Here is a 144,179-nt window from a genome sequence, read left to right as displayed (position 1 = left end):
GTATGTTTTCCAGACCAGTTATTCATGGTGATGAAATATCAGTGTTGTGTTGCGTGTGCTTGTTTTGTTGCCTTCAAAAGGCAAAAAAGCAATTAATGCCGGTTGAAAGGCCATGCATACACATGGAGACCCTACATTAGTGATTTCAATTGTAATAGCCTGATTAGACCTCATATCAGTACATTGCTTAATTGACATTCCCCTGACTGTCTGTTGCATCTGTTACAGCAAGAAAACCATGCATCTCTGTGATAGCAGTAGTATAGTGTATCAGTACATGAGCCTGGTTACCTTACGTAATTCCAGCCTGGCCTGTCAACAAGGATTTATCATTCCAGTTGTGTGGCTGAAATTACACCTGATCATCTCAATCATCTCTTTTTGATTGTCATAAATTGGAGAGTCACATGTTAGTGTTCATAAGTACACAGGCTGATCCTAAAGATCACTGACCAGTCAGTTTGTTCAGACCTATGAAGAAACCGGTCTGACTTCTGAAATACTGAATCAAGTCTCTCTCTTATACCACATTTCACACAGAATACTGCTAAGGCTAATTAGCTTTGCATGTGTGATTTAGCACAACTTTAGTGCCTCTGCTGTCTGAGATTGCCAGTGCATGTTTGTGTGTGACAGAGAAAGAAAGTCATGAGGTTACCCGATCCTCTGCCCCTCTCCACTGGCACCGGGCATTGTGGGAGGTGAGCCAAAGTGTTGTCCTTCATGCTAAATGGAGAGATATTTGTGCCTTGATCCTTGCTTCACTCTATCCAATAAAAACAAACAGAAAGAAGTGTGGAATGTGATTCGTGGGGAAGCTGGAAGCTTGATCTTGACCTGTCTGTCTGTCACTGGAGCGCTCTCTTTTCATGTCCAAACGTCTGCCATCACAGACTCCCCTCAATCCACTATGATCCATTTTCATCATTTAGTATAACGTGGTATCCATGTGAAGTCTGGGTATTGTAATGTTGTCAGTCAAGGACTTGCAAAGTGCCACAATTTGTTTTAAATGGCCCCATCAATCTTTCTGTAAAAGTAGGTGTCACTTTTGTACAAAAGGCGGATATTTCATTTTGGAATGAAACTCTTTAATTATTTAGAGACCAATTAGTCAAACCACACAGCCTGGAGCACATGCACTTGTTTAAAGTGAGCTCGGCTGATCCAGAGGGGATAGAGGGAGAGTGGGTATGAATCTGTACATGCCATGTTTACCATGCACACAGAATAACAAAGAAGGGTTTGCATTAAAACCAGACCTCAATTATTGTATTTCAGGAAGCAAAAAAAAAAAAAAAAAAAAGAGTAGGAATACTGATTGAATGATCTCAGGTCAGCCAAAAACCAGAGAGCATGAAATCCATTTGTGCATCTGATGAGGATTCTGCATGGTGACGTGTGAGTGATCTTTATTATTAAAGGTTAGCCCATTATTTTCAAATGTCAGCATGCAGCATGTGATTGGTTGAAAGGTGAGGGGCTGAAAATTGGCCACAACAACTGTGTTATGAAAAGTGGCATTACAAAATAAAAGTGCCACTACAAAATTAGACGAGAAATACACGTTCACACCAAAATAAGTACAAACATAAGGCTGATAATCACGAGCTGACTCTAAAGTTATTAAATCATTTCAGAATTTCTCATCTTTTATGTGTATATTTACTTTATTACTCACATATTAATAATTGTTCACGTGTTGTCTTGTTTATTTATCTCCTATCTGCCGTTTTCTCATTCTGTTTAGTCCCACTGTGTCAGAGAGTGCCAGAGTTCATTATGAAGATCCCAAAGGAAACATTGGTGGGCCCACATCATCCACTCACACTAATCAGGAAATGAGTCAGTGTTACCAAGGAAACCGGTTTCCTGGGTCACTAAATGCAAGGGCACAGAGGACTGCTCTGAAGCACGCACACACGCAGACACACACACACACACACACACACACATACACATGCATAAACAAGGATCGTAAATATTAGTAACACAAGAGAGTGACAACTGAAGAAAGTTGAATTCTTCACATTTTCTGTCACAGTGCACCTGCTTCAACATGGAGGGGCCGATGCGACAGCAGTCAGAAATACCTTAAACTATTTAAAATGGCAGACAAATGGCTTTATAGCAATTGGTTGATTAAATTGGCTGGCAATGTCAGGTAAACCCAACACAGCTGCTTCAATATTTAATACAGAAGTGAGAGTAAAGCCCGCTCACACTGAACAAGTCGTAGCTGGGCTGCTCCAGACAAACACTGACATATGTGAAAAATGCATGGTCGTCAATAAAAAGTGAACCCATGTTTACAAAACAAGCAACGAGTGAAAATGAATGAAATGAAAAGGCACAGAATCAGTCAAAATGACAAGTGCTGGTCAGATTCCCAAAGTTTTCACAATGCATCTTGATGTGTGTGTGTGTGTGTGTGTGTGTGTGTACGTTTCTATACATATAAACATATAAAAATAACATCAGCAACCAAACTAAAACCATAAATGACTACATATATCACTGTTGAAGAGCTAACGACAAGCCAGTACAACGAAGGCAGACATTTGTTGTACCAGAGTTCTCACGTCCTCTTTTTACTACTGGCACTAGAGGCCGCCATCTACAATAAACATACTAAAAATAATTCGTAACACCTAATTGTGAATCCCACCTATTTGGCCCTACCCTCATTCTTTGATCTCTTATTCATCCATCAATCTCCATCTCCATCTGTAGTGTAGGTTGGCGTTCCAGTAATTACTGCCTCCTACTCCATCTCTCACATGCATACGCACACGTACGTTCACACACACACAAACACACACAAATGAGACAATAAACACAAGGCTTTTCACATTTCATTTTATCCTTTCATGTCTCTCATCCCCATTTATGTAAATTACTGGGCTTCATCAGATTGAGTCTGCCTACCCTGCCTGACTGTTGCGATTCTCTTGTGTTTCATATGAGTCGGATAATTACGTCTAGCTATTCGGCCTACGCACAGGGACACTGCGCTATGGGTGGTAGAACAACCGCAGTTCATTAAAAGGTCAACAAGTAAACAGGCCTATCTTGTTTCATACATTCCGGCTGCCTGCTCTGCTTATGAGCGTGTCCGTTACTGTACGCTGTGTGTCTGTGGCCATGAAGAGCTGAGCTTCATATTAAACCATACAGGGACACTTTTAAGAAAATTGGTCAATTCCCAGGAGTTAAGTGACGAGTGAGAGTCCCCATCATTGTTACTGACCTCGCGGTATAATTCAATGGCTGTTTCCTCTGAAAAGATCGATGCCACAATTCAGGGACTATTTGTCACTTTGTCATTTGAGAGGACTGCAGGCAAATACTAGGGGGTTGGGACCATGAGATTTAGATGAAGAGGACCTGCTGGAGACTTACGTCTGTCTGGAAAATCAGTGATCACTTAGCAGCTACAGCTGTTTGTGTAGTGGTAAATAAAAAGGTGGGCAAACCACAGGGGGACCTCCAGTCAGTGACCACTATAAGGCACACTGTAACATTTTCATACAAATAATTGCCCATTTGCTTACTCTATCTGGGATTAACATTGATATTCACTGAGTTACCAGTTTATAAACTGGTACGTTTAATTACTGTACTGGTTGTCAGCCTTTTTAACTTGTCACCCTATTTAACCAGCAACACTCGTCATGACCCCTCGTCACAGGCTCAGCGTCTATGAGCTGTAAGCAGTTCAACCACTGAGAGATGTTCCTTTTATGTCTAATCACAGTAGGTCTTGGTGTCTCACCAATCATTCTATCTTTATGAATTATGTTGGGACTCCATAGGGAGTCCCAACCCCCAGAGTAGGAGCCACTGATCAAAAGAAATCCAATACAACAGCCCTGCAATAAATACGTTCACTTGTGGATGCTGAAGGACTCCATGGTGACATTTTGAAACAAATATATATTGACAGGTGTTCACTAGCCATCGGGAAGTTCAGGACTTTTCCCAATGGACCCTGGGATTATATAGCCTCTATACATATATTCAGTAGGTTTTTGCTGCAGCCACATGGCTGGTGCAATGTGGAACAGCAGGTAGCAATTCCCATTACAACTGAAACTTTAAAGTATCTCGCACTTAAGTTAGTATCTAGCATGCTGTAAAAGTTTCATTCAATTGTTGTTGAAACACGAAAAAGAAAACCTGTGGCTGGTGGTGTCCCAAAAAACACCACAAAGTGGGCTAAGATAATGAATTTATTGAAGCAGTCTGCGGGTGGCGAAGAGGCAGAAACACCAAAGAGTGAGCAGGGAGTTGATGCTTTCTTAAGCTTTGTGCTGTGAACTAGCTGAATGAATGAACTAAATAACAAAGTGTTTTTGTTCACTTTGGGGTTCCACTGCTACAGCCCCGCTGGAGGTTTGACCTTTTGTAAAGTTCAACAGTGCACAAAGCTTTCAAGAAGTTTAAGGTGAAAATGAAAAATGAAAAATGAAAAATCTGTACAGGTGAACATGGCTCTGAACAAGAGAATGAGGCAAAGGATGGAGGAGGAGGCAGCAGGATCCAGCACAGACCCAATTAGAGGTGCATAATTGAATGTTTTTGTGTCGCTGTGAAGTAAATTAGAGCACAATACATAATTCATATGATCAGGTTGGACTAGTTCATTCAAGTTATTTATTGTTGGATTGCTAGAAATAGAATGTAAATGAAGCATGTTGCGTAATGCATCACATATGCATTTGCTTATGTCAAGGTTGAACAAATATGTCGGTTTGAATTTGGCTGATCAAATTGGGGTTTCTTGACAGCAAATTCTGCTGCTGCTGTTATTTATTTCCACTCTGCCGCTGTGTGTTGTTATATTCTTTAAATTATACAAAAGTAACAACTGTAGTTACTACAACACTAAAAATGATTTGCATAAAGAGTCATTGCATGACTATTGGACTGAACTGTGTGTGCTTAATGAACATGCAACTGTGTATGATACAGTAATTTAATTTTATCCAATTTCATATTGGGAATATTTATTAGTAGGTTGGAAGACAGATAGGGTTCTTATCAATGCTTCTGCACTTGCAACCCCTGCTGAGAAGCAGCAAGCAAAACCTTGAGTTGTGGCAGTAACACACTGTCTGCAGCCACATCCAGGCCTGCAGTAGAGATAGCAGTGACAAGAACTGCAGTAAAAAGACAAGTTGCTGTTTCAAATGGAGTGAAAACTGGGACAAAAACGCACAAAAAGATAAAATAAGCAATAGCAGCTGCACTGTTTGACTGACGGGCGAATTCTCAGAGGTGATGTGCATAATTTGAGTTTGCAATACACACTTGTTCACCATATGAAGCATGTCACAGCGTCCATGAACACCTCTCTCTCTCTGGCATGTTGTCTCACCCTTTGGAAGAACAGTTAGCGCTTTCAACGACAGGATGTCTTTGATTCATCACAACAAGTAGCATAAAGGAAGTGCATTACTTATTGAACTCCAGGGATGCCAGGATGCATAAATCACAAGCCCCATTGATTTACTTATTGATTGCTTTAACTTTGATGTTCATCACCTTTGGCACTTCAATAGATATAATAACCAGCCTCGCTGGACTATTTTCATTGCTGTGTGTTTATTGCTGTCTTTGTCTAGGGGTATTGTAATTGGCATATTTGGGTAGGCTTTTATGGGTGTTTTAGTATGGAATAAGGAAACACAGTCCACCCGACTCTTTGACCGCTCTTTCCCCCCTGATAGCCACGAGGGCAATGAGCAAAACCATGATGGATTGGAGGGTGAGAAAGAGGAGAAGAGCCTGGAGCAGAAAAAGAGGAGAGGAACTGGGGGAGACAGAAGAAAAAGGAAGGGGAAACAGTGGCTTATTATGTGACCACCACGGTTCCGGACCAGTAGCTCTCAAAGTGGAGGTCCCCAAGCAAAGTGAATAATGGTTCCAGTCCGCTTTAATGATCCCGATTAGGCAACGTGCTCTGACGATGACCTCTGTCCCTGTCTTGGTTCTGTTTTGGCCTTCATTTTCATCAGCTCCCCTGTACTCAAGCCCAAATAACAACAGTCTTCTGTCTGTATGCAGCCCCCATATCAGTCAAATCTGGACTGGACTCTGATGTGTTTCTAAATGAGTTCTGAGAGGACTTGGGGTCAGTACAGGTTCAGAAATAGATGAGATGAATTTAACTGCACGAAAATACAAATATGGTGTGAAACATATGACTTCTAGAGTGCAGCTCTGACTGGAGCCGACTTGCTGCATTAAAGGGGCACTCCACGCATTTCACACATAAAGATCAGTTGACTCATCACGAGGAGCACCACTCAGCCTGTGAAAACAGTTGCATCATACCTTTGGTGGCTCTGGAAGCTTTGTCACTTCTGAAAAATAGCCCTGATGATGTCATCAGGGTCATCCTGCACCGATCTTGAGATTTTTAGCAGAAAGCCTGCCTTATGAACTGGTGGCATGCAGTCTGAAACAGGCAGGTCAGGGTCCCACAAGGTGGATGTGTGGAGGATCCAGTGTTGTTGGAGGTTAAATTGCTGAATGATGCAAGTCTGCAAGCACACTCTCATTCCAGCTCGTCAAATACCGAAGCCTCTTTGTCACACTCATAAAGAAGCATGCAATATTCTTTACCATCTGTGTGCAGCACACAAAGCCTTCCTACCAGAAAGTCTGCTGTGAAACACTCGTTTGGTTCAGGTTTGGCACCAAAACTACTTGGTTAGGAAAAATTCATTCACTTTTAACCTTTTGCTTGATACAGGACTTAGACTCCGGTCTAATGGATGAAGGTCCTGTGTGTGATGCACTACCCAATGTCCACTCCCCTAGAGACTTGCTCTTTCTACTACTTTGGTCAGACTCCGAGATTGTGACCCTTTAATATTTGACACCTTGGGAATTTCCAAAAGACAGGTCATATTTGTATTCTGTATTTGTGCTGTGGACCTTTTGCGGCATTTTATCCGCCAATGATGTACATGTTTCTGTACTGATATATTTTTCTGTCACGCCTGTAACAGTAGTAGTCATCTATGTTCAAAGCAGAGATCTCTATGCTGAGTCAAATCCTTAAAAGGTTATTTTCTTTCTTTTACAGCACTGGGTAGAGCCAGTATGAAAGTCACACTGTGTGCATTACAGTGCTTATTAAAACTTGTGTGTCTCATATTGCACCAACAGAATATGCCAAGAGGGTGAGAAGCCACCTTCCCCATATAGCCTCTGTATTCAAAGAGAGCTGCATGCCAAACTCCATTTAAAAATTGTGATGTTTAATGACTGCTAGCATAGTTACAAGGTGAGGAGTAGACCTCCCAAAAACAAGGCTTTATTTATTCTTGGTAGTATGTTGGGAAACTTGGTATTTAACCCCAGAATCCATGGAGCAACGATAAGAACAATAATGTATGTAGTTAATATTCTGTTATCATCACTATGTGTAAATTATATTATTGAAAAGAGTTGGATAAAAGAAAAAGAAAATCAAAGTTTAGCTAAATATTAAAAAAAAAGTTTTTGTGGCAATGAATAAAGAGAATTTATGTTCGCAATGCAGCAAATGAAATGTGTTATTTTCATGCTGTTGTTTTTTGATGAAACTGAACTGTGAACTGTGAGTTGTTGATCACAATGAAGATTTTGCGTCTTTTAAAATGATGCTTGTCTGAAAAGTGTTACTTTCTACCCCATGATAAAAGCCTTTTTTATAGTATTTTGCCAGCAGTTGCTTCACCTACATGATTTCGCCTCCAGGCACCCCCTCTATCACTTACTCAGATGGAGAGTCACTGCTCATACCAATTCATCTTAGCCAGCTGGAGTGAGGTACATCATGGCGCAACGCACACACATGCAAACATACACATATGTGCACACACACAGTGGTATCTCTTTAACGTCACACTTGCTTGCTCAGTAAGGAAACTGAATAGCAATGCTAACTCATAATAATGTGAGAGCCGTGCGTTCACACTGAGGTAGATGCTATTAAAGCTTATCTAACAGCTGAAGCTGGTTTTCATGTTATCACATTTGCCCTTTTCTTTTCTTAATTGTTTGTTCGTTCAGCGTGGAGTTAATTCCTCCCTTCCTTTTTCCTCTGTCAAGACACAAATAATCCAAAAACAACTTGCTGTCTTATCTAGCAGTTGTTGAAGTGAAGTTCTGGGTAGAGAAGTATTTTTAAGTTATTTTCCATTACGCAACCTAAGACGCTTCGGTCGGAAGATGGAGAGCTGTGGTGGAAGTGTGGAGAGGTGGAGCAGAGGAGAGGAGGAAGAGATTCAGGTGACATCACCTCCTTCCTGTCACAACTGTGTTTGTGACTACGTGCTGCAACTGAGGGAAGTGGTGCAAGCATAGCATCTGTGTGTGTGTGTGTGTGTGTGTGTGTGTGTGTGTGTGTGTGTGTGTGATATACTTGGACAGTTTTTCTGTACAACTGTGAGCTGAAAGGGACCAGCATGTACAATACCTCCGTGTGTATGTGTGTGTCTTGAGGATGGGCTGTGGTGAGACAGGATAATATGTGACAATGGTGAGTCACCGCCCTGCCTCTCATTTCTCACACCTTGATGACGCCAAACACTGGAAAACAGTCAAACATAACCACAATGTCCAGTAAATATCCACTCCCACGAAACTAAGTTTACCAGAAATGTTAACCAAATGGCCTGTGACCAAGTTTTTTTTTTTTTTATTATTATTATTATTTTTTTCTTGGCCCCCCTTCTGATTGGCAACAGCTGCCACTCAGAAAGGACAGAATCATTATTTTATCTATAAGAGCTGCTTTCTCAGTGTTTAACTCATTTAGATGAACTTTCTTTCAGAAAAGAGACATTTTGCAGACTTACAGGAACAGTGCAACATTTTAGAAAATTGGCTTATTTACTTTTCTACTGCAGGTTTAGGACCCCACTCTCATGTCTGTTTGCTAAATATGAAGCCAGAGCCAGCAGGCGATTAGCTTAGCTTAGCATAAAGACTCAAAGCAGGGAGATCAGCAAGTCTGGCTCTGTTCAAAGTATGTGGTGACGTGAAATTATACAAGACTGCGAAGGTCCACATGGTTATCAGGCAAACTAGCTTGATCCAGGCAAAACACCTAATCAGTACAAACACAAATGAATTAACTCTACATTCAGCAAACTTGATAAGGTTTTGAATGCTGCTGGCACACATGCTGGAAACCGTGTGTGTGCTTTATCAAACTGCACACTGGAGATAATGACTTCCAAATTGTTTTGGTGTCTGAATGCAGTGGGAGCCCGCAATTCCAAATATAAAGTGTTTCAGCTCAAGTTCAGAAATCTGCTAAATGGGTGTCTTTGATGAAATTCATCATCTGCGCAAACGTTGACTGTGAAATATTTGAAACTTTTATTTTCCTATAATTTTCCCCAGCATGTCGTTTTATTGGTCCGACGTAGAACGAAATGGAACTGTGTTTTCCACTTTTACTCCTCATTAATTTCACTTTAACAGAATTTTTGCCGTCCCTGTGTTCCTGGCGTTTTTGCTTGCTCAGTGAATCCAGATGGTATAGATATAGTTAATGCTGTTTTGACATGTGTTTTGGGACATGAGGCGAGGCAGAGAGCGAGCTGTTGCTTTTATGTGAAGCACATATCCATGGCCTGTGCCGGAGAGTGTAATGAAGAGGCATCCATCAGAGAGACAGTTTGGTCTGTCAAACATATCTGCTTCACAGACCCTTCAGAGGAGAACTCATCATATTCACTCGCCGGTCCTTGATCTTTAACCCCACAGACAGCAGATGCTAACATTACAGATATCGTTCACATGTTAGAACTACATAACCTCAGTATTCAGGAATCTACCATCCTTGTTGCTGATAAAACATTTTCATAAATGTCTTTTCAATATGAGGCTGTCTATCCTGGAACGCTCTACAGATATATGGTTTCTTCCCAACAGCTGTAGTTCAAGGCAAATATGCATCCACACACATGACACAGGGCCTAGTACATAAAAACAGGCACATGTCTCATGTGCAGATAACAAACAGCAGACCGCTCAGACTCCATTAGTTTAGGACGTGGACATGACGTTGTTGACCTGGAGCCTGTTTCTATAAGTCTGCGTGTGTATGTGTGGCGGGGCGGGTGTTCCATGTTAAAACCTGTGCCTGCTACAGTAGCAGCCAGGAGGCAGTTAGCTTTGCCTCCAGATGTGACAGTGATATCAGTCTTCATGTCTGAAAGACAATAAGTGTTATGATTCCGTAGAATCAGTAAATTAGCTGGACCAGTGAAGCGGATGAACAGCCAGAAACAAGGAGCCGTAACACCAAAATGGTTTATTATAAACCCAAGAACGAGAACACAAAATCAGCCCAATAAAACAAAAGAATCACTACTCTGTGACGAGCGGGTAGGAGAACAAGACAGCAACCAGGACTAGAACTAACAAGACAAAAACTAAGACTAACAAGGCAAAGACGAGCAAACAGGCTATGGCACAATGACAAGAAGAGGAAAATGGCTGGAGAGTCAAGGCAAAAATGCTTTGACAATCAGTGGAGATCTGCCTCGGGTGTGTCGCAGACCAGCAGCACCGCCAGGCCACACAGAGAGAGAGACAGCCATTAGCCAAAACAAATTAGACACAAAAACACACATGAAAAAGTGCAGACTATGACAATAAGTGTATTTCTCATGCATCAAATCCTTGTTGTGAATGTCTCAACAAAACCATAGTTGTGCTTCAGTCGCTTGCTAAAGATGTTTCTTCATTATGTTGACACAAAATTGGGGTAACATAATGTGTCTCACTGAATGTTTTTGCTGAGGCCAATGAGGAATCCAATAATGTAATTTCTAGTAGACAGGTGCAAAATGAATGGAATGTGAATTAATACAAATAAAGTTTACAGTTTTGGTAGGCAACAAAAACTGCTGAATAGTTGACATGTAATAAAAGGCCCTCATGAGTGTGATATTTAATGGTGGTCAGCCTGAAGCCAGGTCATACACAGGTGAAGATGTAGGAACAAAGCCAACGTGGCATCATGGTTTTAGTCTCCACTGATGTCCTTTGTGAGTGATACACCCTATGGAACTTTCTTCTGTCCCGATCTCACGGTGAAGTCACTCTCGACTCATCTGACCACATAAAATCTATATATCCCTCCTCCCACGTGAGCCCAGCTGTGTTTACTGACTGCTACTGTGCTTGATTCCCAGGACCTACAGACAGGAGATCCTGGGAGAAACAAACACACACACACACACACACACACACACACACACACACGCACACACACGCGCGCACACACGCACACACACACACACACACATTACAGTCTGGATGGATGGATGGATGGATGACCAGAGGCCAGGACAGATAGGACCAATCGATCTGCACAGTAGTCATGATAATAAAGTCTTTGTGCTTCCGGGAAGAGAGCAATAGATTATTTGGTGACATCTGAGGAACAGATCTCCCTCTGCCCATGAGCATAATGAAAGAACAGCCAGCATGTTTATTAAAAACAAATGTTTCCATTTTTAAAATGCTTTTCAAAAATGTGCAAATAAAAACAGAGTATGAAGGTCGTGTGACAGGGAACTTGTGTTTTATCTTCATCAGATTCTATTACTGCCTGTAAACCAGACGTTTCTCAAGCTGCTACCCGGTGGTATTGCTTTTCTCCTCAGCATCAATTTCACAAACTGCTTGGGGCGGGGACAAGAAATGCATCATGTACAGAGCAAACATTGCAGATTAGATTAGATTAGTTATTAATAATTCTCATCTGAAATTTAGACCAGTGCAGCAGAAGCGTGACAGGATGTTCAGGATGAATTAAAGATAAAGTATAAACACAGAAACACAATAGAAAACAATTAAAGGATGAAATGTGGTGCCACAGAAAGCAAAAGAGCATAAACTACTGCACTGAAATGAACCACCTGAGGAGAGTTCTGCCTCTGTTGCTTTACTTGTTAATTGTTACACCATCGAAATGACGGAACAACCACCTAAATAACTGTCATCCACTAAGAGGCCAGAAGAAATCTCACTAAATTACACTATTAGAGCATAGTGCACAAACACAATTGGACCGTAAAGCTAAAACTGCTCCTTCCATACGGCATGTTGAATGAAACTGACCTCTGAACATTATCCTGCTAAACCTGCTGCAGGATCAGTGTTTGACTGTATCTGCTGTACAAGAGAAGGCACTTTGAATATAATAACAGGAAAAATGATCAAAAACAGGTGACAAGAAGAAAGGCTGAAGAAGATGACGGCTGTTAAACAACAAATAAAGGGCTTTAGGAATAGGAGGAACAAAGAAAGCAGGTTAATTACTGAGACAGATGGCACCAAATGGCACACATTAACCATTAACCAATCAAAGAGGTTAAATGAATGAGGTAAGCAGTGAGGTCACTACCTGTAACCTCTTCAGTTTGGAATTTAATCTCTGTGCTTGAGTGATTTAGAGGCGAGGGACTGTTCCCTGAAACCACATGTATGTGTGTGCGTGTGTGAGACTATGCGTGTGTGTGTGTTTGCATAAGTGCAAGCGTGTGTGTATGCTTGACTCATATGTTTGTAAGGAGGCATTACTTTAACGAGTAGCCATTTTCTTTGAAAGTCTGACAGCACGACATATAATTATGTATAGAAAATGACACAGTCAGCGTTTCACGTGTATTAAGTCAGTTACGTTGTGACCGATGCTGTTTGTGTTAGATGTGTGTGTAACGTAGCGCTCAGCAAAACAGAGAAACCCAACCGCTGCCAGAAGTGCATTATGAGAGATGTCTGCACATAGACACCAAGTGTCACCTTGGACAATTTAAGAGGTATGGTTCCTTACGGGGTCATATACAGGTGCGCGCATGCACACACACACACAGACACACACACACAAAGGACATAGCAGACGCCACCACTACATTAGTTTGTCTGTGACCAAGGCCGTCATTATTAGAATAGTGGCTGTTGATGCAGACCTTCATTAAACCTGGCTAATGGCTCACTGTCGCCTGCACACACCCACATACACACACACTTACACACTGATAATTATACATTCCAGGGACACATTGTCTCAGCATGGCGGGTCTCCATGCCCGTCTGTCTCCGTGCGTCCATCCATCGTGTCTCACTACATCCCTCGTTAAGTTTCCACAAAGCCGTTGCTTCTATTATTTGGGCTCGGCTCCCCTAGAGGGTGAACGTGCGCGTGCACACACACACACATGCATGTAATCTGTACTTTCTAATGACAGGATTAGATTACATCCATTGCCTCAACATTAACCATACGCTTACTCTGACCTTTATGTGACCATGTTTTTGGGATATCTTTCTGCTCTCTCCAGTGTTTTGGGATTTGTCTTACAGACACACACTGGCTGTGTCTTAAGTAGTTCACAATATATAGTCCACTACATGGTGTGTTCACTCTTTCTCAGTGTCGTCCCAATGTGGACTGAGAATGTTTATACCCCACAATGCATCATTCACCCACTGACCACTACTACCATCATGTATTGCACAAACAGGGGAATAGCAGGCTAAAAAAATAATATTTTCTTTGAAGGAACAGTTTGACATTTTGGGAAATAATCTTTCTTTAATGCCTTTTCTTTTGTTTTCTTGCTGAGAGTTAGATCAGACTGATACCTCTCTCTCTCTCTCTCTCTCTCTCTCTCTCTCTCTCTCTCTCTCTCTCTCTCTCCCTCTCTCTCTCTCTCTGTGCTATTGATTTTCTCATCTAACTCTTGGTGAGAAAACAAACACACATATTCCTGAAAATGTTGTTGTTTCTTTAACCCTGACCCCAAACTAGTCTGATCTCATCCAACTCAATCTCACCGTAGAAGAAAGAATCAACAAACTGTCCAACTGTGTGTCTTACTGTTTTACATCTGCTCTTTAGAATGACAGTCACACACACACAGTCGTCGTCCCACCCTCTCTGCATTTTGTCATCGGGCAGCATTAAAGGCTGCTATGTCTGCCAGAATTGTTGATGGACCAATTTCATTTTAAACATCCCTGACAATTGAAAAATCAGACTCATTACACATGATTCCATATGCACCAATCACACACACACACACACACACACACACACACACACACACACACACTGTCATTCCATGCACATGCATACTGTAGATACACTTCAATTGCCCTCCCTGCTTCTCTCTCTATTCATGAGGGCTTGTCCTTTTTCCTGTCTGCTTCTAGATCATAACTCCACCCCTTCACTCCCCCCACCCCTCACTGCCTGCAGAGCTTCCACAAATGAGATAAGAGCACTAATGTGATTGGGAGAGAGAGGCAGAGACAGAGAGAGGGAGAGAGAGATAGAGGAAGAGAGAGAGAGTTTCTAATTTAATAGAAACTCCATCAGGCTAATGGAACTGTGGACTGACCGCCCAGCTTCCTACACACACACACACACACACACACACACACACACACACACACACACAGTCATTTACTCTTCACTATATTGTACCTTGTGAGCGTGGGAACCTATTAGCATTCACCACAATACATCGGGCCACAGAGTTAAATGAATACGCAGAGAGAGGGGACATGAGAGGTTGAAAGAGGAGGATAAACCAATGAATGTGATAGATGGACTGGCAGAGAAGAAAAATGAAATGATACTTTAAGATAGATGTTCGAAGAAAAACAAACAGGCCTCCAAATTAGAGGGAACAAAGCACAAAGCGAGGCGGGCAGACGACTGATGTGACGGTCACCCAGTGCAGACAGTTCGCCAATTATGGCTGAGCAGACTTCTGGAACTTGTTGAGGCTGGGACAACGTAAATGGAGACTGAGGAGGTGGAGTCAGGTTGAGGGGGGTGGAGGGGGGCCTGACGGATGGGTTTTCGCTCACAATCTGTCTGGCACAACAGAAATAAATGAGTATGTGCTCCTTCTCCAGCTATCTCCTACACACAAACACTACTGATTCTCATTCTCATACAGGCCTGTCAGCTGATTTATTTCCACTTACACTCTCAAGTGCGGAAATTTGGACAAGTGACAAAAAGTACAAAGAGGACATGTCCTTGGGCTGTACGGCTCTTGCTCTTCTCGTTCTCTCTTGTTCTCCCTCTTTTCTTCTTCTGCTTCCTTGCAGACATCCTTGTTCCTGAAAATACGATTGTTCTGCACATGCTTCCCTGTCATCCCGTTTCCTCCAGTTTACTCTAATGAGACAAATTATCAAAGTCTGAGTAACCTTCTACAAACTGTTCATACAAAGGAAATCAGTGTGAGCAGCAAATGATCCAGACACAATCAACATCTTTATTTTAAACCACCAAATAATCTTTCAGCTTTATTTCTTGCCACCTCTAATCAAGACTCCACAATCCACATAATTCAATTAGAAAATTGGGGCAAAAAGCTAAAAACATATTAGGCAGCATGAAACATGTTTCCCTTGCTTTTCCAGGAGGAATAATTACGTCTATCAAATGATTCCTTTGAGGTTAAAGCAGTTAAAACCTTCAGGTTAATGTTGAGGAATGGCAGGGATGTAGAATTCAGGCTCAAGTCAGACCTAAGTCACAAAACTGAAGCCTTGGGACAAGACTTGAATAGACTCAAGTCTCAAGTTTTCTTGGAACAATAAAACACACATTAGACAGCAGGCCTAGAATAGCTACTCAGCCTGACATTTGATTTGGGTGTTTATATAAACTCCACAGTGGACGTAAGTGGCCACTTTTAACACTAATCTACAGAAAGGCACAGGCTTCCCCCATCCATCTATCCGTTTTGTAAACATTACAATACACATTTAGTATAATCCAGTAATGTCTGTTGGTAAAACTGGTGTAAAGCTCAGGAGGTCACTGAAATGATGGGATGGATCCACTGGGAAACCACATCCTCAGAGAATTTGTTGAGATGCCTGCTCCAGACCAAGCAGCCGCTTTGAGTCAACAGGGACGCCTCATAAACGGTCAGGAGGTCACCAAAGCATCTGTGGATGTATGTCATTGCTTCACCAGTATCCTCAGAAGCTGATATGGCTGCTGAATTAAGGAACAACATGCGTTTCAGTAAGGTGATGTCTCTGCCAGTAGCATATGCAGACTAAACTCATCTGCAATCCCACTGAAAATTAGATGAGGAGCTGCAGCAAAATCTGGAACAACAGGGAGGCCAGCACACTGATGTGTCACACAGAAAAAAAAAAGGTTAATGTAACACTATCAAGAGCTGTGGAGGTAGCTCTCATGTTACTCTCAGTCAGCTATCCTTCATGTTTACTGCATTAGTGCAGGGTTAATTTGGACTTTTCACACAGAGCAGAGTGGCATTGGCATTGTGTGTGTGTGTGTGTGTGTGTGTGTGTGTGTGAACTATCTATGGCAGCCTAGTTGAACCAAACATTACCATTGCCACTAACCTTGTGATAGACGAGAACAACACCTGTAATCACTGCAACCGTGCAGTCCACATCCAAGGTGGCGATATCTGTTGCCTCTGAATGGCTAGAAGACTTCGAAATAAGAAATTTAAAAAGAAAAGAGTCATATGTAAACAGTAGAGCTTTGGCTTGTGTAGACTAAAAAACGTAGAAATTATTGAAATGTCAGAATGTGTGCTTTTAACTAATGTACTATTTCCAACAAAAATTGAACTGTTGGGCTCTGACATTTCAAAAAAAAAAAAAAAAATCACTGATTGGCCTGAAAAGGGTGATAATTAAAGGTCAAAATTATGATCCGATTGCATCCAAACACAGTGTGCCTCTGTGTTTCAGCACTTGGCTGGCCTAACAGGGCCGCTGTTAAAGTCAAATTCACGATCATGGTTGTGATTTTGATGAAACTCAACGAAGTCTCATTAATATTGGTGTGCTTTAAAAGGTACAACCTGTGCTTGAAGCAATGCAGTGGACTAAAACAAGTTTGGAAAGAGAAATTGTTGTTAATTCAGTATTATTGCATAATGTACAGGCATACAAAAATACATCATTGGTAGAGTACATCATCTGGGTAGACAGTGTGGACTCAGACATCCTCCATCCTCCTAAGTAATACAATTAAGCTGAAGTAAGCAAGCAAGGAAGACTGTGTCTGTCTGCTGTCTCTCTCCCTATCTGTTTTTCTCTCAGTCACCGCTGTTTTTGTTGCCAACGAGGAAGCTGGCGCACTCATGGGACCGAGAGGCAAAGCTCTGATTACCAGACTGATTATTGCTAACATGGTTTGTAATGAGATTCCTGCATACTGGATCATAAAGGGTCCATATTGTGTGTAAATTTGATATTTGGATGTGTGTGGTAGTGCTGTTACTAGATGCATAATGCATTATCATTTATAAAGGGATTCTCTCTCACACACACACACACACATACCAATGCAGACAGACACACTAACTCCCACTGGCAACCACTCACCCTAACACAAATATGTCACTGTGACACTGGGATCAAATTTTATTGCGCTTAATCTTGACAGATCTCCCTTCGCTCTCCACTAAACCTTCTCAGTAGATTTCAGGTTTGTATGTCTAACATAAAGAATAACACACAGTATCCAACCAGATTCCACTGCAAGTCATGTAGCCTGCACAAAATCACCTTGGGATGTATCTGTGGGTGTACAGAATTAGACAGCAGAAGGTTAATTTAATTTCATAAACCCATGTATCAGTCTATGAGACTTAATGTCTCCAGCAGATGACACGAATTTAGGTGACATAAAAAAAAAACTAGATCAACTCCTGTCAGCTGATCTGCTTTAAAGGATAAGGCTGGTGATTTGCCTTGTTGTCAACAACTCAAAAAGACCAAAACCACCAATAATTTTATCCTGCTAACAAGCATTGTCTTTGTATCCAGGCCTGATACATCTTATTCCTCTCTGTCTTAGAGCTCCATTAAAAACACATCAGTGAGTTACACTGCTGCAAGAGGTGACTTGTTCCTTCATCGCAATGAACATGGGCACTGTGATTTTGAGTCAATACCACGTGCACTGTCCTGCTGCTGCATATAATCAGTAAAGCACCAAATCTGTCTTAATTCAAAGCTGAAAATAGTCCCATGAAAAGGACTAGTTACTCTTCCTGAGAATCAAAAATTAAAAACTACAGCTTTTTAAAAAACCCATGTATTTGGGACCCATTTTTAGAGTTACTATGTCTGCAGTAGAAACCAATGGGCTTGTAATTGCTATAGAAGGGGTAGGTAAAAACTTTCCTCCAAAGAGAAATGAATGACTTAACTCAACAACAACAACAAATTCCTCAAGATGACAAATGATACATTCAAGTGACAAAGACCTCATCTCATCACATTTACTCACTTCAGGGATCTTGGGTGAACTGGACAGTTAACCGATCTCAAAAAAGCTCAACAAGAAGTATTCACGACAAAGAAATCTGACGTGCTTAAAAGACGCATTCCAGCCAGATGCTGAAAAGGAGGAAGTGCATCTGTCTCTCAAAGACGCATATGTGATCTGTACTTGTCTCAAATGCTGTATGTCATGAGTGGCTCTGTGGAAAGCCTCTGCAGAGGCTCACTGAAATTCCCCTGCCGTCTCCTTCTGGGCTGAAGTGGAGCCAACCCTGATTTACATGTAGGAGAGCAAGTTCAATCACAATCAGATCCTGTGAACTCAGGCGCATACATGGGGATAAGTGTGAATGGAAGTGTCTTCCATCTAATCTGGCTTTTTTCTGGATATGGGACACATGAGATGATGTGTAAATGTGGCCAGTGCCCTCAAGCAGCTGTAGGAGCTGAATCTCGAGTCTTGTCCTTCGGGAGGAAAGGAGGAAGAAGTGTGACCATAGAGGGAGGAGGTCAGGGAGGATGGATTGGTTCAACAAAACTCTGGACTTTGATGTAAGGAGACTGCTGTGTGCTTCCTGTTTCCTGCAACACTCATTGCTGGTTTGTTCAAGTATGACCAGGATTGCTCCCTAATCCCCAGTATTAGAAATATTCAATTACATGTGTTCGCATCTTGACTTTATCTCATCTTTGTGCAGCTTCTGTCTGTCAAACACACACTCACCAGTGTACGCACGTACACTTGCAAACCCTCCCATGACTCTCACACAGACCCCACCAACAGCTCTCTTCCAGTAACAGCAGGTTCAGCTCAGTGACGAACCCGTCAATGTGTGTGCGTGATGTACTGTGACAGTGTGAATGGGGAGGTGTGCAGATGGAGCTGTGTAGGAACTGGGTGTGGAAATGTGACTATGTGTGCCAAGGGACTGGCCCACAGGAAGATGCACACACACACACACACACACACACACACACACACACACACACACACACACACATACAAGAAGGCCTGTAGACAAGTTGGGCAGACAGGCCTCAGAATGGACTGATTGGCACTGTGCCAGCTGGCTGACAGAGGAAAGTGTTGTGTGTGTGAGAGAGAGAGAGCGAGAGAGAGCAGGACATAAAGGCTGAGGGAGACAGAGACATTTCAGATTGTCAAGACAACCACTGCAAACTGTCTATACTATAATATGTGTTCACTTTCTATTGTCTTAACATTCACCTGCAACATTTCCTGAATGATACTGTCTGGATGTGGATATTAACTATGAGGCCTCATTTAGCTATTAATGGCAGCAGCTGTTTTGGCATTCGCTGCATAAATCCAGTGACATTCCCTCCATCTAAAAACAGCTCGCCCACAAAGCCCAGCCACTATATCACTGTGGCAGCCGCTGATGGGAATAAGCAGTGAGGCCCGCTTCGCCCAGCAGGATGATGTGTTCATGCGTATACAAACATAGATAGAGTACATACACGCATATAGTATTACCCCCTTGGACGTTTTCATGTTTTCTTGTGTTACAACATGGAACCAAAGTAGATTTAATGTTTTCATACTGATCAACAGAAAAAGATGCTTTTAATGTCAAAGTGAACTACAAAGTGATGTGAAAACATTAAATGCATGTTTGCATAGTTTGTCAAGGGATTTTGTTTGATTCCTGTATAAATACATCTGGGAGGTATAAGTTTTAGTGTGTCTGCATCATGACAAAACCCTAACCATGAAGATAAATGAATACAACTGCACAAAGGGGTGATTGAAAAGCACAGGTCAGGGGAAAGATACAAGAACATTTCCAAGTCACTGCACATCTCTTGGAGTCCAGTGAAATCAATAACTAAGAAATGGAAAGAGTATAGCAGCTGTAAATCTGCCCAGAGCAGGCTGTCCTCAAGAAGTGAGTGAACACGCAAGAAGGTGACTAGTGAGTGAGGCCAAGAGACTGAAGAACTCCGAAGATTGGACAGACTGTGCATACAGGGTAACAGACTGTACAGCAGCTGGCTCGGGGCTTCACCAGTTGCAGTCTTGTGGGTTTATGTTTAAAAAAAAAAAACTTGCTTGGCATCTCAGCTAGTTTGGTAAAAGTCAGAAGACATTTCTCTGGTGTGATGAAACCAAAATTGAGTTTTTTTTTCTGCAAGAAACCTGCAGCTAGGGAGAAGAGCTGTTTGAAAGACACTGAGCTCGAGTATAAAGCTGAAGCTACATAGGAATGACTTCAAAACATCTTAACGTCCTGGAGAGCCCAAATCAAAATTCAAGAATTTGTGGTTGGACTTGAAAAAGGCTTTTCTGCTCACAATCCCCATACAACCAACAGTGGTTGAGCACTTTTACAAAGAAAAATGAGAAAAAATTGCAGCAAACTTGATAGAGGCCCATCTATAATACACAAAGTCAAGGCTGTAATTACTATCAAAGGTGCATCTATTCAATCGATTGGGGTCTTAAGCCAAATTAAAACTTGAATTCATTGTTACATGACAATAAAACTAAAACTAAAACAAAAACATTAAAACTACCTAGGAGGGTAAACACTTTTTACAGGCACTGTGTAAAACCATGTGCACAGAAAAATGTGGTTAACTTTGCAAAAGCAACTTTCTAAGCAACAATTCACAGAACTGTAAACGTCTTTATTTATTATTGCCTCTGTGTATGTTATTATCCTCTACCTGTTCAAACAGAGAAAACATGTTCACTCATTACATCCATATATCAGTAATATTAACTTATTAACACCACAAATGCACACAGGAATACATGCATGCAGCTGCAGCAAAGTGGGTCAGATAACACCTCTTGAAGCACAGAAGAAGAAGGAAAGGGAATCAATGGGACTTTTTGTGGAGATCAAAATTAAATAAACACACTCACACGCACAGTTTGTATTCAGAGCATTTGACAGAGGAATACCCCAGCTTTTCAGTGCCACTGGCCAGACAGGAAGTCGGAAGTGGAGAGAGGAAGCGCAGAGTGGCTGATGACAATGCTTTCTACATCCTACTGCTCTGTACAGCACAGCTTGGTCAGACTCTGGTGGAAACCCATTCATCCTCAGCCACTGCTGTTGAAAGATTTAGAAACTAATGTTATTACATGCAAAAACCACTGCTAATATAATGCTCAGTGGAATAACCCAGACAGAAAATAGGCAGTTTTTAAATGTAGTGCAATAACAGCCTTTATTCAACCAGTACAACTTATTCCAGTCCAGTCTGAGGAACTGACTTATCCACAGCGCATCTCCTTCCATCGGGTATTAACATGCAGACAGCAGCTGCACATTGCAATTAGACAGAGGTTTAAAAATATATCAAATTCACCTTTTAATGTACCCAAGTCACCTGAATATTTGATCACCTACACAGCCTCTGGATGTTGTCAGAGATGAATTTGGTCACATGAAACACAAAGAGTCTCTAAACTGCACAAAGGGAAATACGTTTATCAGGGATCAGACAGCTTAGATAGTGATCAGTGTAAAAAGGATTACTGTGGATGCAGGCTCTGTCGGTTCAAAGCTCGGGCGAGTTCCAGTATCTGGTCACTCACAGCCAGATTACCAGTTATTTCACTCTTTGTATGAGAAGCAAAACTATTATCCAGGCCCAGTCTGAGTAATATGTCCATGAGTCTGAAAGCTTGTTAGATGCCAGAATACTCTGGAATGATTTATAATACAGAGGGATGGGATTTTATAACTCAGGATCATTGTATCCTTCATTTGACGATGATGAGGTTGAAGGAGAAGAAGAAGAATTACTTTATCAATCCCCAGGGGGGAAATTACATTTTTTGGTACTCCATTATACAGTTTACATACACACAGGCACCTCTCCAGCTGGCAATCCACTCTCTGTTCTGTGGTCACTGCTAAGCTTCAACCGGCCACCCTCTGGTTCCCAAGCCAAGTCCCCACAGACTGAGCTACTGTCATCCCAAAACAGTAGAAAAACATGCTATTAGAAAGTAATCCATCAGGAATGTGCACTTGCCCATATTTGATTGGCCAGCACAGTGCTTTGCTGGATGATGTCTCATGTCCTGCAGCAAAAGTTCAGCCTGGTTCTACCCCTTCGCTCATGTGCTCCATGTTACCACCCCACTGCATCAACGCAGTGGTCTCATTAAAATGACTGAAGTGGCTGTGTTCTTTCACACATCACATGCTCTTCAGCCCACAATCCTGATCTCCAAAGGATGCTGCTAGCACAGCTCCACTTTCAGTCCCATTTACTCTTACATAAATCCTCTGAAGTGACACCAGCAATCTGCTCATGTTTACTGCTTTAAAGGTGTGGTAAATGTGTACAATATGATCATAAGTTAAGTGTAAAGCATTCAAAAAATGAACTGACATCATCAAAAAAAATGTGAAGAAGTAAACAGTTCCAACGTTATGTCAAAGTGTCTGTGTATTGGGGCGCCACAGTAGCTCACCTGGTATAGCCTGTGTCTCATGTACTAAGGTTGAGCCTTGACTGCAGTGCCCATCTCTGCGTCTGTCTCTTCCTGTTTCTCTTTATTGTTCCATCAAATAAAGTCAAATATCTGGAAAAATAACCCTTATAAAAAGAGGTCTGTGCAATATGCTAACCAGCAAGGCCCAGCCCATCGTGTCTTGTAATACACCTCACGAGGCGACAGGCCAAAAAAATACACATGGTCACTTGGTATCTTACACATTGTACCTTTAAACTACAGACAGTGACGCCAAATACCAAAAATCAAATGTTGGTGAGTCCACCTTTCAGCATGCTGCTCCCTGCTGTTAAGGAAACAGTCTGGACTTCCTGTTGGTAAGGATTTTCTGCCTGTGTATGTATCCCACACCACAATTCACTCATCATTCATCTTGCCCTGCTCCGTTAGATGCTCTCTTAGTGGTAGAAAAAGTTTTTTTTACTTTTCCTTTCTTGCAGAAATAAGTGCATAATATCTATATAGCATAAATCAAAAATAAATGTGGACACATGATTTGTGAGTACAGGTGGATGAAGACGCAGTTTAAAGCCAGGTGTAAATGAAGCCAGTGTGACACAAGATAGCAAATGTAGCAGCAAAGTCCAGTGGTGGGATTGTCAACATTTTTTTGTGGGTATCAGAATGTCCGGATGAGTCTAACGCCTGTGGGTCTCGCAGTACAGCAACTGAACCGACAAATTCACTGATATGAAGCGTATTAACAACACCAAGTGACTAAGGTGCTGAGAAGGCAGAAATAAGCTGAGTAGCTGAAAAGGACACCACTCCATAGACCACAGGTTATCATTGAGGAGGAAGGGGAGTAGAGGTGACCTGGTCATGAATGAGTGGCAGCGCTGGGTGGGGTGACAGTATCAGAGGAGGAATCATGATACCAGTAAAGCAGGAGAAATCATGGAGTGCCAGACCACAGCAGTTGGAGTATGGTGATGGTGTGGTGGGGGATAAAGGTCAAATTAAAGGGTGTGGACAAGAGCATTGTGTTTAGAACTGTCACGCTGGACCAAGGTGAAGCGAGGGATGGGAATAAGTAAGCAGTGAAGGGATGGGGTGACACATTGACAGAGAGAGTTCAGGATCAGGCCAAGGGAGAGCTGCAGGGTGTGGATGGGAATGGACACTATGTGTGGAGAGCTTAGCATGGTTTCACAGTCCCTAAAGAACTGTATTCATCACTGTATAAGTACGTTCCATGACTGGACTGTTCATAAAATGCAACATGTGTTAGCCCTTTATTTCTGGCTCAGGTTCTGGCAGAGTTTCTCTGGCTTGGTATCAGCGCTGGAACCGACACGCAAAGGTCAAAGCTAATAATGTGGTGAGGAAGAGCTGGGCTCAGCAATAAGATGGCTAGTAGAAGAGATTGAGTATGAGGAGCGGCATGTTTAAATTGTGAAACAAAGCAAGAAAACACAGCTTGAGTGCCAACAAAAGGCAAGACTGAACAGTTATGAGGCGCATGTGTGACTAAAATGCTGACTTCACACCAGGCATTGCATTATATCCAACCTCTGGTTCAACTTCGGATAATAGAAAAGACGATGAATTGGATTGCTGTCATCATGTATAATCTATACGGTGAAGCATTTTAATGGTGTGTGATTGTGGCAAGCGATTGAAGGTAATGGAAGAGTGATTGCCTCTTGTGATTTATGAAAGAGAAAGCTATTAGGGGCTGTGTGAGGCGTTGCTGCCGCTTCAATTATCATTAGGTCCAGTTCAGACCAGTCAGCTAATTGGTAAGAGAAAAGTGCATGGCTCAGTCAGCATCTCTTTACAGGTTTACATTCAGTAACTGAGAGAAGTCGGGAGCTAGACGGAAGACATCTGGACATTTTTACACTTCTTATTTACCCATATTGGAAAACATTTCAAGTTAAGGGTCAGGGACAGCTGCAGAGCAGCAGCTCAATAGATATTAAGGACTTAGTGCTTCTCTAAGAAGGGAAGAGTGTCTCAAGTTGCTGAAAAAAACTACACTACTTCTACGCTATTTTGACCTCCGACTTCCACAGAAAGGTTTTTTAGTTTTGGTGGTATTTCTCGGTTAATGAGTAGGCCAGAGAAATTAAAATGTCAGCTTGTGTTAGTGTAATTAGTTAGCTAGCTATCTCTAACTACCTGATAAAATCTGCCAGAGTGAGAGGCTGCTTTCCTCTACCTCTGAAATCAAGGGCCCAGTCACAATTTACAAAGATTTTCAAGTGACAAACGGGGCACTGTTTTTTGAATTATCATTGTAAAACTGCATGCTGGAAATGGAACGGAAAGCAAAGCACTCCATTTATTTTGTTTTGCATTTTAGCAACTGGCTCAAGTGACAAAAGTCAAAGTTAACTAGATTCTTTGATGTGGAAATAAACTTTCCAATCCTGCTTAAAATAGTGAGTGGAGAATCTTGAGTAATTGGGACGTGCATCAGTTTGACCCCCAAATTACTGTCAGTGGTTGTCACTGTCACTGAATGCCATGCAAGCTAATATCCCAAATTCTGGAGTAGGGCGAGGCCTGGTGAGGCTGGGAAAATCCGGTCAGAGGGTGTCCTTGGAGTTGAAGCTCTGCACAGTTTGGCAGCCTCACCTCTGGACTCTAGTGCCAGCTAATATCCCTTCCCCTACTCCCTACCCTCTAGACAACTGGCTGTCACCCGGACAAGTCTGCCACACACACCCTCACACTCACAAGTGCATGGCTGCCTGTCTCCAAAGCAACCACACATATCAAACAAATCTCCTCCTTCTGGAAAATACCCACCTGTTTTTTGTATATGTGCTATGTGGTTATATAATGCTCAATAACATGTTCATGGTTATGTTTGTACAGTACATGGTGTGTGTATCCGTGAGCTCAGTGGAAGTGAATCACTTATTCTGTCCTCTGGTTGTGTTTTCGGGAGTAAACTTCAGTGTTGCTGATCTCCCAGCATCATTTATAATCCGGTAAACACTGTAAGTGTAACCGCAGCTCCCCTGCAGCTCTGTCAGGCTCAATTTGACTCGGTGTCAGTGGTGCCAGATTCAAGCTGTTCTCAAGTGGAGTCTGATTATCAACACAGGGGAAGTAGGAGGAAGTCAGGCCCTTGACTCCCACACTCCAAACATGTAAAATATGGGCAGTTTGGTGCCTGAGCTCACGCTGGTGTGGCTGCTGATGTGTGAAGAGAGTGCCTCCATGCCTCACAAGCCTTGTTAATATGAGATGTAGCATCTACAGCCAATCATTTTTACCACATCAGCTATGGATTTGTGGCGCGGCCTGGGAATCCTCTTTAATCCCCCTAATTCTTTCTCTGCTCCTAATCCTTTTTTAATTCAACTCTCTGTGTGACTTACAAGGAGTCAAGCCTAAAATTTAGGCATAGGATTCTGTCAGCTTATTTTGGCAGACCCTTTTCTCAATTTAAGACCTGTTTCAATATGTCTGGAAAAGCACAATAGAGGAACTTTTTGGAGTTTAGGTGGTACGTGTTGTCTGGCTTTAGGCTAAAGACAGATGCTTTTGGTCTGGAGGCATTAAGTTCAAGTTGCATCTTGGTTGACAAGGAACAGATATCTGACTAAAGCTCTGACATCCAAAGTTACTTCAGCATTCACAACATCTTTGGAGCTATCTTTGTCCTATCAAAGCCATTCAGTGTTAAACACATGTCCTGATCTTTAGCATCAAACTAGACAGTGTCTTTTTTATCTGATGGTCAGAGTGGCTGCCTCATCAGTCCATTATCTGACAAGACAGAGCAGGCCTGAGGTCAAGAGTGAGAAGAGGAAAAAAAGGAAGGAAGGAAGGAAGGAAAATCAGCGGAAGAAAAAAAAAAAAAAAACTAAACAAATGAAAGACTTGAGTGATGTTTTTTGTTGAGAGACAGATGTACCACGATAGAATCAGAGATGTTAGGCTGTTGAAGTAGGAAGTAAAAGGAAACAAGAGCCTTCAGCCATGTAAGCGACTCTGTCAGACTTCACTTTGCTTTAAGCCACGCAGCAGGCTAATATTCTCACAATGACGATGCTTACATGCTGATGTTACCATGTCCACTGTTGTAATTAGGTGTGTTAGCATCATTTTCCAGTTAGCGCTGAAAACAAAGTAGAGCTAAAGCCGATGTCATTAGTTCTGCAGATATTCAGATGCTCACAAAAATACGGGACAAAAAAACAAAAAAAACAATTTCAATTAATGATGGCAATATATGCAAAGTGAAAAGGTGACCAATGTTGTGATTGGTACAGGAATGTGTCCACCAAATTCTATGGCAGTCCATTCAATACTTGTGCAAACATCTCATTCCAAACTACAAGTGTCAACCCCATGATGGTGTTCCAGGAAAAGTCAGTTAGATACTTTTTTTCTGGAAAATTTCAAGGCAATCCATCAAAAGCTATTGGGATATTTCAGTCTCAACCAAAATGATGGACGGACTAACCAACAGACATTGCCATCCCCAGACCCATGCCTGACTAAAAACAAAGACTTGAGGGACTCCTTTTGTTGCTAAGCTGATGGAGTGAAGAAATGAAAGACATTTGCAATAAATGTAACCATCAAACCCAAGCACAAGACATCAACATTATGACAGCTAGAATTGCTCCTCTGCCACCAACCACAAGCAGCCAGTCAATCTAAACTCACCCACCGCAAATGATTATTAGACCAACTGCCGCCTGGAATGCTCTTTAGAGGTCTGCTGTACTTTATGGTACATGTGAATCGTCTGTGCCCGCAGTTTGCTGACAAATCATGTACTTTCCTCCTTCTGAGGTGCCCCTTTCCTCACAGCTTACAACTCTCACCCACAAGTCTCTTACCCCCCAAACTTCCAATAAAAAACTAATTTGGCCTCTAGGGAAATCAAGCCAACTTGGCTGAGGAGTGGCACTAACTCCAAGTATCCCATTGTGCTTTCTGTACATTGCATTCAACTACTCCCCCTCTGTCTTTCACTCGCTCTCTGCCACTCACTCAAACTCCCCACTTTGCTGCAGCTATGAATTTCTCCCTGACCCCCACCTGCCCCTCAATGCAGATGAATGTGCAGCTGCAAAAGGGGACTTCCACAATATGGTTATTGTGTACACTGGACATTTATATGGATGAGTGCATGATCCCCACTCGCAAATTCAATAGCCTAGCTTTTAGTGTTGTCACAAAAGATCGTCCCTTTCTTCAGATTTTCATCTCTTTCACAGAGAGCTATTTGTCATCTTGGTTATGACTGAGCCCGACCATCACACAGTGGAGCCCCTTCAATCTCAAGCAACACTCACTCGCCTTCAGGGATAATTTGAGAATCAATTAACCTGAGAAAATAATGAATGGTAATTTGGTTTCATGTAATGCAATGTAATGAATCTGGTGCATATTGCATTAGCTTTGAACAAAGACAAGGTGAATCAATGAGTCTCCATTATTATAACTGATTTACATCAATAACCTGTGTCATTACACTGATAGTAGACCTACTGGTGGTGAGGTTCAGGGACCAGGCCGGTGCTTACATGGCATAACAGCCTGTCAGGTACAATGGATTACTGAAACACTTGAGGAAAAAGCTGTCAAATCCTAAACAGGAATGTCTTCGCCTGCTATGATGCACCTTAAAAATGGATTTTGGATGTGAAATTAATAATGATAATGATGCTGGGAAAATCACAAGCTCTGTTTAGCAGCTGTCTTGTAGCTTTTAGTCATATCACTCGATCTTCACAGCAGATGGAGGGCACTCACACTTGAGATGTTCTAATTTCCTTTTTTTTTCCACCCCTGATCACTTCTCATCCATGCTGTCTTAAAAAATGTGGATTCAGAGTTTATTTAGAAAAATTTATAAAACAATCTCACCACAAGGTCAATAGACCAATAGGTAGAAGCTGTTCTGGAGCTTCAGATCATATCACATGATCTTCATAAGCTGAAATGTAAGTTTTCATTCTGCAATGTTCAGCATATTGTTCAGCTTGACCACCACTGATTCTCTGTGCTACACACATTATTTGAGCAGTTGGAGTGATTTGTTTTCCCTGAGGAAGACCCGTTATAGGTCAAAATGTGGCAAATTAAAGGCATGTGCGCATTAATAATGGCAACAACACACTCCTTATGTCTACATGAGAAACTGATGAGCGCATGAAGAGAATAACCAATGGTTTGGGTATGCGTGACAGGCCTTTTGGGGAGAAGCTTAGAAAGCTTAGATGGTGAGTGGAGCTACAGATTTTGTGTTTTGAGCTGGGTTTGGATAGAGGACTACATGTGTGATCTCACTTGAGTGATTCAGTGGAATTTATGCTTTCAGGTAAACCCACTGCTATACAATTCCAACTGTTAGCTGGCTGTTGGGATTAGCTGTCATCTGCTGCCCCCCAGTGTTGAACAATAAAAGTGCCATCAGTTACAGCAGTGTGATCTGGTGTTGCCTGTCAATACCATCATATACAACTACTACTGACATTTCTGTTACCTACTTAGACCCTCACATTCACAAATGCATCTAGGCTTTTAGAGCTCATCAAAAAGTATTTCACTGACACATCACAAAATCACAAATTCAACCCCCTGACCCCTGACTTTCAACAAAATGGGAGAATATCACAAGAATTAAAAAAAAATAAAGAACAGATGAGTGAAAATTTCGAAGGGAAAAGAAGCACAGCTGCAAATATAGTAATACCTAAAATTGAGGTTTATTTTGCTACTTTATGAAAGGCAGTGGTGGTAAAAACTAATAAAACATTTGTGATTGCTGAACATAGAAATAACATTTCTATCAGCATATAGCTTAAACATGGTTAGACCTTGACCTAGTCAACCTGTTGGTTTCATACAAAGCAAACATCAGATTGAAAAGAAAGTGCTGTTTGTTGCTGTAAAGACCAGGAATGTCTCTCTAATGAGTCTTTAAACCTGTTTTTAACAATACTGATTTATATGAACATGGCTACACTCAATGACTGAGGCGAATTCTCACTAACAAACAGTTCAAACATAAACTGAATTCAAATCAAAGCACTTAGACAACCTCTGCATAAAGATTTTAGAGCTTTATGAGCTGGGGTCTTATCAGAAGCACGCAATTACATTTGGTCCATTAAGCCAGTAGGGCAGCGACACAATATCAGAGTCGATATTGATCAATAAATATTTCAGTTTTTCATTGATAATTGCTCATTTAGTCTAAAAATGAAAAAAATACTGAATAGGCCAGATCATCAGTATCTGAGTGGGAAGTGGGATCATTACATTGATTATTTTTCTGAGCAACAGAGAAAAAAACCCAATGGGTGTTAAAGTTACAATGATGCAGGTAAATCTGGAGAAAAAACTGAACCAGTCATGTTTTGGTATTTTTCTTGATAAATGACTATCAAAGTGAAAATGAATTTATGAATTAATGGTATGTATTATCACATAACCAGTACAAAGCTGCATAATAGGAATGTCACAGCGCTCCAGTACAGAACTGAGGTGACACAAGTTGTGCTTAGTCAAAGATAGATTGTACTGTTTCTAAAAATGTGTTCACTATGTTAAATGGTCACAGCAAAGCGAAAGCAGCCCACTGCCTTTAGTCAGGCAGAGAAATATAGAAACAACCTGTCTGCATACACACCTGCAGCTGTCTACATGTGTATTAGAAATACATAAATATCAATGTGGTGTATTTCTTGATATGTATAAAACAGACGCGCCTGTAATTTTATAATTGTTGTTATCTACCTTAACCTTTGCCCCCCCCCCCCCCCCCGCCACTCCTCTTCCCCTTCTCTTATCTAAAACACCCCAGGAATTAGCCGATAAGGCACAGCATCCGTGTAGCGTTTCCAGTCCTTGCCATACTTGCTGCTGCAGCGGTGCTCATCTCGCACACAGCGGTGGACCAGCAGGATGGTCATGTAAACAATATAGAAATATGGGAGAATGTGGCCGAAGCCACAGGCGGCGCAGTAGGCCAGTGACCCCATCAGGTCACCGGTGTAGTTGAAGTGGCGGGCCACTCCCCAGAAACCTGAGGTCAGGAGCTTGCTGCGGTGCATGCCACCATCAGCGGAGCGGTATGAGCACTCAATGTACGTTGGCTTCCGGCCCCAGATGGAGCAGGAGCCCTCAGTGCGCCGAAACAGATCCTTCTGGCGGTTGGTGGAGCGGAAGATGTAATACCCAACAAGACCGAGCAACAGGACAGCCAGGGCGTGGGCGTTTACCAGCTGCACTGGGTGGTACACCAGGTAGAGACCCTGCAGAGCAAAAACACACTTATTTACACTTACTGTCACTCAAATTAATCTATTATCAGAAAGTCTGTGTGGCATACACTAAAATACAGAAATCTCTAAGACACACACACATATTCTGTTCCTTCATCTTTAGTTTCATTCAGATGCTTCCATTGTAAATCTTATTGGAATGACTATGTTTATGACAAGTATCTGATAAAGGGTGGCGCAACTTCAATACAAACAGTTTTGTGCAGCACGTCAGCATTGTGTTTTTCCTGACATAAGAGGTATTAACACATGATGTTGCCAAGGACAACTCAAGATGTGTGTTTGTATTTGGGTTTATATCCCAATGGGGACTTTAAACTGACTACATATCAGCCCATAGGGACCTTCTGTCTGATCTGCACTGCTTTCTGAGGGTTAAGACTTGGATTTAGAGTTAGGGTTAGGCATTCAGTTGTGACAGTAAAGGTTTGGGTAAGGGCCAGGGAACGCATTATATCAGGTGACACTTTGTGTGTGTGTGTACTTGTACAGCTATCATTGTGTGAACCATTTTCAGTTTCAGCCTTTGGGAGGACATTTGTATATAGGGCTGTTTGAGGGGTCAGACTTGGTTTGAAGGGTTAGTTTAGAATTAGGTTTGGTTAGTGTTCGGGCAAGGGCAGGAGTTAAGCATTTAGCTGTACAGTGTGTGTGTGCATGCATAATGTTACCTGCAGTGTGTAGAGGTAGGGCAGCCAGACACAGTCACCCCAGCCCAGATACCATCCAAAGTGGTCATGGCAGATATCTATGGTCTTCAGGTACCATGCCTCATTCCAGAAGAAATCCAACACATAAATGGCCTACAAGAAAACACACAACAAATCAATCTTCCAGATATTACAGAGTTTAAAAAGACTCAGTGGCAGAGAAATTCACACTTCAGTGAGCTGAAGAAGGATGAACATTTCTCTTTATAAGGTCTGGATATCAGCACTGAACTCCTGCTTTGATTCAATTCAATACACTGAAGTCCAGAATCATTTACTTTTGATTACACTCAGTTCTTGATGACTCAGTTACGTCGAGCACTTCTCTTCATTGTTAAATATTAATTGAGTTGAGAAAAAATTTTGCAAATCTAATCTTTAGGTGAAAGACGCTCAAGAGTACCTACAGTTATGCAGCATATATGCAGTCAAAGATGACATTATAAACAACTTTCTTGGGATATTCATGGAAGTGAGAAGTTAAGAGAAAGCTGAGCTTCACATACAGTCACTGGCATTCTCTAATATCTCTTGGTATGTTTCCATTATGCAGCACTTCTGCCTCCACGGGATCAGCACACAGATATTGTTCAGATATTGACCCATCCATTAAAATCCATCCTTATTCCACCTTACCTGCAGTACGTTGACAAGAATCATGGAGTTGGTGACATGTCCGTACAGCTCCTGCTGCTTGGCCATGTAGGACAGGTTGATAAGAGTCCAAGCTACAATGCCGGGCCGGCCATTGAAGAAAAGCTTGAAGTCAAACCACTGGCCAATGCGTGGGTTGAACTCGATGCCCATCATGTAGTTGTAGAAGATGTTCCCTGTGAACTTGCTGGAAATCACAAAGAAAAAGGTGGAAGAAAACAGAATGAGTGACAGTTGTGCACTACTAACTAGTACACAACTAGTTCAGCTATTATAAGCTGTGTAGATATACAAAACCTTTCTGAAATCTGCTCCAATGACTTGTTATCCTGCCACGTGTTTATCAGTACTCACCAGTCTTCAGCGTTTGTGGGGAAAAGGTAGGCCTTTACGAAAGCAAAGGTGGACACGGCGTAGCCCAGTATGTTAGCACACCACATCAGGGGGATCCAGTGGTCGAAGATGATAGTGGGAGAAAACCAGTGGAAATAGTTTGCATTGGCAAACCACAGAGCATGAGTGATAAGCCAACACTGCAGCCCATTGATCTCATACTTGTTAATCAGGCCTGCAGTAGAGAATGGGGAGACAACACAGGAAGTTGGGTTTTAAGAGATTATGTTTACACCCTCTCCAAAGGCCTTCAGTCAGATTGGTGTCATACAGGACCAATTAATTCAGCAAATGTTGTGGACTGATGAGCATGGATATGTGTGAATTACCTGCAGGAGTTCGCGCTCCGTCCTGCACTCCACCAACATAGCCAGGAATAAACTTATGAACGACGTCAGGAACACACATATACAGGAACACCTAGGGGACAACATAAGCTGTAATATGATTACATTTGCCAAAAGCTAAAGACATTGGACAATTTTCTGTAAGCTACATCCCCCCAGACTCTTCCAACTTTACTCCTCAACTTCTTATTCTCACCTGGAAGCCCACCCAGATGGCATATATCTTGGCAGCTGGCCAGGTGAAGGAGGCCGTCCGGGCCCAGATGGAGAGCAGGGTGGTCTTTCCTCCGAACACCTCAAACAGAGGCTGGCTGATGGAACACTGGTACTGGTCACAGGCCATCACGAAGAAGAAGACAATGAAAGGGGCAAAGCAAAGGAGGCAAAGCACGCTGATGAGGGAAAACCAGTCCACTTCCCTGAGGATGAGTCAGATATACAGACAGATACAGTATGAGGACATGATCAAGCTGTGACTGGGGACATCATGGATTTTATGGACAAACCTTGAGAAGAAATTATTCACATGAACTCACATTTTTCTAAATGTCTATGTAAATGTAAGAATACATCAAAAAAATATCAAATAACCAGGAAAAGTTTGTTGATTTCTGAATACATTTCTCCTTCAGACTGACATTGCCATGTATGCCTTTAAAACAAAATCTCATGTTTTTTTTTTTCACTTCATGTCTATTTTCTTACATTTCACAGGCGGAAATACAGGGATTGTTTGTTGGGCTCTGAGCACTGTTAAAACAGGTGACCTACTCTCAGTACTGTGCCTGAACACATCCCGTGTAGACACAAATGGAGCACTGAAGCTGTTACCGTGCTTTCTCAGCCTACACCTCCGTGTAGACACGGCATGACAGTAAACATCTTGACTCCTGATAACGGGAAAATCACAGGTATTATGAAATCATGAGGATTACCCTGGTCCATTTAACTGCCCCAGTGAGTCACTGTATGAATATGAAAGCCCTTTAATGAAGGTTATTAGCTGCATCTGTGTCTGCATGTCTCTCCTCCTCTGACTTAAACCTCCTGTACATTTCCATACATACTGACCTGCAGTAAGAACACTGTACACAGCAGCTGATCCTACATACATGAGGTGCTTCAGGTCCAGGGTAATCTTAACTTTGCAATCAACTTGTGTTGGAACTTTTGGTAAAGTACATCCAATGACAAAATGGTCTTTAGCAACCTGTGAAACATGAACTCACCATGCCCTCCCCCACTGTGCCGGCTGCTCCCTGTGTTCAGATGTTTTCCCACTGGCACTGTGCTGGGTATGTCTCCTGGTGGCCTCCATGGCCACTGCACCTTTCATTTCTGTCCAACAATCAGATTATCAGGTTAAGATCAGTGATACAGTGGCATGCTGTACTTTGCACACTACCACAGTCCTTTTAAGAGCTAAAGTGCAACATACAGTGGGATACACCAAGTGTACATGCAACAGGCGATGAAATGAAATTAATAATATATCTCTATATAATATCTTCCTCTTTTTTCACAGATTCAGTGTCTTTTTGTGTGTTCTCCTTGTGTGTCACCACAGGTCAACACATGTAGCAGAGTTCCACTGGCCCAGCTTTTATGAACAGATAATGAGGTAACTGGAGGAATTAAAGTGCATGTCCTTGGAGATGTGAGATAACAGATGTCTTCAGGTCAGCTTGATAAAGACGGTGTGTGCAGCAGGCTCTGTATACACTGATGCCGCCATACTTATTCAAGTATAAGTTCTGTTTTCTGAAGCAGAAGTATCTGATATGCAATATCTCTCTCTCTCTCTCTCTCTCTCTCTCACACACACACACACACACACACACACACACACACACTCTTCTGGAGCAGAGGTAATTCCCAGTCGTGTTCACTGTTCACAATAAAGCTACAGGAACATCACAGGAACATCAGACCTGATGAGTTGAAATGCTCCGTTTCTCTCTGTGTATCATGAGCACCTGGTTCCACAGACAGAGGGGGCCGAGAAGAGGAAGGGGGGCAACCCACCGTTACGTAACGTCAAATAAACAGAAGCATTTCAGTCTTTTCTGATCAAATGTTCAGGAAACTGTATCACTGCACTCATACGTGCCTTTTTTTTCTGACGCTTAGTTACCGTGAACGCCTCAAATAACAGTGACTAACGAGCAGCATGCTCCGTCTCCTGAACGCTTCCACGCGACATTAATTGATGGCACCAGTTAAAGTGGAAACCCTCCTTTCTCCGGGTTATAATCTAGTTCCATATGCAGCTCACTCACCGATGGATACCAGTACCGTCAGTCACACGGAGGAGCAGCCTTGCTGTGTAGTCTTACCTTCTGGTCCAGGTGTTACGTCTCGTAGAACCGCTGGAGAAAACTCATCGTCGAATCACAGAGTCCGCCCATAACGCCATTGCGTATTAGAATACAACCAATGACATCCTCGTAAAGGCGGGCCTGAGAAGTGAACAGGCATCTGATTGGGCAATAGTAACTGGAGCCACTAGCACCTGACACATCCTCCGGCGGTTGAATGGTTAAGTCGGAATAAACAATGAACGGGCAACGTTATGAAACATCTGTCATTTTTATCTTGTTTGTGCGTCCAAAAACTGGCCTTCGCCATCCACGCTTTTTATAATACTATGTCATGTCACAGTGACACCAATTATAAGTTCATAATGACATTAACAGCCAACATTTGATTGGATTATTATTATTAATTGTTTATTTTTTTACAGTGTTTCCCTGAATGCATTTTATAGGTAATAAAAATTGAATTCTAAAGAAGAACAATGAAATTCACCTACCAGAAAATCTACCACATGTTGATAGGTGTGTCTTGTTTGGTGGACATAAATGACTGCAAATGTGTTATATCCTCTTTAATAACAAAACCCAAATTAAAAAAAAAAAAAAAAAAAAAAAAAAAAAAAAAATCAAACATGTCGCCCATTAAGTACAGAGCTGATACAAAGATCCATTTAATTTCATACTTGGACCACTTCTGCCAGCCAAACTTATTTCCATTCTCCACCATTTAACATATAGCATTAACATATAATTAACTGAGTTACAGTTACATCTGTTTCAAAATCTTACTTGTCTGCTAAAGGTTAGTTTGGACAGTGAATAGTGTAAAAGTGGTAGTGAATATCAAAAATAAAACATTGGTTATATGACACATACACCTTTGACATTCCTGCTTGTGTTAAGTTTTGGCATTTAAAGGACCCAAAATAGCAGGACACCAGTAAAAGTCAATAGTTTTAATGAAGATTTAAAGAATGTGCAAACAGTCGAATCCAGAGCTCAGAGATGACGGAGGAGGAACATGCCGGATGAGTGTTGATCCAATCCGTTCAGTAAATGCAGACAGACAGGGCATGGACAGAGACAGGTGAGGATTACGCAACCGAGTTCAAAAAAATAAGAATCAAGCAAGCAGACAAGGTAAAAAGATATCAAAATACTTGAGGCGTTTTCTTAAGGGGCGTCGATCTTTACCACACAGATGAACTGACGAACACTGGGTGGAACACTGGTGCCTATATACTGTGGGAACAGGTGACTCTTGATCGCCTGATTGAGAGCAGCTGAGCTCAGGAGAGGAGGAGGCCGAGCCCAACCTGTCAGCCACTCCCTGCAGAGAGACACACTCACAGAAGACAGACAAGGGACAGACAGGAGACAGAGGGAGAGAGAAACACCGGGCACAACGAGAAAAAGGAAGGGGAGCTGCAGATCCCCACAGCTTGCTTACAAACTGAACGTTTTCGTATGTATTTTGCTCTCTGACCTTATGTGTCCATCAGTTTCTTTGCATACTCCTCTCTCAGTTCAGAAAACACTGCAAATTAGCGTTCATGTCTGCTTGTGCTCCAGTTGCAGCTACCCATCTGTTCCCAGTCTCCCTCACACAAAGCGCATTTGATCAGTGGGTCAAAAAATAAGATATATAAGAGAATGTTTTTATGTCTTTTGATCAAATTAAGGACAAGTTTGCTCTGCCGGTACGTAATTTCTTTCATTATTAACAGATTAGACACTTTATGCAAAGCCAGTTTACTCGCTGCCACGGACAGCTTCTCTTGATTTAATACTAGAAATCAAACCAGAGGATAAGGGAGTAATATCTCGGCTTCATACAGCTATACTTGACAGTATTCCGGTCCTCTATATTTGAAGTTCACTCAGAGGTTGCATGTTGAACAACTGAACTCTGCCCTTTTCTTGGACTTTTTGGTGAACCATTAGATCTTACCCTGCCAAAAGCACAGTTCAACAGCATGGCCTACTCATTTTGGCAAGGCGTCTTTTCTCTTGAATTGGAAGCGTGACCCCCCCCCCCCCCTTGGGCAGGTGAATTTGTGAAGTCATGCATTTTCTCAGATTATAAAAAAAAGATTGTTGGGATCCACCATGAAAGGTGATGTAGGTGTGGTGCTGCAGCCTTTTATTTCTCATGTGGAACACTGATCTATGTCTCTTATCTCTCATGTGGATATGGGTTTTTTTTGTTTTTTTTTTCTTCTTCTTTTGTTGATGTTGTTATTTGTTAGATTGCTTTATTTAGTTTAATTTAATCTATTCATTATCTATGTGTCATATCTGTTGTGTCTGTACGCTCACACTATTTCATATTAAAAATGTGGGCATTTCATTCACAATTGAGACTGAATTTCCATCAAAAAATGTTTCTGGGCAAGCAGGTAATCTGTGGGGAGTCTAATCTACAGTACATTCATATAGATACAAAATTCTATAGTGTTTCAGTCAATTCAATACAGAAATGTTGGATACATTTTTAGGAAGCTGAACTAGGAACATACAGTCTCATCAAGCTTTGATGCAGAGCGCTGAGATAACTTTAACCTGAGCAGAGCACAAAAAGGGTCGAATGTGATGCTTTACCTTTGGCTCTGCAAACAAACAGTTGGCTGGAGCTGTAGTGGATGACTCCTGTGTAACTTGAATGAAATGAAAGTCATATTTTATTCTCCAGGATAGTATGTCATTGTCACAGGCGGATGCAGCGGTGGTGTCTTTATTTGACAGTTTGTAGTATTTCTTCATTACTATTATTGTGATTATTATGTTAGTTTGATATTTCCTTCGATTCTGTGTTGTGTGGTGATAAACAGTTCACAGATTCATAGTCCAGTCTTTAGCACTTGGGATGGAACCGGTGCAGTGTTTCCAGGTGCATGTACATTCATGAACCACTAGAGGGGAGCACTCAGCTGTGACATAAACAGGCATTTGCTTAAAATGAATAATGTTGCAGTTGCTGACAGGCTGAGTGGAGAAAAGTCATCAAATGCTGTTCAACTTCATGCCATTACCACCATCACCTGTCCATCCAAATCAGTGCAAACTAAATAGTTGCCTAGTCTGTGGAGTGGATTGGCCAAAACTGCCAAAAACAAAGAACAGAAGCACAATAAATATTTGTACATAAATAAAGTAAATGTTTGCATGAAGACATCAGCACATCATTTGCACAACAACTGAAAAAAGTGAAAACAAACAAAAAGAAAAACATGATGGAGAGGAGGAGAGAATCCCTTTTTGGAATGTGCTGAGATGTGAACAGATGATTATGGGTATTTTCTCTCCACTACTGGCTCTAATATTGGGAGTGAGGATAAACTCCTTTATCATTATTTATGGCTTTTTGCCCCAAGTTAGACATTTCCCCTTCATGTATTCATCACCAAACACACTTTTTATGAAACTCTTCAGGACCTCAACCCTGCTGGTGAGAAATGTAGCTGTGTGCTGACTGGACCGTATCAAAAAGGTTTGGAGTTCATTTCAGTAATGTTAAGAGGATATTGCTCAGTTCTTAAACTGAAATAAGTTTAAGGAAAGCAGTCCTGATTTGGTTCTTTTCCAGATTTACTGGTTCCCTGCTGAAACCAGCCTCCTGTAGTATCATCCTGCATCATCAAACAACCTCCATCTTTGTCTTTTTCTGTCTTCCTTTTACAACAGTCTGCTACGTCTGTGCATCTCTTTCCTATTCCCCTCTGCGATACTCCTTTCTTTGTCTTCTACCAGTTTTCTCTGTTTGTGTCTCCACAGTCGTATTCTGTTTCTCTCTTTCCATTCCTCTTTCCTATAGTCTTTGATCAGATGCCTTGTTGCTATGCTGTATGCAGGCAGTATGATGTATCTGGGCCAAGCAGCAGACTTCACTGCTTCACACTATGTCTGAGACAAAGAAGAGATTTTGTGCTGTTGGCACCTTTTGTTACCTTGTGAAATTTGGAATTGAAGTAAAACTGGAGAGGCCTGCTCTCAGCGAGCTCACATATGAACATTTATGGTAACCTGTTTGACATTTTGGGATTCCTATAGATGTTTACAATACATCCTTACTCCTGGACCGTAGCACAGTATAGTGCACTGTATTTACCCTCTGCCACTCTTTGGCTGAAGTGTCTGAATTCTGTGCTCACCCACCCTTAAGATGTGCTGTCTGTGGATTGTACATGCTGTGTGCAGTCTGAGGTCAAATTTGTGGTTTACAAATGTCTTAACATTTGCTTTAGGTTTAGTGAATTAGTACAAGGACATACAGCATGTACAGTATGTGGTGCAAAAGTGCCAAAAGTCTGTATCACATTTAAATGCAGTCATAAATTTATGCAATGACTGTAAATCAGAGAAAACAATGTTTTTCCCTTAGATATAGATCCCACAGTAGTATAAGTCTGCTTTCTGGAATGTGAGGCTGCTAGTACAGAAAGTGTTTGGCGGATTTTAAGCATGAATGCTGATCAGAACACGAGCTGTAGGATGGAATACCATTAAGCTAAACGTGCAGGCATTATTTTTGTCTATGCCTTCAAATGACAGTACCACATTCTTTTCAGTGACAGGCAGGCCTCTGTATCCAGCAGAATTTACAGGTTATTCCACAAACCGAATAGTTTAGTACAAAAGAATACAAAATTATTAAGAAGTGTAGGGAGGAAAGTCTGTGCTCTGTCTGTGTGCATATGTGTGTGATCAATATAAAAAGAGCTAGCAGCTGTGTGTGTGTATGCACATATGTGGGTGGGGTGGGGGTGTGGGGGTGTGTGTGTGTGTGTGTGGGGGGGGGGGGTGCAGGTTGCCTGACAAATCTCACCCTAATCACCTCCCCTGGGATACTGCATGTGTCTGTATGCACAACCAACAGCGTGTGAATGTACGTGCAGTACTCTGAATATTGTGTATACATGAACGACTAGGATTATGCATACTGGAGCGTGTGTGTGTGCGTGTGTGCGTGTGTGTGTGTGTGTGTGTGTGTGTGTGTGTGTGTGTGTGTGTGTGTGTCCCTTTGTTGGTGTTTAAGTGGCTTCTGAATACGAGGGCCATGCCGTATCAGAGATGCAGTGCAACATGGCTCTTAAATAATTTACTATAAATGAAAGTGAAAAATTAATGAGAGCAGATCCTCTCCTCTGTTTGTCCTCCCCCTTTCCCCCTCCCCCTTGTCCTGATGTCTTCCTCTACTATTCTGCTAGTTAGCCTCACCAACAGCACTGTCATCAGCAAAATCTATGATGATAAACAGATACATTTCCATATTGGAAAGTGTTTATAGTTCTGTGCCCATTCCCCCTTATTTTGAATAAATTACCAGTCAGTATTCCCGCCTCCTCAGAATAGGTGTTGGCCTCGAGGTCCTGATGTTAGACAAGGGAGTGTGAAAGAGCCTGCTGAGGGTTTGATGTATGTAAAAGAATATGTTAGAGAAAGAACTCAGCTGATACATTTTGCTGCTGTGAGTCTGATGTCAGTGACTTTGTAAAAGTGTTGAGTAGTTTTCAGATTGCAACTAGCATTCTCATTCGTCAGAGTAGTTTCAGCGACAGCTCTCTGTGTTGTGCTGTTGTCCTTCCTGTTCACAGGTTCCCTACTTGACCTTTGAGATTTTCTCATGAAACCTTACATTATCAGTCGATCAATAAATGCCTTTCCCTTGCAACTAGATTAATCATTACACTGTTTCAGTTGAAGTCTATTAATTACCAAAACATTTTAGTAGTGACTAATTTGTTGACACTAGAGTGGATTTATAGCATTAATAATAATCTTGATTGCTTTCTACAGTGTTGTGGTCAGTCATGGTTATTTGTTCAACCTGTACTGATAAAGCAGGTAGAGAGAACAGATGAATGTTTATCTTTGTTTCATGACATTCATTCCATTTCCATTTTTGCATCCAGGTGTTTCTTTTTCTGAAAATACATTTTCCCAAAAAGTAGTTCCACAGTGCATGATACAGAAGTTCTAATCAGTCAAGTCTTATGATGCAAAGTATACAATGACCAGAAAAGGCTGCAGTATGGTTGAACACATGGTTCTGAACAATGGAAACACAGAAAGGATAAATCTAAATCAGCCTCAGTACAAAGGCATGGATCAGTTGGGACCAGGAACAATAGGATCATGATGTCATAGGAAATTCAGATTTACTTGAACATAAATGAATCTCATCAATAAATAAATGCAAATACTTTTTCATGCTCATTAGACAAAAATACACATCCACAGTAATTTTACGAGATAGAGCACAGGTCTGTTTTATCGTTACTATACATGCAGCTGATGTGTTGTAGAATACACAAACTGGAGGTAATGTGTGCGAGACCATGCCGACAGAATGGAATGAAGCAGAAACACAGAGCATCTTGAGGGACCTTTATCACATTTATTTTTGAGAAACTCCATAACTGAGGGCCTTTAACAGCAGCTCAGGATGCTTGTGAAAAAGAATGTCATTTCACCAAAGATGTTTGGTATTTTTTGTAGTTTAGAGAGGCAATGCTGCACAGTAAGTTTGGTTTGTGTTGGGTTTCAGACAGAGGACAAGGAGGATGGCAGATGGTGATAGGTTTATGGGGAAATGGATGATTTGTCCTTTTTTTTTCTCTTGGCACTGATAAACAGCGGTCTGATGGTGGGAGTGGACCATCCTTTTTGTGCCCTCAGCACATCCTCTGTGCTATTAATGCATCCAAAGCTGCATGTCGCTGAAGGAAATAGGTCTCAAGTGGCACAATAAAATGCATTTACAGCGTACTATACTTTGCTTTAATTGAAGGGAAATGTCAAAAGTTTAATGAGGACCACATGTAGCATTTACCCTTGAACAAAACTGACCTGGAAGCAGTGCTCAGTTCATTTCCTGGTTTGTGTATTAATCAAGCTCTGCAGCCCCGAGAGAAACAACTGTGAGTAGTCGATGTTACCTTCAATGTCATGAATCTGCTGCATAGCTGGTCCTCGTGCCTGTGGGGTACTCAAGGTGAGATAGACCGACACGATAACTGAACCAAAACACTGTTTGGAGAAGCCTGGAGCCTCAACAAAAACACGCACACAGACAAATACAGTACATTGTGGTAAAAGTTAATTAACTTAAAGTCTGTGAGATGTTTCCTTTTCCTCTCTTCTGGTCACCCGTGACACAGTCAGCTACGACTGAGTCTAATCACAATGCTGTCTGCGAGGTTCATCTCTGCTAATCAATACTGGTTTCTCTAGTCTTGAAAAAAAAAAAAAAAAAAAAAAAAAAAAAGTCATTTAACAATATAACAGCTTTACTGGTAGCAAACTCAGTCCATGGCACTTCCTGTAGCTGCTTCACAAAACCTACCAGCCAGCCAATCGCTTTAGACTTCAATGTGAAGCACATCCAGCCTCTCCAGTCACCACAATGTTAACAATGACCTGCACTGGCGAGATGAAGAGATGCATGAAACAGGCCCTTACAGTTTGCGTATTAATCATCCAACATATCAGTTTTTTCATGACCGGACATTTCAGCTTCTCATTATTATCATTTTAATTAAAGTCAATACAACTTTACTCCCTACATGTTGAGAGTAATGGCATAAATGGGAAACCGACACACAAATCCCGTAAGTTGTGGTGAGGTGTGGTGGCAGTGGCATCAGGGGTGTGAATGTGGCTGAGTCTGAGTAACGTGTTGGAAACGAAACCAGAAGCCAAACTGAGCTGAAAAGGGGCGCAGGCGACAGCGAGAAATCCATCGTGACGATCTGAGTTCATGTGGCTCATGGTATTCTAGATTTGGTTTGTCAACCCATTGCAGTTAGAAACACACCAAGGCAGCACACACACAAAGGCAGACTAGACATGAGCCATCACCCCCCAATAAAGACAAAGCCCCACTGGCATAGCACAGAAAATATGCTTAATTGCTGTACTTAAAAAATAAGTGGGGGAAAAAGAAACATATTCAAGCTTCATTCTGTCCCCTCTCTGATCCGCTGCCCCCTCATCCACAGCAACCAAAAAGCTGAGCAAGAGCAGGTCCAAGCAGGGCGCTATGGAAGTTGGAGTAACATATCAAGTACTCACTGCAAAGAAGTACATGGCAATGCATGTGCTATGGCAATGGCATGCTCCTTTAATATGATAAATGTCAGATCATGTGTCTGCAAAAGAAAACACCATCTCCTTAGTCTCAGATTAAGGTATCTAAGGAATGTAAAAACTATGTAAAGATTGTGGTTTGTATAGACAACTGGAGGTGCTACTCCCCAAGACACTAATGTTGCAGGGCCTAAATGAGCTATGAAGCGTCTTCCTCGATAGCTGATAGAAGCTGACTGGCCTCACCAGCATCTGTTCCCCATTGGCTGGCACCTATCAGGAGCATAAACACCCTGTCAAGACACAGAGAGAAACCAAGACTTTACATTATCAAAGGACTGATGACATTCAGATGAGCAAACAAATGTTTCTGCAGACTTCAACAACTCAGTTAAAGGGAATGCACCAGTGGAACTGAATTTGCTCCAACAGGCAGCTGTTTTCAGAGGAAAAGCCCTAAAAAACTGACTGGACACTAGCTGCTCGGCATCAAGTCACAAACTCACACAGTCACAGACTAGCTGCTAGTGATGCATTTAGCACTTATTGAGGAGCAAAAAGCAATTCTAAGCAATTGGGCTGCTTTTTAAAGGTGTCAGCAGTGTCCACAGATTGAAAGTCCAATGGGAGAGAGTTTCAAAGTATATGAGCAACAACTTAAAAAGTGCAGTCTCCTTTTGTTTTGAGCCTGGAGGGAGGACCAGCCAACAAACCTCCATCAGAGGACCTCAGAATCCTTCTGGTATTGTAAGGCTGCAGTCGCTCCTTAATGTATGCAGGTGCCTGACCATGCACGGCTCAAAACACAAGAACAATGGTGGTTTAATTGCACAAAGGTTACACTGTTTTTCTTATATATCAGGCTGATATTAGCCTCTGGAGTGCAGAGCCCTCTCTTATTTTTATGCTAATTTTGGGTTTCAGTATGTGTATGGTTTTAACGGTAACTGAAAACATGTACATAATTGGAATGATAAAATCAAAAGATGAGTCCACATTCTTCACATTTAACCCTCAAAGTGTTTCAAGACTTAAGCTAAGACCAGCTGGTACGGACGCTAATCTGCAGCTGTGCCACTGACCTGGACCAGACTGGTGTGTATGCACGTGTGTGTGCCTTGAGCAGAGAAACATGCATCACAATGGCAGTATTTAAATTAGAATATCAAACCTGTTCAGTGTGAAAACATGATCATCTTCGAATGTTTGCATACATCTGTGCAGCTGTGTTGCAGATAATGTGTGTATGCGAGGACTGTTCTGAGACTGTTTTGTTTGCGTGTCTTTCTGCAAGCATATTGTAAGCGTGCCTGTTTCTATGTGCATCTGTGCGCACATTTCTGCCTGTTGTGACGTACGTGTGTGTGTGTTTAGTCTGGAGATGCGTCAGTAACTGGGGCAGAACTGATTGTTGCTGATGGCTGTAGGCAAGCACAGACCTACATTCTGTTCTGCCATACAGAGGAGGAGAAGGAGGAGGAGGAGGGGTGCAGTAGGGTATTAAAAATTGGGGTCCTCTCCCTCCTTTTTCTCCCTTCTTCCATGGCAAACTCCCGCGCTCCTTTTCTTGAGCTTTCCAATCTTTGTTTCCTGCTCTCTCCTCTACCCTCCCTACATCTCTTCATTCTGTCGGCTGTGACACTTGACAGACACAGTGACTGACTCAGCACACAGACAGGAAGCGACCCTGGGAGAGAAGGAGGGAAACGTGTGACCAAAAGAGAAAGAAGAGAGGAAAAAAAATCATCACTCATGACATTGATGGAGGGGTAAAGAAAGAAAATGGGGAAATTGCTACAACTGTAGATTCAGCAACACATGACGTACAGTACACTGAGATAGTTACACACTGCCTTTAAGTGCATTTTAATACTGTACATCATTTAGTCATCAGAAAATCTACAGTTGAAATTTAGAGGTTTCTAGGCTCAGTCTCTCAGTGCTTTTTTTCTTTAACAAAATTGAGGAGATTTCTCTTCCAGGCAGCGAGAAAGGGCTCTGAAAGATCATCTAAATCTTTATGTCAGGATATAGAACAGTAATGCTTTATCTCACAGTCACATGACTTCTTAATACTGTATTTTCCATTTGACCTAGTACTAAAGAACACAACAGCAGTTCACCTCAGTGTTTCTAAAATACTGGCGAAACCTTACCAAACCACAAAACAATGCTGTTGAACTGACACTTATGTGCTGTTCTGGATGGTAGGTATACACAGAGGACCAAAAGACTCTGAACTTTGTTCCGAATTATTATGCTGGTGAAATAAGTTAGGATTGCAGGTCACTTAGTTTTTAGTTTTTCAGTGAAAGTTTTTGTTTATGTGATTTGCCTGATTTTGCAAAAAGACATGAAAACAATCAATATTCCATGAAAACTGAAGAGAGATCATCAAACGGTTAAAAGATTTGTGTGTGATTCAGAGCACTGATGAATTCGGTCAGATAAAGGCTTAATGAGGAAACCTCTATCAGGCAAAGTAATAGTGTCATAAGGGCAGCTGTAAAATAAGAAACTGTGGAGCAGCAAACAGGGATTTGAAGCTGCTGGTGTCTCTGGAGTGCAAAGAAGCTCTCGATGCAGACTCCTCCAGAGGCTTGCAGTTGTGTGTAAAAGCTGTGTTTTGGCCACCCCTAAGCAATGCTCACAAAGACGAGCATTTGGCTCCGAATGAAGATCTATGAGGGTGGGTGGTAAAATTCCTCAAAATAGCAGCTCTGGGAGGCAAAACACATCAAATGAAATACAGGCTGAAACTGCACATGAACTTACAAGTTCATCATATGAGAGAGTTTTTAAAGTGATTTCAAAAGAAGGGCTCAAATATTAATATGCAACTTCATCTGTAAATGTGTTTTTTAATCTAAAACATTTTTTATTTTCTATTTTTTGCAACAAATACAACAGGGTTTTGTTCACATTCATTACAACATCCTTATTGTTTTTTTTTTGTTTTTTTTTAATTTCCTTGTGATTTGCTGTAGTTTTGCTTGTCAGAGCATCTTTGTCATAACTGCTGAGGATTAAATCCTGAATCATAATAACTGTTTGAGGGAAAAAAAAAGCAAAAATGACGTGCAATACAGAAGCAAATTAAAACAGAATTACCAATTTATGTCACATTTTGTGGGTGAATTAATGCATATGTTTATCTTTAATATCATTTTAGATGCAGTTACTGGATTATTCATTTATTTACTCAGTCATCACTGTATCATTTCTTTTTTATTTTGGCAGTTTTGGTCCTCCATAATTACAAACAGTGTATGTTGTGTAATTTGTAGAGCATTGTTTCACCTGTAGTGTAGAAGCTTCTCAAAATATGAAATAATGTTGGGCACCAGACAGGAGAATACTAAAAAAAAAAAAAAAAAAAAAAAAAATCAACCTGCCAATATTTTAAAACACATACTACTGTAAATTTGAGAAATAACCCGACAGCTGGCTTCTTAGCTATGAAGCCACACAATAAAAACACAACCACTCGATGTAGTTTTCTTATATTCAATCAAACATTAATCAAAACATATCAGGTCAATAATCAAACTCAAATGTTTCTCAATTCACTAATGCCCATTCATAAAACAGAAACCAAATTCAAATGAGATATTCAGAGATGAATCACCAAAAAATCAAAAGTTCTTTAAATAAATAACAGATCAAATCAGTTGATGAATAATGCAAATTGTGTGTATGTGTATGTGTGTGCGCATGTATAGTTTGTGTGTCTTTCAGTTCAGTTCAGTAGGATGAATGTGTGTTGGGGTGGGGGGGGAATGAATGTAATTCAGTTCAGTTCAGAGGGATAAATGTTTGAGGGGAGAGAAAAAATGGTTTAGTTTAGAAGTTAGGAGAAGCCAGGAGAGTTTCAGGGAAAAGGGGATTTATCTGCTTGTAGTGCATCACCCAGCTCGGACAGAGATATTTGCCACTGAATCCAAACAGGTCAAGAACAGTAGAATCAGCTTCTTTTCCACATTGATCAGCTTTTTTCCTCCAGCGTCCAGTTTAATGCACAGTTCAACTTCCAGCCCGTCCTTAACACTCAGTTTACTTCACTGTTTTCTTTTAATTAATCCGGTAACTGAATCAAACTTTGAGTCATCTCCTTTTCTTTCTTTCTCACTTCTCACTTCTTTCAGTCCTCCTTCAAGCCTCCTTTGTTTGATTTCCCCCCTTTTTTTGAGCTCTCAGGTGTGGCTGATTTATCACCTCCCTCCCCCTTCCTTTCCAGCCCAGGTGGAAGAGGCTGTTTTTTCATTTCCTTTTCCCCTTCCTGCTACACGCCCGCAACACTAAATCAGCACTTGGTACTGTTGCCCTCCTCCAGTCACAGTGTGCAGCTGTCCTATAGGTGCTCACTCTGTCACTTTGTGTAAACTGACATGAGTTTCCTCTAACCATGTCATCGGACAAGACCACCGATACTCGACACGAACGCTGAGGGTTCATTCAATGCCAATGTTTTTGATGTCCAGTACCCAACCTTTTTCAAATTCTAGATTTCTACCGGCGTTTCCTCGCATACTGTGCAGCGAATAGAATAACCAGGTGCATCTTTTTATTTGCCAGCAAGAGGATTTGAATCAACATCTCTCTGACAAAATCAGCTGAAAAGTCACAACTGTTCAATAACCAGTCGAAGTCAAATACAGCAATATCAGATCTGCTGTGGCAGATGGAAAGAGAGGTTTTCACTGCAGTAGCAAGGGTCACTGTCAGTTTTAGTTCCTCTTTGAGAAAAATAAAACAGAAAGTCCTTGTTAGCTCTCTTTGAAAGATCTTGTAGCTGATCCATAGTCAGCAACTCACCAGATGACACCAACAAAAGTTTGCATATTGCTGGACAGTGTTATGCAGAGAACTGCTCACATCTGCTTTCAGTAGGCAACGTCACTTGCTCAAGTTCTGCTGCTTCCTCTCAAAAGAATTGCCCAGTCATCAGATTTTACGGTCAGCTGAAATCTGACCCCTGACCCCACCCAGGGACATCGGTCTGTGTGTGTGTGTGTGTGTGTGTGTGTGTGTGTGTGTGTGTGTGTGTGCATCAGCAGAGACAACACAGGGTTACTTTCACTCTAAAATAACTCAATGAGTCACGACATGAAAACTAAAGAAATACACAAGAACTAGATCTTAGTTACAGATTTTTCTAATACTTGATGTAAACAGTTTGTTTACATCAAAAACATTTGTAAATATTAGAATAAAATTCAATCAATTCAACTAATTACCCACCAGAATATACACAAAAAATATATCACATGAATATTCATGAAGACAATTTAAGAGAACTGCATCTGGTGTGGGTTTTAAACCCTTCAAAGCCACCTGTGACAATAATATTTAAAATCATTTCTACACTCTAAATTATGTGAGCCAACTGCCGTCAGCGGCTGAAAATAACAGCAGGGGGGAGGCTGAGGCTTTCTCCGTGCTGGATGTGACTCAGCCTCTTTTATTAGATGTCCGTCTCTTGAAATGAAAACGGGTTCATTTCAAACATCACTGCTTCCTACACTGATTCCATTTAGGCTCTGCTTTGTCATACGTGATTCACTGCTCCATCTGAATCATCTTATGTACTAACTCTTTTTAGTGCATGTAAAAACGCCACTTTCAAACACACTGAATAATCTTCTCAGCGGTTTTACCACAAGCATTTCAGACACGATCTATTGCATTCATTCCACAAGTTTCTGTGCTCATCTATGATTCCTGTCACGCTTCAGAACGCTGTGGATCTAATAGGCAGATATTGGCTACCTAGTGGCACTAGAGCCTTCCAAAAGAGATCTATGTAAAATTTGGGCACACAGATGCCAACAGTGTGAGGTGATCCTCAGCTGACAGACAGAGAGCAGACAGTGGGACAGACTTCTCCGGTGCCTGCAGTCTAGAACCTGATCCACGGTTGCAGGATGCAGCCTTCACCTATCGTTAACCTACAGGCCAGCCCATGGTGGAGCAGAAGTCAGAGCTTTCTCATAAAACTGATGGATGTCACCAGTTTAACTACACTGAGAGGCACAAATGAGTTGTTTTCCTCAAAGTTTATGTCTTTGGTGTAGCTTCCATCATTAGTTAGATGTATGGGATGATCATAAATGCCTACGCCATGGCACTTGGTGCATGCAAAATAGTCAAGACATTTTTTTGTCACTTCAAACCAACTTTATTTTCACCTGGAGCTCCTCTCACACAATCTGCAACTTGAAGGTTCAAATGCAGTTCATTGTTTATTATTTAAGGAATTTAGGGTAAAATATTGTACCTTCAAATATGTATTGTATGTGTTTACAGCATGTATTTTGTCTAATTCATAAGAGCAATTAAAGGGCATGATTTCCAAGAATGCCTTAGCTGTCTGGGGAAAATCAGAATACAGATACTTTTGTGGTGTGAACAGATAGAGATATTAACTTTGTGCTACAACAGTTTCTAAAGCTGAACACAATTAATGGCAAGTTAAAGCAAGCGAAATCTGCCAGTCACAGCTGCCCTCAATTATTGGTCACCAGCTAGAAATGAGAAACCTCCTTGTGTCTGCCTTTGTCTGGAAGAAAATAACCTTTTCTTTTTTTTCCTAAATTACTGAGAACTTGTAGCAACATTAATTGAAGGTGATGCTTACTAAAGAATGAGCACCAGAGCTGGAGCTGGGAGACCATGCAACAGAACCAGGCTCAGCAGCCTCTCAGTGAGCATGGCCAGACAGGTCCAAACACAGAGGCTGAGGGGACTTACGGGGGGGTCTGACCAGGACTCAAAGACACCATGGTTTCAGACAGGGACAGGAGAGGCATGAAGCCGCAGAGGAGCAAGGCTGTAGCAAGTTTTTAAGTATACATCATTCACAGTGTTGAGAAGTCTGTTTGTTTGTGAAGACATTTCTTCCTGTATGTTGAACAGTGAAACTTGTGTGATGGTACACCGTGTTGAAATATATTCAGCCTACACATTCAGAATCATTAACATCACCATTTTTTTTCATTAGCATTGTCATTAATGTGCCCAAAATAAATAAAATAATGAAATTAATATTATAAATGTGCAATGATTGGCTTCAGCAACTACTGAAATGATCAGTCGGGAGCAACCTGAGTCTCTTGCTGCTGATCAATAATGCTTCAAATCAGTTTGTTAGTGTTCATGTGTTGTGTTAACGTAGCCAGAGATGACTGACATCTTATCAACGTGTGGGATGTAACAGCGTTGGGATGAATGTCAAATCCAAATTTATCTTTATCTATTGTTTTTTATTGACTTCCAGCAAACTGTTGTCTTTCTAAATAGTGAGCATATACAGACATACATACATAATCTTTAGCTTTCGAGCCCCCTGCTGTGACCCCTCTCACAGCCTCGTACAGTATGTGCTCTCACTCTTACGATTACCTTTCAAAGTCTGCAGAAGTTTCAAGAAGAAGCTAAAATATACAGATAGATAAATTGTGTAGAAAATGATATCTCTTTAATGCATAGTGTAAACTGGTCACAGATGTCTCAACATAAAATCAAATTGTGAATGTCTGGACAATTATTGACAACAACAAATACAATATGTGGACCATATATGACAGATATGATAGACAGAATTGGTAGATTTTTGGGGTGAATAGCAACAGGATAGCAGGTGAGAATGGTATGAAGGAAGAGAAACTTCTGGCCCTCCAGTAGCTCTGTGTGAGATACCTCTAAATAGAAACCAGGTCTGCAGTTAGGAATGCAGTAAAACCTTGTCAAATTGATTTAACCTGTCTGGAATCTGTCACATTACCATACACAGCTGTTAATACACCCACACTGTTTTCATGACTCTTTGAAGCATGTTTACTTTACACTGACCTGATCATTTTCAGGAAAGGCCTTGTGGGAGATAACGTGAACCGAAAGAGGATTTTGTTGCGACTGAACACGTGCTTCTCAGTTTACTGCCAAGACCAAGCAAACCATTAAATCTGCTGGGTGTTAACGTGACCAGACAGTGTGTGAACCCACTGTACAGAGGAAAGACAAGACAATGCATGAATATATGCACGTACATAAACACACAGGGAGGGTTAGGCTAAGACAAGAAAAGCACTGGTCATGTGATATCTGTCACATCCTTCCTCCTGTCAAGGTCACCATGGAGGACTGTCGTAGCCACATGAATGCTCGCACAAACATGTACACATATAGAGTGCACATATGGTATTCACACACACACACAGTTGTGTTTTCATCACTTCAGAGGACATTACACTGATTTATCAGAGTCATAACCACTACTTTCCCCTTAAACCAACCTTTAGTCTTCAGCCTAAAATGTAATGATTTATGTGACGGGGACTTGCATTATGTCCCAAAAAGGATGGCGAGTCCCCACAATGTGACTGTGTAAACAGATTTATGTCCCCACAACATGAGTAATACATGTCCACACAAACAGTGGAGATGCTCACGTGGGCGAGTCCTCTCCTTTATCCATGTGAGGTCTCTCTCAGGATGCTGGATATTTGGCACGAGCTTAGAGCTGAGCATGTGTGTGTGTGCCTGTTGTCACCTGTTCTCTATAGATACAAGGACTCCAAGACGTTGGTTCTAGTTCGCTGTTCACGCAGATGGGAGCTTGGTAAGCAAAAGATAATAACTGCCCTGTTTTTATTGCTGGTGAACGACCTGATGAAAACTATGTAGCGTGTCATTAAAACTATTAGTAAAGAAAAAAAGATCTGATCTGTCAAGCTGGAATTACATTTTTGGAATTTTTCCCTTTATTTTGATTGGAGTTCATGACTTCTGGGGTCCTTTCAGCTCGTCTCAAGGACTGTTCCAATCAAAATATAATATTAAGACACCACGTTCTGAAATGATCGTGTGACAGTCACATCTTACTGCCTGAAACTGATACAGGAAAAAGATCCCATCTCCCACTCTCCATTGCTGTCTAATTTCTCTCTGACATGACCCATCTGTGGTCACAGGAATATCCAGCGCACTATGACCTTTGACCTTTTCACCATTTTTCTGGTTGCATCATGTTACTTGAGTAGTCAGTGCAGTGCATTTTGCATATACAGACATAAAATCCTGCTTTTGCTACAGACCTATGCATATGATGTTTAACACAATGCCTTTCAACCCTGTTTTTCCATGTTTTTGTGTCTAAGTGACTAATAGGGACAAAAAAATTTTTGAAATTGGTCGAGTACTGAGCGAGAATGCAGCCGGCCACAGTGAAACCAGCTGCAATGTAATCCTTCTGGGCGTTTGCACACCATCACTGAACATCCACTAAGTGTTTCTTTTTGCCACTGGAGACTCAGATTGTTGTTCTAAGTGTCTGACAACATTATGGAAAGGATCCCTATAGAGATAGACCTTTTTGTTAAGGAGGAAGATCATTTTTGTGTAACCAGACATAGTGGTTATAGCGCTCGGTTATAACAGTGGTTATAGCAGCCATACTCAATTTATAGAAATAGTAATTTTATGATAAAACACACTTCATTCAAACTGGACAGAAACACAATAAAACTCACCACAACAGTCTTGGTTCATTTTTCCATTGTTTCAACAATCATCAACAGCTCTGGTTTGGTCAAAATAAACCCCTTAATTCAACAGGCAAGATGTGAAAATAATGAGAGAGGAGCAAGAGAGAGGTCAGACATCTGTGAAGTAGCGGGAGAAAACGGCGTGTGGACCCAGGATATTTTTGTGTCTTACTCAGTGAATTAAGAATTTATTTCAACTGAACCAGAGTTGGTAGCGATCGTTGGAACTGTAAAAGGCGAATCAAGATGGTTTTATTCTATTTCTGTTGGATTTGAATGAAGTGCGTTTTACGATGATAAAATTACTGTTTCTATAAATGGAGTCTGGTGGCTTTGACAAGTGATGTAGTGACTGTGGTGAAACAAAAGGGATCTTGCTCTTTAACAAAAAGGTCTGTCTCTGTAGGGGTCCTTTTGCCTCACAAAATTATTTGTTATGGCCTGCAAAACATGTAGTTTCTACATTTTTGTACAATGACAATGTATCAAATGACTGAGTGACTATGTGAAAGGGGCCTCTCATACTGACAAACCTGCACAGAATCACCTGAAGCTTCAGCTCCCCTCGGTTTTACAGTGTTACAGTGAGTTTCAACTCATTCTTTAGCTGTTTCACTGTTTAGGTTCCCTCTCATCACTCTCATTGTGTTGTTTTCAGCTGTAGCAGGCAGGAAAAAACTCTCAAAACCCACAGAATTATTTTGTCTTCTGAAAAAATGCAAAAGCTGCATGCAATCACTCTGTTAGCAAACCCAGTAGAGAGATAACTGCAAGCAGGATGCATATCTGCATCATAATAAAACATTAATAATCCGAAGACACCCTTTTGAAAAATGGAGAGTAAAAAAAAAACATCAGGATGACACAACAAAAGCTTTGACACTGTGTTTTAGCCCATCTGTTTGACAAGAGTTCAGTCAAAAAACCAGAGTTAAATGAACTCCACAGAAAGAGATTCTCAGCACCATGAATCAAACTCTCTGTTGTATCACAGCTGACTGCCACATAGATGAATCTTGAACTCATTTTCTGTACAGATAAGACAAATAGATGCCTTATGAAATCAACACCATGACATTCTTAAAGAAGGATCCTGTAATAGCATTCAAATAACAGCCTTATAGGTCACGGAAGGGTTATGAAAGTGATATATATATATATATTTTTTTTTTTTCCAAAAAAGGTGATTAATCAGGGTCATAAGGACACATTCCTATGCACACACTCCTCTGGTAGCTAAATCTATTTGACATTTACCCCCTGCTGAATTTTCTTCTGGTGTCTACAGTGTGTGTGTATGCGTGTGTGTGCGTGCGGCCATGTGACAGGCCGGCCAGAGTTGTCCAGCCTCCTTTTTTGACTCCCTTGCAGTTGCGTGGATCGTATTACTGGCTTGCTCTCCCCGCACCGCTGAGCCCACCGCCTCTGCACCAATCACAGCCTGCCTTTACCTACGCGCACATGCATGCACGAACGCACAGACACAGACCCCGATACACACACACACGTACGCGGCGATCCATCGCTCCGGTTCCCCACTGCCTTCACATGCGTCCCCAACGAGTCCGCGTAGCGCTGGCTGCGCCAAGATGAGCGGTCGCCCCGGTACCACCTAAACGTCTCGCCGCCTGACTGACCCAGAGCCGGGGAGAGAGAGAGACAGAGAGAGACAGAGCGAGAGAGAGAGAGAGAGAGAGAGAGAGAGAGAGAGAGAGAGAGAGAGACCATCTTTCCTCTCTCACAACCCATCTTCCCTTCGTTAGGAAGAGACCGCAGCGCCAGCCGTTTCTCTCGGCATCTTTTCTTTTTTTCTCCACCCCTCCTCCTCCTGTTCTTGCGGCATCCCTCCGTTATTGTCGCTCTCCCGGTTTAAAGGAGAAACCGGAGAGCCGGGTCGTGATTTTGTGGAAATACATTTTTGCATTTTTCCCTGCTGGGTGTTGGTAGCGCGCAGTTGGTGCGCGCTTTTGCAAATTCCGGTGAATGGTGGATTTGGCAAACATGGAGACCGTGGAGAAGGAATGCGGGGCCCTCGGGGGTCTATTCCAGGCGATTGTCAACGACATGAAGGTAAATGCTTGTTTTTATACACCGGATCCGTGATCGTGGTTAAAGTCATGTGCTTCCTTCCTGAGAATAATCATACAGCCTAATAATAACTGAGCTGGTGTCTCGGTTTCAAATACACGTTTGAGGTGTCTGTGTGCCCCCCCCATGTCTCTCTCTCTCTCTCTCTCTCTCTCTCTCTCTCTCTCTCTCACACACACACACACACACACACACACACACACCTCTATGAATAAGCTAATGTTGGCGATGGTTGCATTTCATATTTGGATGGAGCTATGCACCGTTTTTCTGGCCATGATGCGGCGGCCCGGTGGGTTGTTGGTGCGAAACCCGCCCCCTCCTCCCTGACTATTGGCTGCGCATGTAAATGTCAATGCATCCGTTATCGGACAGGCTTGACGTGACGCTCTGCTCCCTTTCCCCATCAAAAACAGGACGACCACACTCACAAACCGCACTCACGGGGCCATCAATGCGTCTTGGGATGCTACGCAGATACTTCTGCTTGTTTGTCTATTTGAATAGACAATTTGAGAAGGCTGTGGCTCCCGTTAAAGCCCCATGCAGGTGGCCGGTGCCCGAATCAGGACCTCCATTCATCTGGATGGGTTCATAAAGCAAACTGGCATATTAGAGAGGCCTCCAATCAGATTGGTGTCCGATGATGGAGCCTTAGGTCGATTAGGCTACAGATTTGACACATTCCGTTGCATACCTACCCATGTGGACCTGAGCCGACAATGGCTTGAGATGCTTCATCATCATCATCATCATCATCATCATCATCACAGTCACGGTCGTCTTAGTTCTCCTGAAGCCAAAATGCGCCTTTATATGACTGTTGTATATTCAGCCTCACTGGACCGTCCTCGCCTTTTCCAGCGGTTACTGTGCGTCTCCATCAGAGTGCAGCGTCATTGATTTTCTGTCGGGCTGATCTGGCAGGAAAACATGAAGGCGTGAGAAGCCGTGCAGCCGTCAGACACCCATCCTCCCTGTCTCCGTGCCTTTCTGTCTCTCCGTTATTCCACCTGCCTGTCTATCTGCCTGGATGATCGGTCTGTCTGTCAGTCAGTAGCTCTGCAGCTTGATGGTTCCAGCATGGCATTCGCAGCGGCTGCTGCCAGGCTTTAGCAGCTCAGTACCCACCCATGCTCCACGCACTGTGTTCACCCGCGCAGCTGTAAGATGCTTTGGATGAAAGCGTCCATCAAATGGTTCATGATACAGTCTCTGTCAATATGTCTGCCTGTCAGACGCCCATGCAGCTCTCTGCGCCTTTCTGCCTGCCTGTGATTCCGTGCCTTCCCTCTCTCTTTGTCTCTCCCATGTTAAATATTGTTTGTACATCTCTGCACCAACAATGGGTTGGCTGTTACATGGCTAGCAGTGGTATCTGTAATTGTTTTGTCCACTGGAGATGAAATGCAGGTAGACATTGCCATCTTTCACTGCCATCTGTGTGACCCCAGATGTAGAGGTCATGACCAGTGCTTTATGCTCATTGTGCCACAAGGAGAGATTATTGGCTTTCTGTTGTTGCAGTGAGACACATGGGAGTAAGAGAAATGGATACACAAGTATGATCCTAGATATCAAATCAATACTAATCCAACACATGATACATGGATCAAAGAATATTTCCAATGGTAAAAAACACGCAGATTCATTTCAGATCAGTTGATTCCACACCGACTCGCGCAAGATTAAAAAAAACAAAAAAACAAACACTTTCCCTTAGTCTGACCCTGTGGGTCACGTTCCAAATCACTGGAAGCTACACCTCCCATACTGCTCCTCGATAATATTTGTTGGACCATCTCTGCCTGTTAACTGCCCTTATCTTTCAAACTCCACTGCCCCTCTTTATAACACAGGCTTTCTGTTGAAAACGTGTAGTCACCAAGCCCGAGCCAAGATAATTATTATTACATTATATAATTGTTATAATTATTATTATTTTTTCCCAACATTCAAAAGGATCCTCTCTTGCCAAATAGGACATCATTGTTTTCATAGGATGAATAGCACCCCTTATAAGTAAGTAATGAATCTCTGTGTGGGAAATGCAGCTTCAGGTTCAGATAGGGCAAATATACAGTCAGAAATGGAAATATGAAGTATTGCAGCATCATAGTGCATGTATTGTAGCATATCAGAATCAAAATGTTGGTTATTAATCAACAGGGATAACAAGACCCAACTATAACAGCTATATTGATCTATCAATTAATTAATTAATTGAAAATGCAAAACTGTCCCTAGTTCCAGCTTCCTAATTGTTAAGGAGTTGCTGCTTTAATTTTTTTTTTTTATTTAATATCTTTGGGTTTGTCTGTTGGTCGGACAAACTAAGCAACTTCATGGCATCACTGTGGGCTGTGGGAATTCGTTAAGGGAATTGTGCATGACAAGAAGAAATCAGGTTAACTTAAAATTAAGTGACAGGGATGATTTCTCTGCCTGTAACAGCAAATTAAAGCTCTCTGAGCTTCAACTCGTCTAAATGAATCCTAAATGAAGGTGTGCTCAGCGGCACTGGTGTCATGCTGATTGTCTACAGAGCCTGGACTGTACACATGGCAATGATAAAAATATTTAGCATTGCTTGCCCTGTGACTGGAAATTAGCAGTTCCGGCTGCATTCATCTATGCTTTGGTAAACGTGGTGGAGATTCTTCTGAGAGCCATATGACAGGAAGTGTCCCCCACGTGGATCATAAATGAAAGCAGTTTCAGTTGTTTCCTGCTAATGTGAAATCATTATTTTGTCAAATATAACCATTCTGAGATGATAACTGACTTGTGAAACTGTTCATCCCTATGAAAACCACCTTGGTTGCATAGCAACATCAGCACCTATGACACAGCATCTGTACTGCTCCTTAGCAGAGCAGAGGATGTGGGTATAAAGTGAGAGGAACACAGGCGTTTTAGCACATTTTTCTATTGGCACAGAAAAGCACACGTCATCTGATTCTTGTTAAATTACCTACGGTAATGGTCTATTCTTAGAAGCAGTAGTGTTTTTGATAGGCGCTGTTTTGCATGCTGACGTAGCTGAATTGCTCCCTGGGCCACAGAGCAGCATGGTGTCACATTGGAGTTTAAAGAAAGCTGTGGGTGCAGCTTTGACCCTCCTGGAACTGGCTGTTAGTGTTACATGGCCAGGCCTTCTCCTAATAATCCTGTTCATTCTAACACATTTCACTGATGCTTAAGCACACAGAATAATATTGGCTAATCAATTTTCAAGGAATACATCTTTCAAGGCACCTCCCCATGTCCCCTTCTCTTACACTGTCTCTGTTTTCATCTATTATTCATCTGGTTTCTAATGGTCCTCATGTTGATGTTACCCAGCTCACTCTGATATATATGGGTCACTACAACCTGGGCCAAAAAACACCACTGCCCTAGTCTGGAATGGATGAGTTCCTGAACCCCCAAGGAGACGTCGAATGAACGTCAATGAGTGGATGAGAATCATTGCGTCATCAGACCTCAAATTCACTTTGACTCAACAGGAAACAATGTGGATTTAATCAATTTTTATAGCTCAACAGAGAAGAAACTGTTTGTCAGAAGAAACAAATGGATTAATAGTTCATCCCCACTGATTCTTGGAAACAGGACAGCTTTGATTACTAAGTAGATGCAAGACTTGGGCAATCACACAGTAACTGCAGAGGAGACATCTTTAAATACCAGCGCACAACTTTATTCCTGAACCGTTCCGGTCCACATGATCCATGTTCAAATGCTCTAACGTATGTACACGTAAAGGCCACAAGGGGAGAGCAGGACATGTGGAATTGACATTTTAGTTGTTGTATACCAATAACAGATCCATGATGTGACTGTTCAAATATTGAACTTCAGATTTATTGCACTGTAGGTCTTAGTTTTAATTGCAGGATTGATTTGAAAAAGTTTCATTTCCATGTACATTTAATGCAAGTTAAAAGCAAGCTAACTGAATATTTGTTCTGACAAAACAAGCCGAAGTTGTGATCTGCATTTTTCACTGTTTTCAAATATTTCACAGATAAAATGTCAAATCAGTCATTTGAGAAAATAGTCCGCAGATTAATTGATAATAAAAATAACTGTTACCTGCAGCCCTTAAAAAAAATCAAATGACATTTTTAGTGGTTCTAATTGATTACAATGGCTTAACTTGGGAAGTTTCTCCAGCTGTAGTGCAGGGCTGATAAGATATGCTTATCTCCCGACTCAATGCTATCACGATACCTGGATGCTTATTTGATTTGCGTTGTGATTTAACATTACGATTTATTACGATTTTTGTTTGCTTTTTTAACACTAGACCCTGGGAAAAACTGGAATCCTACATTTCTGGAGCCTGTATGTCATGAGTCACATGTCCAAAAACAATGGACATCACATGTCAGTCAGTCTTTGAGTATTATTCAGTGGCATCATTGCTATACTGCCTATGAAAGTGGTAAAGCAGATACTTTTTAAAGTAAACTGCTAGATTTAGCTGTTCCTGCTCATCAAGCTAGTACCATCAAATGATACGTTTCTGCGATATTGCTTTCACTCCAATGAGACGGACGTATGAACAACGCAAAAATGTAAAGCTAAAGGCCACGGCTGTTGGCAGCACAGAAGCGATGGGGGGATTATTTTAAAACTTCACTAAAGCAGTTTTTATAACTCAGTAATCCCCCACTTCATAGTCGCGTAAATACTATACATTTATTGAGAGATTTTCACACTTCACTCAAAACAGGGGTATACATCCACAATGTGAATTCATTTAGAGAACATTGAGCCTATATATATATAAATCCAGATATGTGGTGTGTAATGTGCCTTCCCAGATTGAATGGGCATGACCTGCTGGTGGATTGTAAGCACAACATTCAGTGTTGGCCTCTCCCCGCTGCCTCTTGGATGTGTTCTTATGGTCTGGCACCAAGTTGCTACATTTTTATCTGCCCTCACACCCTGCATGCTGTTATTGGCTGGGGGCTACACACCCACCGCCAAAAGGTTAACATCCAGTAACATACAGAATGCAGCAAAATACGAAAATACAGGCAGGGTTCAGGGTCTCTGCAGATACAGACACCACCACACACCTCTAGTGGGTCATAAGTGATGATTAAGAGGGATTGTTCTTGTTGTTTTCGGCTTATTTCTGTCTCTACAAGGTTTATCCCGACTTGTCGTAATACTCCACTGTAATACTCCACACTTTCTTCTCGTCAAAATTTGGTGCCTATAGTACCCACAATGCAACTCGAACGCCTAAAGTTTGGTTTGAGATTCAGGTGTCTGATGTTAGTAGTGGCTAATGTAGCCTCGAGCCACTATAGCCTGAAGCAGAGATGAGGAGGTGGCTACAGAGGCCTAGTGGGGTTCAAACTTTCAGTTTTTAGACCCAGTTAACGCTGACATCTCTCCAGGCCATTTGTCAGACTTTGCACAGCTCCCTCTGGAGCCACAAAAGGCTTTATACAGCTTTTTCACATATGTAGGACTACTACCCAAGACCTATAAACACATTTTGATGTGTAAAATTGGTGGGATTCCCCCTTACAGATATTTAGAACATGGTCTGAAATGTAGTTTTCTAAATCCTTCAGACACCCATAGTAGGACAGAGTAGGACTACTGCAACATCCTTGCTTCAGTTAGAAGTGAACTGTCTTCCTCAATGATACCATAGACATTTTGGAGCCCGCATGCCACCCTGTCATCCAAGCTTATTATATAGTTTCATCTTTGCTTGTGGACCTGATACTGTGCGTGGTGGTTTTAGGTGTCATGCATGCTCATGTTCACATCAAGAGCCAAGCAAAAAATGCTGCTGTCTGCCCGTGTCAGCAGATTGAATCCATGCTGTTTAGAAAGCACTTTTTCTTCCTCTTTCACCATCATCTTCCTCTTCCTCCTCCTGCTCCTTGCCAGGCCCTCCCTTCCCCTTTGTCTCCTCAGCAGATCCTCCACCGAAGGCAACCAGTTACTCCTTGTGTGTGTGCTTTATGTATGTGAGCTGTGTGTGCATGATATATGCAAATGGGCTTTGGTCTCTTTTGTGTTGAATAGACCTGATAATTGTAAGTGAATAATGGTGCACAGTGGGAGTTGCAAAGAAGCTTAGAGCAATAGTCTTGAAGTTTGGTGGCTGCTGTGATTCTTCTGACTATGTTTTAAAATAAGGATATTTGGCTTTTGAAAAATTAAATGTCCCCATATGCTCCTGTAATAAATTGCATGATAATGTGTGTTTGTGTGTGTCCACATGTGAGGGCATTGTGTAGTTGTCTGCCAATGTGTATGCCTGGAGGCTATGTCTCGCAACTTTGTAGTGAATTACGCACCCACGCACACACATATGTCACAGAGTAATACGATGAGACGCAGAGGTCATGTTTACGGTCAGCTGGCTATATGGACCAGCAGTTACTGGGTAACATTTTGTTGACAGTAGCAGTAGGACGGAATAAAGAAGAAAATGATTTCCTGGCTTTTTAAAGGCTTTTTAGTCTGTTGTCACCTTGTAATTCTGTTCCTTTATCTGCATAGGCTGCTATTAGTGCATACGTTTGTTCTTACTGCTACTGTGTAAAATACTGTTTGAAAAGGGACGTGGTTAATAGATGCAAATAAAATATACTATACTTTGTCTCAGGTGTTAAAAGCTCAAGCATCACTCTCGTTTTTCTTGTCCTTTAATACAAAACTAGTCACATAAAAATATAAAAAAATTAAATAGTTTTATGTTTTTGTTTTATGTAATGTTAGCAGTAATTAGATGTTATGCATTTTGAGTTGGAACATCCACCAAATAATCAAAAAGGAGCCTCAGTGATGTTTTTGTTTTCTCCAATAAAAAAATCATTGTGTTTAACAGTTTATTTTGACTGACTTCGTTTATTTCCGATTTCCGAAATGTCTACAATCTACATTGACAGGAAATGTGATTTAAGCCATTTATTCTCTAAAATCCACAAACATTTGCTATTTGAATCTTCTCCAATGTGAAGATATGTCACACACACACACACACACACACACACACACACACATACATACATACATACACATTCACACAATTTGCATACGTACATTTAGATAAAAAGATACACAGTAAAAAGTAAAGTTAGTAGCGTTTTTTGTCAGATCTAGACCAATAAATCCATCACATACAACAGACAGCACTGACAGATCTGATTTTGTCAACTGTAAACTGTCCCGCTCAGTATGTATCTACTCTAAGGATAAAAAATAATAACAGATCTGTATTAAGCTTGTTTATATTATGTGCTTATGTTTGAAGAAATTGCTATCGGCTGAGAGACATTGTAGCCTAAATGAAGAGATATGAACAACAGTTATGCTTGGGGTGATGTCTGTTTCACATCACTGCAAAGTGAATCCATTTGAATTTGTACATTGTTGTTCAGACTAAATGACGTGTTTGGAAGACCTTATTTTTAGCTCTGGGAACTTGGGCATGTGATGGGCATTTGATATTCATAGTTGAGTTTATAGTCGAGTTGTTGCTCTAGTTTCAAACACGAGAATAGTGTCTGTGCTTACAGACAGAGAGGGTTTCCCCAAAACGATCCAAACTAAATGCTTTTGTTTCTGTACTAGAATCCAGCAGAATCTAATTTTTTGTTTATTTGAGGCATTTTTCAGCCTTATTGGACAGCTTCAGCCTGAGGAGGTAGACAGGAAATGGGGAGAGATAGAGGGGTATGACATGCAACAAGGGTCGCCAGTTGGAATTGAATCTGCAACCTTTCAGCCACCAAGGCGCTTCGGAAATACTGATTTATGTTATTAATGTTTACCCAGTGATTCATAGCAAGGACTGCTACTGTGTGTAACTATGAGATATGAGCATTTCGATACTTCCATGAACATGTATCGACACAAAGGCTGATAGCAACATCTATGTTTTGCTTCGAGTTGAGTGTTGCAGAGCTGCTTCCTCAGACTAAAGCAGTCCACTCAGTTATGGTGGGAACCAGGAAGAGCCTGCGGCTTGTGTTAGGCAGCCAGTTCTGCTTTGCTTATATTCTCTGGCCATGACCACGCTTTACACCGCAGTGTGTGTAGCCAACCACATAACACAAAGCATAGACACAACCTTGTGTGTATGTGGGTTAGTGTACTTACAGTTCCTCTGTAAGTACACTGTGTCCATGAATGTGTCATCCCGGCCTTGCAACAGTGCTTTCATGTAGATGACTGCCCTGTAGCGTGCGCTATGCTAAATGTTTAGCTTTACAATAACTGAATAGGACAGGTTCAATTCCAAAAAGCAACTGAAGAAAGGAGAACAAAATAGGAAATGAAGTACTACCTCAAAAACTTTGTTACTGTGGTATTCTGGTGGATTAGTGGCTAAAACTCCTTACATATGCCTGCAAAGTCCCTGGTGCGATGCCAGCGGGGGACCTTTGCTGCATGTCATACCCTTCTTGTTCCACTTTCATCTCAACTCTCTGTTTTTAGTGTGTATTCAGACAACAACCCCACCGGCACCAAGCTATTTTTTATGCTCTCTCTTTAGGACTGGATATACCTCAAAACAGAGGTGGACACAGGCAGTGGGTATGCATTTGGTTCTGTTTTACTGCTTCAGATGTGTGCACAGGCAGATGTGTTCACACGTGCAGTGGGCATTTTGGTCAGTGCGTACAGTCTGTCTTAAATTTTGGGCTGCATGTGGACTTTTCTCATGGGCCTTTGCAGATGTGGACAGAGGATGAAAAGCTGACACTGAAAGCCTGATTTGGCCATCAGATGTGCCCGTACCGGTTTAGTGCACCTGTGTTTGTGCAACTTTTCCAGTTATTTTTTGAAGACCCTCTCAAACCCTGTCAGCCCCTGACAGTTGACAGTGTCATTGCATCAGGGCTGCAACCAATGATTGCTTTCATTATTGATTCATTGATAAATAATTTCATCAATTAATTGATTGATAGTTTGGCTTACAAAATGTTACAAAATCACAGTAGACTGTTGAAAACTGACTAATTTACATTTAAATACAAGGTAACAAAACAGCATGTTGAAAATGGGACTCAGTAGTAGTGTGCGATGCAGTGACAGCCTTCATCTGTAAATTAACTTTTCAGAATGTTGAACTGTTTTTCAGTGGAGTTCAGTGGAAACATTGTCTGAGGCTTTTCGTCTCCACATGAAAGTAGTCAACTGGAAAGACAACAACAACAAACCAGTAGAACTGGAAGTAAACTGGTCAGTAACCTCACAGAGACGGCCCATTGTTGTCCAGCCCTTTAAAGGCCTGTGACAATTCCGTTCTATAACTCTGGGCCATGCTGCACAACTGAAGATTCTCTGTGGGAGCGCATCATTAGTCCAATCTGTGGTGTGTTTGTGTCTGTGTGGTCCAAGGGGACTTTCCACTGCCGTGCTGTTGTTTAAAACAGAGGCCGGGATGCGTGTCAGTAGAAAAAAGGAGGAACAAGGCAAAGACCGCTCTCCCATCCTCGTGGCTCCTGCATGTCCATCAGGCAGTCATTTCCATTAATTCACCCTCAGCATCTAGATTTTCTTGCAACAAGTGAAAAGTTCTGCGAAAGTGATGAGCTAGTGGGGGCTGCCCATTGTTCTGACATACCATTGACAGACCATATTAATATTTATTTTGGCGATGTGGTTGTTTTTTTCACTATTAGGGTTTTGGAATAATGGGCCGTCAGAACAATGGCATGGCACCAGGAGAGTGATACTGTGCTTGCAAAGATTCAGAAAAGGCTTTTTCACAGCACACATTTCGGCTTGTCATAGCAGCAGAAGCGCAGGTGTAAGTGATTACATTAATGATGGCACTGTTCCCAGCAGGCCGTCACACTGACAGTATGCCAGCATGCACAATACAGGAAACCACAGCAGGAATTCAGCTATTTATTAATTTTATTATTTACACCTGGGCTTTTCAACCGTGCGCCATCTTAAATGACAAGAAACGCATTTTCTATTGTGTGTATATCTTTTTCTGTTTCATGGATGGCCTGTGAATGTGCAGTTGGAGGATAGCTATGTTGCTACTTTATAAGGCTAACGTCTAATTTATTAGCTTAAGTAAGACAAACATTATTTAGTGAAAGTCTGCTGTGTATAAAGTCTTTATGTATTCGGCCTACAACATCCAGCATCTCCATGCCAAACAAGTGAAATCCCATTTGGTGGCCAGTCAGACCAGTGATGGAGTGAAATTCTTGACTGGTGGCAGAAGCGTGACGATGTAGTGACTTCTACTTCTACCACTTCTAGTGACGGCTAGTTTGTGTTTGCCAGCAAATACCAGTTCCTAAATTTTATGTAGATACTTTTTGCTGATTGCAGTGTCACAAATGAGCTGCGATTTTATAGTGAAAGGTGTTTTTCAACCAACTATCTATTTATGTGAATTTATTTTGTTGCTGCTTGTTGAAAACGCAGCATTCCAAGACACATCGTTGGCACATTCTTTGTAAGACTCTTAAATGTGTGTTGAATAAATGAATTATTAATTTCAACACTTTTGTCATATTTTCAAATCTTCACTTTTGGTTTCAAACCCAAAATGAAAGGCTGTCTTTATTGTTGCCATTGAGACTGATCATGAAATCATCATCATAAAAATGAGCACTTGAAAAAGTCCTTGAATTTGACTTACCCCTGTCTGCATGAACTCTGTAGTTTATTAAAGATCAGTATTGATGGCCTACCATCGACTTCTGCCTTATAAACCTGGGCGATGTGTCAGCCTCCATTATAGCTTTCACCATTTTTCACCAAAGGGCTGCTCTAAGACAATTTTCACTCGTCAACTGTTAAATTTAACCAAATTTAGCATTTCCAAGTGGTATTATTGTTGGCAAAGCTGTCCCAAAGACAGCTTCAAAGAATGCTTTCATTTTGAGAGTCCTGCAGCTACCAACAGCACAGGACACACTGCATTTGCTTCCACAATTTAGACTCCGTCTTGTATCTTAAGAATTTCTTCAGCAAACTTATTGTGGGGGCAAAAGAGGTGCAAGACAAGGTGAAGAAGCAGTCTAGTAGAAAGCTGGTATGTAAAATCACAGGAAAAGGGAGTTGTTTTTTGTGTCCTGCAGCTTTGGGGAAATTACCCTCATTGACATGCATGGTTTTGTGTTTATATGATTCAGACGATTCTGACCTTGAAACATTTTCATTACAAAAACAACCACATAAAAACATTCAGCTCGCTTCGTAAGTAAAGGGTGCCAACGTGCCAGGCGAATCATAGGACGCGTAAAGGAGCACTCCCCTGTTAGAGCTCGTTAAAATCTCTGAGGTCGTTAGGGCCCCGGGGCTCGTTAGGGCCAATAGAGATGAATGGGGCGGACTGGTTGTGGGAGGCGTGGAGGCTGCTGGGAGCCAGCCAAGACAGCCTCTCTCACTGAACCCTTTGTCAGACCTGTCAAAGCCTTCTCATCACACTCAGCTGTTCACTGTAAAACACACTGATCATTATGAACAGGCCAGGGACAGAGAATAACAATGAATGTGACAAATCAATATTCTCTTGTTCATTTCAACAAGAAGCTGCAGAGTGAACAGAAAGTTCTCTGCATGCTGTCACATCTTCATTTTGGAAAGATATGTTCCCATTGGATTTAACTGTATGTGTGAACATGTGCGGGGGAGGGGCTTGCATGATTATGGTATCAGGCTATGATTGAGGAAGAGCTAATTTATCTGCAAATGAAAACCTAGACTTGCTTCCTTTTTCATGTCAGAAGCTTCAGAATTGTGTAGAATGGTGCAGCTGTAAACATTCAGAGAAGAAAAATTATAATGCAGCATCTGCATTCGGCCATAAAGAAACTCCACCCCTCCTCTCCATCATCACTGACAGCCTCTGCATTACACAGCATACTGTAGATCTGTGCAGTCCTGTCTTGCTTCCTGTCATGTATTTGAAGAAGCTTACATCAGAACGCAATGCATTGCATCGTGGCCAAGCTCAACCCAAGCAAGCAAGTTCATATTCACATTAGTTGATATTAATTCATCTTTGGAAACTGGACAGCAGAAAGATATTTCTATCTAAATTTATAGTAGGACTGATTGATATTGGAGGTCCGCAGCAGCACCATGAAAACCACGAGTTGTAGCAATTACTATTAAATGAGGTTCAGAAATAGCTGTTACTCACATGTTTAGAACTTCAACCAAACCAGTGTTGAGATTTTAGGGCACATTCAGTCTCATCTGTTTGGGTTTCATCAGGAATCACCATTAAAGTCAAGTGTCTCTGCATACATGTCTCTCTAAGTGCTGAAGGTCACAGCAACACTGTCGTCACTCTAAGTGGTTTGACGGATGCACCTTGAGTGTGCATCAACAGCCTTTTCACATGATTGCAGCAGTGAAGATAATAACGACTTTCAGTCCAGCAAAAAGGGAGGAAAGAAACAGCTAAGTGACATATTTATACCTATAAGAGCCTGGATGATTGATGGCTTCTTAAGAACAGGCCGTCCTATGAAAGATAATGTAGACAGTGCCAGCGTGCTGTCTCCTCTGTGTGTAAATCTCTCTACATTTCGTGATTCATGCCTGAATATTTACATTTATGTATGAAACACTACTGTGGCCTGAAAGCACATCAAAATCAGTTTTCATACTTCTCAGGCTGTGAAAACGGTGGTATAATGTTGTCTGTGGCTCTGAAGCAGCTTTCTAAAGTCTGAGAAAATAACTGATGATGGCATTAGGTTTATCTCAGCTGGGTTTGGGACACTTCAGCATTTTAATGGAAGTCTGTGTTGAAAACTGGAGGAATGGAGTTTAACGGAAATGGAAATTTACCAGACGGGCAGCGTATAACAACTGATGGTAAATGTAATATTCAGTATTTCTGCAGCTTGACACATTGTAAGGACCAATGTGAGTCCTCTGCTTTGATTTTGGCCATTTTTAACTACTTTCTGAACTGCAGTCACTAGCAGTTTGGATGGGTCAGGCTCCAGTGACTTTTATGCCTATATGGAGTCATTCTTTGTGCTTTGTGTTGCCTTGTTGTTACATGAATTTCAAATGAATGTAAGTGTATATAACCCCTTGGCTACAAAATTAATTGCTTTAAATGTCATGTTATTCAAAAGTGCACTATGCAGCTAGTCAGCGCAGTGGTTGGTGTTCTCTTTGCAGTGTTGCAGCAGTCAGTGAGTCAGTGTCCTCATCAGTCTGAACGTCAGTCTGTGAGCCTTGTTCACCTGCAAGTTCAACTTATCTATTATATTCTCTCTCTTAGGATGATATAACCAGTACAGTACAGTATGAGCGGCTGTTATTTTGTGTACATTCATGGCTAGCCCTCTGTATGACATGCGTGTTTTACCCCAAACCTGGTGCAGATTGATCCTATTGGGCACATGTTTCACTGATAGGGCGTCTATGATCTCTGGCCTTGCAGTGCGCAAACACAACAGCACACAGATGGTTTCCTCTTTCCCCTCATCACTATGTTGAGATTGGAATTAGCTGCTGCACTTCATCAATTATGCAGCGAGGCAGCCTCTGTCTCCTCATCTGCATGCTGATCCTTTTCCCTTCGAAACAAAGTGCCAGCCGATGCGCTGGGAGAAGTGTTTTACTCAGCATGGTGGGGGAAATCATGACTCCACTTTTCTTCATACTGTATGATGCATTTTTTTTAAGTACTTTCACTTTAAAGCGAAATGAAGCGAGATATTCCAAAATGTTCAAGCTGATATCGAACAGATTCAAGTTACAGTTTCTTCCATGTTAGTTCATCTTTCTGTCTGGCAGGCCCTCCAGCTGGAACCACGAGACAGTGTTACAAATGACCATAAGAAAAAGATTTGTTTTTTAATTTACCGCCTTTGTGGATAAAGTTTGGTTGAATTCAGAAAAGTGAAACTGTTGGCTCAGATTAGGGAAAAACTGTGGTCGTGGTCGGAAGACTCAATGTTGACTTTTGGGCAGAGGCAAACCTAATAAGTCTACTGTTATATTTCATAAAAATGTAATTTTTGTTTCTGGTATTAGGGGAGGCTGTTTGTATTTAGCCTCCACTGAAAAACATGTCAGACATACTTTAAATGTTTGATCAAACACTAACCAGTGCTGTCACTTTGGACTCATTCTCATCTGTCAGCAGGATATCTTCACAAACATGAATGTATTTTGACAAGTTCTATACACATACAAGCCTGAGGCTGAGGAATAACTGATGACATTTCACTGATGGGTCAGGTGACATAACTGCGACACTGAAACACTGATGTTGATCTAAATCCCAAAGAGATGTTTGCTGGGTCAAGAAATCAATTTAAGTTTAAAGCAAAGTGACAGGAGTGATGTCTTTGAGTGTAACAGCAAATTAGCCTTACATGAATTACCTAGACAAGAGCAAGTTGGAAAAGATCAGATTTGGTGTTATTAAAGTGTAGTTTACAGGCCCAGCTTCATTTATGTCACTATTCAATCCCTCTCTGTATTTTAAAGCAGGGCAGTAAGCTGTACCTATGTAAGTGAATCTGATTAGCTGTGATGGTGCAGTTGACTACAGAGCAGACAAAAGGCAGCGCCATCCTTTCTGGCAGAAGTGGAAATAGATAATATGTAGCATTTTTCTCTGTGGGCTATACGTCCATTCCCAACCTTGATAAAAATGAGTTTGATCCTCTTTTTGAAAACTCCCAGCCAGTCGATTATGCATATGAAGCACTGTGAAATTAGCCCCTTTTGTTTGGGTCTTGCACTTCTCTTTTAACGTGTGAATTGGCTCGATTATACAACAAAAAAATCTGGCTAATCCTTACATCCCTCTCTGCCTGCCTCCACCCGTTTTCCCTCTCACTCTGTCTCTCTTGCTGGATTTCCTCTGTTTTTCTGTCTTGCTGTGGGGGAAACAAAGGGAACAAAAGAATGAGAGGAGACAGTAAGCTTCTCATCCACTGTAGTGAGTGGTGGAGTGAAGCTCTCAATAGAGTGCTGGACAGACTGGGTGGACTGGTGGTGCTCTGAGAACTAGGCCAGAGGACTGCTGACAGCACCCCAGAGTCCAGAGTCAGGACCAGATGAAACAGAGAATTACTGGAAGAAGCAGTGTAAGGGAGAAGGTGAAAAATCATCAATCTATTGCTCGATATCAGGGATCCCTGTGGGGGTTAGATGGCAGGGTCCCTGGACTCTGCCGGATTTAGATCAGGGGTCAAGTGGAGGGTGAAGCACAGTTTACCTACAGTTTAAAAATAGAAGGTTTGAACCGGATTGTTAGAATTTACATCATTGCACCTGTTTCTCTCCGTCAGTTCAGAAAAGGCAATCAGAGGGACAGTGAAGAGAAACGTCCATAAAGCTGCTTAGAAATCATTGAAAAATGACAATCCTCCTAACTTTAGATCTTGCCTCATCATTATCATGCTTAGGTGAGTGTTTTAGTGAGTGATGTATCTCCCTTTTCTGCAGGTAGCTCCGTTTTTCCACATTGATCAAATAAATATGTCAGTTTGAGTTGACTTGTACAGCTGGGTCAGTCTCACACATGCATGTTGCTGTTACTCTGTTGTAGTGCTTTAGGGATGTAGCTAAGTAGCTATCTATGTACTGAGATGACCTCCCATTTGTCCTGTAACCACTGACATTGACTGTTTCTCCAGGTGGAAACTGCAGTCAGCGCACACACAACACTGGACCTACTTTAAATCACCAAGCAAATCTGAGATGCATGTGCAAAGCCAGCAGACTGGAACCTACAGAAACTCACTGTGTCCATGGTAACATCCTGCTGGTGTCACCCCATGCATGGTGGCTTCCTGGGTGGCAAAATCCATGAAAAATTAGCATTTTTGGTTTCACAGTTTAAGTCCATTTTACACATTTTAAAAGCTTGGAATGTCCCATTAAGATGGCTCTTGTATTTGACGCTCTGGTTCATTTGTTTACAGATGTTTGCTGGTAAAACATCAAAACAATTTAAAATGCCTGTAAGACAGTACAAGCTCAGCAGTACGCTGAAAATGACTCTGAAAATTACAACATATGGCATTCCCTGGAAAGAAGGAAGACAGAGCAGAGGGAAGAGGAGTCGTAAACAGTTTCTGGGGTTAGAACTAAAGTTACAGCCAGACCAGAAGTGACAGTGCTGTGGGTGGACCAGTCGTCCTGTCAGCACAAATGCAGCTTGCTGTTTTCCTCTGTGGGTGTTTAACTTTTAGGTTTGAGTCGAGCAGAATGCACAGATTGCAATTTGAATGCATTTACATGAAAAAACACTAAGGATCTAAGGTGTGATTAGCGCTCTGACTTGAGCTGTTTGCTGTTCCTCAGTGAAAATGAACGGGCAGCAGCAGCAGCTCTACAGCTCGCCATGGAAAGGAGGAGGAAGGAAGGGAGGGTTTAAAGGAAAAGGAAAGGTGAAGTATCAAGGTGAATGGTACAAAGCTAGGAATTTCCCTCATTTTATACTAGAAATGGAAGACAAAAACATTGTGATTGACCTTTTGATACAATACACCGAGTCCTTATAATCTGATCTCCACCATAGCCTGTTGAAGGGATTTGGAAAACAGGGACAGAAGAAAGCTAGGACACATTTTTAGTTGTGAAATGTCACTGGGATGAATACATGTGTGCGTAAGAAGCAACCATGCATGTCCTGCTCAGTTGTTCAGTGACACAGGAAGTGGTGATGTAATAGTGTACAATCCTAAAGCTTTTTCACACACTCGCTGTCTCCCGCTCTCTGTCTCTCATGCACTCATGTTATTTGCCCCTCGGCCACCGTGATATTCTAAGTCCTACAATCATGTGAGCGTGGTGGTTATGGTCGCGGCCTTTGAGCTCTCTGGTTGAGACAAACACACACTCACAGACACATTTATGGGGCATGGAGCTTGCAGACTGAGAGTTTTGTAACCTGCTTGAATGCTAAACTGACTTCAGAAGAATTCACAGTGCAGATCTTTGACCTTGGACAGACAGCTTCTGCCACTGTAAGATGATTCTGTTTCCCCAATTTCACTGCGCAGATCTTTAAAATTTCATCAAATCAAAGGAATATTGATAAGAAATGTACCAAAGACGACAACACTTACACCAGCAGTTATAAAACAGCAGAGATTTTTCACAAATTCTGTATTTATGTATGTAATGATCTCTTGGGTACCCTCATATACGTTATAGGGAGCTTGAGTCCCAGTGCTGTTTCTGGGCTGGCCTCCTTTCCTCTGCCATCAATGCCTTGATGCAGTCGCTCAATCAAAGCTTCTTTGATCAGTCATTCTGAGAAAGTTAAAGGTTTCCTGGGGTTTACCATCTTTATCTACTAAAGCACTTTCTGTTAGAATTTAACCTTTCATGACTTTGTTTCATTTCGATGTGCTTCTCTCCAGTGCAGCAGTGCATCAGAGCTGTCACTCCCTCATCATTAACACTGCTCGCTTTCTATTCTAATGCCATGTTCCCAACCATGTCGCTGTAATCTCTGCTGTCTGTGAAACATGTACGTTGTCTGGCCCTCTCTGTCCGCTCTGATAGATTTCTGCTGTGCCGGCTTTAGCCTGACAAACTGGTGACATTTGACCAATCAAGGTTTTAAGGTGTTTTTAGACAGGCAGCATACAGAGTCAATGGGAAGACACAAGCAGGTGTGATTAGATGTAAATTCACTGACTGCTGTAACTCACAAAAGTGTTTTGACACTTTCTTTCCTTTTTTTAATGAACTATGAATTTATAACAACAAACAATAACCATAGTAATAAAGGTCACGGGCATGTATTTGAGTCATGAATAGAATCATTAGTAATATTTACCCCAGCTTATTTCTTGCGTCTCCGCCAAAATGTGTTTGCTCTCAGTCTAATCATACATGTAGGATTAAGGGGAAATGGTCTTTGTTAATGGTGGCTAATTTCCTTGATTTTCAAAAATTGAATTACTTTTTCATAAAAGAAGGGAGAATAAGATTACGTTGTACTGCTGGATTTTTAATAGATTGCATTGTCGCAATTGCCAGTTTGACTTCTGGAGCAAATCCAGAAACATATGTTTTCATTCAGGCTCCACAGAGCACAACAGAGGTGGTCACAAAATATTTTACTGATTAACTTAATGTGGGATGCTAACATGCACACAACAAATGACATATGTAAATCGGATATTACTACAAATACACTGCTACTTCTAACATTTTCACACACAACATACATTTAGTGCACAGCACTGTCCACATTCAACACTCGGTGTTACTAACATGGTCCATTTTCACACTGCTGCTGCATTTCTCCTCTAAGTTGCTCCCTCATGTCATGAAGTGAGTTTTCCAGGTGACTGTTAATTTTAAAAATATTTCAGGTAGTCCATGTCATGGCTACTTACAGTACCTCACAGCAGCATACAGTTCGAACACAGAGTGTGGACGGGAAGACCTGCATGTTAAGGAGCAGGAAGCAGTCACACACACATACACACTCAATCGTCACTTGGTCACTTGCCACCAGGCTCTTTTACTGGATTGAAATGCCCAAAATATGTTTATGAGATGCAGGGCCGCTCATGTGTGCATTTAGGAGTGTGTGTGCATGTTTGTGTGTGTGTGTGTGTGTGCGTGTGTGTGTGTGTGTGTGTGCGCAAGTAGTAGGAGGGCGTCGCTTCGCGTTATCTCTCATCCACACTACTTAAGCTCTGTAGGGCACTTCAAACAGCCTGCAATGGGAGGGAGTATGGTGAGTCTGTGTGTGTGTGTGTGTGTGTGTGTGTGTGTGTGTGTGTCTCGATGGTGGATGGTGGAGGGGTTAGCTTTTGGTACTAAGGGGAAATAGGACTGTGATTTCAGACCAAATTAAGCCACATCAAACAGGCCAGATCAAAGAGTGTACATCCCTTACTGTCTGTGCCAGTCTGACATCACGACAGGATGCCCCACCCCCAGCAGACACACACACACACACACACACACACACACACACACACACATTTCCACTATCCTCCTTTGCCTTCATTTTATATTATTCCCTGCATTTCTGTATGATTCTATTTTATATTCACAGATTTTCAGTGTCTTTCTGTAATGATATTTGGAGCTCCTATTTATAGAAATACAACCATCCACCCCCCATTCACACAATTTGCAAGCATTTAACAGGGTTATGGGTCAAGCTGGATCAAATATAATGCAATATGTGCTGAGGCTGGGTGTGTGTGATAGAGCAGCATCCATTAGAGATGCAGCTTCACCTTTGAATTGTGTTAGCAATCCTGTGTGCTCCAGTCAAAGTCTTTGATGCTGCCTGATGCCAGTGGCTGTCAAGTGTTCTGTCGGTGTGTGCATGCATGTGTGTGTGTTTTGCTAGATGGTTAGATGGCTGCATAGGGAGGAGAGGAGGGGTGGCTGCTGTATTTGCGGATAAAGGAAGAGGTTGAGAGTGACAAAAGGGGGAGATGCCGGGTACCGATGGAGCAGACAGTGGGAAAGTGGCGTGTGTGTGTGTGTGTGTGTGTGTGTGTGTGTGTGTGTGTGTTTGTGGAAAGAGAATAGGGAATCGGGTTGATGACAGAAGCTGCACATCAAAAACCTACAGAAGTGCAGGAGGAGAACAGAGTGTGCAAGAGTATAATCTTCATCAGCTGCAGATCAGTGTAGTGGAGTAAAAGCTAATACATCTGAAATATACTGTTGTTCTGTATAAAGGAGCATAAACCTGGAAAGCTCAAATAAAGTACAAGTAGCTTAAAGTTGTACTGAAGCACAGTGCATAAGTAAATGTGCGTAGTTACTATCAACACCGTGGCCATTAATGTCAAACTGTCATGTCTGGAGAAATAATACATCAGAGGGGAGAAAAGGAGGCAGTTAAAGTGGTTATAGATCCAGTCTAAATGCAACCCAGATGCTCCATTAAGGAGACAGTTTTTAGAAGGAAGGAAAGTGACATGACCTTGAAATGTTATGAACATGTGATCAGCTGGACATGCAAGCCAGTGTCATTTTCATTTCCATTTGAAGAACACCTAGCTCTCTCCTGGCACTCCTGTAAAGTGTAAAGTGAGGTTTGGGCATAGCAGATACTTTGTTTATCAATATGTAAGATCGGTCAGTATTAATGTGCATTGTTGTCTGTGTGTTACCAGTGCTCCTATCCTGTGTGGGAGGACTTCAGCGCCAAGGCCACTAAGCTGCATTCCCAGCTCCGGTAAGTTTCTTAGACAACACAACCAAATAAAACAATAGCTACAGAAATAGTCTTTCCAAAGTGGAACACTGAATATTTTATACGACACAGGATGAAATCATTTTCTTAAAAGGAAGTCAGACTTCAGCACTGCCTGATTTGTGTGGGTATTTCCTGTTTTGTTTTTTTTTTTTAAGTTTCCATTCCTTGTATTGGCAAGAAATCAGGGATTTCCATGCTGTAGGTTCAGTGATTTGCATAGAATTTTATTTTTTACCAGACTATAAAAATGCATTTAAACCACCGTATGACAGCATGTAAATGCACTAATTTCATGGCTTGTTTCTCTTTGAACTGTGTCAAATTTCTGGGATACAGGTTTGCTTTTAATTAGACCTTAATTACAAAAAACTAAATTGAAAAATTCAGCATTTAATCAAATATGCAAAGGAAAAAAAGTCTCTGTTTTGTATGGTTTTCCTGCAGTGAGTTGACTTGAGGTGAATAACACTGATATCTGCTGAATGTGGCAGCATACTAATAGAGTGCATCTACATGTCATTGACCAAATCAACTGTGCTGTCATTACATTACCAGTGGAAAACCTGACCACTGAATTCACTGAAATCAGGCAGAAGCAGGTGCTCATTAGATAAAGCTTTTATATGTGTAGTAATGAGTGTTTTCTGTAAATCTAGAACCACTGTTCTGGCTGCTGTGGCCTTCCTGGATGCCTTTCAGAAGGTGGCAGACATGGCTACCAACACCAGAGGTAGGATAACAGCTGTGTCTATACGGGTGTGTGAATGTGTCAAAGGCAGAAGCAGTTCCCTGCTCAGAAAGCTATAAGCTGTGTGCATTGGCGTGCGTCCCTTTGCCAAAGCCGTGCTGTGTTTTCCTCTTCTGAAGCATCCACATGGCAGCGCTGTTAGGAATCTTGTTATGCTGTTGAGATATTATCAACCAGCCCACTAAAGTCTCCTTTGACTGATGAAAGTGTTTCCAGTAGCCTAAAGGTACACTTTGTCCCAAACTTCAAAGCAGTTGCACTGCACTGTTTACAGAAGACAGAGACGAGGGAAGCATCTCGGGGGGGTCGGTAAAAGACATTTATGTCGCAGGACACGCTTTGTCAAACTTCCCAATGCAACAAAAACATCACTTTTGAATAGAGTGTTGCAAATAACATGGGTTTTGAAGGCTAATTGGTTTTTTTGGGAGGAAGCTGCTGCTTTGATTTTTTCTGCCAGTCTGTCATATCTTTGAATTCGACAATGTGTGGAGCTAGCAGGTTACGACAGACGCGGCTGAAAGTGTTAAAAATGCTCGGACAAGTTCTGTGTACAAATGTAGCCTACTTTTAAACAATAGTTTGACTCAATTTTAGTAAGTTACCTCTCTGCTAAATACTGAAAAGGTCCGTTATTAAGCTTTCCTAACATTGTGGCGACATGCTTTCTGCCTCCCCCACAGCTCGGGCGTGCTGGGTTGTTCAAGATATTTCCAATGGAAAGCTCAGCACGGTGTTTCTTCCTGTGGTGCACTTGTTGAAACTTGCTAAAATTGGCTGAATTTTGGAGAATTGTGGTCAATGGATTGTATTTTGTGTTTTTGGCTCGGTGCTGTTGATATTCTTTGTGTAGGCTTAAAGCTTGGCACTAGTTTTAATGTGTGTGGGCTGAGGAGGTCAGACAAACACTTGGCGCCCACTGAAGGCCATCTGAATACTATCATGGTACCTCTGAGGGAAACGGGAGAGACGACTGAGGCTGCAGAACAGGGAATTTCTCCTCCTGTTGTGACTGATTCGGTGCAGCTGCGAGACAGTCTATGTGATGGTGACGTGTGAGCGCGGCCCCAGGTGGGATCCTACAGAGGAGGATACAGGAAGAGGCTCGTGCTGCTTTTATAGGCCAGACAGGAAATCACCAAGCTCTGTCAGCTCATTTCACATGCTGCTACCACTGCCACACACACACACAGGGAGAAATATAACGACGGTGGCACGAAGATGCAGACTGCATCAGAGGCTCTTTGTACTTTCTGTACTGATGAGTCATTCCTGTTGGAGTCCATTTGTCAGATTGCTGTACAATTGCTGCTCTTTCTCAGCGTGTGATGTTCTCTAATAGATTTGTTAAATGGATGGCGGCAGAAGACGGCACCAATAATGATGCTCTCTGTCTTCCTGCCATTCACTATATCAATGTGCTACTTATTACAGCGTGTGTGTATGAGTGTGAATCAAGCCCAAAGGGTACTGATGATCCTGTGCTCTGCTCTTGTACCGACGCTCCCATTTATGAGCCTGCATCTTTCCATTCAGCGTGTCAACCAAATGTTATGTGGATCAAAGTGTTTTCATCAGCTGGGTAAAAAGGAAAAAAAAAAAATGGCTCCCTGAATATTACTGATGAAATATTCCTGGAAGTCATGGCAGCCAGTTTTTAACAGTTCAGAGGCACTGCATAACCACTAATGACACTGATATTGAATCTGGATGAATGTGCCAGGTCTATGTATTGCGACATATTTGGCAAACTCGTTTTCAGTCAATACGCCACTGGCATGGCATTAGAGATGGCAATGCCAGTTGGTCTTTGGTCCAGACTGAAATATTGGATGCATCGCCATGAGATTTGTTACAGACATAGATGCCCACCAGAGAAAGGATCCTACTCCCACCATCACAGAGTATACATTTGTGATTTTGAGTATATGTGTTAGAATCCAGGATGGACTGCCTGGAAATTTGGTCCACACATTAATGTTCCCCCCTGAGATTTGTAATCTCTGAACTTTTTATCTGCTGCCATCATCAGGTCTAATTTATTCACTTAATATGTTGGTTCATTACCACATACCCGAAAAAAAGAGGACTTTCCCATCAGCCTCAGCTGTAGTTAATGCTACTTAGCATGCTAGCATGTAGTGCTGGGCGGTATACCGATTCACACCGAATACCGGTGTATATTTTTGTTATGATATGAATTTTTAACACCGCCACACTGGTGTATGTGATTACACAACGTTTGGAACGCTGCGCTGCACGACACTGTTTCAGACGGACCGTTTTCAATGTTGTCCTTCTCAACACGCATGGTGGGGGGCGTGGTGAGGGTAAACTGCAGTGCTCTGGTATTACATTTCGGTGAAGATGGATGGGATAGACGTTGAAAGTTCCGAAATCAAAGCTGCAGAACTAGTAGAACATGATGACACAGAAGAACTTGTGCCAAAAAGAGGAGCCGTGTCTATTGGTTTTTTTGGGTGTCAAGTGTTGTCGCTGGAGCCATTTGCTCCACCACCTTGGTCGCAAGCATGTCTTGGAAAATCAAGAATGTATGAAGTTAAGATCAGTGCCCTCCACATCAGCAGGTAACAGGGGAAGAGAAAAGGAAAAATCGAGCCAAATGTCACTTCAAGGTGCGTTTGCTAGAGGGACTCCCTACGACAGAAAAAGCAAACGATGGATCGAGATTACAAACTCTATCACTATCCACCTAGCCAAAGACATGGGTCTGCTTAACACTGTAGAAAAAGAAGCTTCAGGCAGATGATCAACACATTACACACCGAGCAGAAAATACTTCAGCCAAGTTACAATCCCCGACTTGTACCAATTAACCTGTTCAGTACGAGCACCGCCTGGACAGGGGGCAGCAAGATGTGCGCAGTTCAGACGGTCAATGCTCACGCTAGGAAGCACCAATCCTAACTTGTAGCATATCAGAATGACGGGGAGAAACTCAGCTAAAAGCCTCTACCAAGCATTGCCACCCAAAGGAATGAATGGCTGCAGTTCCTTGAAAATGTTGGACTCAATGTGAATGTGTTGTTATAATAAATGAATAAATAATATGGTGGCCAATGGGGAATCATCCAGCAAAAGTGGGCGTACTGGTTTTTCTGTGCTGGATCATGGCCAGGCCTTGTTTTCTGCTCCGTCCCTAATGTTTAGGCACCAGATATAGTAAGCTTTCCTCTCAAGCTGATAAAGTTAAAGGCAGCATAGAGGGTGAGAGAAACAGTTTTTCTTGTGTTTGTGCTGGTGTGTGTGTGTGTGTGTGTGTGTGTGTGTGTGTGAGAGAGAGAGAGAGAGAGAGATTAAGCAAGTGGGTGAAATCCAGCAGGAGGAAATGTGGAAGTTCTTGAGAATTCCCTGATGAGGGGTGAATTTGAGTGCACTTTCAGATGTGAACTCCACTCCCCTCTTATAGCCCAAACATTCACTTTCCCCCGGGCAAACTCACTGTGTGTGTGTGTGTGTGTGTGTGTGTGTGTGTGTGTGTGGGTGGGTGGGTGGGTGGGTGACAGCACACACTGTATACACTACTACACTGCTTCTCTGATGTGGGTTGGTAGAGGCCCCCTGTGCGTGTGGTGTTTCCCATGTTTAATAACCTGCCGATTTGGCATTGTTTAACAAGTCCTCTTCATCCCCCAGCATCAGTGAGGATGCACACACAAACACACACACAGCATGTTCCCATACTCTCACACTAGTGACAGCATTATTTGTGAAAGGAGGTTTCTTCCGGTCTTTCGAAATCTAGTCGCACAAACATTTTCAGCTTCATTCATTCCAGATTTTTAAATGTCAGTGATTTCTTGTCACTTTCCTTTGAGCTGGGAACACTTTGAGACTTTTCTGCCAGACCACATGAAAGAGAGGGTGCTGTTACATCAGTAGTTTTAAGCAGCCGTGGTATATTGGCTTTACTGGCCTTTTTGATGGAGAGTTAGACCACAGACTTTTTTGCCTCTCACTTCAGATGATCTTACTTATGTTCATCTGAAAGGGGCGCATTCATAAAGAAAATAGGACATTTTAGTTTTGGTTAAAGTGTGTTTGACCCTTTCAGGACACAGCAGTCAGCGTGAAATCTTATCGTCTGGGTGGCTTTTGTTGCTTTGCTCACCAACTCTAGAGCTTTGTTGGTGTGATGCAACCAAAGTACAAGAACACAGACTCCTGCACACTGTATTTTTCTCTTTTCCAAGGAAATCTTCATAAATTTGTTCATTTGTGCCGCACATCATCCGTTGTGCATTATTGTCTTATGATATCTACCGTCATTGCAGTGATATCCAGCATATCTTTCATGGTGAGAACAACATGACATGCTTGGTTATGTGTGAGCTGCTGAATATTTGCCAACATCATCATAAACTTCCTGTTTATTCGTTCCTTGTAGTAGAGGTCTTAATGTTTGGTATGCCTCTAGTGTGTGTATGAAGGCTGGTTGTATCTTATACAGGATTTTTCTTTGAGCGGCTGACAAGTTTCTAGTACAGAAATGGTTTTTTTTTTTTTTAAATTTCTAAAATTCAATGTCCCAGTAAAATGAAACCTATTGTATGTTCATTTGCTATTTGCTGAAGGTACAAAGTAGCTTTAAATATCTAAAATTAAGCGAGCACCGCCAATGTTCAGAGGTCTTAGCTGTGTGTGTGTGTGTGTGTGTGTGTGTGTGTGTGTGTGTGTGTATCAGTAAGATTTATGATATTCATTATGAAACCATGCATTCAGATGCAGGCACGCAGACTGCCAATAAAACGGCCACACATTCTGTACCATCAGATCATCATCCTCATCTCCACACATACACACATGCACACACATGCAGTAGCACTTTACTGCTGCTCTTTGTGCCAAGTGTGCATTGTGAGAGTCCTTGGGGCTCTTCTCATTTCTCTATTTCATGCCTCCTCGATGCCCCTCTCCTCCGTCCCCCTGCCTGTGACCCAGAAATCGATCTCATGCATCTCGAGGAGAGAGGAGGCTTGCCGATGGAGCTATGAGGGAGGATGCACAGATGTATCTATTGCCTTGTCTTTTCATCACTTGTGATGTATAAAGGATCCATGACACACAGCTGGAATATACAAACCACGGCGGGAGCAGGGCTCGCTAAATCTTAGTGTTGTATTAGTTATTTAAGATGATCAAATGCACAATCATCTTTCACTTTGATATTATCATTGAATGCAGGCTGCACCCAATTCAACTGCTATAACCATGACATGATGTTTACAAATGCAAATAGCTGCTAATGTCAAATTATTATATCAACAAGAACATTCTCTTGCATTCAGCACCAATTTGCTATATTTCATGTTGTTATATAGCAGTCAATTGCCCATTTAGTCTAAAAATGTCATGGCAAAAGTGTTAAAAGTAAGAGTATAGTGCAAAAGGTGAAAGCATAACAGGACACTTACAAGTAGGGCTGCAGGGAACATTCAAGATCAGTTTTACTTTGGCATTTCTTACAGGGACTGATGATGAAACCCTCACCTCATCGGGCTGAGGGCTGAAAATGAAAATGCTACAACAAAACAATGCGACATCTGTGCTGCACTTCAAATTTAATCGATGCCGCTGTTACATGATGGTACCAAAGCAAGGATGTCTCATTTTATCAAATGCCTGTTGTCTCAACACGCCTCTCCTTGTGTCTCTTTCTTGCCTCCACTGCTCATGCAGACACCAGGAGGAGAGGCGAGGAGAGGAATCGAGGATGTACAAACTGAGAAATGAGAAGGGGCGCTGGGATTGACCCAGGTTCGCTGCTACTGCTGCAGGGAGACAGTGTGGAGCAAAAAAGGCGGGAAAATGGGGTGGGAGAGGGAATATGTTGGATAAAGAGATGCTGCATCATCATCATCGTTGTCATCAGAGACAACAACATTATTGTCATCATGGTAACAAAGAAAGAGGAGTTGATGAGTAAAACAGTAAAAATAGAAAGTGTTTTTCTTGTGAAAAGGTCACCTGGTTCTGAGGTCGCTGCTGGTGGTGAAAACGGCCCTCATTGGAGTAGCAGTTTTCCTCTTGTTTTATTATAGCAATCTACAAAACTGCTAGCTGTAGCCAGTTGTTCTCGTCTGGCTGCACCTGCTGAGTGACAGTCCTCATTAGGTGAGCTTTTCTTGTTGGTTAAAACACTTCTTTGTGTCCATTTCCACAGAGAAATATGACTGCTATATCTTAAACCAAGATAGCATGACACTGGCTGAAGTGAAGCATCATTCTGCCTTAAAAAAAAAAAACATGCAAAACTCTTGAGAGATTGTTACACACAAGCCAAAGCAGCAGTGGCTCTATTCAGACCACATTATCAGACACAGAGCCAGTTCTTTCAGACTTTCATCCCACAATAAAAACATGATATTCCAGACACAAATAGAAGCATTGGTTACAGCGTGTAATGTACATATCCAATTGCAACAATAATGATAATAATAAATCACAATCAAAATTGTATATATACAAGATAATAACAATAATATTGCTGATTTCTCCTGGGGCATCCTGGATGGCCAGGCCTGGCCATAATTGCAGGTCTGATCATGAATCAAACCTCTACTGTTTTATCTAGAGTACAACGGCTGACTGACATGTACTGTAGTTTTAAGGATGGAATTACATTAAACATTTTTGCAGCTGAGGTCATGGCCACTCTGAGGTGGGTAAATCTGACAGTTTACAGGTGAAGACAACCTGCACTTTAAACACTTAAAAGAAAGGCAGAAGTGCTCTGCCCATTTCATGTGCGGTAAATCCAAGAAAGCTTAAGGTGCTGCTGAAGATCAAAAGGCACTGCTCGCTAACTCGCTAAAATCCTTCATTTATTTTGACATACACCTAAAAAAATGTTCTCTGTTCACCTTCAAATGCCAAAACAATAAGTTTAATCTGTACTGACTACATTTAGAATAAAGATTTGAATGACTCAGTAATGCCACCTGTTAGTAAGATGCACTGTGATGTCAGTCATCTGACTAAATGAATTGAAGTACAGTCAGCGACAATACCTGTGCTGTGCTTTTTAGATTTACATTTACACAGTCCATTCTTAGTCTGTGAAACACCAGCGTTGTGTGTCAGGAAGCCCAAATCAAAGTGCCGCACAGCCACATTGCAGCATTCATAGCTTGATAGTTTTGTGGCTGATGATGCCACACAGGCAAACTGTCATGATACTTCATCCATCACATCCTGTACACTTGTATGGTAAATGATATGCATCTGTATAGAAAGAGAACAAGAGTTTGTTTCTGCTAAATAAGATGGCAGAAACAAGGCTAAGGCTTATCTCAAGTGCAGATGGTGAAAAGGAGAGAAAAAAGGCTGGAAAACTCATTTCCAACATGTTTATCTTCTTCAGTGAAGGCAAAGGAAGGGAGCTGGGGGGCAGGAAGCAATGAACTTTATGGGAAATGTGGTCTTGATTTGGAGAAACACTACCAATAATAATACCACTGCTGTGACATAGAGGCTGCCAACGATCCTGACCGTGGTCTCATGCATCTACAGTAATAGTACCAAGGTAGGAATTTTAATTTCAGGGTGATTTATCAGTGTTTAAAGCTACGACGCACAGCACATTTAAAAGTTGACACAAAGAAGAAGAGCACATTGATTTGCTGTAAACAGAGAACCTCAGATTTGAGGCACAGTGGCGCTGTGTGGAGAAATGCTAGTTCATGTGTTTAAGTGGTAGTGAAACGCTGCAGACCAACAGTTGAGGATTGTTCCACATCTCCGAGGAATGGAGTGATGACTGTATGAAAAGACAGAGGGGTCCATGCTTGAGAGAGCATGGAGTGTAGCGAGCAATAAAGACGGAAACGGACAGAGGACTGTTGTGGGGCATTGTGGGGAAGTTTTCAGCGTCAGGCCTGTGCTGCTGTGGATACAAGCACCAGCTAAGTCGGTGGTTCCCAACCTTTTTGTCTGGTGTTCCCCCTGAGCTCTGTCAGATTGAATCAGGTAACCTTTCATCAGCACCACCAACAGTTTACTATATAAACTATATGGGTTTGGTCAAGTTTGCATTCTGTTCTTGTAGTTGCAGAAGCTACAAATATTTCCTGTATGCATTCTGCCTCCTTGCAGCTGTGTGAACCATGTATCCATCAACTTCTTCAACCACTGACTCATTACTTTTAGCTAATGCAACTATTTATCTACTTTTATGTGACTATTTGATCCATTACTTGAACTGACCAGCTAACTAGTTCAACTTTTTATCCAGCACTTATTCTACCACTCAACTGTTTAGACTTCTCTGCTCACATGCTAATTCGTTTTCACTCACTCTCGCTCGCAACATGTGGTGTTCAGCCGTTAGAACTCACTCAATATGTGTGCATGTATATATAATTATTAATCTCCACAAAGTTAGCTACTCCGCGAAGTGCCTGAAGAGTAATAATGTGTATGTGTGTTTGCATGAGAGAGACAGAGAAGGTGCTTTGACATACTATTGTTTCAGCGGGTGATAGTAAACAGTATGAGGTAAACAAGTGAACAAAACTGGGTGAAAAAAAAACCCAATATAATAACTAAATGCAATAAAAGAAGCAAAAGTTGCTGGTTGTTTGCCTTTGCCTCAAAGCTTGTCTGCTGAGCATGCATGTGTGTGTTCATTCAGTGTAATAAAAAGTATTCAGCACTCCCTCATTAACTCGCTGGCTGCCTGGCAGAGCACTCCATGCTGGCTGCACTGATGGCTCCCTGGGCGGGAGGAAGAGAGGTAACACTCACATGTGAGGCCATTTAAGTTAATACAGACACAGTGCGCACACACACAGTATGCACAAACACACACGCACACAAACACACACACATGCAACTCAGCAAGAGTGCTTACCCTTATTCAGCTTGCAGTATGGCAGCCCCCTGCAAGGACCACCTGCTAGTTAATACCACTACTCATACACAAAGACACACACTACAAACACACACACATGAAATTCTGACATGCATCCACATTAGCTCACAGGCATGTGTGTGTAAACATGGAGGCACTGAACAGAGCATGCCAAGCAATTGTGACCACACACACGCACATGCACACATGCATGATTTAGCCTGTGGAAATGACATGCAATGGGGACAATGGGCAGTGGGACGCATGCCAAAGAGTTAGACGCCAAGAAACTTATTTGTGACTTTATGTCTTTGTCTGTGATGCATGCGTGTTTCCCTCTTGTCTTGCTCTGACTCTGATCTGCCATCCCTTCAGCCAATCGCAGTGGAATCACATTTACGAGCATGGTTGCCAGGCAACAAGGAGCAAGAGAGAGAGAGAGAGAGAGACAGAGAGAGAGAAAGAGAGTGAGTGTGTGAGAAAGAGATGGAAGTGGTGGCAGAGAAAAAATAGCCATGTTGTTGCCAAGAGGAGAGGAGAAATCTGAGCAAGATGGCTTAATTGCATTTCACAGATAGCATGCCATTCACAGTCAACTGATGTGATACGGTTGATCATGCAACCAAAGCGCCTGAACTGGCTTTTTTTTTTACTATGCATAACTGGGTTAGCATGAGGATTAGACGGCTACTGACCTTACCTTAACCCCACTGAATAGATTATGACCTACAATGTATGACCTTTCTCCAAGTTTTGATGTCCAGCTGGTGAGTGAGAGCTTCAGGTTTTTAGATAATCTCGTTTATTTAGATTAGAACACAAACACACAGCCTCACAGACAGAGGCAGTAACATTCAGATGGTGTTTGGCATGAATAAACACACAAAGAGAGCAGCAAATTAGAGCGAATGACAGATGGTCAAAAAAAAGATCTATGCTTTAAGTCTAAAAACACGTAAAGTATTACAGTTTTATATTTTGTAAATACAATCACAAATCCCCTTAATGCTTTTTTGCCTCTAAATGTCATCTTGCTGGGTTGCTTTCTGGAGTGCTGGGGGTTTCCTGGGGCTGAGCTAGCTGTTGATAGTCAATGTTCCTCCAAACTGTAGGCTGGCTGCCCATTAAACCACAGTGTCTGCTTTTTTACTACTGCACCATTAAGAAGATGTGATATGTGGTGGTGCAGGCTTTTCAGATGTGTAGACACACCTTTGATGGAGTTGGGCTGAGTAGGTAAAGTAATAAAACAAGTAGGGCTGCAAATAATGAGTATTTCATTACAGATAAATCTGCAGATCATTTTCTTAATTAATCAATTAAGTGCTTTGTCTATAAAAATAGTGAGAAATGCCTGTTAGGATTTCCACACAGCCTGAGTTTATTTATTGAGGCAAATAGTTTATTTTATTCAACCAACATATCAAACCCAGAGATACTCAGTTTGCTACCATGAAGAAAAGCAACAAATCCTGACACGAGAGAGCTGAGTTTGCCATTCTTGATTGAAAAATTACCAAAAAAAAAAAAAAAAAAAAAAAGAATGAATCAATGACTGAAACAAGCAGCAAGATTCAAGTTATAATGAATTGGAATTGGAAGCTTTTCAGTATAAGCATTTAGGAAATTTATGAAGGTTTGGGATTGGTGTTGACAAGAACTGTTTAGAACTCTTTCTTTCTTTCTTTCTTTCTTTCTTTCTTTCTTTCTTTCTTTCTTTCTTTCTCTTTGCTTCCCTCTCTCTTTCCTCTTTAAGTAGGCCATGGCTGAGAGGCCTGCTGTTGTGGATGGCTACAAAAACATTATTGTCTTTAATTAAGCCTCAGCAACACTGTGTATCTATTTCCCTCCCTACAGCCCCCCATCTCTTTCTCTCTGTCTCTCTCTCCCTCCTTCCTCCATGGAGCTTTTTTCTCACTCCTCTGACTCTTCAATGCTTCCTCTACCCTCATCACTCACCCCAAAATCTACTCCTCTCTTCCCTCCTCTCTTGTCCCCCTGTGCTCCCTCTTACTTCCCAACACGTTTCTCCCATCTAATCCTGCCTCCCATCATTCCTATTCCTCCTTTGCCCTCCTCCTTCCCTCCATCCCTCTCTCTGTATCTGGCAGCTCTCTAAGGACATTTCCTGATGTCACAGTGCAGTATTGTCCCAGAGGTCAACAACACAAGACATGCTCTGTTGCACACACACACACACACAAACACACACACGCACACACACACACACACACACACACACACACACACACACACACACACACACACACATACAGTGCACTCACTCATTTACCATGGGAAGCTGAGCTCAGTGAGTCTTGCTGCTCCAAGGCCAACTTCTGTCTAATGAGACAAGAGGCTGGAGTGAGGAGTGGTATGCATGTGAGAGAGTGTGTGCACATGTTTGTGTGTTATGGTGGGTAGATATTTTTGCAAAATGTGCAGTTGACTGCAGCATCGAGCTCTCAATTTGTCAAAATATTGAAGCAACGCTCGCTGCACGCCCTTTGCTGGGAGAACTGGGTGTGTTGGTTTGTGGGTGCATGTGTGTGCTCAGAGTTAGTGAGAGTTAGGTGTTAATCCACAGCATTAACAGCCATCAGCCAGGCGTGATAACTGGTGTGGCTGCTGCTGGCTCAGCTGAACACACACATACACACACACACACATACACCCTTGTACTGCTATCCTTCTGAGGACCCTCCATTGACTACATCTGACTACATTATTCTGTAAACCCTAATTGTAACGATCAGAAGAATGGGCCTAATTTTTAATTTCAGCTCCTCCTAGGATCATTTAAGCATCACTCAGGCTCTGTATGTTTGAATGGTGGCTGTACGTGGGATGTGTTATTGCTTCAGATACCGATGAAATGATGAAATACTGTAGAATTCAGGGAATACAGTTTGAGTGATGGAATCAAGAGTTTGAAGTTTTATCACAGACTAAAACACCTCTCAGTGGTCTATTATATCATGAGGAAGGATTTTAAATCCTGAAAACTGCACTGCAGCAAAGATTTTTATGTTTACTTGTGACATTAACAAGGTAAACAGTACAAATATGCACAAATACAAAGTAATTACCAGGAATATGTGCTTGCACATGTTTGATTGGCCACTGCAGCGCCTTACAGGATGATGTTGCATTGCCTTCCATTGAGAGGGTTCTATATGTTTTCAAGTTGTTGTTTGTCTGAACATAGCAAAAAAGAAAAAAAAATTGTACTCGTCTGAGGAGTTGGCCTGATTTCATGAAGGAAAATACCCATCACCGCCCAAAGAAATGTCCAAAATGCTTTTCAAGTCTATAACTATTGATCATTTTCATCTGTCAAACACTATTTCATTTATTCCATTCATTGTTTTGGATGCTCCTGAAATGGGCCTTCGGTAATGTCTTCAAATGTCTTATTTTGTCAAAGAATCCAAAACCAAATATACAATTTATCAGTTTTGGTTTGATAAATGAGGTTTTAATGAATGTAGTTGTCACGATAGCACGACACTGCCTCTCTGTTCCTCCTAAGAGCCTGGATGCTGCAGAAGTAACATCTTGAGCCATATTTTGGCATATTTGCAAAATACTGCTGCTTCCATCATGTTTGTTACACGTGTGTCAAATAGCGACGCTTCCATTTGTCCTTGATGATGCACATGTCTTTTTTTTTTCTACAGGTAGGCGTGTGTAAACTTCATCTTCATCCATTTGGTTTTTTCTCTACCCTTCATCCCTGTCTCATTGCTCTGCGGCTCTGCCATCCGGTGCGTTGCCATGGCAACAGTGGCACACACACACACACACACACAGATGCCAGTGTGTTATGTTTTGGGGTGCTCTGTCCAGCCTCTTATGTCTCACATTTTTTGGATTTCATCAACAATTCCAATATTTTTGGACACCAAAGTGCATTCTTGACCTTGTGTGACCAAAAAAAAAATCTCAAATCAAGGTCATCTTGTGAAAGTTCACAAAAAGCTGGTTATATAAGATGATAGCAGATGTTTTATCGCACAATTCATTTGTCATGTTTTTCCATGTAGCCTCTGACAGCCTTACTCTGTGCACATTCTGTGTCTAAGTTACTTGTCGTTTGTCCTCTTCAAATCACTGGAAGCTGCATCGTTAAAGAGAGACTCCATGAGAGAGAGACATCAGCAGTGACAGCAGAACAGTGTTTCCCACAGTTACCTGACCTCCTGCCAGCCACTCTGCCCAAAACGAAAGTGTTCTCAGAAACACACTGTCACCTCCTGACCTGGTGTGTGTGTGTGTGTTTGTGTGTGTGTGAATGAGTTAGCCAGAGAGAGAGAGAGAGAGACAGAGAGAGCATGTTTACCCGACTTTGCTGTGTGTGTGTTGGTATATTAAATTATCTGGTTGATCTGTGCAGGAGTTCTCTCATTCTGCTAATTTTGCTTCAGTTTGGTTCTCTGTGATGCTTTATCTGTTGGGGTCAGGGGTGTGCAGAGAGGCAGAGGAGCGTACATGATGCCCAGACTACACTACCCACAATGCTATATTTAGACCACTGCAGTGTGTGACTCAGCACAGCTAAACCTAACTCTGGGCTAACAGCTCAGCTGGTCATGCCAGTACGCAATATGTACAGTTTTATGCATGTTTAGTTCTTTTCTGAACGACTGTGCCACATGAGCAGCATAGTTGCTGGAAAGCGCATGACCAATCACAAATTTGCAACAAAAGGCTTCACATGGAGGGATGCATTAGTCTAAGATTAAACAGGCTTTATAATACCATAAGGGTTAATATCCATTCAGAAGCATATGTATGTGTGAATAATCCTGACACACCCAGATGCACACACCACCTCTCTTGCCCTTAGGCAGCTGATATGATGCCTCCCTGCAGATGGCATGCTGCATGTTACAGTGGATGCCATCTGTAGAATGCGTGGCTACTATCGTGCGTGTTAACATGTGAATGCTGCGAAGACTGCGTGAGAGCGTGTGTTCAGATTGAACATTCACATAAGCATATGTGAAGCTACAAGTATGTTTCAGTAGGTGTGCAGGGAGATATGCGTGTGTGCTTTGTGTTGCGGTGTGTAATTGGTGACATGAAGTGTGGAAGAGCAATGAATTCCAAACACCTTTCCACGCAGGGTGTGATTATATATGTTAGTCATGTTTTCGAGCCTCGTTATGCTCGCAAACCAATGTGCAAGGAAGCCATGGCGAGCAGTCACCCCAAGGGCTTCGTGGAATGTGTGAGAACGTTTCTCTCCCAGCTGCTGTTCTCTTTGGGTGCAGGTGAAGAAATACCCTTTGACTTGACTGCTGCATCTTCATCATTCTCTCATCGCTGTCTAACAAACACGAATACTGTAGAAACATCCTTTTTTTCCCCCTTTTTTTCTTGGAACATCTGATCAAAGCTTTCATTTTGGTGAGTATCAGTTGTATCAGTAACAGTGTCCTTGAGTAAGACCTCCACCTCCAGGGTGGATTCCCTGACCCCTGGTGCAGGGAGATTTTTTAGCTTTGCTCTATAAAACATCAGCTGACAAAATAACAGATTACAGGTCAAAATCTTAAATTTCATAGGTCTGCTGCACCAGGGATGGACATCAGCCAGAGGTGATCAACCAAAAGGATGCTTGCATGCAGCGTGTTTTATAACTCAAGCTGCTGGCTTTAGATATATTTTTACCATACTTATACTGTAAGAGTCATATCAATCTCTCTCTCCAGTTTGGATTCTCCAAAATGTGATTTTCTTGAAGATATATGTGCAGCATAGACGGGGGTGATCTAGATACAACTGGTTCTTGTTTTGGGACCATTTTTGGAGATTTTCTATGGTAAAACTGTACAGAGAACAAGCCAAATTATCTCACCCTACTGGCAAAAGTTTTTTGTTATTTAAAGTAATAAAACAACACTCTGGCTGAGATTGCATGACTCATTTGACAGATATTTCATCAGAGAATGGATAAGAATACTTGACTTGTCTCTAGTGTTAACCCTCTGATGTCTGAGCATGAATGTTTGATCCTTGTTGGACTGCTCTGATTGCAGTGGAGGAAGTCGCTCTTTGGCCATGATATTGTTCAGCTGATCATCTCAACACATGATACTGGAGAATACACACGCACACACACACACACATGCACACACACACACACACTAAAAGAGTGACAAAAATATGCTACGGAGATAAGCTTTCAGTTGAACATAATACAGACTGGCTATCCAAGTATATTCCAGAGCAGCGAGAGCTCTTTAAGATCATGTGTCATGTAGCCTGCAGAGGTTAGGAAGTGCAAACAGCTCAGAAATCAGCCACTCAACAGCGGCTACTGAGAGAAGCTCTGCCGCCTACACGCCATCAAACAGCAACTTTGTTTAAACAGGAGTGCTTACTGTTCTGCGTTGTTATCACATTACAATCAATAGCCAACATTTTCTGCTCTGAATGTAGACTTTTTGATGCTGCTGTGGTGTGAAACAGTATGTATCAGATGATGATGTGATACTGCTGTCTTATGATAGAGGATTGGATGTTTTTAAATGCAATAGTAGTATCTTCAGCCCTGGACCTGGAAGGGTTTCAGTGTCTTGGTCAAGAACACTTTAGCAGGGTGGCTGCTTGCCCACAGCTCTGATCTCAACAGTCTTCCTTTACAATGAGATTATTTAGTGCTGTCTCAGGACATCTTTATCTATGAACACTGTGAATTAACAGAACCACACTCATGCTATTGAGACCAAAATGTAGCAAGAATGAAATGACAAAATATAGTAAAAGATATCAGACAAGTCAAAATATAAGTGATGACCTCTATTAAAATACACAGTCAGTTGAATTATTAAAATAGAGTGTAAAAGTTTTCTATTTTCCCTTTAACCTTCAGTTAGCTGGTAAAAAAAAAAACTGTTCTTTTTATTTTTTATTTTTTACTTGCTTCATTTAGTTTTTTTGGTCTTGGCACACGTTTAGTCTAATCACTTATCCATCCTTTCCTCATCACATTTCCAGTTTTCTTAATGCTTGGATTGTCCTGGGATGGGCCTGTTCGTGTATGTCCAGGGCAATGACTGGTCCAAGCTGTGTGTGTGTGAGTGTGTGTAACATCAGTGGAGCAATTGTGTTGCTAGCTAACTAACTTTTCCATAAAAGTACCAGTCAGTGCTCACAGTGTTAATCATCCATAGTCTGCAGCATACAGTATACAGACAAAGACACATACATGATTTGACTGTGGGAGACCAAAGGGCCAACCTTCCTCATCTTTTATTCACACAGCAGCCTATGATTTGTGTTCTTGGTTAGAGGCTATAAAAAGGTAAGATCAGGCCAGAATTGTTTATATAGCACTCCCATATCTATCAACTCGCCTTCTGCTTTACAACACTCATTTCTCCCCTCACTGGCAAACAGAGACAGGGAGACAGATCCTGGGGAAAGCCTTGAAAGTCCCTCTGTACTTCTTACATTTTTCCTTCCTCTCTTTTTACATTTTTTCCACTGTTCCTTGTGTAAGCTGGCCTGGCTGTTTTCACTGTCTGTGGTGGTATTTTTAGCAGCACAAAGTGTCCTTTGCCAACAACCCCCCATTTTTGAGTAAATATGCCCTGTCTGGAGGCCTGTAGCTCAGCCCTGCATTGGTCTCTGGAGAGAGAGCGTGTATCTGTATTTCAGTTTGTATATTCGTGTGTGTCTTTGTGTGCATGTGTGTAAGAGAGATTTAAAGCCTCTGTAATCAAAGCCAGAGAATGTACATGCTTTCCCAGGCCCAGCTGACTCCACTCTAAACCATTACACCAGCACACTGACTGTTCTGCAGTACCCTGCATCTTAATGGGTTCAAGGCGCTGGGACTTTTAGTGTGTGTGTGTGTGTGTACATGTGTGCATGTAAGTTGTTGGGCAGTGGGCTTCCTCTCTGATGTTAATGTTGTTTTCCAGCTAGGCTCTGTAATCCTTGGAGCGGTGGTGTTTTCATGCAGGTCGTGCTGCATTCACCTCAGATTGGGGTTTGATGATGGATGCTAATTTTGAACGCTCGAATCAAACTAGAAGTACCAACATGACAATCATCACATTGGTCATCTTGTCGGCTCTTAAAATGTCAGGACAGGAAACAAACACTCTGGATTTGTACTGTGGCTGACATTGAGGTGACCTTTGGTATTTGTGATGTTAATAAACAGAAACTACAGTGGATCGCAGTGAGTGGATGTAAGTTTAGCAACATGCGAGGAAGAAGAGAATTACTGTACAGCCAGAGAATACAGAAAACTCCTATTATGCTGTTTTACGGCGTCTACACTTTGAAGTCAGTGCTTTGAGCTGTCAAGTTGTGTGGATGGTTATTCCCATATGACACATCTCTCCCTTAGACAGGGATCTGTGAGTATTACAGAGAGATAGAGAGGAAGCAGGGAGCAAGAATAAGATAGAAAAGTAAGACATAGAGCCGGCAGAGTTAAACATGATGTTATCCTATAGAACAGCAACGCACGTACACACAAAGGGTCAGGTGTCTCCAACTGCTTTTGAGCTGAAGCTTCTGGCTGTGACCTTCAACCTCTTTCTGTCCAACACAGAGGCACTTTGGCTTCCGTTCCTCCCGTCCCCTTGAGCAAGGTGACTTTCAGCATAACAGCAGATTCCCTCCTCACAGGGGTCATCGTTGTGCCTCTCTCTTAATCAATTTGCCATCTTGTTGCCATGCCCATGACAGTGGACGATCTCTCACAGTATGTATGTTAATTTATATGATTGCACATTTTCTGGATAACAAATTGAAATTTTGGGGGCAAAATAAGCATATCGGAATGTCTTTTTGAACGATACTTGTAAAAATGACCAAATTACTAAACATCTCTCTGACACAGTGACAGCAAAAATATAACATTTTAACAAAAAGGTATAAAGTAAAGGTACATTTTTCTGCAGGACTGATGCATTGGATTGCATTGCACAGTTGTTCAAGTGATTTTTTTCTGCTTCACATGGATCCATGTCCCCATTTTCAAGCAACAGTCTTGTTTTGTGCTGTCAGTATGGAACAGCCAGCTTTTGCCAGGCTGACTTTCCAGAGAGACTGATTCTATATTGTTTTAAATGTCTGTCCACTTGTTCAGTTTGAACTCTTACAGTCTAAATGGTCAGTACTAGTATGGATTTATAGTTTCTGATGATGTGTTATCTAATAGCGTGTCACCCTTAAAGGACATCAGGCTGAATCAGTGGCGATTTGAGCTCAGACTTGTAAACTGCAGGATCTGTGTTATATGCATTTGTTTTGTGCAGAGTTTGTTATTATCAGTAAGATGCTGTCACTGATTTGACGACAAAAAACAAAACATAAATTCAGCTTGAGATGGCAGGACTCCATCAAACATACAATACACGATCAAAAAACTAAATGAAAGATACAATATAATGTTATCAAGTAACCAATTACAGATTACATGAAGAAAAGAGCTTGAAGTACTAATTATCCTAAAGGGTAATTTGAGTACTCTGAGGCTTTTATAATACACAATCAAGGCTGAATAAGATATAATCACTAGACGGTTTACAGTGGCTCACTTTAAGCTTTACAGTACTCTGAAGGCATTCTGGCTCAGCTCTTATGATAAATACCCAGTATGCTGAACACTTAATTGTGTCAGCCCGTGAATAAAAATAGATTGTTCAGATGAAGAGATGCTTGTTCTTTTTGTTGTGGCCGCACAGCTTCATAATGATTTATTAATGGCCTGCCCTGTTTGAGGAGACTGGGAACAGAACTGACTGGCTGTGGAAATCAACCAGACTGGACCAGATCATCAATTGTTCAGGTTCAGCACAGCGGACGCTCATCTGGGTCACACTCTTTAGTGTGATGGATCACTGAGGACAGTGTCTGGTAACCGTCAGCATTAGCAGTAAACAGTAGCAGGGCTGATTGGCTAGAATTTGAATGCAGAATATGACGTTTATTTAATATTCACTGATATATATATTTTTTTTTTTCAAATTTTTTGCTTAAATTGTGAATAGATTTCTGAAACTTACACTTAAAGGGAACAACCATTGAGTTGAGAGGTGTAGGGAAACATATAATTTGTGTTGGAACTTTTTTAGCCTTGGGAGCGCATGTCAGTTCAGCTGTCATGTGCAATCTTATCCTCCTGTCACTATGGCAACAGCAGTTTGGGGGCTCGAGAGACATGTTGTGACAGGAAGTGGCCTTGCCATGACCTTCTGATGTCATAGGTCTATGTAGGATGTCAGAGGTCAAAGCTGGCATGTTGTAGGGTGTGTTTGTGTGTGTGTGCGTGCGTGCACGCGTGTCATCTTCTGTTGACTGGAAGAATGTCTAACTGTCATGACAGCTTGTACTTCAAGTCCTGTTGAAGCTCAAAATATTTTAGCTGGATTTTCTAATGTCATGTAGGATAAAATGGCCACAAAACACAGTGTAGGGTTCAGGGTCAGTCAGACGTTTCACAATCCATTAATCTTCTTCCTGCTAGCTGCTAATAGAGTTCAGCAGAGGTAACAGCCCAGTGGAATCTTTAAAATCTTGTCTGAAAAACATGCAGTGGTCCAGCAGTGTGTTATAGATTATTCCTGTAGACTATTTTTTTGGATCCTACAAACACTCACAGTATGCCTTCTGATCTGATCGTACAAACTAGTTTGTTTTTTGAACGTACCCTGGCTAAGCAGAAGGCAGGCATGTAAACAGACTCACCAAGAGCTCATTTAAAATTGATGTACTGGCTGTTAAAAGCACCCAAATCAAGAGTTTTAGTCTTGTGAAGCTGTTGCAGCAAGGTTCAGGTCAGCTGTGTGAGCTGGACTGTTATAAGATGGTCCTTTCTGATTGAAAGCTGTTTATATTACCTTATGTTTCATCACGTGATAACTCACTACCAAGTACCATCACGCGCAATAAGACTTGCTCATCACATTGTTAGGCTACATTACTGATTAGTAAACCTAACGAGCCTTTGCATGCTTACCACTAGTTTTCTCTTCAGTCAAAAACCTTCCAAACCACGGCCTCTTGTGGCTTATTTCTTAAGTATAATGTTTCATGCTGCGATGCATTCCTTCGGCATGCGGTATTTGAGGTTTGCTGCACAGGATTTACCCTGGAACACACTTCAGCGTGTATCAGAGACTGATGGCTTGTTTTGGTCAGGGTGACTGGCTGCCTGGTTGTCTGGGAAGCACAATCTCTGACTTGGTTTCCTGCTGAGAGGAGAATCTAGGCCTCATGAATTATTCTCCTTTACTATCTGGCGCTGCTACTACCGCAGTCTCTGTGCCTGTCTTCCCCTCTTTAATCTGTCTCCTCATCACCTCCATCTTTGCCCCTCTTTGTCTCTGCCTGCCTGTTGTTCTTTTGGTCTTACTCTGCCGTCCTCTCATTGTTGCTGTGTCACCGCAGAGATGCTGGTGTCAGGGGAACAGATGGGCGGTTGCTGCAGACGTCTGTAACCCTGGCAACCGCAGCCTCACCTGCTCTGGCATTAACCCTCCCTCCTTGTTCTGCCATCCAAGGCACAAAAGCACTGTCATCCCCTCCTCCTCATTCTTATATCACCTATTAGATCCTTCTCTTTTAAATGCTGTCCTCCTCCTTTCACGTTCTTCTTTTTCTTCTTCTACTCTTAAATACTGCCTTTTGCCAGTATGTGTGTGTGTGTTCACATTATAACTGACCCCTTTATCCATGACACTGAATGTCAGTGTCAATGCCAGGTAGATTTACAGCAGCAGCATCATCGGACACAGCACCTGACTGGATTAAACCTGGGGAAAACTGACTGTCCTCCCTCTTCTGCTCACTTACGATATTATGCTTTTATGGTTTAAGACTACAGGTGCCTCCCAACAAATACAACAATTATCTCTTGTGTGATATCATAGCCTTATCCCACACACCATAAAGGAGGATATGACATAATTGATGACATGCCTGTTGAGGACATAAGGTCATGGATCTCTTCACCTGTGAGAATTCAAACTGTGTTGTTGATGAGTTTTCAAACCTTACTGCCAGTGTAATAAGAGCTGCTGACAGGTGTTTGTTTTGAAAGTGTTCTCCTCATTAATGTTACATAGTACCTGCTTTTAGCTGGCTCTCTCATGGCTTTGATATGAATGCAAACAGCTTGTGTTAATATTTGACAGTCTAGATCATGTCCCTTGTAGAGGAAGGACGTCTATCAGGATTGGTTTACTTTGTCGGCTGATCATTGCAGTACAGAAATGTCAGAAATGGTTTAGAAACACTGACAATGGTACATAGTTTGTCCACCAGAGAGCACTGACAAGAGGATTTTTTTCAGTGCTTCATACTCCCAAATATTGATATCAGTATCGGCCACAACAATCCAGTATTGGTCGAGCAATAATCCACAGGTTGGTGGTGACAGGTCTGCAGATGTCCGGCATGTTCCAACAGAAGTGAAGTACTTTCAAGGATCTGCTGTGTCTTTGCAGTAACTGGCACTCATCACATTTGGATCATGCCTGAGGGTCACATTAGCCCGCGCTAACACCTGAAAACAGATGTGAAGTCACGTTGTGATGTGGGTAATAAATGAATACTGTGTTGTGTGGAACAAAGTGTTTTCGAGTGTATAAGAGCAGTGCTGCAGTTTGTAGCCTGCTAGTGTAATATTGTATAAAACAGAGTAAGACACACTGCTACACTAACAACTGCTTCATTTCCAGAAACAGCTCACACATCGATAGGGAATATTCACAGACTGGGGCTACTGTAACTGTAAAAGTAAAGTGAAGGATGACTAGACACACTACTTACACACACACACACACACACACACACTTATACACACTTGCATACACATGTTGGATGCATTTAGCCAAGTGGGCATCTGCTACTCACTACCGTTCACTTCTGGAGTTGCATGTTTGCTTGCATTGCGCAGCAAATGGACAGACAGGGGCTGACGAATCCCTCTGCAAGATTATAGATAATAGTTGCCATGGAGATGCACCGGTGGGAAGGCCACAGATGCCCGAGGCAGAGAGAGAGAGAGAGAGAGAGAGAGAGAGAGAGAGAGAGAGAGAGAGAGAGAGAGAGAGAGTGTGTTATCATTAGAGTGCAGACAGTTCAAAGAGGCTCATGATATTCTCTGGGAAAGCAACAGTATATAACAGTACATGTGTGTGTTTGTAACTTCAACTGTAATCACTGCAGGATATGACCAAGATGAGGTGTGGCTGGTGGTGTCAGGGCAGTCCTGCTGCCGTGTGTTGGAAGGTTATTTGATTTGCTTTTCAAGCTGTAGACTCAGAAATGCGTCTTGCCTTTTATTATCCCATTTTGTGATCCACAGTCGAACGGCTGCTGGCCTCTTCAGTGTCATTGAACATGTTCTTTACTCAAAGAGTGGCAATCTTGATCATTTGGTAATTATTTCCAGCATAGTGTGCGGTGTGTCTGTTTTTGTGTGTGTGTGTGTGTGTGTGTGTGTGTGTGTGTGTGTGTGTGTGTTGATTTATCTGTTCCTGTTCCCACTCTCTGCTCTAAGCCCTCTTCCGGTTTTCATGGCGGAGTTACTGTATGTATGAGTGTGTGTGTGTGTGTGTGTGTGTGTGTGTGTGTGTGTGTGTGTGTGCGTGTGTGTGTGTGTGTTTGTGTGTGTATCTGTCCTTCAGTCTCTCTCTTGCAGCGCGGTTCAGACATTGGTTTCCGTAGCAGCAGACAATTTGACCTTAGCAACAAACATTCTGATTCTCACCTTAGCAACAGTGCTGTCATGGAAACCATAACAAACCTGTGAGTTAAATCAGGGTTGCCAACTTTTGACTACAGCTTGGAGAGAGTGAGATTTGTTCCCGGCCTCTAACCCTAACCCTGAGCCTGTACTCATAGAATCTGGGGTTACGGTACATAATCAACGTTCGCTTAGTTTAACCATTGCTTGACCGGAAAGGCTTTGACCGTAATGTGTTCGCCTGCTCAGCTCTGTTATTGTCGCAGAGTTTTGGTGTGAGACTTGTTTGGTCAGAGTGAGACTGAAGGTGGAAGCGTGTGAGCTGCCCTCCCTGAAGTCAGCTGCTAGGTGATGAAGACAAACAGTTAGTTTGCCATTCATTGAGCCGACTAACACTTCCTGGTGTGTGAAACTGTGCTTGATTTTAACCAGAAAAATGTCTTATGCAGTATTTTCATATACAACATAACATCTAGAATTTACACATCATTTATTACCCTGCATACACATGCACTTTTAAATTTCCATCCAGTCCATTTTAATTTTGTAGCTATCAGGTGTGTTATGGTCAGCACCCCCTCTCTGCAGCAGTATTATTAATATTCTCGATGGCACTTCTTTTGCTTTGTCTAAAGCTCATGCTGAACGAACAAAAAGGAGCATATTTGTTGCATATAGTACAGTTGATAAAGAACATTCTATAATCCAATAATGGGTTTTGGTTTTCACATTTTTCATGCTGGATAAGATTCATGGTAGAAATGACACAAAATGCTTAATAACCGTATCTGTGAAACTACAGGATAATGCAAGTATTCAGTACCTTGTCTGGGTGGGTCCCTCTGACAAACACACACACATGTAATTTCACAGGGAGCTTTACAGCCAGGAAGAAGATCAAACGCAGGAAAGGGAGAGTGAGTGAGGGAGAGAGGAAGGAAATAAAGTCATACTTCCCAGGAGGGAGTTCCTCCTTCTCTCTGTAGGACAGACTGGTGCACTTAAGTGAAAAAAAAACCAGACCAGCTGAGACAGGGACAGTGAAATATGAAAAAGTGGAGAATTGGATCTATTGTAAATATGTATAATAAATATTTTGAAGTGCAGCTTTAAGTAACAGCAGTCATGTGACGTTTGAGTTAAATGAAGATAGACTACAGATTTCATTTTGATATATCTATTTGTACAAATGTATTGCTGAAAACTACTTACTCTGTTACAAGTGCAACAGAGTAATTGGTGACACTTGATGTAATAGGTGCTGTGATGATTGATGAATAGGCAGAAAGAGGAAGAATGGTTGCAGTGTTTCTCTGTGACTGCAGTAAACTGCACTATACTTTGAATACAACCCATTTTTTATGATGAGAATGCAGAAAATACTCTTACAGCTTTATTCTTGCTGGAACTGAATATGTTTTGACAACCACCGAACCTGTCACCTCTTTTCTTTTTTGGAGATGCTTCTAACCCAACTAACAACAAACCCTCATACACATAAAATAGTGTTGAATCAACATTAAAAATGCACAGAAACTACTTGTTTTGGTGATTTTGCAAGAAACAACAAGCCAGACTAAGGCTTGTTGTTTCACACATGCACACACTCACGCACAGTAGCTGTATTCCAGATGTGAGTGGTGTGTGTTCTGTGCCGCCTTCATGTAGCTGTTGATCTCCTATGGAGTCTGAGAGGCATGGTAATAACAGACAAACAGGAAGAGGACCATCATAAATGTCGAGATCAAACACACACACACATACACACACGCAGCACACAGTTGGCTGTAACTCCAGTCCCATGGTGCTCTCGCCAGCAGTGAGCTCATTAAAATGTGTAAGGCGACCCCTCTCGTCTTCATGCTCTCTCATCTTTCCTCCATCTCTTCCTCTCACTCTGCCCAGTCCCAACCTTACTTTTCTTCCATATAAAATATCACACACACTCTCCTTGCCAGTCATGTGACTTTGCTTCACTCTCTCTCCACGTCAGTTTCAAGATCCACTTATTGATTTCGGGTTTGGATCACAATGTCAACACACAGTTCAAAATACTGCTTCTGAAGCACTAAAGTGTGTGTGTGTGTGTGTGTGTGTGTGTGTGTGTGTGTGTGTGTGTGTGTGTGTGTGCGTGTGTGTGTGAATGTGCGTGTTTGGGGGAGGGTGGTTCTCCTTTAATGAATGGTTGCCGGGTAGAACAGGAGGCGTGAGGGAGGAATTTGTTAATTATGAATGGAGCACTTCTCTCTGGATGTGAATAACACACAGTGTAAGTGTGTGTGTGTGTGTGTGTGTGTGTGTGTGTGTGTGAGAGAGATTGTGTGTGTGTGTGTGTGTGTGTGTGTGTGTGTGTGTGTGTGTGCTTAGGCATTTGTCAGTGTATGGATATGTGGTAACATATGTGAGTATTGGCTTTGTGACTCTTTTAATCAGAGGGTTGCTGGTTTGAATCTGCAGACTGGCCAATAGGAAATGAATCAAGACATACTAATTACTATCGAGGGGCTCATGAGCAAGGCAATCCAGGATGTTCAGTCCAGGGCAGCACGAGGCCATTCATTTTTAAATGAGAACCAGAAGAAATCCCACACTGGAGCTGAGTTGCATAGGAGTTGAAATAGGAGATAATGCAGTTTTATCCCTGTGAACTTTCTGTCACCGTGAACTACCTGTGTGTGTGTGTGTGTGTGTGTGTGTGTGTGTGTGTGTGTGTGTGTGTGTGTGTGTGTGTGCTTCATATTAGTTAATGTTAATGTGAAATGAAAATCAGGTTCAGTGTTATATCCTTGAATGACATAGACATAAGAAACATAAACGATTACTTTGAACATTCAGAACAGCTCTTTTGTTCTATTAGTACATACCATGTTCTCAACCCAGTGTCTCCAGGAAAGCAGTCAGTTCAGTCCCGGTGCAGGCAGGAGTGCGAGTGCATTTTATGTAGCATGGAAGACAATAAAGGTGTGGAGGTTGGGGTAATAGATTGTGTCTGACTCCATGAAGAAAGTTTTCTCACTGTCAAAGATGTAAAATTGACATTTGCCTTTTTATGAGCCATAACTCCATCGCTCCCAAGCCTGAACCAAGTGTTTTCGTTGCCTGATGCTAACCACACCTTAACCTCAACCATAGTTTATTTGCCTTAACCATGATCTTTCCTTTGACCACACACCAAATGAAGTTAATGTTAAGGCTGGGAATTAGAAAGTTTTAAAACAGTGTCCCATGAATTTAGGTCATAGACCTTTCTTGTTTCACGTTGTCATGCCATGAATATGGAAGAGGTGGACTGACTGTCTACACCCATGCTAGGGTCTCTGCATGGCTGAGCACAGGCAGTGAAATGCAAACCACAGCATGCTAACATGCTCACAGTGATGATGTAGTTGTTGAGATACTTCAGTCTGTGGTAAAATGGTGGAAAGCATGGCTACAAATCCTCTGTGTGAGTGTTTTTATGGGGTGAAGTTCTGTCCAAAAATGTGAATGTCAATGAGAAAATTTGAAAGTAAAAAACATCCAGTTTTGGAATTAATTTACTTTGTTTACAACTGAAGTGCATATAAGAGAACAATGGCAGCTCAGTTAGAAAAACTGACTGTCTTGAAAACGTTCATCCTATTCATTCTGAAATTGTGAATTGTATCATTTTGGAGACGTTACCACGCCCTTCCCCCTTCAAACACTGGCTTTTTCAGGTTTGGATTGAAATATTAATCTGGTACATAACATTTTGGAATAACGCCCTTCCTCCCTCTGCACTCCTCCTGCGTTTTCCTGTGTAAGCCTGTCTAAGCCCTTATGATAAACAGTGTCTCTCGAGGAAATCCCATTTGGCTGCTGTTTAATCTGAATTTTCCAGTGTGTACATTGCTGGAGCAGCAGTGATTATGGTATTCTCTCGGCACCATATACTGTATAAGCCTTACCTTTGCTGGAAAGTCTTTAAGTACATAGCATGAGAGTGGAGCTATAATCATGTTTTCTTGTTGGCCCTCCACCTGTACGGCGGCGGCAGCAGCTCTTAGCACCTTGTTTGGAAGTTAGCAGTGTCTGCCATCAGTTAAACTGACTTTAACTCAGGGGTCAGCTTTTTCCACATGGACCTACTCTGTCTTAAAATAGACTGGTGTTTACAGTTGCAGGTTAGCAGCTCACGAAACTGGGTCTCTGGCTCTCGCACAAACACACACTCACGAGACACTACTTTATTTGGGTGAAGCAAGAGTGTGTAGAACAGCTACGAGAGGCAGATCAGTGTCTTGTGTAAATACTGGCTAAATGTTAAAGGATACAACAGTGTGGTAGTTGTTCATCTGTTTGAAGAATACAATGCTTTTACCAGCATTTACTTTACACAGAACACTAATAGCTGTAATGTAAATATTCATCTCGGCTTTGTGTGGTTTCTGTGGAACTGAAAAGGGCCTTCTGGGGTAAATGTGCGCTGAGACTCTTTGGTAGCATTTATGTTTATGTCAGTCTTTGTGCTTCATCATACAAATGTGGTTGTTTTGTGTTTCCAGGGGCTACCAGAGACATCGGTTCAGCTCTGACCAGGATGTGCATGAGGCATCGCAGCATTGAGGCCAAACTTCGCCAGTTCACCAAGTAAGATACATGTCCTTCCTTGACCTTCTTCCTTTGCGTCCTGTCCTTCCTTGTTGGCCTTACACTGTGGCCCATCAGGGTTTTTCAGAAGTTAAACCTTGTGTGTTTTCATCTAAAGCTGACCTTGTTTCTGGAGTTGTGATGGGCCAATGCTTGGTGAGATTTTCTTGTCAGCTGGATGGATTCCATTCAGAGCATTGCTCTGTCTGTACATGCTTAAATGACTGTAAATGAATACAACCATTGGCACGCAACACAGACCACTCTGGAAACCTCACCAAGAGTCTGTTTTCAAACATTGTTTGCCTTTTCCTTCATTCGCCATACTCTCTAATGACTTTTCCACAGCAAAAAGCTATTACATTGATGGCGATGATGATGGTGATGATGATGATCTATGACCATGGTAATGATGGGAGTCCCTTTGAAGACCGAGTCAGTCTAAAAACTATTCTGCTTCTATGCACATGTTCCAATGAGCCTACATTTACTGTACGTGTGTGCATTTGTATCACATATGTATGCATGTGTGGATATGGAGGGGGGCAGCGTTCCAGATACTAAAATTATGAAGTGGAACGACGCGTGGAGGGAATTTATACCATGATCTCATTCCAGAAATAAACTGTAGCTTCTCATTTTCAGTGGGGCTTGGTGGTTGGAATACGGGGGTCGCTACTGTTTATGCTCAGTCAGTTGATGGAAGTACTACAATGGTAGTATCAGTCCAGATTAGACTGATTTTGAATGTAACGAAGCAGCAGTTATTGCCATGGTGTATAAACTGTCTCTGAATTCATGTACCTTCCTGTTAAATCTCTGTCTCTCCTACAGTGCTTTGATGGAGAGTCTGATCACGCCTCTCCAGGACAAGATTGAGGACTGGAAGAAGACAGCCAACCAGCTGGATAAGGATCATGCCAAAGGTAACCACATTGTGATGCTAATTCATGAAACCACTGCATTACTAGGTTCTAGCCCCATAAATGTACATCACTTACAGATTGCTTAGGAAATCGCTTTCTTGACAGTTCATGATTGGCAGATGCATCTGATAATAGCATAGTGGTAACTTTGAATTGAATGTGAATGCACCCTGAGACTTATTTATATGGATTTTCTCACTCTTTTACACAAATCTTACTGGTTTCAATGCTGACTCAAATCACTTAGGATTACTGATCAATGTGAAGTCTGTATTAGTCGGCTCTGGGTTGCATAATGTCTGCAAGTGTCTATATTTGGGTTAATATCGGAAATGTAAGATAATATTAGTTCACACAGAGCGCTTTACATTCCTGCTACTAAAGCATCTCTGTTCGTCCTGTTTCAAGAGTACAAGAGGTCACGGCACGAGATCAAGAAGAAGTCATCTGACACCATGAAACTCCAGAAGAAGGCTCGTAAAGGTAACAGTCAACAGTCTGACAGTGGAGCTCAGGCTCCTCTCTCATTTGACAGAAGGTCACACCGTGGAGGTCAAATAACATTTTGCAAGGTCACTTCAGACACCATGAGGTTCTGCTAGTGTCGGTGGTGTTTCTGTGTAGCTCGTGTCGTAGCTGTGGATACGTTCAGTTCATTTTTACCTCTATTGTCTCCATGTTGTCACTACTGCTGCGAGTAGTGCCAACACTGGATCAGATGTTGATTTATGGTTTGTATCTAATTGGGATACTTGATAAAAGCTTTACAAAGCAGACTAGAAATACACTGATCACATTCAATGCCAACACACTCATACAGAAAACTGTATGACGGTGGTCGAGAGCCGTAGACTTCATACAGGCTAGGCCTAAAGAATTGTAGGCTTATATCACCATCTAGTGGTGCTGACTAGTATTGCAGCTCATTTCTCATTTGTCCTGAAACACTTCACTCAGCGATGCGGCGACCAATAATTAGTGCTTTCTTTGTGGAGCAGCTTCCATTCAGTTGCCAGGCAGATGAATACATAAATGCAAGATATCTGTAAAGCACATTTCTAAATAAGATTTTTTATGTATATTTTTTTTCAATTGCAAAGCAACTGTATGACCGAAACTGAGTTCATGTTAGATACTTTTGAATTGAAACTGCTGTAAAACATTTGTAATAAATAGAATTTAGCACATACATACAATTAAATGACTAAACAAAACAACATTATTAACAGTAAAAACAATGATAATACAACATTAAGGCGAACCTGAAAGTGAAACAGTGGAGTGTCCTTTGCTGCTCTGTTAGCAGGCGTGTGGTTAGCCTTGTCAGTGCTGATGCTTGATGGTATTATTATGATTTCTGGATTCAGTTTTTTGGTTGCAGCAGTGTTATTTTGCTCTAACCTGTGGCACTGTGGCTGTCTTGTGATGGCTTCCTTGTACTAACCTTAACAATGAGTTCTGCTATTTCTGCTCTCTCTCCCCTCTTTCTCTCTCTATCCCCCTTTCTCTTTCCTTATTTTGCTTCCTTTTTGCTGTCTCCCCTTCTTACTGCTGCCGTCTCTCTGTCTCTCCCGCCCTGTGGTGTTTGTCCCCCCTGTAATAGAGATGCAGGGTAAGTATCAACGTATTGCTCGCTACAGCTTTGCCGCATCACCTCCTTGTTTACTCACATTCCCAACCTTCTCCTGCAGATTAACATGCAAGCATGTATAGTGGAAGTAAAACCCATCCAAACTCAATTTATCCAACATATTACTGAGGTCTTGTTCTTAAATTTGTGATACAAGGGTTCCTCATTGGCATCTCTGTGTATATTTGGCAATTGTTTTGCAAATGGGAATAATGATGAAAGTTCACTTTAGGGGAGAGCCTTATAATCACTACTGGATTAACCCACCAGGGGGCCCTATTTTCCCATTTTCTTATGCGTTAAAGTAGTTTGTAGTTATTAGTTTGTGGTAACTTAACTAAGCAAACATTTATTTTATGAAATCAACCACATAAGCATCATATAAACCAAAATAACATAATAAAAGCAAGACAGAGGCCTCAAGATCAAGTAAGAGTACAGGTGTTGTCTGAAGTGCCCTACCATATAGTTTAGCCATTAAAAACATCAGGACTACATTATGCCCTATCTAATTCCTTCATTTTAATTAGTTAATCAACCCTTGAGTCCCATCTAGTCCTCAAAGTATTTGTTTTTAATCTCTGCTATCAAAGTGTCAAAATTACTGAAAATTATTGTTTTTCTAGTTTGCACTGACTTTACAGACCCAACATATGTTAGCATTTTCTCAAGGTATGTAGGTTGCAGATAACAGCAGGTAACATTGTGTTTTCCTGTTTGGCCTCATTTTTATTAATGTAAATAAAAAGACAAAGAAGTTTCTTTCTGTCAGTGTACTACAGGGCCAGTGTTCACTACAGAGCAGCACTGTGTTTGATACTGGACTCTTCTGAAGACATTTACTCAAAATTTCCAGACATCCTGAACTGATTGGTTATATTAGATTGTAGCTCAGTGTGTGTTACCTGGCTCTAGATGAGGTCTGTAGAGATGTTTGCCAGTTATATTAATTTGACGTTTAAGGGTTAAATTGCTTTTGTGGTACATTCATACATTAGTAACGAAGTCATTTGCAATGAATTATATTGCCACAAACTAAGTGCCACATGTTGAACCTGGAGCTCTCTCTGCTTTCAAACTGCCACCAACATGACAGCTCCATTTAATGCACAAAAACATTTCTGAAAACCTAGTTTTGTTTTGTTTTGTTTTGTGCTCTAATAATCACTGACAGGAGGTCATGAAATAGGTTATCTTTCTAAGAAACGTTTCTGTATTGAAAAATACACTGTATACGACGCCAGCGACTGTGACTTTTTAGAAAAGTAGTTGCAACACTGAAATTCCTACAGATGCTTCATTTCAGGTTTTTCTCCTGGTGACAGACTAGACTTCAGATTCTATAGTTTTTTCTATAGTTATAGTTGTTTGAGAAGTTGGAGTTGTGCAGTTTCACTCCGACAATGCATGATGTAATTGAAGTTCTTCCTCCTTGACTCCTGCATGACTTCGGTAGCTGCTACTATTAGCTTTGTAGTCACACAGCAGGCTCTCTGCTCTCACACCAGCCCTCCTCTCTGGTTCTGTCTGTCACTATCTCTGTTCCTGCAGACATGTCCACTGACTGTTTTGCATGCTGTAACACTACAGAGAGTTATTTCATCTTACTTTCCATTCATGCATTTCCTTTTTTTTTTTTTTTTTTAACAGTAACTAGGATTCAGATTTTCTACACGATACTTATCCACTTACGCCTTATCTTATGTCATTGACTGATTGCTGTGCAATCACAGCAAGTTTTAAGACAGAAACACATTATTTGTGCTTTGGCTCTGTGCTGCCATTACATGGGGTGTGGACTGACACAGTGACAGTGGGAAAATTGCATACTTTCACACACTGTGATCAACTTTTTATGTATACATTTAGCCCAAATCTTAGGCAACATGATGAGAGACCACAGAAAATTGAGTCTTTAGCTAGACTGGGTATCTCCTCAGAAAGTGACAACGATGTTAAAGATAGCACTAAAGACATACACTGTTGTATACATGGAAGGATCCACAAAACTGACCTGTCTTGCAGTTGAATTTTGGCCATGGCAGGCAGCTGTATTCAGCAAAATGCTCTTAAACCCTGCCGTCTGCTCCCTGTCCAGCACCAAACAGCTGGCAGACAAAGTTGGTGACTAGCTGGTGAACATGGAACATTTATCAGCTGAAGAGCCACATATTTCCCTCAGAAGTTGGTGGAGACCAAAACAGAGCTAAAAGTGAGTGAATATTGGTCTTACATTTGCAGGTGCACACAAACATGAATGCTAATATTGCGCCGTGTCTACTGGATGTGCAACTCTTTTCTAAAAAGTTCACCATAGCAAAGTGCTTATTTCTGCTGCACACAAGTGGCCAAAAATCAGTTATTTCAGGTTTAAAGTTTAAGCTTCAGAAAAGTTCCTACATTTAATTTGAATTAGCTCCAGAATTGCTAAACATGACATCAAATCTGTTCAGTTCCTGAGGACCAAGGAGATAAATAGCCAGGTTTTAGAAAATATTATTAATTACTTAGTATCAGACATGATTAGATATAGGCCGTTCAGGTATTGGCTTGTAAGGTACAACAATGCTCCATGGCCCCTGGATATGCTTTTTTGTGTCCATCTATATTATGCAGGATATTCTGTCATTAGGGTGGCTGCTGTCTGTCTAATATAGTGATATAAACTTAACCTGATGCAGTTACAGTGTAGATTCTTTATCAAAACTAAAACAGAGCCAAAACATCAAACAAGGTGTCGCTGCTTCGTCTCACTCAGTCCACGTTTCATAACGTACCATATGCCAGTGGTTTGATGGAGCAGTGCATTATGGGAAGCAGATGCTGGTGGAGATTTATCCTGCAACACCTTTTCTCTGTTTCACTTACACTACCTGCACCTCCATTTTCATTTCCTACTTCCTTGCCATTGACCTCCTCTGGTGAAAACTGCTGTTCTTTCCTTCATACCTCTCTACCATTTTCCTCTCCTTGACCTGCCTATCTCACCCTCCTCTGCCTAATATTTTTTCTCTCACCACCAATGTACCCCCCACACCCCAGGGCGAGGGGACCTGCAGCCTCAGCTGGACAGTGCCATGCAGGATGTGACTGACATGTGCCTGCTGATGGAGGAGACAGAGAAGCAGGCAGTGCGCCGGGCCCTCGTGGAGGAGAGGGGTCGCTTCTGCACCTTCATCGGCTTCCTTCAGCCTGTCGTGGTGAGGAGATGGAGGGGCTGTGATAGAGTGGAGGGAAGGGAGGAGGGAAATGTGGGTAGACGGGGGGAAAGCACTTTCTGTGGAGGCACTGATGAGGCACTGTTGGTCTGCAGGGAAAGCACAGACAAACTCGCTCTCCTCTGCTTATCGGGTGATGCGAACAGTGTGGCCCAAAGCTGCATTGAAACCTTCGCCACGGGCAAAGCCAAACCTGACCAGTAAGAAAGAACAGGAATTGTGTAGTCTTGAGTCAGTCATGTAAAATGCAAGCTCCCTCAGTCTCCCTCTACAACTGTGCTCAACAAACTGGTAGGTCAACTGGTTGATGTTAGCACTGCCATGGTTGCAAAAGCTAGACAGACAAGGACCCTGGATTGTTGGTATAAAAGCATAAAAGTGCTCCCTTGTGACTAATCAAAGTGAAATTGTGAATGTTGTTGTTACTATCAGCAGGTTTCATCACAGTAGAAAGTGACATGGGTATACCCACACGTCTGTTAAATACATGAAAAAAGTAGAAGCCTGACACATATGCTATGTTATTTATTAAAATACATGAATCATTGCTGGTGGAATATGGACCCTAGTAAGAGTATTTATGACAAAGGCAATAACAGATCCCAATAAACAATAAACAAAAATGAGTAATGGCACAGTAGACTGTGTTTAGGGTAATACAACCATAGTATTAAAGAATATGTCTTTTTTTATCCGTGTTGGGATAATGGCATTTATGGCAAATTTAGGGAAAGATCTTGGTTAATGCGTTGGTGTTATTGCTGTTTTCTATAGGAATATAAACAACGGCAAAACTGCCCCTTTCCTGATGATGCAAAATAACAGATCTTTAATGTCGTTCTGAGATTTTAAGATTCACTCTCTTGACTAACACATCCCAGCTACTTGATGTCATCCTCCTCAGTCACAACCAGATCACAGTAAACGAGGAGAAACATTTAGTCATTCTATAAAAATACGTAGAGCTCCACAAAGGACAGTCTAAGAAACATCTGATTGAAAGAGGGGAAGGTTCACAGTCCTTGTTTCTGTCTTGTTTGTTTAGAATGGAGAGATCGCCATGCTGGGAGAGATCACCCACCTCCAGGCCATCATCGATGACCTCACTGTGCTGACAACCGATCCTCACAAACTGCCCCCTGCTAGTGAACAGGTGAAACACACCCGCGACATGCAGAACACCTTCAAAGAAGGAGACGAGTAATAAACAAACCTCTAAACCTCTCTCTCTCTCTCTCTCTCTCTCTCTCTCTCTCTCTCAGGTGATTAAAGATCTGAAGGGGTCAGATTACAGCTGGTCCTATCAGACCCCTCCTTCATCTCCAAGCAGCTCTGGCTCCCGCAAGAGCAGCATGTGCAGGTACTCACACACACAAATACACACATGTACACACAGACATGACCAGCACCTTGCCTTATAAACTGCCTGAGTATCAGAAAGAGGAGCCTTCTCTGATGTTTATGTGTCACTGTCAGTCTGTCCGTCAGTGTGTCAGTCCATCATTACCGTTCGTCTGGTCATCGTCAGTTTAGTGGTATCACCAAATAAATGTACCACAGCCTTCAGACAGAGAAACTTTCTCTAGAAGTGTGGACCTTCTTTATGAGCGGCTGAACAAAAGATGATTTTGAATTTTGGCCTAAATAGTAGATATTACCAGCATAATGCACAATCTCTGCTTTCTTTAGCTGCAAATGCACACGACACTTAAATTCAGAGTCTTTGAATAACAGAAAGAACCCAACGAGAAGGAGACTGTAAGCTAAAAATGGATTCCTGGAGTTCTTTGTCTGAAAGAAAAAAAAATCACTTGTAAGTGTGTGAATCAGTCTCTGTCAGTGTGTGCATGTAGTAGCAGTCACCCTCCAGGCGAAGCTCTACAGCATGCAAGTTCACAGCCTTTCGCCTGTAGTGTTTATTGCGTGTTTGTGTGTGTGTTCCTTGAATCCTCATAAGCTTACACACGTTCTGTCTCCCCCCTCCTCCCCCTCCTGCCCTTGTCTCTCCCCCCTTTTCCCTCACCACAACCATCACTCTCTGTGCTTGTCTCCTTCTTGTCTATGTTCTATTTTTCGGCCTTGTTTGTGTGCACTCGTGGTTTGCCCTCTTTCTCTCCTGCGGGGTGTTTGGTTACCTGGTTTCCTTTCATCCCGGGGTCTCTGCTTTAACTGTGACTGGTGTGTGACTTAAATGCGTCATCGTATTGCGTTTTTTCACGAACCTGATAAACCAACAACTTGCTGTCAACGACTCCTGAACGTCACCTCATCACGTAATCACAACATCCTCCAATCATCTGTTTATCATTTCGCCAATGACCAACCCCTCATATGTTCCCAATTTTGTTTCACCTTCTTCTCCCTATATCGACCCATCACTTTGACACATCCTTATCATCATGCTCTCTCCCCCTCGTTACTCCACATTGGCAACCATCACCTTCATCCTTCCCTCACACTCCTCACCCTTCTGTCACTCCACCCTCCCCTTGCTCCTCTGCACCTTTCCCTTCCACCCTCCTGCAGCAGCGTCAACAGTGCCCACAGTAGTGCCTCCCGTTCGTCAGGGGGAGGCGGTAGTGGTGGTATTGGTGGCAGTGGTGGAGGCTCCCAGCCCCACTCACCCACCTCATCCTCCTCCTCCTCCTATCGCTACCGCAGCAGCCTGCCGCACCAGCCTCCGCCACCAGGGGGCATCGCCGCCCACCGCCTCAGCAGCGTATCCTCCCATGATTCGGGCTTCGTGTCCCAGGATGCAAACATCTATTCCAAGCCCCCCTCGCCCATGCCCTCAGACATCACTAGCCAGGTACAAACTCACTGAAATACATACACATACTGTACATCCAGCCATGTCACTGAATTAGCATCAGAAAGTCAACATTTGATTTTCCAAATTGATTTACTTTGAAAATCAACAGAAGTATCTCACCTCACTGGTATTTTTAGCATGCAAATATGGATATTTAAGCCTCTCACACACACAATGTTCACATGAACATATGGACTCTTTGGCAAATCAGTAAATAAAGTTTTTCCTCTGTTCTCATTTCTTTCTGCTGTAGAAGTCATCAAGCTCAGCGTCGTCAGAGGCCTCAGAAACATGCCAGTCAGTCAGTGAATGCAGCTCCCCTACCACTGTAAGTACTCCCAATCATAATGTACAGTATGGAGTCCTCAGCAGCATAGCACTCAAACTAAATTATAAGTAAAAAGCAATTCAAGTGTGACACAAATGGAAAAGAACAGGCACATTTAGTTATCAATCAGTCGTTAGAATGAGAGCTGTATGTTTCTTTATTTCATAACAGAAGCCAATAGATCATGGAATTATTAGATATTAAACAATGATTTTCTTTTCACTTTCTTTATACTAAATGGATAATTTGTATGTTAAAAAAGTCTGAATGCCATCAAAATAGATGAGGGAATTTCATGAATCAGCATTAGCAACAGAGGGAGGAACTGAACACTTTCATATCCAGAAGTCCAGAAAACTGTACACAACATTTCCATATTTACCATCCTGGCCAGTCTGTGATTCTGATGCTATGAAGCAAAGAGTGTAGAGAGAAAATAAAATATGTAAGTCCCTGTTTGATTTTTACGTTTTGATTTGGATTTTGTGTCCAAACACAACATATGAATGTCATCTGGGCAAAAAAAGGTAAAAAGATGAGTTACTGGTGATGATCGAGCTCTGTTGCAGGCCCACGTTTTTACCCAAAGGTTAATGCAAGTTTAAATTATGTTTTCCCTCCATCCATCAGTGTTCATGGAAGGTTTCAATCATCTGATATTATTTTCCAACCTGTCATCTGTTCTGCAGCAAGTTTGATTATCTATTCGACTCGAGCGCTTTCATAAATCCATTGAAACAGCATGCAGTTCTAATTTTATTGAACAGCATATTACATTTTTGTACTGACATGTTTTTTCCAGTGCTGTTTTCTGATGGCAGTGATGATAAAAAAAAAACAAAACTTAATTTCTGGTACAAAAAAAAAAAAAAAATTGAACTATTGTTGAAACAACTCTGATGATTGAGGTGCAAAGTCATTATAGAACATAATTGCACAATACATGCTGTTTAAAATGATACGTTACATGCACCAAGGTAGCAGGAGCTGTATTTTAAGTGTTTAATGGATTTTTGAAAACAGTGGGAAACTTTGCCTGTTGAATGGAAAAGCAAACCTGCAACAGAACAGACAGTAGTAGCTCTCTGGGTGCTAATGGGCTTCAAGCTGAGAATGCTTTCTGGTGGTTCAGTAACATCACATCAAACCCCATTGACTAACTTTACGGGAGAACAATGAGCAAAAATGTACCTCAGACATGAGGAGTTTGTTTGATTTCCTAGCTTTCCACATGAAGGATATTTTTTGTAGGCACATAAGGCAAAGTGGTACCTTCCTTAGCACAATGGGAATATTTTCCTCACCTGCGGATTTGTTTTGTTGTGTTTTGGTCTCTGCAGTGGTTGGAGAGGCATAGTGCCACAAGCAATTCAGCTTCAATAATAATTCTGGTTTAAGAGATCAGGTCAACAGCAAGCTACGAATGGAACACTTGTCTTCTGTGCTGTTTTCACCATCGGTGGGGGCACACTCACATAAACCTCTCCAAAATCCCATATTCCTTTTATTTATGTTTGAGAGCTTGTCTCTTTCCCTTTCATTTTTCATTCTTTGACCGGTACGCACATCTGTTTGCAGAAAAAAACACAATTCCAATGACGCTCATGAGGCAAAGCAAATATTCATGTCTGATTTTAAGCAGCATCTATCATCCACAGCAGCTTGCGTATATGACTGCCTTCCCTTTCAGTGGAATAACAGCCTTTACAGCCATCTGACAGCAGCACGTCTGTGATCCATCTCTAATATGAGTGACGCGCATTGTCAAGATGGATTGTACAGCCCACATCCACTGGTTACCTTGATTACTGCTGCGTGGAGGGACAGTCATGAATGTTCCCCAAAAGCAACAATAAAACCATTAAGCATACTTTTCTTGTGGCTATTTGTCCATTCGATTTTGAATTTGGAATGGGCTCATTGTTGCCCCTTGTGTGCTGATGGGAAAAAATAACACATGTGACACGAACAAATAACACACTGAACAGGGGTGCCGCTCTCAGTGATTGTAGCTGCAGTGGATCTGTACTCAGCAGGTCAGCCCATTTCTGCTTTGTGCAGTAGAATGAGGCGAAGAAGACGGCGCACATGAAAACTTAGTTGGACAAGAGACACAAAGGGGAACTTCCTGCCGTATCAGACATTTTCAATCAGTATTATAGCAAAAACGTCGAGGATGGGGGTTAACTGACAAATGCTCATCTGTTTAACTTCCATACCTCTGATAGAGACCAGCGCACAACCTCGTCCTAAGCTTTTCTGTGGGGACCATCAAACTGTTTCCCACACTTGGGATGGGGTCATATGAAACAGAACCACATCAGTTCAAACTACTTTGATACAAGCACATTGGAAACAAGGTTATCTGCTTGGGGCTGCTTTAATACATCCCATGACCTCTCTAACAGAAACATAAAGTAGTGGTGAAATGTAGGCTTTCTAGGCTCCACTAGGCGTTCCTAGATTAATTACACCTAGTTTGAGTCATTCTGATGCATGGACAGCAGTGACTAATTCTGTTTTGTAATTCTGTTTTTGTCAAATCTGTTCCTGCTCTTCTGTGTCACACACAGGAGTTAGTGTGTGTGTGTGTGTGTGTGTGTGTGTGTGTGTGTGTTGTCAGTGTGTGTGTTGCTTTTAATCTTGTGTGTTTGGCCCCGTGGTGCCCCACCACAGCTGGCTGCCTCTCTCTGTATGTCTCTGTCTTTTTCTTTCTCTGATGACGTGACTATGTCTCTCATCCCGCAGTTTGGCACGTCCTTCGCTACCTTCCGCCCCGCTCTCTCTCACTCTGGCTCCACCAGGCCTCTTTCTGTCATTCTTCCTGTTCCTGCGTCCCCACCCTATAACCGCCCCCCTGGATCCAGCTCTTCCTCTCCCACATCAAAGGTTCCTATCTGGAAGGTTTGTTCTCCATTTGCTTCCATTTCTTCAGTTGCATCTTTTCTTCTGTTTCCGTTTAATACATTTCAGTTGCATAGGGTTGATTTCCTTTTAATTTTCATCACCTGATTAACTCATTCATAACCACATTGCTTTGCTTCCTTAATGTGTTCATCCCCACTCGCTGTGTGTGCATGCATATTTTTTTGGCCTCCCCTGTCTCACTTGTTGGTTTTGCAATCAACTGGAGATTGGCCAAAACTAAGCAGGCTGTGGAGAGCTGACCAGTCAACCTCATCAACATGAACACATTCACTCAAAAAAGGCCCCTGCCCACCTACGCCCACGCACACTCACTATTCCAAGCACCCAGACACAATCTGCCCATTAAGGCCCCCTCTCTCTGCACTCAGATGAAGGGCTTCAAACTGCTGGATAGTGGACAAGTCCTCCCTACCTAATCCAAGCTGCTGCTTCCCTTTTATTAATTTTACTCACCTCTTCAGGATTGGTCCAAAGCAGGTCAGTATGAGCAGCCGGTCGCTGCAGCGGCAGTTCAGAGGAGGAAGGAACCTCTCGATAGACTGAGGGAGAACGAGGCATCGCCGGGCTCCCAGGGATACGCTGGGCCATCACACCCCGATGATGCGCAGAGATCCAGAATGACCCCGGCTACTATTGCTGCCAAGGTAACGCTGATGATGCTGACAAGTACGCTGGAGATGCAGGAGAATTACATTTGGACAAACCAAAAAAATAGGTTAGGCTAGGTGTGTGGATAGATAGCTCTGCTATTTGTGAGTGTGTGTACAGCAATGCATGTATGGCCTATAATAAACCATGCTCATCATTGTGGTCAGTTGACAGCTGCAGCAATACATCTTCCAATGACTGATCAAGTTTGATAAACTGAAGTCTTGACCAATCTATCTGAAGAAGTATCTTTTCAAAAGAAAAATATTCTGCCTTTATCCATAGGTAGGGTGTGGCATTGTCTGTTCCAGCCATGCAAGTGTATAGTTATGAAAAAAAAAAATAATAACAAGGGCTGTCAGTCAAGAGTGTTTTGTCAATGAGCCCAAACCTATAAGTAGTTTAATGCCACGTCTGTTAAAGTGAACCCAATACATGTAAGCAGACATTAATGGCCTGTCCCGCTGGAACAAGCCCCAACAATAAAAGTAGTTTGACAGCACCATGGCCAGTAAGAAATCTGATGAATTACAGAGGAACTCTATAACAGTCTCATATGTGCTTGCATGTACAGTAATGTACAGTATGTACGGAATGAAGGTATATTAAAAAAAATACTGAGTGAATGTTGAAACAAAAATTGTATCAAGGAAAACAAAAATAGGCACAATGCAGCTAAAAACTGATGGTACATTTGCCTGAAAAGCTTTTGCTTTTTCAATAATAGCATGTCAACCATCAATGTAGTTTATCATTGGAGCTGTGATAGAAGTCAGATTTTACCAGATTCAGGTTTGGTTTGGAGACACGTGTTTCTCCTGGTGCAACATTTGTTGAATTACCCACATCCAAAATGATTGTAGTCAGTAGTCAGAAGAACACTGCAGCTGAATCTGCAGCTAACTTTTTATTACTGGAGATGGTTTAATGGTTTTTATTTGTTTGTTTCTTTTAATATTATCTTTAACTGTGAATTATCAGCTCATTTACTGCCTACTATATGCTCAATGTGTGAGCTCACTGGAGTTCATAAAAGTTCTTCCATATCCCACACGTAATTAGCAAAAGGATAGAAGTGATTTTCTTGAATCTAAATTTAGTTTTGAAATAAGTGTCTGATTAAACTTCAATGGAAAGCAGCCTCTCTCTGTGTGTCCTCAGCACGGAGAGGAGGTTTCTCCTGCAGCCAGTGACCTGGCCATGGTGCTCACCAGAGGACTGAGTATGGAGCAGCAGAAAAGCAGCAGAGACTCCCTGCAGTACTCCAGTGGCTACAGCACAGAGACCACAACCCCGTCCTGCTCCGAGGACACAATTCCTTCACAAGGTGAACCGCTGCTGTTCTCTACAACTCTAACTCCTTTAAACTTGTTTTACATCCATTTATTCAGTCTCTCCTGGGACATCCATCATTGAATATTTTGTAAAATCTCAGGAAAGCTAAACTGGCACAACATTTTTTTAAGTGAAATATCAATATTTGAAAGCACTGCACAATGATCTTTAGCTTTATCACTTTCATTAGAACCTCTGAATTATCTATTTCATCATTCAAGCAGCAAGCACAGTGAAAGGTACATTGTGTGAGTGTCCTTGAAAGCAACTGGAGGTTGACAATATAAAGAGGACACTGAAAAACAAATGTGTTCCTGTATCACTGTGCTGGTTTATCCATTATCCAAATACCCTCCCCAATAATGTAGCTATCTCTGCTCCAGTAAGTGCTCACAGCACACTGTCTTTCCTCTTATGATGGCATTTCTCCTCTCACTTCTCCAAAAATATCATCTCCATTCTTACCTCCCTCTTTCCTGCCACATTAGGTTCAGATTATGACTGCTACTCAGTGAACGGTGATGCTGAAGGTCCAGATGGACAGACAGAATTTGACAAGTCCTCCACCATTCCTCGCCACTCTAACATCGCCCAGAACTACCGGCGCATGATCCAGACCAAGAGGCCAGCCAGCACTGCCGGACTACCTAGTGGGGTTCTTGGTCCTGGTGCTCATGGGATACCAGGACAACCAGGTGGAGCTGGTGGAGGTGGAGCAGGTACTCCAGGCACTGCCACTATCCGCCGAACCCCATCTACCAAACCGGGCGTGAGGCGCACACTTTCCAACGCGGGGCCCATCCCCATCCGACCACCCATTGTGCCTGTCAAAACACCCACTGTTCCTGGGGACTCACATTCACCTGGCGCTGGAGGTGGTGGGTATGCAAGTGGAGGGCACATGGGTGGTGGGCCTGTGCGTGTGGGCAGTGATGAATGTGTCTTCTTCACTGGAGTCGAGGATGCACAGGGAGCGCTTGATTATGTGAAGGCGTCACCAAAGCGCCTCAGCCTTCCTAACACTGCCTGGGGGTCAGGGGCAGCGTTAGAGGTCTATGCCCAGCAGCATGGGGGGCTTGCAATGGGAACGGGCTCAGGGGCCGGGTCAGAGGAGGATCAGATGATCGCAGCCAATAGGCACAGCCTAGTGGAGAAGATTGGCGAGTTGGTAGCCAGCGCGCATGCACTTGGAGAAGGGCAGTTTCCTTTCCCCGCCCTCCCCGATGACCCAACCTTGCCGCCAACTGGCCCCAGCGACAGTCAGACAGGGACAGAGGGGGCAGAAGGGTCCGGCGACATGTTGACCACCATCAGGAGAGGAGTGCGCCTCCGCAAGACCGTCTCCAATGACCGCTCGGCACCACGCATCTTGTGATTGCAGGAGAAGCAGGAAGAGGATAATACTTGTCAGCCAATAGGGAATCAGGTGTTGGTGTGGTGCAACCCAACCGCCTAGTACATACACAAAAACTTAACCATGTAGGGGAAGCTATAATATAACAGAAGATGAATAAAAACAAAAACATCCACAAAAAACAAGTTTAAAGACATCATTAGAGTAAATGATATATAATATAATGATAATAACAACATTAATAATGTTAACCCGTGCTGACAATTAAAAGTTAAATATTGACAGGCTCCTAGCTGGCCACTATAACTAGTGTGTGTTGGACGCATGTTTGTCTTCTGTACACCTTCACCCAGGGATGGAAAGACTCACATTAAAAAGAGATAAGATTAAAAAAATGGCAAAGAAAGAAAGACTGGGTTCTGTTTGCCGACTTACACCCTTCCCCATCCTCTTCTCCAACTAACCGACTGTCTAATCCCAGATGAAAGACTGATGACTGAAGGAGGGGCCAGGGGGGCAAGAGAGAGAGGGGTCAGCGTGCCATGTGAACAGCTGGATTTGAACCCAGGCTGTCTCAGCAGCAACATACTGTACTTATTAGCCCACTGAACTGAAGCTTTGGTATTAGCACGGGGAGCTAACAAGCCAGAGGCCTCCTCTGGTTCATCCTCATGTAAAAGAGTCTTTAAAAAAAATACTGTTGGCATTGAACCGTGCTAGTGCCCCCTTCCCCTCTCTCTGTGTGTGTGTCGTGTGTGCGTGCATTCATGTGTATGCGTGTGGCCAAATGTGATTGATTGTGTGTGCGTGGGAGGGGGGTGGGTAGAGCTCTGCTGCAGGACAGCTGGTTACCCAATGAGGGCAGGGCTTTTCTCCTGTGTGTTGTGCGTGTATTTCCTTGTTTTTATTGTGACGTCATTTACCTTGTTACCACTGTACAAGAAGTTACGAGAAGTAATCCAGGCGTATAGATATATTCATATATATTTTCTAGAACCAGAGAGAAAATGATAAATCAGAAACGGAGCAATAAATGTGTTTTATTTTCTTGTTTCCAAGAAGAGGATCGATGGAGGATTGTAGGTTCTCCTTTGTCACATTCAGGCAATCATCAGGAATGCTAAATTACACATTGACTGTGATTTCATTTTGGTGCGTCTCTCTCCCTGTCCCTGTCTCTGTCTGGTGGAGGAAATGAAAAAAAAAAAACCAAAAAACAAAAAAAACAATTACAACTACAACAAAAAAAACTAAGCACTTTGAGAGGCGGTCGAGTGTGTACAGTAACCACTAGGTGTTGCTGTAGTCATACTGTAGGATAGGGAGAGCGAAAGTGAGAGAGACAGTTGCCAATAAGACTGGGTCCTGAGGAAATAATTTAATTTATAGAAGAAGAAGAAGAAGAAGACAGAAAGGGACAAAGAGGAAGTGATGAAGACTGGTGGAATTGGAGTGATTGGTCAAATGAGAGATGGGATAAGAAAGTAGAGCAAAACATTGATCTAAAAATGGATTGGACGTCAGTGCTCTTCAGGACTCTACAAGCCATCGCCTGCTGTGGATTGTGAACAGCACTGGAGGTTTTTATGATGTGGTTGCAATGGAATCTGAAGGACTGAACACATATTGCAAAAAATACGCCGCACAGATAGGTCAGACTACTTTTGGATATAGGCTTTAAAGGATTGGTTCACCTGAATGACAAAGAAACAGATTTCTCATAAGCCATTCAAATAGATATCTGTTTCTGAGATTTCTGCCTGCACCCCATAACAGTGGAGGTGAATGTAATTCTGTTTGAGGTGCTCACAACATTGAAAAATTACCTTTGAACAGGTCAACAGCGACATGTCTTACAGACCTGCTTTCTATTCCAGTCATAAGAGAAGCTGAAAATTGTTGACAACACATCAAAGGGTTACACTGTTTCAGAGAAGACACATTAATGTTCAATTTACTAACACTGAGCAAGAAAAATGGATTTCTATTCACCTCCATCGTCTCAGGGTGAATACAGAAATCTCAAACCCTGGGCAAATGAAACCAAAACTATCAGCACACAGAGATATTGGAGAGACGGAGAGCAGGAAATACGTTTATTTATAATTTGGGTTCAAGACCACTCGAACATACATCAACAAAGGACTTGAATGTATTTGCACATGTACATGTACGCTCATTGGATCTACGTTTGAGTGGTATGAATGTACTCATTACATTAAATGCTGTGGGACTGTATTTCCAATGTCCATAATATTGAATATTACAAAGTAATCTTCATGTTCAAGTGCAAATACATATCAGCACTCCAGTTTATCTGCAAATATTCTTACCTATAAATACTGTATATTTTTGCATTATGAGAAAGCAAAGTTATGCCTTGAACATAGCTGAACAACAGTTTTTTGCTCCAGATTCACTCTAGTTGAAACCTTCCTCCTTTACAATTTAAGCTAAAATATTCACCAGGCTACCCCATTATGGTTCAGATCAGTTCAGTGCAAATAACCCAGTTCAGCTCAGGACACGGCTATGTGAAGGGATTATTTATGGACATTAATGCGTGAGGAAAAGGTGAAGCCTGTTTGATGAGCTCGCTGATTGCAAAGAAGCAGGTCGGCGACTGACAGAGAGGAAAACATGTGGAATGAGCATTTCACTGCCTGTTCAAACAATATTTACTCTGTGCTGTACTTGTAAATGAGAATCAGGCACACAGATTTGGTATAAAGGTTTGTTAGAAAATACTACATGGAATATTCAGTTTTCTTATTTTTTTTCATTCTGCAGTACTGTTTGAATATTTAGTCTTACTTTTAATTAATGTAAAAAAAAAAAGAAAAAAAACTCCAGTTGTAACACAAACGACTAAGCTGTGTAACATATGGATGTAGGATGTGTGGGCCGGAAGTGAGTGTGTCCTTGTTTGGCTGTTGAACTGTAGGCTAGTGAACTCTTCATCATCATGTCTGTACGCTCTTCTAGCAGTGACCTGAACATAGCCGGTGAGCTCTTACATGCTCTTTTTGTAGACTTATTTCTTTTTGTTTTTCTCCTCAATAGAGCACTGTTTTAAACATATCTGTGGCTGTTTAAAACAAAAATGATTTAATTTAAAGAGGTAGAGCGGAGAGCGTTTGCAATTTTTAAACATTGTCACCTGCCAGCACACTTTTTGTTTTGTTGAACTTTGACACCGTGCTTCGGCAAGGGGATGCTTTTTTTTTTTTTGTAGGGGGCGGGGGGGGACTACTGTATGTGTGTTGTCACATGTGGATGCTGTTTGTTCTATCAGCTGAATCTGACTGGGTGAGAGGGTGGAAGGGGAGAGCAGCGGGCTTAGACTCCATCCCCCAAAAAAGCATATTTTGGGTGAGAAAGTGTTCATCTGAAGAGTTTGTGTAAGACCGCCTGTCAAGGTCACACTGTACATGAATATACGCACGTCTAGTGAATGTACTGCAAGATGAAGGGCGACATGGGACTGTACGTTTTTGATTTGCTTGAGCGATTGCAGTGCTGGAACTTCTTGTACAAAGGAATGAAGTTACCAGTTTCAGCAGGAAGAAAGCAATACAGAGATAGTGTGCATGTGCGTACATTCACAATGATGCTCCAGTGTGGGTATGTTAAAGGAAAATATCACTGTTAATCACTCTACTTATGTTCCCCATCTAAAAGCTATTGCACAGTGCATGGCTCTGATGGAATGATTTAAAGTTTCTGTACGTCCAAGGACACTGCTAGAGCCAACTCCGCTAGTCTGAATGAGTATGAACTGTATGTTTATTCAAACTGAAACAAATGAATTCACTGCCAGTCATCTACAGTAAGTTATTGCTTGATTGAAAGGTTTATAATTCCCTGCAAATTAGTCAAACCCTGCTTAATCCCAAATGATGATGGATGAGTGTGAGGTGAGAGGCAGATACAGCACTGCTATTTTCCTTTAAAATGCCCAGTCAACTGCACAAAAAGTTATCTAACTAAACAATAATGTCTTTTTTTAACATGCTGAATTTACTGTGTACTAAACTAACTGTCTGAACAAGCTGAAATAACGACTCTGCTGCAGATGTGTCAATGTGCCCATGAGTGTATGTGTGTATGTGGGTAGAAGTAGGCCTTCTGGCACATGGGCAAAGCAGGAGCTACAATGAAAACAGGACATTCTGTAGGAACATACATAGACACATAGCCAGATTTACATGCGTGCGGGCATGCGTGCGTACACATAAACACACACATATGCACATCTTGGATACACACACGTAACAATTCCCTCTTCCACAAATGAGGAAACTACACAGTCCTAACTGCAGCATGTCCAAAAGGAACTAGCACTGTAAAAAGTAACATTTTCTTTAACATTGATTTCATAATCTGATTGAGTTAAAAGGTTGAAAACTTTCAGTGACATTTCTACATTTGAATTTCTTTGGGTATTAGCTGTCTTATTGTCTAGCAAGGCTAGCGTGTGAGCTGCACAGCATCTAGATTAATACCAACATGGAACATGGTACATTTCTTTCATGTTACAGGTAGTTACAGTATGCATACTTGATTAAAAGCTGAAATAATGACTTGCATCAGAAAATACTGTGTTTCTGTACAAACAGCTAGCCTCCCAGACTATGGTGCTGTTGAGTATTAGATAAAATATGTACCAATGACTATTATGAGCTTAAGTAGACTGTCAACTGTTAAAGGAATTCTTTGACATTTTAACTCTTATTGGCTTTCTTGCACAGTTAGATGAGAAGATCGGCACCGCTCTCATGTGTTTGCACTTAGCTTATTTAACATAGCATAAGAGCTAGAAGTACAGGGAAACATGTTTCAGCTAGCTGCAGCTACCCTGGCTTTGTCCAAAGTTAAATAATCCACCTACCAACATCTCTAAAGTTCTCATATTAACATGCTACAGTATATCTTGTTTGTTTGATTTGCACAAAGTGTGAAAATGGCAAGATGTGGTTTCATGAAGAGCAATTTGGTGGATTATTTCTTGGCCAGGTGTAATGACTTTCTGGAGTCTCTGCAGGTTGCCTGGCACCCAGTGACAAGACTGTAGGAAGAAAACAAATAACTCTGGCTGAAAAGCCAATTATGTTGAGCTATTCCTTTAATGTGTAATGAAAACTTAATGATTAGTTTGGTGATTTGTTTTTTGAGATGTGGGACCACAGCAGTATTGACATGTAAACACTCAGCAGCACCATTGTCTGAAAAGCTTCGAGGTGTACGAAAACTGACAATTAATCATCAATGGAATTTGTGTTTCAACACTCATATCTTTGACCAACTAGTACGAAGAAAGCAAAGAAAACAGAATTTACATATTCCTCCGTTTCCAGACTTAATACACCTGTGTATCGCTCTCTCCTGTTCCCTCTCTGTCATCTTCCTCTTCCACTCATCCTCCATCCACTGATCAGCACAGTATACCCAGGGATGCCGTCTAGCTGACAAGTTAGAAAACAACACTCACCATGATGAGAGTCCCATCGGCTGTATGCAGTCTCTTTGTGCCTCACAGCCCATCAAAGCTAATGAAAACCATTTCTGATGAAGTCTTTATTTTCACCACAGTCCACAGTGAATATGAGCTCATCTCTGTTTCTCTCTCTGTCCACCTCCCCTCCACCCTCTTCCTCCCCTTTCTCAGTGTGTGTGTGTCTGTATACTGTGTGTCAGTATACGTGTGTGCTGTGTTTCAAATGTGGGTGTGTGTGGTAATGGCTAACGGGTGGTACAATTATGGCTCCTGGGTGTGTTGTTCAAAGAAGGGCTGGAGGCATTAGCTAGGGTAAACTTCTCCCTGCTGTACACATTAACATGAGGTGGTTTGAAGGCAAGCAGCTGGAGGTCTGATGCTCCATCTCAGTGTAGATTATATTTTAATTAATTTTGATCAGGCTTTTTTAGACATCTTTTTGGCATCATCTCACAGGCAGCTTATATTACTTTGATGGTTTCTTGGTGAGATTTTGTCAAAGAAACCTACAACATTCAAGTGCTTGCAGTAGAACTTTTTACCCACATTGCCATCACAAGAAATCTGCTGGTGTGTAAAGCACAGGCGTGGTAAGACCACCAAAACATTGTATCTTAATCAATAAAGGGTGTTGGCACTCCCATAAAATTGAGCTAAACTGGCGAAAGATAAAAGCCACTCAAAGGGAGATGAGGTAACTGTTGTTGAACAGCTGCCTCTGTGGCCACAAGTCACAATTACAGCCTAGTGGTAAATGCTAAGATTCAATGTTAATATTGGCACAACTGAAAAGCCAAGAAAATGACTACAAGGCTTTAGTACACCAGTGTTCAATGTTTTATCAGCCGTGAACTTTTCATCTGAAAGAAGAACAATCTGTTCTTCAAAAGTTACATAGCCTTAAGAAGAAGTTAAAAACAATAATAGACATAATAGCGTCAAAGTCTTAAAATATGTCAAATTATACATTTCCAACTCACTTTTCACAGTTGCAAAAAGGCCTTAAGGCACCAAAGAACTTCTGCCTGTGATTCCACTGTTCTCTGCTTGCTTTGGGGATACAGTCTTAGTACTCCATGCTGGCAGTGCTCAGGAGGTGATAATAATCCATATCTGCATATGTGCCATAACATTCCTTGCAAGCCAATAAAGATTCACATTACTACATTAAGGATCCAGCTACTCTCCAACCACTGTTTGAGATATCCCTTCTGTAGACTTTTACAATAAATGGTATAGAGATCAAGGAATGATTGGGCCGCCGCAGTCTACATCTTGTCATTTTGCTGTGGCAAGATGTGATGTAATGGAATTGAAAGTAAGGTAAAACAGAAACTCAGGCTGCTTCTTGCTGGTTGATGACCATAAAATATTCAGGCATGTCCAACTTCTAACTTCTCTCAGCCAGTAAACTTGTTGACCATCCGCACCTCAGCCGAGTTTCCCTGGTTACTCAGATTTCTAAGAAATTGGCAGACTTCCACTCTGAGCATTTGCTCGCAGCATGAAACAGCGTTAGATATCTATGTGGAAACTGTGTGGACAACAGCCTTATTTGTATTTGGAATGCATCCTTCAGTTCACTTTAAATATAACTGTATGTCCTAATTTAGATTTAAAGAAATTAAATTAAATGTCAGAACTTTAAAATCAGATTTCAAGAAATTGAAAGGAACATGCAGAGTTTCTCTATTAGTCAGATAAGAAAAACCCTGTGCTGGCCATTGAAGGGCAGACTATGTTGCATTTTTGATCAAACCAAAAGATGTATTGTGAATTTGCTATATGCACAACCCACTCCTTTAGCCATCTGCCCAGGTTATATTCAATGTGTACTTTACGTATGTGTGCATGTGTGTGTGTTGCATAAGGACATGTGGTTAAGACCCCTACTGTTCCTGCCTCCTACCTCCCACTCACAGTCTGTCAATCCTTCCTGCTGTCTAATCCTGGAGAAACCCACTACACATCCACACACACTTACACTCTCGTCAGAAGCAAACATGACTAAGGTAGATTCTCTGAAGCTACATGATGGTCCACTGAAGTCCTCCAGAGCATCATGATGAAACACGTTGTAACTTCGTGTCATACAGCCATGCAAAACAGAGTGGCTGAAGTGGCCTCCTGGTGCCACTGCCGCTGTAACTAAACTGAATGTCTTACTGTCAGTACTCCAGTTCTCAGTAGTGTCTCTGGCTCGCTCGCTCTCTTTCTCTTCTTCGTCCTCTACAGATGAACTCTACAATGAAATCTTTCCACAACTCACCATTGAGGCGTTGCTATCACATCTATGGGGACATTTTGTGACAGTCAACATCTGCTTTATCTTTCTGTACAAACAGATCTTTGCTCCTCTCTTCCCTCCCAAGTAGCCCTGCAGGCATTGTGGTCTTGTCTTTCTTCTTTCTGTCCCCTCTTCTGCTCTCCTTCTTTAATTTATTGTGAACTGATTTCTAAGGTTGTTCCGCCTCTGTCGCTGAAGATAAGGTTTTCTTTTCTGTCTTCCTTTTTGTAAAATTGACCCTTCTTTTGTTCATTTTAGTCACTGCTAATGTAACAAAACGCACTGTGATGATTCCAGTATTAATAAAAGTTGTACTTAAACTGTGCACTGCTGTGTGCAGTGGGTCTTATTAATCAAGAATGAAAGGTTAAGGTCCTGAACCAACCCACACAGTTCAGCAGATAGTGTGCCCAGAGAGAAGTGAATGAGTATGGGTCAGTGAATCATCTGTATGCCTTCTGAAGCCACTGTGGAGTCGAGAGGCTAAGAGTAGTTAATGAACCTAAGAATAACTAACAGTGTGACAGTAATACTTTCACTGTGGAGGTTATGTGTGATAAAATTGGTTGGCAAGAAATGTGATAGGATAGCTGTAATTTTATCAGCAGCAATATTAACTTAAATCAAATAATGCAATTAAATATGTTTAAACAGTATTGTTAATGTTGCAGCAGTAAATAAAGACACAATATGAGACAGTAATGACTACCAATAGTAAAATAAATCCGTGTGAATGGAAGCCATTCATTGTTTTTATTTCTTACTAAATAAGAATTTGGTGCAATATTTTTTTTTTTTTTTTTTTTTTTTTTTGGTGGGGAGGATATGTTGCTTTCATTAGGGTGGTGTATGTGAGGTAGTTTCCAGTTTCTTTACACAGTATACAGTTCACTGATCATTCATTGGACTTGTTGATCACCGTAGCTCCTGAAAACATACAAAATACCCAGATGGAACAGAAATATAACTGACCATAAATTCAGTATTGCAGCCATCTTTTCAGACTGTTCTTTAACAAATACAATTGGCCCATGGATGGTGAAAAGCTTGAATATCCTTTTGTCAGCACAAAGAAAATTCTGTATCCTCTCAAATTTCCAATTATTTTGTTATTTTTGAAAAAAATGAAAATCCTCATTATTTCTTTGTGATCTTCAACAGAATGGACCACCTGAGGTAATTCCATTAGTTGCTGAATGAAAAGATTAGGCGTTAACACGCCACAGGCACCTTGTTGTGATTCTTAAAGTTGGATGACATAATGGTGCTGTATGCCACAGTTTAACAACAGAAAGCTGCATAAATCCATTGATAACTGGATTTGTATGGACAGTTTTCAGCTAGTGTCACTCAGCCATAAGTACATTAATATGGCACTGACACGTTTAATGGAGACTTATTTAAATAATTAAACACAACAATTAAATTACGAATTTACGCCTTCAGGTGACTGAATACCAAATAATGGTCACGGCTTACAGACATTAAGCAACCTGCTCCATGAGGTTGCAAATAGACATTGCTTTGCTTTAAAGGGAAAAAAGTAAATATATTTGAGAACCGCTGTGGTTGACAGTGTTAAATTACCACTATGCTATTGCCAGAGTCTGTAACTTTAATGATCAGACACTCTGTAATTGAGGAGAGTTCAGTTAATTTTGCTATTTTGGGAAAACAGTTGAATCAAAGGGATTTATTTGCATGGCTTAATACACAAATCCCCCAAGAGCAACAATGTAAATGTAAAACAAGAAAGGCTTACATGATTAATATTGAATATTTAATAAATGTATTCATGGTGAGAAAAAAGACAGCATAGGAAAATCCTTTTTAAACTATATTTTGAAAGTAACCAACTACGCCGAGATGGATTAAAATGACAAGAGGTGAGATACTAAACCAGGCTCTGCTCACACCAAAGTGGATATTACGGTTTCTATAGGTGAAAGCTTCACTTGCTTTCTTCCAGGTCATTGCCCACAACGGAGAGCTGTAGATCACTCATGGAGGTGGAAATGAGAGAAGTGAGGTGACAATAGATGAGTTGTGCTGGTAGGGGGCGCCCAAGACCTTTAACTTGACCATGTGAAAAGCCAAGCCTGTCTGAGGCAGGCAGACAGTGATATTACATGCTGCTTATATACGGACAGGTCATTTCCATCCAGATATGTCAGACACACCTGAGCTGTTCAGGAAGGACTCAGACAGGCAGCCAGGCTACACTTTCTTCAGCCAGTATGTCAGCTGGTGTCCTCAGATTGCTTGACTCTCTGGTTGCTCTGAAATGGATGGCCTTCTTTCTGAATATGCAGTGTGGACACGATATTAGAGGGGTAAATGTAAAAACAAAAACAAAACAACCCCCACCCCCAACCCCACCCCTCCTCCATACAAAAAGAGTACTAAGTAGCACTTAAGCCATAAAACTTGAGCAAACATTTTTCATTATCCTCTCTTTTGTTCTGTGTCTACCTCTCAGTCGCCAACAACAACCAGTGAAAGCCGGTGCATCCCATCATCTGGTGACCATCGGTGAAAAGTCTGCCTGTTAACTGAACCAGCCCTTGTCAGCCTGTCTTTATTAAACCACATTGAGAGAACAAGGACAGACTTCTATTACTTAACACCTACTCCCACGTTACCAGCATGGAAACACACAAAGACAAAGAAACTTTAATTAAAATAAGTGGGCCACAATTAATCTGAGGGAGGCACGCTTCATTCAAACTCACAGCAGCTTGAGACTGTAAGCCTGATGTACTGTCTTCTGTGAGTGTGTGTGTGTGTGTGTGTGTGTGTGTGTGTGTGTGTGCGTGTGTGTGTGTGTGAAACCGTGAGAAGTGAGTGGGAATGTCTCTGCTGCTCTGTCCACCTCATGTTGAGAGTGTAATTACCGTTTAGGTGGTATGGTTCAGTATTAGCACCACCGGTATGCTGTGAGTGACATATGGAACAAAAAGTCACCTGTTGTTGTGGTTTATTAACAGAAAAGCAAGACACAGACTGACATCCTCTCCTTTTCAATGATGTTGCAGGATCAACAGCACATTTTATTACTTTCAGAGTTATTTTTCTCTGCACCGTGAATCAAACAGATAAGGGTATGCTTCTCTTTACTACCAGTCTGTGTCCATTAGTGGCAAATTATGTATCCAAATATGTTAAAGCATCCAGGTTAAAATCCTAGACTGGTTTTATTCCACCTATTATATTTCTGAATAAAAGTTCTGTCATGTCTATGCTGATGACACTTCAATGCATACAGGATTATCTGTCACAGAATGGAAAAAAAAATAAGTAGCTGAATATGCAAACGTGTCCTCCAGCATTGTTAAATGGTCTGCCGTCTTCTGACACAAAAGCTGTATTTGAGTTTATACTCAACATTGTTGGAAATCTAAGATTCTGGAAACCAGACTCTGCAAATCATTTCAAGATACAATCACAAAGTAGGTGCGATCAATGTCAACAACAAACAAGCAACCGATTAAAAGACTGAAGCAACTCACCAAGTCTGATGAATCCAACAATTGTTAATCCTCTAACACTGGCAAAATTTGTCTGCAACTTTGGCAAAAAATCAACATGATCCAATCCAGCAAAATATTTAGTCCAGAACACTAGAATAATCCACTGAAAGCGGTTTTATCATTTCAAATTAGCTCCAGTGAGCATGTATACATAGGCACCATGTCTCAAGATGGCCGCCACACTGACCTTTGGAAAGGCCAATGGAAAGGCCTTGTTCTTTCTTTCTTTCTTTTTTTTTTAATATCAATATCTAGCTAATGGCAACTAATCGCACAGATAACTGGTGTTTCATGCAGCCAATGAAATTCTGAAAACAAGGATATGCTGCTCCAGTGGGTAATTTACAGCTAAATAAAGGAATTCAGTGCAAATAAGGATATTACAGAGGGTTTGAAATTATAAATGTAATAAATATGTAAATGTAATGCATATAAATGAGCATAGACACCCAGAATATAAATATAGACTGACTGAATATAAATATAGATATTCATAGAGATAAATGTTATAGTTCTTTTTTTTTTTTTTTCGTTGTTACATTGAGACATACCATTAGAAAAACATATGTAAAATATTCATTTACTGTTGCATTGTTATCAACTTTTATTGAACTGGGACTCTTCATGCTGTGGTCCCATTGTGTTTTCCAGCCTCAGTAAAAGACCTAGTTATACTCATCTGCAGGCATCTATTTGCAAATGATATTCAGGGGGAAATCAAACCCTACTAATTCAATGTGTTTAAACTTGTATTACTTAAAGCCAGCAGCACTTACAGTGATTCTGACTACTGGAGATAAAACGCAAAAAGAGAGCAAAACCATGCATGTACTCCAAATAGTTCAAGAACGAAAGAAGAAGTTTACTTCAGGCCTTGTTTTAGGCTGATTTCACAGGAATGGCGAGAGTTTAAAGACAGATGAACCTACTATAGTTGCGTTTGATGCTGAAGAAATAGCATTTTTTAACCAAATCATCTGAAAAAACAAAATCAATAATGAACATATACAAACAAGTATGATGTCATATAGGTTCTTTATCGTACGAAATTCGAAAAACAACAACAAACAAACAAACAAAAAATCATAAAGGAGTCATAGCATGCATTGGGTGACATGTCCTCATTACATCATTACACAACCACTCTAGTTTAAAATAACTAACTCCACGACCTGTGTTGGAATGTAATTAAGTACAATACTGTTACACTACTATTACTTAAGTACGATATTCAAGGTACTCGTAGTTTTCCTGAGTGTTTCCATTGAAGACAACTTTCTACTTCTACTCAGCAGAAGCAAATATTGTACTTTTTACTGCACAACTCTCCTCTTTCATTCATTCATTCATCTTCTTTACCCGCACATCCCATTTCGGGTCAGCTAGCAATGGGCGAGAGGCGGGGTACACCCTGAACCGGTCGCCAGCCGATCGCAGGGCTACATACACAGACACACAGACAGACAACTCACACACACGGACAATTTAGAGTCACCAATTAACCTAACGAGCATGTTTTTGGTCTGCATGCACGGGAAGAACATGCAAACTTCACACAGAAAGGCCCTGCCCGACCCAGGGTTCGAACCAGGGTTCGAACCAGCAGGTAGTGGCGCGCACTACCTGCTGCGCCACCGTGCCGCCCCTCTTGCCTCTTTAGTTGACTTATTTTATATCTCCGGGCCAGCTGTGGACTCAGGAGGCAGAGCGGTTGTCTGCCAATCAGGAGGTCGGTGGTTCGATCCCTGGCCTCGGCAGTCCACATGCCGAAGTATCCTTGGGCAAGAAACTGAACGTCAAAACTGCCCCAATGCTGTGCCATCGGTGAGTGAATTCACATGTATGTTGCTTTGAATAAAAGTGTCTGCCAAATGACTAATTGTAATATCTTTTATTTGTCTATTGTTTTTTTCTACTTCTCTTTTTTTAATTTTGCTGTTGTAACAAGTACATTTTCCGGAGTGAGATCAATAAAGTCTTACTTTATCTTTAGTTTATAGTTACTTTCCAGATTACAATTTTTCTGTCCATTCCTGTCCAGTGAAAACCATGTATCTGCAAATTTCTTGATTTTCAGTTTTTATTTTTCTGATTGTTACTTTGTGGTTTGAGACAATGCTACTTCTTCTTCTTCTTCTTCTTCTTCTTCTAATAATAATAATAATAATAATAATAATAATAATAATAATAATAATAATAAAAGAATTAGGTGGAAAATGCATTGTAACCTTTCTTAATGTTCTCACAAGACAGCTACATAACACGGGTTTCTGGGCTGCAGCCTTTGGGCCCTGACAGCACGCATTTCATTGAAAGGTGTTATCAGGTGCCACACCATAAGAAGCATGAATCTAAGAGGAAGCTGCGCAAACGGCAGGGTGCCAGAAAAACCCAAATACGAGGAGGGGAAATGCCAAGTGGACAAAGCTCTCTCCAAAGTGAGAGGGAATCTGGGGTTGGCTTTCACCCACTGGCAAGCACTGACAGAGAGGATGAGGATGAAGGCTGATGAGGTGTCGGCCTCTTTTCTGTTGGACAGGTGGGTGCTGGCAGTTAGCTTAGTTAGCTTGTTAAAGTATCAGCATTTCTATGACAACAAATGTAATGATCCTACAAAAGCAGCTTATAAGAGAGGGGCCAACTTTGTTGTTTTTACAAACAGTAACTGACAGTTCCTGCATTGTGAACTTTTAATGCTCCAGTAATTAATTCCAAATACATCAGGTACTGTATAATAATAAAACACAGACTGGGACCATTTCTCTGTAGAATGAGTACTTAAACTTTTGGTACTTTTGGTACATTTTGTTGACAATACTTGCATACTTTTACTTATGTTTTGAAGCATCACTTACTTACTTACTATTAGTGGAGTATTTTCAGTGTGGTATTGCTACTTTTACTTCAGTATAGGATCTGAATACTTCTTCCACCACTGTCCTGGACAACATTTTTTATCTCTGCAGACTAGCAGCATGTCAAGCAAACTTGACTAAGCACACTTGTAACACAGTGTTTCTGTGATATATAATGTAAACAGTAATCAATAAACCAATCACTTTTACATAGTGTAATATATAATGTTTATATGTGTTTTATTCTGTTTAGTCGTCACAATGGTTTACTAACAACTGGTGTAGTGAGAGTGTCCTTTAATATGTTTTATGTTCTTGACATCCAACACCAGCAGTAATAAAAAAGGTTACCTGCGAGCTCCAGCTTTGTAAGTTATCACAACATAAGTGTTTATATTACTTCTTCTTGAGGATGTAAATCTGACCTCTAAACGCTCTGGCTCTCCTGCTCTCCATCAGCACCAGCTGTTGAAACTGGCTGCTGGAGATTCTGGTGCAAAATGATGATGACATTTTAGCCCAGGACATAATATGCACAGTACACGGCAAGGCCAAGCAGCAGCCTACAGCATGTGCAGGAAGACCGTTACTGTTCATTAGGTAATAAATGTGATTATCATATACTGTAAAATCAGAATTTAATAGATTAGATGGACTGATTAGCTAAATGATATAGCCTATCAAGCTAGAATAGCCTAAGGTTTGCAAACAGAGTAAGATCATTGCGTGTTATTTGGTGGATTTTATGATGCATGCCTTTATTTTGTGTTTTGCACGATCTGTGAAATATGTTTTTTATTGTAAACTTACTTTGCCTTCTGTGTCTTTTCACATACCTCAGTGTTCTAGAGATGGTAAGTACAGTGCAGTTGGGCGTGATGTCCAGTTTGTCTCCTTGAAGCTCAAAGAAGGTCTTACGGTGTCCCTGTATCTGACACAACACACAATGACAGTGAGGATGAAACTGGAGAAAAGGACTGGAAATAGATAACGCCACTGTATAGAGGTCTCTGGCTTTTAAAATGTACATGCAACATGGAAAGCCTGGAATCACGGTGGCATAATTTAACATGATTATTGTCACACTGTGGTAGAAATGTATGCATGTGAAGGACTGTTTAATTTTGTGCTTGACATGTTGTCAATCGGAGAGGTGTCAGAGTCCTTCATACTTTCATTATGTAATAAATGTGATTAGCATATACTGTAAATTCAGAATTTAATAGATTGGTGGACTGATTAGCTAACTGAAATAGCCTATCTAGCTAGAATAGCCTAAGGTTTGCAAACAGAGTAAGATCATTGTGTCTTATTTGGTGGATTTTATGATGCATAAGTTATTGATTTTTAGTGCGGAACTGCTTCCTAATGTCTCCTCTCTTTTTCCTGAATGTGTAACTGGCTAGCTAATTAGCCCATTGCATTACTTAAATAAGCAGAAGCTGAAGACTATTTGAAAAATGTATTTTCGTCTGAGCCCTTATGTCCCTGTGACTGTTTAACACAGAGTGACATCCGTGCTCCCTTCCCCCTCTTATGACAGACATGATCTGAGGAAAGTGTGTCATAATCCTTAACGCTAAATACTCACATCATTTTCATTTCAGTTTATTTTTTGTTAGACTAAGCCACCGATATGTTGGCCACATTGCTGCTGTTTACTGGAGTGTTGCAGCCATCTGTGTGTATCTACATGAATATATCTGTGGTTGTCCACACTGGTCCACACTGGGAACATTAAGATATATACAACCCCATTTCCAAAAAAGTGTAAAATGTAAATAATAACAGAATATGATGATTTGCAAAACACAGAAGCCCCATATTTAATTTAGAAATAGCACAAAGACAACATATCAAATGTAAAAAATGATAAATTTCATTGAAAATTATATCTTCATGTAAAATTTGATGGCAGCAACTGTTTTCAGAAAAGTTGGGACAGGATCATGTTTAGCACTCTGTTGCATCACTTCTTCCTTTAACAACACTGTAAGCATTTGGGAACTGAGGAGATCAACTGCTGTCATTTTGAAAGTGGAATGTTTTCCTAGTCTCGCTTGATGTAAGATTTCAGCTGCTCAACAATTCGGGGTCTCCTTTGTTGTATTTCGTGTTTCATAATGTGTCAAACATTTTTCTACGGAGCCATGCTGTTGTAATACATGCAAAATGTGGTTTGGCATCATCTTGCTGAAATAATCAAGGCCTTCCCTGAAAAAGACGTCGTCAGCTTGGCAGGACATCCAAAACATGTATGGCTTAGTATTAATGGAGCCTTCACTAATGTGCTGGTTATTCATGCCACGTGTACTAATGCATCCCCATACCATCAGGGATGCTGGCTTTTGACCTGTGCAGTGATAACAAGCCGGATGGTCCCTCTTGTCTTTAGCCTGGAGGACTGGTGTCCATAATTTCCACAAAGAATTTAAAATTTTGATTCATCAGCCCGCAGTACAGTTTTCCACTTCGCCTCAGTCCATCTTACATGAGCTCGTGACCAGAGAAGACCTTTCTGGATCTGGTTTATATATGGTTTCCTCTTTGCATGGTAGAGTTTTGGCTTGTATTTCTAGCTGCAGCGATGAACTGTTTTCACAGACGATGGTTTTTGAAAGTGTTCCTGAACCATTGCAGTGATGTCCATGACAGAATCATGTCTGTTTTCAATGCAGTGCCATCTGAGGGCCCAAAGATCATGACATTGTTTCTTGTAGTCAATGAAATCAAAGCAAATAATCTGAAGTTTTACATTGTGAAACATTGTTGTGTGTGCAGTCTGTCACAGAGCGGTGAACCCCTCCCCATCTGTGCCTCAGAAAGACTCAGCCTCTCTGGAATGCTCTTTTTATATCCAGTCAGCTGTTTTCTTTTAGCATTTCACAACTTTTCCAGTCTTGTTGTCACTGTCCCAACATTATTGAAAGGTGTTGCTGGTGTTTCTAAAGAGGATATGATTTTCAAAAAACAATGAAATGTGATATGTTGTGTTTGTGCTTTTCTATTGAATTAAAATATATCATCACATTCTGTTTCTATTTCTGTTTTACACAGTATCCCATTTTTTTTTTTTTTTGGAAATATTGTCATAGAAAAAACATGACATCACCTTTAAAACTATAGTAAGATTTCAAGGATTCATGCTAAAATGCCCATTAAAAGCATATTCATGCCTTTACCTCCAGAGGGTTAGATTGCTTCTCAGGTGTTCCGAAAAAGCCTGTCCAACAGCTACAGCTCATGACAGCTGAACACAACCCTCCGGTTCTGTTTTCCTCTTGTCACTGGACTGATTTTAAAATACTGCACCTCTTTCAACCACTGATATAGAGTAATAGTACATTGCATAGTTACTTTTACAATATGAACAACCTCAGTCCTCAGAGAGCGGTTTATTCCCTCTAAGAGATGGTAAGTACAGTGCAGTTGGGCGTGATGTCCAGACACAACACACAATGACAGTGAGGATGAAACTGGAGACAAGGACTGGAAATAGATAACGGTACCGCATAGAGGTTTCTGGCTTTTAAAATGTACACACAACATGCAAAGCCTGGAAACACGGTGACATAATTTAACATGATTATTGTCACACTGTGGTAGAAATGTATGCCTGTGAAGGACTGTTTCATTTTGTGCTTGAGAGGTCTCAGAGTCCTTCACACCTGATATGTTTTATGTTGGCAAGCTCCAGTGTGTCTGATGCTAAGATGCTGACCTTGATGATGTTCCCAACTCTCCTGATAATGGAAGGGTCTGGACCTACACTGAGGACATACATGAAATGTAACTTCAAGTTTTTGCCATCTATGTCCATGTTGACATGCTGTAGCAAGATCTTCTCTGATGTCAGATTTCTGTTGAAATAAAAATAGATATTTAATATAGAACAACTGCGGCTCATTGAGTTTATTCTTTTATTCATCAAAGTGAACATACTACCTCAACATACTCTGAACCTCTCCCCCTTCCTTTGCTCTGGTGAGCAGTAGTGGCATCTGTTGTGTATAATTTCATGCACTGTGATATGTATGTGTGTCCAATTTTATATAGTATATATTCTATATATTGAACATTTAATTTGGCTTTGATGGAGACCGGAGGAAATATTATCATTATTATTATTATTATCATGCTGTAAATTTATGGATAGAGAATCACACGTGTTACTGGGTGGGCAGAGTTCCACTAGAGGGGATCACTACAACAATTTCAAAATACATCTCAGTAAGGAAGTCTAAGTTATGAGATGTAATCATATCATTGAGGATAAAGACACAGACTGAGAGATTAATAGAGTAAAGACAACTGGAATAAGGGTTGTGGCAGGACTGGAATTACTGCAGTAGAGTGTAATCAGATTACCTGCTCAGCTGAAAACACAATGTGTAGAGATCTAGGCATAATGCTAACGGAAATATTACATTAGACCAGGGAGATACTAGATACCAGGTGGACTCACTGCAAGTCAGGAGGTAAAAACATTACAGGAGTGCAAAGTCAGTTCAATGTTGGGTGATAAAAGGCGTGAACCTTCTTGGCAGGGATGGAGGTCATCTGGTTTAAAAGGCTGAGTCCTGTTTAAAAAGGCAGCAGAATTGTCACCAAAGGGGATATATGTATTCCTGCAGTAACCCTTTAGCCAGATGTGGAGTTGATGTAGGCGGCTGAACTTTACGTCACCAAAACAAGGGGTGGGGAGCAGACCCAAAATAATTACCAAAATATTACAGCCTGCATTGTTTCAATGAACAGTTATTTTCAGTGCAAACAGCCACTGCCCGAACACTGATTTTGTATAAGGCTCTTGAAAATAAATAACTGCATTTTATTTGTATAGTGTCTAATTTTTGGCTTGTAATCCATTACAGTGTGCATGCAATATATATACTGCTCTTTGCCTGTGACACACAGCTGAAGCCTGCGAGGAGCTGGTGCAGACAGCTGCACAGATTAAAATGAGAGTGGATCTGTTACGTTAGACAGACGAGTAGGAAAAATGCATCAGATAAAGATTGTCAGCAAATTCCTCTCAAAACCAATCACAGGGTGAGCTAACGTTGCCATAGAGACCAGGTTATGCTGAGGCAATAGTAAATTATTAATACTACAAAACGTACCATAAAACAACCATAATATAAAATGTTGGTTGCACTTCTGATACTTATTTTGGCGAAAGTAAAGCAAAGCAAGTAGTGTGATACATTACTCCACACAGACTACACACAGTAACATTTTCAAGTAAGTTATTACTTTCAAATGATAGTAACTAGTAATATGCAATAAATTACATTTCGAAAGTGACTTGTCCAACACTGTTGGTCATTGTGCTCAGAAGCTAAATTGTCATCAGATCATAGTCGATGGGTTCTGAGATTGGAAATGTTGCAATTCTATAATATAAGGACAAGGATGAAATAATTGGATGTACTTCATATACTGCTGGTGAGTTTAATCTACAGCAGTGCATAATATCTAACAAAACAACCAAATATATTGTGTTACTGTATATTGTGTAACTTTTGAATACACGTATAGTAAAAAGTACAGTATTTCCCTCTGACATAGCATAGCATAAGGCTGAAATACCATCTGAAAGTACAAGTTCTTAAAAACTGAATTTTAGTACAGTGCTTGAGGAAAGACTCATACCCACATCAAACTATGACTACTCTATCAGCAACAGTATTAAATAATGGCAGGTCAAATAATTAATTAAAGGCTGTGCTCATCCACACAGAAGTTTTCAATTAACCAGCTGTTTAGAACTCTAGTCAGGTGGAAGTGGGGTGGAGCTTTGCTGGGACTTACGTAACAAGAAGTGTGTGTGTGAAAACACCTGTGTGGATGAATTGCAGGCGTATCAGGCCTTTTCCAGTATAAATGAATTACCAACATTTAACGGTCAACTGTGCTACCTGCTGCTGCCGATAGCAGAGGCAAAGCTGGGGAAGCTTGGATGGACAGTGTTGAGTGAATCATGAACTTGATTAGCTGTGGATTGGCCTGGCAGGGTTTGGTCTAACGGATGTTGAGGTCCATTGACTGATTAAATTTTGGCTTTGCGCTTTTCAGCCATATAACCACCATCCTGCCAGCACATAATACACTCCAGTTTAACCAAGTCTGACCATAAGCCCATTGGTCCACCGACATGCTGCTCCAGCAGAGATTTGACTGCACACCGTCTTACTCATAGCTTTTAAGAGTTATATATATATATATTTTCTTTATTTAGTGTTTTATTTACTGTTTTTTAATGTATATATCATGTGCCTTGTTCATCCCTTTTTGCGATCATATTTTTATATCCTCATATGTTTTAAATATTTCAGATTTTTCTGCCACTTTTACATTTAATTTATGTATTTTTACTCCTCATTGCCTTAGTGCTTTAATTCTTTGATATTATTCTGCAGCTTTTTCCTCTCTTTTTGAGGCAGTGTTTTGCATCACTGGTTTTGGTAAGTTCTGTACAAACCTGATTGTGTTAATCTCAGGTGTACATACTCTTTGAGTGCAGCTATTTTTGAATGTGGGGCAAGAAGCTGGTTATCATAGAGAGCAGAGAATGATAAAGTAGAAGAGGTCAGTATAAATCCATAGACAAGTTCATCAGGTTCATCACGGTCACAGGTAACACCCATGCAGCCATGTCACCTGATTTGTTCTTATTACCAGCTCATTTTCCTACAAGGTGTGGGGAGAGTCTGTCTATCAGCACATCTGTCCCAGCTGTTTTTTTTTTAGAACATGCTATAGATTTCTGTCATACTCCTCCAGGTGTGACTCTTTGAATTTCAGTTTTTTGAACATCATTCTGAAAATCCCTGGCAGGGGTCCCAAACATGCATGTAACGGCAGATTGAAGAGACCAAGTTTTTAACAACAACGAGTCAACACAGATACGGATGGTGCAGTACAAATAGAGGATTTGATGGAGGAGACGGATAAAACTGACAGCAACCAATTTCTACCTTATCCAGTAACAAATGTGTCTCCTTAAGTTCAGGTTTATCTGTAGAGCAGAGTCTCACAGCAACAGTTCAAAGTGCTGTACAGAGTGATAAACCAATGAAAAAGAATTGTACGCTCATGGGGCATACTATATATAAATACTGGTTAAATTACTTACTAGCCCATAATCTTTACAGTCCACACACACACACACACACACACACACACACACACACACACACAGATTAAACACCAGTTATTGGTATTTAATTTGCTTCTATCCTGCCTCTGAATCAACACCCTGCTTTGCTTTTGTGGACTCTGTATTTACATTATCTGTAGTAACAGCTAGAAGGCAACTATTTGTATTAAACCAAGGCAATTTCATGGTGGCAGACCCTCTATGTCTAACTGTGAGATCATGTTGAATATATTATCAGTTGCTTAATCTGACAGATCTGGGTATGAATCTGGCCTTTGGAAAACATCAAACTTCTTTAAATGTCTATCTATCTATTAATCTAGCGATCGATCTGTCTGTCTGTCTGTCTCATTAAACATCTTGCAAATATAAATATTTCTGTGACCTACAGTGACACATATCAACTGTGAGCCAATGCTCTTAAAACATCCAGTCAAGAAGGTCAAAAGGTTTTGACTTCAAAAGTGGACAAGACATAAGGACAAACTGAGAACAGAAGGAGAAAGAGAGAAAGAAAGAATAAGAGAAAAAGAGCGCCAGTTTTGTTTGTGATGAAATGAAATTCTAATCATGGAGCAACAAGGCTGCAGAGTGACATGTTTTGATTATCACACTGATAGGTGGCCTACTGTGAGACCTCACAATGAATCAGGCAGATCTCATGTTTAAATGTATATATTATTGAAAATAGAGCGAGGGTGTGGTGGAAAGAGAAAGAGAAGAATCTGTAGAGAGAATAACAAAGCAAGGTTGCCAGAGATGAAAAGGATGTCTGGAGTTTGGGTGTCTGAGAGGATGACAGAAAAATGTCGGTCTTCTCTGCATTTGTGGATCATATCCTGCATCATATCCTAACATGGCTGTCAGGCTTCAGGGAGAATGGCGGCTCCTTCGTCTGAAGCTGCTGAAAGCCAAATCAGAAATCACAGAATACTTCAGCTCACAGCAAAAACCATCAAGAGTGTCTCGTCTGCATACCGAGTGGCCTCGAGGAGGAGTGGTGCTGGGAGAGGAGGAAGACAAAAGAGAAGCTTGACGGAGGAAAGCCTGTCTCGGTAAATGAAGTGCTGTATGCACAGCAGAGTGAATGACAAAGAAAAACAATACGACGAGAAAGTACATCTGTGAAAAGTGACACTAAAATGAGAGAGATGACAACACACAAATATGCATAAATTATTGAATATAAACTGTCTGGTGTTCACAGACACATCAGAACTTGAATGTTTTGGAGATTTGACAGAATCTTTCATTTTGTGGGTCCCACATATGGTGGCCTTGGTAGAACATTTCAGGGTCAGCTTGTCAGACTATAATATATAAAACCTAAGTTGCCAATAAACTATAGTTTTCTTTTGAAGTTCAAATCTGTAGGATTCAAATGAAATCAAATCAAAAATGTTAGTTTTCATTGTCAGAGGCCAGCATATCCCTCACGCCGTTCAAGTAGTTTTCACATGCACAAGGTGCTCACAGGAAATGATGCAGCATGTAAAGTAGTGTTACTGTTTGAAATTCTATCTCATTATCAACAACTTCACTGTTTACTCTCCTACAGCCACATCAGAGCTACGTTAAGTGGCTACTTAAACATTTACGAGTCCATGTAAAAAGCATTCTGGCCAAATATAACGGAAATACTTTTTATTGTGAAGCTGCCACAGGATGTTAGCACTGACAGTGACCGTTCATCAACAATATAAACAAGACATAGTCCTTTTAAGCATCTAAAAGGTGGATCAGTTTAGAAATTACAGGGAGCAATGTAACAGTTAGAAACAGCCGTGAGAGGCTGTTCATGAAAGGCTGCAGGCAGCAGGGTGCTAGCTTTACTCTGCACTGATCTTGTGCTGAAAGCCACAAGCACAAAGTCAGATTGTGGTTGTTCGTGACATGAGGGATGGACTGCCTTTATTATTAAAACAAAACAGTTGCTTTGCTGCACTGTAAGAAGATAAACTAGTTGATCTTATATATGTGTTTGTGTGCTCACTGTAATATTAAACTGCACTTGTGGTATGTTATGTTCTGGCAATTTTTGTTTAAAAAGCAGAGTCGTTAGTTGTCTTTCTGAGAGTTTATCCTGACGCCTGCAGACGGACTCCCTGTTTGCTGTCTCGAGTGGGAGATAGCAAAAAAGAGCTCAGAGCAGGAGAAGTTTAGAGATTACATACAATGCATTATCTTGTAGACAGGATGACTTTGTTCTACCATCAGAACAATGTCAGGCAAAAATGTTCATGTAAACAGTAGATAATAACATATGTGAACACCTTCTTTCTTAAAAAACAAACAAGAAACTCTCTGTTCACTCTATGCATTACGTCTCGTAGCACCTACTGTATGTCCAGGTGCACCAGAAAGTTGCGTTTGGGCGCTTTCTTTTGTTGTTCTCTCCCATCTAGAACCTTGCTTGTGATGTATGAAAATTTCATATGTATGTCGCTTTGGATAAAAGCGTCTGCCAAATGACAAATTGTAATTGTAATTGCAGTATGTGGTGTCATGGTCAGTAGATTATGATACACATACACCTAATCATATGACATGGTTATTCATTTGGCTTTAAGACAGTGAATGCTTATGAGTAAAAGAGAAGATGAATAATAACAATTCCCATTACAGTTACCACCAGCAACCACAGGTGCTGCCACATCAACCAGCACTGAAATCCGAAAGATATGCACTTTAATGCTCAGATAAACACACCATTATTAAAATTTACATCACAGTGCTACCATCAGCATTTGCACATTAGCACTGGATAAAGCATAGCTTAAACTGCCTTAAAAATAAAGTAAAAATATCCTTAAATCCAGTCTGTTTTTCAACCAGGCAAAGCGAGGAACTGCACCGGGGCTGGACTTCAGTAAATTTATATCTGATCAAATTATTACTCACAAATCTCACACATGGCAAATCTGAGCTATATATTCCAACATTTGAGAACTAGTTGGTAAATGGCCTCCAGGCAACATTTAATGAAACTGGTCATGCTTTGTTTACTGTGTATACTGTATAAGATGGGCGCTTGAAGGTTACTGGGTAGCCTGTGTACAACGTGATGCACAGAGAGAAATTGAAGTTCATTGTAGGTCCAGTGTTGTTCGGCCCCAGGGCCCCCTAAGGATTATACCTGTCTAAAATCACGAAACTCCTGAGGAACACGTTTGGTTACGACGTCACTTTCATCATCGCTACCTGTATACTTTTACTGTGGGGGAGAATTTATTGTTTTATTGTGAAGCCGTGGTATTAGAAGGTGCTGTGGCTGCAACTGAAGATAAATAGACTCACTGCAGTACCCAAGAGTTGCTCACGTAAAATGGCAGTCAAATTCATGGTTTTGATGATCACATTCACGAATGTGATATACTACGGGTTTGGACAAATATCCTGCAGCTGCACTGGACTGTCCCAGATTTTCCACATCACTGCCATTCTGGTTGGGGTCAAACTGTCACAAGTCACAAGCTTCCGTCTCCATGTTTGTAGCATGTGGCACATTTGTACACATTTACATTCACAGACAAAGGTTGATAAGACTAGACAGGTAGTCAATAACCCAATAGAGTGCAAGGAAAGGTCATAAATCAGAGTAAAATACACAGCTATGTTATAGAGTGCGACTCCCAACCTCATCAATACCTACCAGGGTGCAGGTGTTCATTTCTGCTGCAGTGCTGATTTCCCTGTCTGGTTATAGGTGGGCTCATCAATGTTTTGACTGCATGAGGTTGAGAGTCAGTGGTTTTCTTAATCAAATGACACAAGCCCTGGTTAATGTGCAAAATAATGAAGTTGCTCTGCAACAGATGTGAATGGGTTTCCTGATTACTGAATGAGAAAGAATCATGTTTTAGTCTATACTGTCATTGCCTTGCAAAACGACTGACTTGGGTTCCTTCCCCCTCCTCACTCTCAATTTTGCAATATTCTGCTGTCCTCTTTTCCTCAAAATCCTTGCCCTCCTCCATCTCTTCCTTGGTTCCTCATCACACATATTTTCATGATGGTGCTTTCTCTCTTGGTGGCTGTGGTTAGCGAGAAGCCCACAGCAGCACACTCGCTAATTAAAGACAGCTAATGAACGACAGCATTAGCATATCAATAAAGGCTCCCGCTCTCTTTGCCCGGCTGCCTGGCTGCTGAGTTGTCCGTGATGCTGCATCCATGGCCAACCACACAGAGCCAGGCAAGCAATAGAGCAATGGCTAACATACAGGTTGTATCAAGCAGATGAATCAAAACACTTACTAGAATATAATATGTTCCATAATCAAGTATTAAAC

General features: G+C 41.5%; 2 protein-coding genes across 4 annotated transcripts; one reads left to right on the top strand and one right to left on the bottom strand.

Moving 5' to 3' along the window:
- Window positions 1-29,486: 29,486 nt before the first annotated feature.
- Window positions 29,487-35,582, bottom strand: dhcr7 (7-dehydrocholesterol reductase). 2 transcript variants are annotated; one of them, XM_076735378.1, is made up of 8 exons: window positions 35,530-35,582; window positions 34,423-34,531; window positions 33,390-33,612; window positions 33,176-33,266; window positions 32,808-33,021; window positions 32,436-32,640; window positions 31,761-31,892; window positions 29,487-31,059 (listed from the first exon to the last, which is right to left on the bottom strand). In XM_076735378.1, exons 2-8 carry the CDS (start codon window positions 34,527-34,529, stop codon window positions 30,595-30,597), a joined length of 1,437 nt encoding a protein of 478 aa, XP_076591493.1. In that variant the 5' UTR covers window positions 34,530-34,531; window positions 35,530-35,582; the 3' UTR covers window positions 29,487-30,594. The 2 variants fall into 2 exon arrangements, with proteins under 2 accessions (XP_076591493.1, XP_076591414.1); XM_076735299.1 differs by having other exon boundaries at window positions 35,473-35,553.
- An 18,949-nt stretch (window positions 35,583-54,531) lies between these two features.
- mtss1lb (MTSS I-BAR domain containing 2b) lies at window positions 54,532-121,376 on the top strand. Of its 2 annotated transcripts, none has more exons than XM_076735108.1 (14): window positions 54,532-55,211; window positions 75,344-75,405; window positions 76,083-76,156; window positions 103,293-103,377; window positions 104,212-104,303; window positions 104,712-104,786; window positions 108,976-109,133; window positions 110,197-110,304; window positions 110,414-110,511; window positions 111,678-111,960; window positions 112,217-112,291; window positions 115,681-115,863; window positions 117,029-117,194; window positions 117,691-121,376. In XM_076735108.1, the coding sequence occupies exons 1-14, from the start codon at window positions 55,125-55,127 to the stop codon at window positions 118,575-118,577; spliced, it is 2,433 nt and encodes an 810-aa protein (XP_076591223.1). In that variant the 5' UTR covers window positions 54,532-55,124; the 3' UTR covers window positions 118,578-121,376. The 2 variants fall into 2 exon arrangements, with proteins under 2 accessions (XP_076591223.1, XP_076591300.1); XM_076735185.1 differs by having other exon boundaries at window positions 54,625-55,211; window positions 111,813-111,960.
- Window positions 121,377-144,179: the final 22,803 nt, after the last annotated feature.

The sequence above is a fragment of the Chaetodon auriga genome, chromosome 1 (genome assembly GCF_051107435.1).
Source record: "Chaetodon auriga isolate fChaAug3 chromosome 1, fChaAug3.hap1, whole genome shotgun sequence".
Lineage (NCBI taxonomy): Eukaryota > Metazoa > Chordata > Actinopteri > Chaetodontiformes > Chaetodontidae > Chaetodon > Chaetodon auriga.
Note: the sequence above shows the minus strand (reverse complement) of the source record. Positions and strands in the feature narration are given on the sequence as shown.

Coding starts and splice junctions, on each gene's coding strand:
- dhcr7 (XM_076735378.1), bottom strand. CDS start 34,529: ATGAAAGGTGCAGTGGCCATGGAGGCCACCAGGAGACATACCCAGCAC. Junction 33,267..33,389: donor CCATCTGGGTGGGCTTCCAG/GTGAGAATAAGA, acceptor GTTGTCCCCTAG/GTGTTCCTGTATATGTGTGT. Junction 31,893..32,435: donor TTCTTGTCAACGTACTGCAG/GTAAGGTGGAAT, acceptor GTTTTCTTGTAG/GCCATTTATGTGTTGGATTT.
- mtss1lb (XM_076735108.1), top strand. CDS start 55,125: ATGGTGGATTTGGCAAACATGGAGACCGTGGAGAAGGAATGCGGGGCC. Junction 76,157..103,292: donor CATGGCTACCAACACCAGAG/GTAGGATAACAG, acceptor TTGTGTTTCCAG/GGGCTACCAGAGACATCGGT. Junction 104,304..104,711: donor GGATAAGGATCATGCCAAAG/GTAACCACATTG, acceptor TCCTGTTTCAAG/AGTACAAGAGGTCACGGCAC.